This window comes from Salvia hispanica, chromosome 6, assembly GCF_023119035.1.
Source record: "Salvia hispanica cultivar TCC Black 2014 chromosome 6, UniMelb_Shisp_WGS_1.0, whole genome shotgun sequence".
NCBI classification, from domain to species: domain Eukaryota; kingdom Viridiplantae; phylum Streptophyta; class Magnoliopsida; order Lamiales; family Lamiaceae; genus Salvia; species Salvia hispanica.
In genome coordinates, this window is record NC_062970.1 from 17,008,861 (window position 1) to 17,133,723 (window position 124,863).

At 37.4% G+C, this 124,863-nt stretch overlaps 7 protein-coding genes, 3 long non-coding RNA genes and 2 pseudogenes across 12 annotated transcripts; 6 read left to right on the forward strand and 6 right to left on the reverse strand.

Annotated features, from left to right (window-relative positions):
- Nucleotides 1-15,575: 15,575 nt before the first annotated feature.
- LOC125194814 lies at nucleotides 15,576-25,604 on the reverse strand (annotated as a pseudogene).
- A 235-nt stretch (nucleotides 25,605-25,839) lies between these two features.
- Nucleotides 25,840-28,922, reverse strand: LOC125191849 (phosphatidylinositol transfer protein 3-like). Its single transcript, XM_048089270.1, has 6 exons — nucleotides 28,765-28,922; nucleotides 27,742-27,847; nucleotides 27,229-27,405; nucleotides 26,970-27,068; nucleotides 26,635-26,880; nucleotides 25,840-26,354 (listed from the first exon to the last, which is right to left on the reverse strand). The coding sequence occupies exons 2-6, from the start codon at nucleotides 27,805-27,807 to the stop codon at nucleotides 26,064-26,066; spliced, it is 879 nt and encodes a 292-aa protein (XP_047945227.1). The 5' UTR covers nucleotides 27,808-27,847; nucleotides 28,765-28,922; the 3' UTR covers nucleotides 25,840-26,063.
- Nucleotides 28,923-35,102: 6,180 nt separating this feature from the next.
- Nucleotides 35,103-39,332, reverse strand: LOC125193849. 3 transcript variants are annotated; one of them, XR_007171647.1, is made up of 5 exons: nucleotides 39,279-39,332; nucleotides 39,045-39,131; nucleotides 37,266-38,914; nucleotides 36,293-37,179; nucleotides 35,103-35,583 (listed from the first exon to the last, which is right to left on the reverse strand). It is a non-coding gene; the product is annotated as an uncharacterized LOC125193849 (long non-coding RNA). The 3 variants fall into 3 exon arrangements; XR_007171646.1 differs by having other exon boundaries at nucleotides 37,266-37,576; nucleotides 38,258-38,914; nucleotides 39,045-39,315; XR_007171645.1 differs by having other exon boundaries at nucleotides 39,045-39,315.
- A 2,933-nt stretch (nucleotides 39,333-42,265) lies between these two features.
- On the forward strand, nucleotides 42,266-43,207 carry LOC125194815. The gene is made up of 2 exons (XM_048093034.1): nucleotides 42,266-42,586; nucleotides 42,641-43,207. Exons 1-2 carry the CDS (start codon nucleotides 42,266-42,268, stop codon nucleotides 43,205-43,207), a joined length of 888 nt encoding a protein of 295 aa, XP_047948991.1.
- Nucleotides 43,208-61,575: 18,368 nt separating this feature from the next.
- Nucleotides 61,576-65,269, forward strand: LOC125192931 (annotated as a pseudogene).
- A 3,422-nt stretch (nucleotides 65,270-68,691) lies between these two features.
- Nucleotides 68,692-69,233, reverse strand: LOC125193571. The gene is made up of 2 exons (XR_007171597.1): nucleotides 69,194-69,233; nucleotides 68,692-69,072 (listed from the first exon to the last, which is right to left on the reverse strand). It is a non-coding gene; the product is annotated as an uncharacterized LOC125193571 (long non-coding RNA).
- A 520-nt stretch (nucleotides 69,234-69,753) lies between these two features.
- LOC125193570 lies at nucleotides 69,754-70,448 on the forward strand. Its single transcript, XR_007171596.1, has 2 exons — nucleotides 69,754-70,023; nucleotides 70,100-70,448. It is a non-coding gene; the product is annotated as an uncharacterized LOC125193570 (long non-coding RNA).
- Nucleotides 70,449-75,286: 4,838 nt separating this feature from the next.
- Nucleotides 75,287-77,893, reverse strand: LOC125194817 (protein FAR1-RELATED SEQUENCE 5-like). The gene is made up of 3 exons (XM_048093035.1): nucleotides 77,745-77,893; nucleotides 76,514-77,435; nucleotides 75,287-75,376 (listed from the first exon to the last, which is right to left on the reverse strand). Exons 1-3 carry the CDS (start codon nucleotides 77,891-77,893, stop codon nucleotides 75,287-75,289), a joined length of 1,161 nt encoding a protein of 386 aa, XP_047948992.1.
- A 6,253-nt stretch (nucleotides 77,894-84,146) lies between these two features.
- Nucleotides 84,147-84,996, forward strand: LOC125192321 (protein P21-like). The gene has a single exon (XM_048089863.1). It carries the CDS (start codon nucleotides 84,186-84,188, stop codon nucleotides 84,849-84,851), a length of 666 nt encoding a protein of 221 aa, XP_047945820.1. The 5' UTR covers nucleotides 84,147-84,185; the 3' UTR covers nucleotides 84,852-84,996.
- A 3,956-nt stretch (nucleotides 84,997-88,952) lies between these two features.
- LOC125193772 (putative late blight resistance protein homolog R1A-10) lies at nucleotides 88,953-91,817 on the forward strand. The gene is made up of 2 exons (XM_048091647.1): nucleotides 88,953-91,602; nucleotides 91,738-91,817. The coding sequence occupies exon 1, from the start codon at nucleotides 89,030-89,032 to the stop codon at nucleotides 91,595-91,597; it is 2,568 nt and encodes an 855-aa protein (XP_047947604.1). The 5' UTR covers nucleotides 88,953-89,029; the 3' UTR covers nucleotides 91,598-91,602; nucleotides 91,738-91,817.
- Nucleotides 91,818-96,566: 4,749 nt separating this feature from the next.
- On the forward strand, nucleotides 96,567-98,659 carry LOC125196187 (arabinosyltransferase RRA3). Its single transcript, XM_048094596.1, has 2 exons — nucleotides 96,567-96,956; nucleotides 97,297-98,659. Exons 1-2 carry the CDS (start codon nucleotides 96,780-96,782, stop codon nucleotides 98,407-98,409), a joined length of 1,290 nt encoding a protein of 429 aa, XP_047950553.1. The 5' UTR covers nucleotides 96,567-96,779; the 3' UTR covers nucleotides 98,410-98,659.
- Nucleotides 98,660-111,549: 12,890 nt separating this feature from the next.
- On the reverse strand, nucleotides 111,550-112,940 carry LOC125194818 (protein FAR1-RELATED SEQUENCE 5-like). The gene is made up of 2 exons (XM_048093036.1): nucleotides 112,638-112,940; nucleotides 111,550-112,548 (listed from the first exon to the last, which is right to left on the reverse strand). Exons 1-2 carry the CDS (start codon nucleotides 112,938-112,940, stop codon nucleotides 111,550-111,552), a joined length of 1,302 nt encoding a protein of 433 aa, XP_047948993.1.
- Between the last annotated feature and the right edge of the window lie 11,923 nt (nucleotides 112,941-124,863).

Genomic DNA, 124,863 nt, shown 5'->3' on the forward strand with positions numbered 1-124,863 from the left:
AATAACGATTGTTTGGCCACTCCGGGCGATGATACTGCTATACTACTACGGCAACTGGCTGGAACGGTGGATCGATGACTTCTCCGGCAGATTCTTGGACGTCAAGTGACCATAGCTGTGGCGAGGAACGAGAGGTTGGACAATGCTGAAGGAACTGATCTTCTAGAGAGAATTCTAACTAAGTGTGGTGGTTGGATTTTCTCGAACTCTAAGGGACCAACTCTAAAGGCGAACTCCTTTCTCTCTCTCCAAGTGGCTTCTTTTATAGGGAGGCTTGCCCTTGCTTTTAGGGTAGACTTCCTTCAAGTTTTGACTTTTATGCCCTTGTTAATGATCATCCCAGCTATCCTTCTTCTCCATCTCGAGCCTTTTCTCTGGCATGCATCCTGGTCAGTATTGCACCCTTCTAGCGCCCTTTTCACTTGCGTCACCTGAATCGTCTCCTACTGACTTGGATCCTTTAATCCTGCACACTTGAGCAACTGTTTTGCAGATAATACATGCATTTCACGACATACTGACCAGTAACCAAGGCTTAGAATACGACTTATCAAACTGCTCACACTTACCACATGCTTGTCCTCAAGCGTGAAGACAAACAAAAAGAAATAAGTCGAATTCGAGCCTGGTTACTCCCCCTGACCGACTCTACCTAACTAGACTCAAGACTCTGACGCAAAGGAAAAGAAAACAAACAACGACACAAACACATTAAACATATAGTTAACTTAAACACATAGAATAGGCTATATTTTCAACCACCCTTTCCCTCGAGATCAGGTGCAATCCGGCCTTAGGCAGCCTTGAACTTCCGCCGCCCCCCTTTTCTTCCCCAGTCAGTATATCTGCTTGTCAGGATCACCCAATCCTAGGCCAAACACTGGGTTCACTCAGTCACTCATTCCTCACAGGGGATGTTAGGACTGTTTTCTCTCAATGCTAAACCACAGATGTTTCGGACTCAGATCTCACGTGCAGCTCCTGAAGGTCTTTAAGGCTTGTAACGGGGCTATTGGTTTGTAATGTTTGGGGTAGTTGTCCCTAAGGCTCTAGGGTTCAAAAACTAACTACTTATTTGATGAGGGAGAACTGTGTGCATTCGGGCTTCTGGCTAAGGCTTCTTCTTCGGCTGGACAATTTCTGACATTGGCTTCCAACTGGTCAGTAGCTTCCTTGTGGCTTCGCCACCCTTATTCCTTCTTCCTCCTTTCTCTTTTTGTGGTCAAGTATGCGACCATTTTCTTCGGTTTTCTTCCTGTGGCTTTGCCACCCTTATACCTTCTTCTATTTTTTTGGATCTGGAATTTTTCAGATCGATTTTCTCCTTCTTTCTTTGTCTTTCTTTTCTTCAGCTGGTTTCTTTTGTATGTCCTCCTGGGCAGTTGCCTCCTTGCCTTATGCCTTGCACGCACACAGTTCCAGTGGCTGATGGGTTATTTCGGGGTATAGATCAGGCTAGAAAATGGGGTTCTAAGGGTAGTTTTTTTTTTTTTTTTTTTTGAGGGGGGTTTCCTACTGCCTTCAGGGTTTGCTACACGCGGTCACCTTGCCCTAGACATCATGTGGTAGCCTCTCTTCTTTTTTTCAGTGTTTAGTGGAAAGCAGTTCCACTTTGGGGCTTCTAACTCACCTTTTAAGAGGGCTTTCGTGTCTGACCTAAGGGATGGGTTTTTCCTTCATACTTGCATCATCTATACTGACTAGGGGTTACTGGAGGGGGTGGTTTCTGTTTTCCGGCATGCCTTATCTCCCTCAATTCCCCTCACCGTCAGTTCGAGGCAGTTGAGTTTTAAGCCCATTCATAAAAAAAAAACATAACACATAATTCCTAGACCTAAACAAACCCTAAAAAAAAAAAACTAACATGCACTGACTCAAATAACATATATATACATGTCATACTGGCCATTTGCTCCCCCCTCTCACTTCACAAGTGTCTGCCCCAGATACGGGCTGTGAAGTGAAAATTGGGAATGGCTAGTATGACAGACACACATTTACAACAAACACATATTATATCTAAAAACTTCTCACACTTAGACTATGCAATAGGCTAAGTGGGAGAGTTTCAGATATATACCTAGATTTATAAAACAAAGCAGAATATTTTACAAACATGTTATATAAACATATAAACTCCTCACACTTAGACTACGCAGTAGGCTAAGTGTGAGTTAACATGCTTATGACAGAACACAAAAACATAATAAAAACACATGCACCGAAGTAGCAAACCCTTTACTTCTCACACTTAGACTATTAAATAGGCTAAGTGTTATGAATGGGGTTTGCTTACAATTAATACACATAATTCTACCTATTTAACAAAAGTAAGAAAACAGAACTAAAAGAAAACTTAAAAATTAAAAAGAAAACTAACTGGTCAGTTTGGGGGGGGTCGATCAGACGTTCCTCCTGCTCCTCCTTGGCGCAGGGGTCTGTGCAGGTGGGTCCTTTGGTTCTTCTTCAGTGGGTTCCGGTTGGTTGTCATCTTCCTCCTCTTGTTCATCACCTTCTTTTTCCTCAGGTCCGGTGGTTTCTTCTTCCTGTCCTCCATGTCCACTTGTTCCAGCTCCAGTGCTTGCCTTTCCTCTTGCCAATTCCTTTAGGATGCTCTCCATTAGGGTTGTCAGCTTCGCCATCTCTGCCCGTGATTGTCTATTCTCCTCTGCCAGCTCAGTTACTGCCCTCTCCAGATTTTCTTGCCTCAGCCTTTGCGCTTGGTCGATCTGCCCAGCTTGCCCCTCCTGGCCTTGTTGTGCCCTTCCCCCAGGGGCTTCTCCCATTGGGTAGAACTGGGGTACTCCTTCTCTGTAGTATACCAAGTTGGTGCGGACGAAGAAGGGTATATCGAACAGGCCAGGAGCGTCGACCATGTACATCGGAGATAGGTCTTCTGCCTCTGTTATGATGATGTTGTTGCGCACGAAAGCTCCTAGTATGTGGCAGAGGGACAAGTTTCTAGCTGGGTAGGTGGCTATCAGGTGGCATTGGTAGGCTGTCCAAAATCCCAAATGCAGTTTTCTTCCACGATTAGCGCACCATACCAAGTACAATTCGGTCATGGACGTTCTGGCAGCTGAATTACTCTGCCCCAGTAGGTTATAGCCTAAGTAGAGTTGCACCAATCTCAGCATGGAATTGTTGAAGTGGGTGGATCTGGATTTAGTGGAGGCGAACTGGCCAGCATCGGGGTGGGTTAGCTCCTCCCAGGCTTCCTGGGGCTCAAATTCTATGTGTCTCCTCGGTACCCCCCTCTCACGGCTTCTCCAGTCTGGTCCTATAGCCTCCTCCAGGCTACACATACCCAGTCGCACAGTCCACTCTATCAGACTCATGGACAGTTCTCCTCCGAATATTCTGAAGGAAATTGACACCTCGTCTAGGTCCGTAGTGACTTGGAACCTAAACGTGGTGAAGAACTCCTTTGCTAATCTCACAGATATCTCCGGGTCCCTATTCTCTAACAGCCATTCAAAACCCAATGCTTCCATACTGGCCAGGAAGGAATCACGAACAGATAACTCATCCAAAGAGGGTATGTGGAGTACCTTTCCGCATTTGACCTGCTTGCTGCTATCTTCCTTGTCGTCAAATGCGTCTTGAAGCTTTTTGGTGTCGTAGTGCTTCATGTCCTCCATAAGCTCATCAGTGAGCTCTACCCTCCACCGTCGGTACACGATCCTCTCTATCGGAGGGTGGACTAGTTCGTGGTGGTTGTCGGGGAGCTGCTGCTCATGGTATTCTTCCCCTTCTAGAGAGATATCACTCTCCGAGTCAGACTCCTCGCTGGAAGTGTAGTCGCTGTCGCTTAATCTCCCTCTCTCTTCCGGCTCTCTGATCACTATGCTGGCATTGGCAGTGCGCTGTTTCTTCACGGCTTGTTTCTTCTTGACAGGGGCTTTCCCCTTTCTCTTCCTTTCCTGGATGTACTTAGCTTCTTCGATTTCCATTGCCTCTGCTTCTTCGTCGGCTTTTGTTGAAACGTCCTCCTGGGTGGTAGGTTCGGTCACCGCACGGGTACTAGTATCACTTCTCGTCGCCTCCTCCCGACCTACTGACTCTGATGCGAGGTCCAGACCCTCAGCCACCTTGTCAGTATTCTCCTTCTGGTCAGTCGGCGTTGATGATACTGTCCCTGTTGCCATTTGGGTGTCCTCCTGGCTAGCTTTCGAGGGCTCCTCCCCAGGTTTTGTAGGAGTAGTCTTCTCGTCTTCGCTCGAAACCTCCACTGCATCTGCTGCTGTGTTTGCTCCTGCCTTGTTGGACTTCCACTTTCCTAAGCATCTCTGTGACACTCTTTGGGGTTTCTGCCTCTCTGCCTTGGGGTCGTTTTTCAACACTAGCCTCCTCTTTACTGGCTTGGGTTTAGTTACCACTGAGGCTTCCTCTTGATGTGTGTCTGGCTCTTGCCTCTCCTCCTCAAGTTGTTCAGCTTTTTCCGGTTGTTCGTCTGTCCTCTCCTCCACTGATTGGTGGACTACGCCTTCCGACTCTTCTGCTTCCGTGGTTGTTTCCCCCCTCCCTACTGCCTGGGATGCGAGGTCCAGTACCTCAGCCACCCCTTCAGGGTTTACCACGATCCTATCTCCCTTGCCCAAAACCGCTTGGAATTCATCATCCGTCATTAACCCTTGCTTTCTGGCCATTTCGTTCAGGTCTATCTCCTCCCTCTCTGCTTCATCGGTTGTGGCTTCAGTGGCCATTATCTCCTCTGCTTCACCCTTCTCGCTCTCGCTTGCTCTCCCTCCACTCTCCTTTTCCTCTGTTTCTCCCCAGTTGGGATCTTGATAGGCGGAAAGAGGGCTAACGTCGAGCGGTTCTGCTTGTGCAGTTACTGTTGGGGAGGTCTTTTCGGATGTCGGATGTGAGGTTTTTGGGGTGGTGGTGGGTGGGGTTACTGTGGTTGCTGTTGGGGTAGGGTTTGGTATCGCCGGCATTCCTCCGGTCAGGCTAAATCCGGCCAGGGTCGCTGTCCAATCTTTGTTGGGGTCTTGTTGCCTTAGATACGCTGCCAGTGCGTCTAAAGGAACCATTGCCGGGATTTGTGTCGTCGGCGTTGGCTGTGATCGTTGTGGACTTGGCGGCTGCGATTCGGCTGCCGTTCGGACTTCTGACGGGACTTCGCCGGTGGTAGATGCTGGGTTGTTGGTTGCCTTTCTCTTTGCCATGGCTGTACCGGTGGTGGTTCTCTTTTTCCGGTAGTGATTCACGGTGGTTTTCGTAGTGGGTGGTAGTTTTCGGAGTGGGATGGCGGTTGTGGGTGAGAGAATGCAGGTAAGGGTTTGTAAAGTGAAGGGGAGTAGGCGGTTGGGTGTTTTATAGAGGGGTGGGTAGTTGAGGGTTTTGACCGGTGGTAGGCGGTTGCCAGGTTGCGACGCTTCGTGTGGAAGGCGGTTGGGAGTTCTCGCAGCTGATTGGACGTCTCCTGTCACGTCCCTGCTCCACGCGCCCTCCCAGTCTCTGCACTCGCCTGCAAAGCTGCAACACGCACCAAAATTCAAATTTTACTCATCTCCCCCTTCTCAATTAGCTAGAAATAGAAATAAAGCAAATAAATGGCTCTTTAATATAATTCAGAGTTTCACCCAAGTGGTATCCTCGTGGTCAGTACGAACTCCAAATTAATATTTAAGATCCGAAAAATCTTTTTGGGGCTTTTCTTTCTTAACTTAAGTTAAATTACTAATTATTCACAATATTTACATCATTACTAAGGGTATTTAAAGTTTTACCTGGTCAATAAGCACAAATCATATTACGTTGACCAGGTGGAACTCTAAACCCCTTTTCTACTGGTCATTTAGACGCTATTAAAGTGTAGTGGAATTTCTTCCACTACACACATCTCTTCATTTTCCCTATATATTTTTAATCTATGTCCATTAACGACAAAAGGTTCGGAGTTAGGGATACTCCCTGAAATCTCGACCGCTCCATTAGCACGTAGTGCAGTGATAATGTAAGGTCCTGCCCATTTTGACTTGAGTTTCCCAGGCATTAGCTTCAATCTTGACTGGAAGAGTAGTACTTTCTGACCAACTTGGAGATCCTTGGTTCTCAGATTTTTGTCGTGCCACATTTTTGTTTTCTCCTTGTACCACATGGCTGAGTCGAATGACTCCAATCTGAGTTCTTCCAGCTCTTGTAGTTGTAGCTTCCTTTCCTCTTCACAGGTCTTAGCATCCACGTTAACCTGCTGAACTGCCCAGTATGCTCGGTGTTCAATTCCTACTGGCAAGTGACACATCTTCCCAAAGACGATGCGATAGGGGGACATCCCGATAGGAGTTTTGTAGGCTGTGCGATATGCCCACAGAGCATCTTCCAACCTTGTGCTCCAATCTTTTCTGGAGGGGTTGACTGTCTTCTCTAAAATGCTCTTTATTTCCCTGTTTGAGATCTCTGCTTGCCCGTTGGCTTGAGGGTGGTAAGGACTGGATAGGCGGTGATGAACTCCGTACTTCTTCATCAATGCTTCGACCGTTCGGTTGCAGAAGTGAGTCCCTTGATCGGAGATGATTGCCCTTGGTATCCCAAATCGGCTGAATATATGACTCTTGAGGAACTTGGTGACTTCCTTAGATTCACAAGTGCTTGTGGCCTTGGCTTCTATCCACTTTGATACATAGTCAACTGCCACCAGGATGTAGGAGTTCCCATAAGATGAGGGAAAAGGACCCATGAAGTCCATACCCCAGATGTCGAACACCTCACAAACGATTACTGGAACTTGCGGCATTTCATCCCTCGCGGAGATCCCACCGGTCAGTTGGCAACGGTCACAGCCTTTGCAGAACTCGTATGCATCTCTATTCAGGGTTGGCCAGTAGAATCCGCTATCTAGCACCTTTCTGGCAGTCTTCCTTGGCCCGAAATGTCCTCCACATGCCAAGGAGTGGCAGTGCGTTAGTACATCCCGTTGCTCCCAGTCAGGAACACATCTCCTAATGACCTGGTCGGTTCCTGCCTTCCACAAGTATGGGTCGTCCCAGAAATAATACTTTGCTTCGCTCTTGATCTTCATCCTCTGAGCCTTTGTCACGTTTGGCACCATTGGTAGCTCTCCCGTCACTAGGTAGTTTGCCAAGTCCGCATACCAGGGTTCCTGTCCTACTTTCTCCTTGCCCTTGGTTGTTACGTCCTGCCCAGTAAGTCTCATCACTTCTTCCCAATCGATCTTCCTTGCGGAGAAAATCACTTCACACAAATGTTCTTCCGGGAATCGATCTCTCACATCCTCACTGTTCCCTTCTTGTATTATTCTGCTCAAGTGGTCCGCTACTTTGTTTTCAACCCCCTTTTTGTCTTCTACCTCCCAATCGAATTCTTGTAAAAGCAGCACCCATCTGATCAGTCGGGGTTTTGACTCCTTCTTCGCAATGAGATACTTAATCGCCGCATGATCAGTATAGACGATGACTCTGGATCCCAGTAGGTACTGCCTGAACTTTTCGAATGAATAGACAACCGCCAACATCTCCTTTTCGGTGGTGTCATAATTCCGTTGGGCTTGATTCAAGGTCTTAGATGCATAGAATATCACGTACCTTTTCCCATCGATCTTCTGACCCAGTACGGCCCCCACGGCATAGTCACTAGCATCGCACATCACCTCGAAGGGGTGATCCCAGTTAGGAGCCTGAATAATCGGCGCAGAAATCAATTTTTCCTTAAGGAGGTTGAAAGAAGCCTTGCAATGCTCGTCGAAAATGAACTCCACCTCGTTCTGGAGAAGTCTGGTAAGGGGTTGGGCAATCTTGGCGAAATCCTTGATAAATCTTCGATAAAATCCAGCATGGCCAAGAAAACCTCTTATTCCTTTCTGATCAGTAGGGAAGGGTAGTTTGGATATGACATCCACTTTAGCTTGATCCACCTGGATCCCCTTTTCTGACACCACGTGTCCTAAGACAATTCCTTCTGTAACCATAAAGTGGCATTTCTCAAAATTTAAAACCAGACTCTTTGCTTGGCACCTTTCTAGTACCACATCCAAATGTTGCAAGCACGAGTCGAAAGAGTCTCCATAGACAGTGAAATCATCCATAAAGATCTCTATACAATCTTCAATCAAATCCGAGAATATGCTCATCATGCACCGTTGGAAGGTACCGGGGGCGTTGCATAGGCCAAATGGCATACGCCTATACGCATAGGTTCCAAACGGACAGGTGAACGTGGTCTTATCCTGGTCCTCCGGGTTCACGTAGATTTGAAAGTATCCACTGTAGCCATCCAAAAAGCAGAAGTACTTCCTCCCAGCCAGTCGCTCCAGCATTTGATCGATGAATGGCAGGGGGAAATGGTCCTTCCTGGTTGCAGTGTTCAGCTTTCGGTAATCTATACACATTCGCCACCCAGTAACTAGTCTGGTGGGCACTAGCTCATTCCTCTCATTCTTAACCACCTGGATCCCTGATTTCTTGGGGACCATATGGATTAGGCTGACCCATTCACTATCTGGTACCGAGTATATAATGCCCAGTGAGAGTAACTTCAAGATTTCCTTCAGTATCTCTTCCCGCATGTTTGGGTTCACCTTTCTTTGAGAATCTCTATGTGCCTTGGCTCCATCCTCCAGCCTAATGTGGTGCATGCAGACGTCCGGGCTTATACCTACCAGGTCCGTAAGGCTCCATCCAATAGCCTTCTTGTTTTTGCTCAGCACAGTTAGTAGTCTTGCCTCTTGCTCTTCAGTCAGCCCGCTATTGATGATTACAGGGAACGAGTCTTCCTCCCCGAGGTAGGCATACTTAAGGTTCGCTGGCAACTTTTTCAACTCCACTTGCGGGGGTAGTGTGTCTATAGGTAGAGGGTTCTTCTTTGAATCCTCCTCTTGCTCTTGTTCAGCATCTGATTTTTCCTCCGTACTGGCCGGTAGCACGGCCCCTACGGATCCCGCTAGTTCTGACTTCTGACAAAATTCCGTAATTGCTTCTTCGATCTCCTCGTCAGTCAACCCTCGGCTACTTATCAGATCACACCATGCAGCTGCTTCCACATCAGCCTGGGCATACACATCCAAGGCTTGGAGCTTTTCCTGCAATAATTCGGTCTCAAGAAATTCTTGGACTAAGGGGTCAATTACATCAACATAACATAGATTTTCAGAATCTATTGGTTTTTTCATGGCTTCATTGATGTCAAAGACAAATTTCTCACCATTAAAGTCAATGCAGATTGTCCCCTCGGCCATATCCACAATTGTCTTAGCCGTTCTTAAAAATGGTCTTCCTAACAATATCCCGCTAGACTCCCTAGCTTCTGGTTCACTCATTTTTATGACATAAAAATCAGCGGGATAAGTAAAGTTTTGTATCCTGACCAACACATTTTCTAACACACCCTCAGGATTTATACATGACCTATCAGCCAGTTGGATCAACACCCTAGTATTTGACAATTTTACCCCCTTTAACCGATTATAAATGGATAACGGCATAACATTGATAGATGCTCCTAAATCACACATTGCATGCTCGATTTTCACATCTCCAATTGTTATGGGTAAAGTAAACATACCTGGGTCGGCTCTCTTGGGTGGTAGTTTCTCCTGTACAATGGCTGACGCTATTCCTTCCACCATGATTTTTCCATCCTCCTGGGCCTTTCCGGCTATAAACTCCTTTATAAACTTCCCCAGAGGGGGCAGTCTCACGGCTTGGAGGAATGGTATGGTGACATCCAGCTTTCCAAAGATCGACATGAAATCCACAGGGTTTTCCTTCTTCCTCTTCGTCACAAACCGATATGGAAACGGTTTTTCTCCTTTAGCCTCTCCAGTTAGTCCTTGTGGACTTTCCCTTGGTGCCTCCTGGGTTTGAGGTTCCGATGTGGGCATTGTTCCTTCCGGTTGCTCATTTCCAGGTTGTGTTTCTCCCTCCTTTCCTTCCGCAGTAGGCTTTGAAGGAACTGGCAGCGGAAGCGCATGCATAAATCAATTACATAATAATCAGATCTATTTAGCGGATTATTTAGATAAATTCTATTTGCGTAATTATCTCACGTATCATGCTGATAACTCAAATAATCACATGCTTTAAATTAATCGAAACCTAAAACATGCTGTTCTAAGGTTAAGCCATTATACCTTGATGATTCTCCAAAGAATCGTAGATAGCTAGCGCCTTCTCCACGTGAAGATCTTTAGTACAAAACCACGGATCTTCTGACTGGTTCCCGGACTGTGAACTGATATCAGGGTGGGCTGATCTCACCAGCGCACTAGAACTTAAATAGAGAAGACAGAAATCCTTTCCCTCGGAGGAGAGAAAATTTCGACTACTACTAGGAGTAGGGGCCGAAAATTTTGAGAAATTAATTAGTGTATTTTCTGTCTCCTTTATTCTCCTATTTATAATAAGTCACATATTGGGCCCAGACAGGGATCTATGGAAGGCTTTGGATATGGGCTCCTCCAATTAGCTTTTTACTAATTAAATTAAACCCAATTTAATATAAGCTTAAAATTGGAATATTACGAGCAGCCACTACAGAAGTAATACTGCACTCCCCATCCAAATCCGAAATTATAAGTACTTCGGGTTTCCAATAATTTATATTTATTTCCCGCGCTTAAGATAGAAACATCCATTAATTAATTATTGTCTGCTATGGACTTAATTAATTAATATCTTATTTATTCCAAGAGAGGACTCAGCAAGAAAATCTTATTTATTATTCATAGAGTAATTAAACTCCAACTAGCTAGGTTCCGAATAATAAAACCTTATTTCAAGCTTCTCTTGAGGATGTTATCAAACGAGACTCACCTCGCGCACGATTCAACATAATAGCAATCCTAGCACCGCTAGATATTAATCACCACTACCCAATATACCAGGCTTATTGGGTTGCGAAAAACCCGCACCATTTGGTAAGTCAAAGTAGTGCATAATCAATACCGTATGCTCAATGCTAACGTACATTGATTGAGAAATAATTTACGAGACCTCGTCTTTCAGTAGATAGCATAAAGACTGTCTCGCTGTTAGATCCATTCAGTGCTATACCACACCAATGTCATCTTATTTCAGTAAGGCTTAGAAATAATCGGACTGACATTGCAACCTTTCACGATAGGTAGTCTAAGCCTATCTAGGTTGTGAAATTATTCTTTTTCTTTGTTTAGAACTGACCGTGTTACCTTAAAGTAGACGACGCCCACAACCGGTCTACTAAAACAAAGACTTAGACTTTGTTAAATTACTTATACATTTAAATATGCAATTAACATCCATTAAATGTAAAATATAACAACATTATGACAAAAATAATCTGTTTATTCATTTGGAAAATAAAATAAGAGTTTTAACAGTATTCAATCACTCGAAAGGTGATTTCTAGTATACAAACTCTAACAGGCTTCTCGTTTAGAAAGAACGGATCCTCCATCTGAGGCAGAGGCCTCTTGAGTTCTTCCGCTGAGATGGTGTCGCTCAGCACCCTTTCCTTACTAGATTCCCCAATAGGGTTCTTGAGTTGAGATCCATTATAGGCTGTTCCGGACCGCAGTGTAATCTTACTCACATTTGCCTTTTCAGGTACATGGACTGTAGATGGGAGTTTCCCTGAGTTCCCTTTCATTTCGCCCACCGAGTTAGCGAGTTGGGCCAACTGCCTGTTCATCATATCCGTATTTGCCCTATGCTCCTTCTGAGCACTTTGCATTCCTTGCATTGTTTCATTACTAAACTGCAAGTCGCTTTTAATGCTTTGCTGCGAGGCAAGCATCTCTCACATCATGTCCTCCATAGACCTCCTCGACCTGTTTGGGTGATGGAATTGGTTCGAGCCCTGGTGCTGGTTATACTGGGGTGGTGGGTTTGACTGGTAGCCCGAGAAATTTTGTTGGTTTTGGTTCTGTGGGTACTGATTATACTGGGCAGGAGGGTTGTACTGGTCGTGGTTGTTCTGGTACTGATTTTGGTTTTGGTTGTGGCTGTTATGTTGAGGCCCTGGGTTAAATTGGTTCTGGTTTTGGTTCTGGTTGTTTCGCTGATGGGGTGGCACATAGGCAGGGTTCGGGTTCTGGTTTTGAGGGTTTTGGTTTTGAGGATGCTGGTTTCTTCCTACCTAGTTAGACTGGTAGTCAGGGTTTGTTGGGCCACGGTTGGAATTTTGATTCGGGTGGGGGTTGGGTTGATTTGGAGCCTGATTTTGGTTCTGATTCTGATTTCCATCTCCCCATCGGAAATTTTGGTGGTCCCTCCACGGTGCATCCCTTTGTCTTCCCGGAATCCAATTGCCGTTGGAATTGTAGTATCCTGCGACATTTGCTTGCTCCACATCTGGCGAGTTGTCCGGCTGATCATATGGTAGTTCTGGGGCCTCTTTGCCTCCAGTCGGAGAAGGTGGTGGAGTGTTCTGCTTGATTGCAGTCAGCAATTCCTTCTTTAATTCCTCCATCTTCAAATCCATCCGCTCCTCCTGGTCAGTAGCCGAAGCACTTGCTACCCTTTCTCTGTTGTACCCATCCCTTGCGTTGTCGTACGTCTTCTTCGCATTTAACAGCTTGCGTAACACCTTTTTGGCTTCACTGACTCTCAACTGGGTGAAATCGCCTCCAGATGATGAATTCGCCAGATCCTTGGTTTCCTTATTCATCCCCTCATAGAAAGTGTGGTGCACCTTCTATCTCCTTCATGCGATGGTTGGGGCATGACTCCAGAAGACTCATGTACTTCTCCCAGTACTCGCTCAGGGTTTCATCATATTCTTGCCTTATGCACGATATTTTCCTCTTCAATGCACTTGTCTTTGAAGACGGGAAAAACTCGGCTAGGAAAACTGACTTGAAATCGGCCCATGTATTGATAGAGTCGGCTGGCAGGCGCATGAACCAAGTGTTGGCCTCTCCCTTTAGGACAAAAGGTAGGGCCTTCAGTCTGTAGTCGTCCTCGCTTGCTCCTGCTGGCCGCCTCTGCGCCTTACAGATTTTGCAGAACTCATTTAAGAATTCGTATGGTCCCTCGTAACTCTTCCCACAGTACGTCGGTAGGATTGCAATCACGTGGGGTTTCACATCACATGCGGTCTGGCCTGGGGTGACCACTATGGCTTGTGGGGGATCTCCGTCGGCGTGTGCGGTAAGTGTTGCGAGCTCGGGATCGTCCTCACCTTGGTCAGCCATTCTCACTAGTGTTCTTACTGGTTGGGGTGGGAGCTCCGGGAGTTGGTACTCTAGATCTTCTTTCTCCTCGTCGCTGCTCGTGCCTAGGTCGGACAGTGCTGTCGACAGGCCAGAACGAGTGGTAACGAGTATTGTTCCTCGGGGAAGTATCCTTGGTCTCCACTGGCCAGGAGCCGAGCCACTTCTCATAAACTGAAAACAAAAAGAAAAGGAAAATTATAAACAGTATGTACACCAAAAAGATCACACACAATAACAGGTATGAACGCCATCCATCCCCGGCAACGGCGCCATTTTGAAGGTTATCCTTTTGTGGTCTCTGCGTCAGTTTTCGTATGTAATTTGGAGTGTATCCAACTGATCAGGAAGAGATTCCCGACCCAGCTGAGTCGTTGGTACGACAACCGAGACCTGGCTTCAAACAATTTTCCTCAACCCACTTCTATTGATTAGTATAGTGGAGGTAAGGGTCGAATCCCACAAGGATGGACACGTTTGGATAACTGTGGTGACTTTCCTGGGTGTTTTTGGTTAGCTACCACGCTTGGGTTGAGATTTTACCTAGGCAAGAAATAAAGGAGGTACTCTACTGACTAGTGGGTGTGAAAATAACAGGCATGTGGTGGTGTTCATGGAAATAGGGGACAAGGTGTCTCAGAGGCATATGAAAAGTAGACAGTTACTAAAAGAGGAAATTTAGACTACAAGGCATATCTGGTGGCTGGGTGGCTCTCTGACAGGTCTGGGCAGTACAACTGAAAAGTAGGGAACAAAAGCAAAAGTAACTTAAAAGTAAAATGGTCCAAACACAAAATAGACGCACGGAATGCACAATGACTAGACATCATAATTGCCTCAAAAGATGAAAGAATAGATTAAGCATGTATTAACGCAATCAAATCAAGCAAGGCTTATTAGTGCACTTTCATTACTAACTCGTGGAACACCTTGAAATCAAGCACTCACATTGTGAGACAATGAAGGAACATCAAGACAGTTCAAGAGGCGAAGGGTTGGTGAGATAGTGATAGTTCATGCCCCCTCTACTTGTGCTAACTCCCCACTGGCTGTTTGGACAATTTTTTTTTTTTTTTGTGGATTGGGAAATATCGAGGAAGTCCGATGTATCAAAGGGCATGGTATCAGTTGCCCCTTAATCAAAAATCCAATGGTAGTCTTTCGGTCCTATGTGGGAGGATGAAGAGTATGCTAGAGGTTGGAAATAATATATACAAGGGATGGAAGGCTTAAATTCAAAAATGTGGTGTAATTTTCGAATTTTTAAAAGATTGGGGTGTGTTTTCGATATTTTGGATTTATTGGGGGTGTATATTGGATAGAAAGTTGGTGTGGGGTTTATTTTGGTGTTCTTTTGAAATTGGGGGGCTGTTTTGCGAAATGGATGGGACGCTTTTAGAATATCCCCCTTTCGGCCATTCCATAATTCTAGCCACCTCCTTCACTTCTTCCTTCTTCCCCTCCGCACAGCACCCGCCGCCGAAGCTATGAACAAATTTGTGACTTTTGGGAGGCGGCAGTGGATCGTCGTTGTCCGTCGGTGTGCTGGCCCCACGTCTCCTCTGCTTCTTCCTCCTTCCCCACCGCACAACCTCCGCCTTGTGCAGCTCGTCGGTCACCGGTGCACGCTCAGGAGCGGTGACGCCGGTGTCCTTGGGCAGCTTCTTCCCTGCTGTTGGCTTCTTCTCAGCCGAAGCCTTTTCTGCTGCAAGCACCTTCTCAGCCGGAGCCTTCTCTGCCGCGGGCACCTTCTCGGCGGCAGGCTTCTTCTCCGCCTCTGGTGCCATTTTGGTGAGAGAGATTTTGAGTGAAGAGATATGTTGGTAGGGATTGGAGAAAACGGCGAAGTTGGCTGGTCAGAATTTTGGTTTTGACATTTGTTGATTTTGTACAAATCAATTGGATTTGAGATTGTCTCGATCAATAGCTCGAGAGCGTGTATTTGGCTGACCTCCATTTGAGGTTTTTGGTTGGTTTTCTTCTCTGATACCATCTTAAAGATGGTAATCGAGAGACTTATAAAAGGATTGATAAGGCATTGTTGATATAGAGAGCAGAGAGTAGAGAGTAGAGAGTATAGAGAAATATGTACTCCCTCCGTCCGCCATTAGGACTCCCAGTCACTTTTTGCGCACTTGTTTTGTAAAAATGATAATAAATAGTTAAAGTGGATAAATGGTAAAGTAAGAGAGAATAATATTAATAAGACTCTTCTCAACATTATTCTATCTCTTACTTTACCATTTCTTCACTTTAACTATTTATTATTATTTTTATAAAACGAGTGTGTAAAAGTGACCGGGACTCCTAATGGTGGACGGAGGGAGTATGTATTTTTCTTGTGTATTCCAAATGTTCATTACCCTAGTATTTATAGGGTGAATGAGAATATTCTAGTACATCATTAAAAGTAAATTGGTACTCTACATAGCTTAGGAACTCTACACTCTTGGAACCTCCACTTGCTTAGGAACTCATCTTCAATAAATGAGCAACAGCTCTTTTGTCTTTCCAACACCTATGACTGCTCAAACTCAAGACAAAAAATTGGGAAAATGATTTTTACTGAATGATGAAAATGGAAAGATATTAAGTTAAAAGTTTTTAAACGATAAAAACAGAAGAAGCTTGAGGAAGTCTGGCATACCTGAATCTAATCCTTTTGAAGAACTTGGTTCCATTTGGTAGCTGAAGGAGTGTCACGTAAACACCTGGTTCAAACTGCTCGAAGACTTCTCTTTGTGCCCTAGCACTTGCAGTTTCATGAGGCATACCAGGACCGCCTTCTACTCTTGATTGAGTATTTCTAACAGATGAGCCATTATTTTCAATTGAAGCTTCTCCAATACTCTGGGTCTTCAATTCACGTGTTGGTTCTGGTGGCCTCAGAGAACAACCTTCAGATGCTAGAGCCCCACTTATATGCAGAAGATATTCAACTTGAGCTTGAACTACTTTGAAGGAATCACTCTCAGATACCTCGGGAGGTATTTCTTCTCTAATTTCTTTCAACTAGAAAACAGGAACAAGGATGACAGGTTCTATTGGTATGTGTACTAGAATAATAGCATATTTATATTATTATGTGTGCTTATCTTAAATTTTGCAGGTTCCTTGGGAGCATCACATAGAATAAATTTAAGAAACTAGTGTTCTTAGGAAAATTTATATGTACAACTAAAGGAACAGGCCATGCAATAACATTCCCTTCCCTCAATTTTCTTATAAATACTGTTAGGGGAATGTTATGAAATTCAAAGGGATGCAAACCTGTTTGAAAAACATTTCAACAATTTATATTAACCACTCCACAAATATAGATGAAGAAGTGAGAAAATGTGATTACTTTTTGTGAGATGGCCTTGACAGCGTGCACTGCTTGAAAACATTTGGAAGAACCAGCAGCAACCAATGAAGTAGTTTCTTGGGAAGTTTTCTTCAATTCTGAATTTCTATGTCTTGGGTAACAATTTTCTGATTTAAACTCTTAACCTAACTTTGAAAATTAACAATTTGCAATTTGTAGCAACAGATGATTTTAAGGATAAGATTAAGGTTATTGGCAAGAGATATACATACTTGGTTATGCAATTTGGAAACTTGTTAGGTCAAAATTTCATTTGCAACCTGTAAACTATCAATGGCAGCCATTGACATTGCATAATTAGCTTCTGACCGTGGAGAAACATGTCTTGAGTAAGGCTGAGATTGCGGTAAGGCCTGTTGAGGATATGGAACTGATGCGATAACATGCTTTCTAGCACGTTGAATGACATTAAAGGCACTTGGGAAAGAAACACCCCTTATATGCACACGTGATGGAACTTGGGAAGCACTTGTTCCTCGTATTCCAGACTTAAAACTCAAGGTACCTTACTGGGTCCAATCTGCTGGGGAGAAGTACTTGTGAGGTGTTTCTCACTCTCCTATCTTTTGGCTGAGAAGGTCTAGGGTTGCTCGCCGAGTTAAACTCCCTCCATTTACAACATCAGCACCCTTTTTAAGTTTGAGATAGCAAGAATTGCATACTCGTTGTGGTTTACCTAGAGTTGGAGCCAGTGCTGTTCTCAACAACTTTTTGGAAAGGCAAGCGTGACAGTGCACCATGCCACAATTAAAATAGTCATGTCGTTTTGAGTGAAACCAAATGCCTGCTTACAAGCAGTGCAAAATGATAGATCTGGACCAGCGACCCACCTATGGATGCATATACTTGCTGTGTAGTTTGAACCACACACAATGCTCCTCACATGCCTATCTTTGAGAGCTTCAACCATTGTTGGAACATTGCGATCTTCCAAATCCCCATGTCCCAGCCTACCGTTGGCTCCTTTTCCCCACGTAAATACTCCATTTCTTCCAGTAACAACAGCAACATGATATGTACCGCATTATATTTGTTCAACAAACGGTCCCACTAATGTGTCTTGTACCAATCTAGGCCGCTTTCCATCTGATTGTAGATCACCAAGCTGACCATATTCAGTACTTCCCATAGTAAAGACATGGCCTGAAGTAGTAAGGCAACAGTTATGTTATGTCCGCATGCTAGCTGCTGGATGTTGTAATCAATAAAAGCAGAAACACAAGTTGGAACAAGATAAGCATCCTTGTTTCCATGACCCAATCTATTTTTATCACCATTACCCCAGGTGAACAATTTTCTTGAGGAAGTACTGACTCCAGGGTGGCTTGTAGCTTCTATAATAGCAGCAGTGTGCCACGCTCCACATGAAACAGAAATTGATTTCAAACCTCTCAGTGATTGAACCTCTTTTGGATATGCAACACTTTCATGATCACCATGACCCAGAGCTCCGAATGTACCATCCCCAAAAGTGAGCAAACTTCCCAGTGGAAGTCACCACTGCTGAATGCCAGGTTCCACAAGCAACTGATGTAACATAAAGGCTCTCCAGAGATCCAGAAACTCTTTTTGGTATCCAATGGCTACAGTTTTTTCCATGATCCAGAAGACCCACATTATGGGTACTATCACCCCATGTGTATAAGTCACCTGACGTAGATAGTGCAGATGTATGAAACTCACCACAGGCAACAAACTCAATATTTGTAAAAGCTAGAAATTCCACTAGTCGAGGACCACTGAAGTCTTTCTCAATTCCATGACCCAGTCTACCCCCGGATTCCTCTCCCCACGTAAAAACCTCACTCTGCCTTGTAACAAGAGCAATGTTCTGAACACCACATGCAATTTGCTGCACATCAAGAACTACATGTGATTCCACTACTTTTGGAGTCAATACAACATTTTTTATTGGATTCACAGTTCCATCGATTATTTCATCATACAAAATCTCTACCCAACATATATATCACCAAGAGATTCAGTGATCTGTTACAGAACCTTGAGTTGAACAACTAGGAGTACTTGAAATACTAATACGAAAACCATCTGCATTACTTGCTCTCATTTGCATACTTGTAGATTCAAATCTCACATGTGAGCTGGATCTATTCAAATAATTATCTATTGAACTGGAATCTTTAAAGATTTTGTCTTCCTATTCTCTTTAGATCGTCAACTATATTAAACCAATTGCTGACACCATGCACCTGAAAACACATAGATGTAAGTAATACGAGTGACTAACTAAAATGTTTGAGCGAGAAATTCAGTTGATCCAATACAATCTATGTGCCAGACACAGGCTGTGTCAGTCAGCATGAAAGTTTACATGTCAAATTAAAAAAAAGTTGCAGTTTCATCCATCCTACAAATATCATCAAATGGTATTTGGAGACTCATAGAAAGTAGAGTTATAGAAAAAATAGAATCATTATTCCTTTATCAAGCTATTTATAGTTCTCCCAACAAGAATGGATGCAAAAGATCTCAATCAAGAGGATTTGGTTATATCTTTAAACTATAAGTCGGTGGTCTATAAATCAAAATTTAATAGTCTGGGATTACTTGGTGATACCATACAAAAGGATATGTCATCAAATTTTCCTGGAACATTGACTCGAATAGAAACGAAATATGTTGGCAACAAAAGATTGCTTTCAGTAAAATGAGTGTCAGGTTATATCTTTCCTCTGTCTTTAACTCACTGCTGAAGTTTGCACCTGCTTTTCAGAACTTTAGATGGTCTTTATGGTAATTAATTATCAATATGAAATGTATATTGAGAAATGGAGAATCATTTATTGTGTACAATTTTGAAGCATTGCAAATATATGGTAAAACCCAAGCCCCAAAACCTTTTAATCTTAGATTCAGAGGATATTAAGTACTAATAAGCTGATAACATGCCATACGCAACTGCCAGGTTATTCGGATACAGCACTCTAAAGAATGACAAAGTCTATGTTCAGATTTAACGCATAAGTCTAGATTCTAAAACATGAGGGATAAAAAGCTCGAGTGGTTTGGCTGCATAGGAGGAAACAGTGGCGGATCCAGGAGGGGGGTGGGGGCGGTCGCCCCCACCATGCGACTAATTTTTCCTTATCCCAGATGTATATTTTCCATATCCGCCCCCACCGTTGCCTCCGACGTCGCCCCGTTGACCGAAAAAAATAACTATTATCGCCCCAAGTTCAGTTGAAATAAAATTTTAAAACGCAACTCAAGCCCAATTAAAAAGGGTTAAAAGCCCAATCTACATCAAGAGTTGCAGTCAGTTGAATTCAATATTCCTTGAAAAGAGTATTGTCTGATTGACTGGTTTATCGTCTGACTCGAATTCATCATTTAAGACTCGAATTCGAATTCGATTGACTGGTTTATCGTCTGATTGAGTTGGTATTGATCTTACCCATAGCGATTGCATCTGTTGAATGAGTATTTTCAGCAATGAAATTTGTCAAGACTGACTTGCGGAATAGGATGGGAGATGAGTGATTGAAATACAGTTTGGTAGTATACAATGAAAGATCCATCTTTTGCTAGTGTTTCTAATGAAAGAATCTTGAAACGTTTTCAAGATATGGATACCCGTAGAAATCAGTTGTCTCGGATAACAGATGCTAGAGATACTTGAATTGTAATACACTTTTATTTTGCTAAAAAAACATATTAAAGTATTATATTTAATATTTTAATATTTTATTAATTTATTATTTTATTCCGCCTCCTCCGTTTTTTAATCCTGGATCCGCCACTGGGAGGAAAGTCAATTTCCTTCTTTGTCCCTCCACCTTGTTGCGGAACTCATCTACTTCCACACGATTCCAAATAGAGGATAATACTCTAAGAAAAAAGATCGTCATTCAACTGCACCAATATAAAACCTTTATCTTGGCTTCTCTTCTATATCCATAAAGTTTTTCAACAAATGCTTAAATATCATCAGGTAAATAGAGGATAATACTCTAAGAAAAAAGATCGTCATTGAACTGCACCAATATAAAACCTTTATCTTGGCTTCTCTTCTATATCCATAAAGTTTTTCAACAAATGCTTAAATATCATCAGGTGTAAATGGATAATGACGGAAGATTAGATTATTTCAGAAGTTGGATTTTAATGCACATGAAGATGAAGAGAACAAGGAAAATGAGGAGTCCTAATTTGTTTTATTATAGTCTATTTAATTGGTTAATAAATAATGGAAAATGAAACATTATAAAAAAGTGAAGAGTCACGAGTCTAGTTCATGACTTTATATTGTAAAAGATATGGAGAAAGTGGTAGACTACGTTTTGATGAATAATATCATATTGGCTTTCAATTGCCTAATCTCTTGAATTCTTTAGCTTTTGGTTTTCTCCAGAAGTGGTGAGTTCTTAACCTTTATCTCTTTTACATTCTTCCGAGTGGTGTCATCTTTAGCCTCGGTTAGGTGTCGAGGGTGGTGGTTATTATCTTTGTATTTCCCAAAAGGATCATACTTTATCATATTCTCTCAATTTCATCTTTTGGTTGTGCATCAGATTTATATTCCTCCAGATTGTTCTATACCTGGACAAACAACTTGCAAGACAGTAACAACATTAACCTGGAAAATTAATCTCACACGTAAGTACTTGTTCAAAGAAATTGCTTATCGTAGAAGGTATAATCGTGCAAAACTTAGGCTTTCCTTCTTCGCAATACTTGATCAATTGTATTCTTTTCTTTGAAGCAATCAGTGCCTTCAACAGAGCAAGCACTGAAAGTGAAATAAATCCATGAAAGCCAATACCTATGATCTCATAAGGGTGTCTCCGGTGGCGCCCCTCCCACTCGCCCCTCCCACTAGCCCTTCTCATGCCACGTCAGCACTAGCCCTTCCCACTGCACTAGCCCTTCCCACTAGCCCTTCCACTAGCCCTTCCCACAATTAAATTAATTCACAATTAAAATTTAAATTCACGGAATTAAAATTCGACACGAATACGAACGGGAAATACGAAAATTACATTAAAAAAAATTACATAATTAAAAAAAATTACATAATTTTTAAAAAAAAACATAGTTTAAAAATAAAATTACATAATACCCTCGGCTCTCACTCCTCCTCCTCGTCCTCGTCCCTGTCGCCCGTGCCGCTGCCACCTCCGATGTCCCCGTCCCCGATCTCGACGCCATCATCATCAATGGGTGGCATCCTTAAATCACGCCGACATCGGTCGACCATCTCCTTGCACAGCCTTCTCAAGACTGGATCATGCGTGTTATACCACTTCAAAGTGATCTGCATCAGGGTCTTCGTTTGCTGCGCGCGGGCGAGGCTGTCGTCCTCTTCTCCTCCTGGGACCTCCGATTCGACCTCGTAGGACCCGCTGCCGCTACCGCTTCCCCTCGCCATCCGCTGCGCAGCCTGTTGCCCCATCGGGCGACGACGACGGCGAGAGTCTGTTCGTGGTAGCGGGGCCACTTCCTCGGCTTCGGGGAGCTCGTGCGAACCAGCACTGCTGCTGTACTCACCGGAAGAGTTGATCTTCGTCCGCTTCCAGCCCGATTCGACACCAATCGCAAACTTTTGCGATTCCTTGACCACGAGAAAGGCCTCCCACTGGTCAAACTCTTTGATCCCCAACTCTTTGTTGGGGTACTGGGAGAAGGTTTGTCTCCGCACATCATCCTCAAACATGCCGCTGCTTACCATGCGCATGTTGTTTTGGTAGAGGGCGGCAAAACGACTGAGCTTAGGCCTCAACCGGAGCCACTGTTTCCGGCATTGCTCGGGGATGCGAGGCTTCACCCCAGGCGGTTTGATGGCGCAGTAGGCGGCACTGATGCGATGCCACATTCGGTCAACATACTGGTTCGCTCCGACGTAGGGATCCTCTACAACACCGATCCATGCCTTCGCAAGCGCGGCATTTTCCCACACGGTCCAGATCGTCCTCCTCTCCGTCTCATCCTCACCCTCCTCCTCCTTCTGCCCCCGTGTGTGAGGAAGAGCTCGGGACTTTGCCCTTGCCCCTACCCCCGCTCCTGGTCGTGGCCTTGCCTTTTCTCCTGCCCCTTGCAGGCCCCGCCTCCTGGGGAGTCTCACGGATAGGCGATAGCCCCAGATCCTCAAAAGAGAAAGTCTCGATGCCGGCATACTGAGTCTCCGGAACAGAAGAAGGGGAGTCATCGGCCAACAAATCTATATATGGCCGATAGACAGATTCCCTAGGCGTCCTCGGGCTCCTGTGCTGCATCGACCCACTCACCGACATATTTGGCGGCGTACCGCCCATCCCCACCGCCCCGGGCATCATCCCTCCCACTCCCGCCATATTTGGCGGCATACCGCCCATCCCCGCTGCCCCGGCATAGTCCCACCCATCCCCGCCATATTTGGCGGCATACCACCCATCCCCGCAGTCCCACCCATCCCCGACATATTTGTCGGCATACCCGCTGCCCCCGGCATCATCTGACCCATTTGACTCATCCAAGTGTACATATTGTAGAACATTTGGGGAGTCATCGCCGGCATATCGCCCATCCCCGCCATCTGGGGATTCATCCCCGCAAAATTTCCCTCCGATCCGATGGGAATCGAGGGTGTGTTCCCTCCGCTCGTGGTGGGGGAGTTTCTATTGTACTCCATTGTAGTAGAAATGAAATTTGTAGAGAGAGAGAAACTTGTCAACACAAGTGGTGTGAATGAAATGAAGTTGGGAGAGCTCTATTTATAGAGTTTATTTTAAAAAAATAATAATAATAAAAATTAAAAATTAAAATGTCGGACGTCCGACCTTCGCCACAGTGGCGAACGTCCGGTCGGACGTCAATGGGAGGGGCGAGGCTATCGCAGGGGCACACGGGACGGGCGTGGGCGGCCGTCCGGCCCACTATGGCGCCCGTCAGATCGCCCGTACGCGACGGGCGAGTGGGAAGGGCACCGGTGGAGACACCCTAATAATTCAAAATACTGAACTTGCACGTCAATAACCTTAAAGCAAAAAATAAATAAATCATTTTTGTGGCAGCTCTGCTAACTGTAAGGTAAAAATGACCTGCAGTCTAAATGTTTAGCAGTTCTTGTTTCCTAAACCTTTTCTCTTCAACAAACATTCTATGCATGTCATACTCTTACAAGACATTATTCCACTAATTTTTATTCATTTGCAACATACCATGAAGAAAAGGAATGGCAGTCAATAGAGAGGGAGATATTGAATGCGAAGGAACATTTTGATTATGTTATCATAAAATATGTAATTCATTTTCTAAAAAAGAAAACTTCGTATGAAGAGTTTAAAATTACAATAATATAAATTATTGTTTTCTGAACAAAAATATAGAAGAAAATATAATTTATTCCTAAAAAATTATATAAATATATAATTCATTCCTAGAAAAAAAATTAAAGTAAATATGAGTCGTATAGTAACTACTTATGAAGAGTTTTCAAAAAATATAATATAGAAAATATTAAGAAAATATAATTAATTTTTTATTTTATGTTCATTTTTGTTAATAGTAATTTTTTTCATTAGAGTAATTAACTTAATAATGATGTCAGTTCTGCTTTGTTTGTAATTTTACCAATTTGTCAAAAATATGACTGTTTTTTATCAATTCATATTGTTTGAGACCAAACATAATTTGTAGAATCAAAATGTTCTTTTGGGCAACCGTTTAGACACAAAAATGAATTTTCTGTCTAATACTATTATACACTCATAAATGCGTACAAGAGCCCGTTCGTATATACTATTAGATGAATTCTCACCTAACTAATTAGCTATTTTTAATTTAAGATACATATTTCATCTACATTTTATTAACTAAATCTCTAAACTCTTTGGAAAAGAAAAAGGTTATTTATAAGTATTTCAAATATCTATAGTATGTACAATATAAACTGTTGCAAGTACCAAATCAGATGTAGTAATTATTTTTAGTTTAATATTGGAGTACTACTATTATTAAAATAAAAAAAATGAGTAAAAGCCAAATATGGTCCCTAACATATGGTTGTTTTATCAATTTGGTCCTTAACATTATCTTTTTTATTATTTTGTCCCTCACAAATAAACTCGGACCCGAATCGGTCCTCACTTAACAGAATCGTCAAAAAATAGACGATGACCGCAATTTGACTATATTAAATTACTAATGGTAATTAATTATACCTAATTATAATTCTTTTCATATTAGCAAAATTGGAAAAAAGATAGTATTAGTTGCAAAATGAAATGAATAATTTGTAATTTAATAGGAATTAAGAATTATAATTAGGTATAATTAATTATCATTAGTAATTTAATATAGTCAAATTGCAATCACCGTCTATTTTTTGACGGTTCTGTTAAGTGAGGACCGATTCAGGTCCGAGTTTATTTGTGAGGGACCAAATAATCAAAATGATAATATTAAGGACCAAATTGATATAACGGTCATATGTTATGGACTATTTTTGGCCTTTACTCTAAAAACATATGTCTACAATTCTCAATTCTTTTGTTCACTTTTGAAAGTACGTATCTAGTATCGTTAAAAGTTTAGACAAATTATGGGGCAATGAGGATCACCAATCAGAGGGGTGGATTTTTTTTTTTTTTTTTATTCTGCAAAGAATATAGTGCAATCAAAAATTTATCTAAATATATTTTAATAAACAAATAAAGCGAGGCCACTTGATGTCGGCAAGTTCGTGATCTCATGTCATTTTCAGTTTTGCCTTCGATTTTTCTATCTTTCTTTGTCTAACGAAAAAATCATGCAAGGGCCAAGGGGTACATTGAATCAACTAGGCTTCTGGCTTTGTAGGGTGTAACAGGATAGGTTAGAAGCAGCCCTTCACAAGATCGAAATCAACATTTCATATTAATGATGGCTGATCCGGGTGGGGTCGGGAGGGTTGTCAATTAACTCACAGCTGGTTCTTCGTGAGGATCGAAAAACTCCACTAAGTTTAATTTTTGGAGTTATCATTGACACTACGATATAGCAACTCCGTCCCAACGTCGGAATTCACTTTTGTTCTTCAAGCACCATTCATTTACCAGCAACAACTTCCGCTCCACCTTTGTCTTGCAACAGCGCCATTAACTCCATTACTGAATCTATCATTGCACATGAACACTCCTACCTAACTATATAAACCAATTTTCTCGTTGACATCACTAAAATCTTACATTTCGTCTCAATTATCAATATCATGAAAACGAAAAGCATGGTAGGAAAGGATGACCTATATTGAAATTGATGATGACACAGGCCAAAACCTTTGTGTCATGCTGTGGAACTTTACCCAATAATATGCTCTAATGTATATCATAACAAGATAAAATTCAGAAACAAGATCAGTGAAACCTCTCTAATAGACTGTATTCTCAGGGAAATGCCTGAATGGATTAGATTGTATAGTACACAAAATGAAACCCTGAGATAGTATTAAACTTAGCATCCATATTTTGCAAGTACCGAATTGTGCATTTCTTTTAGAGCTTATATACTAGATTTAGCATTATTCTAATAATCATAATTTAGTTTGTCATCGCCATTAGATACGACTTAGCTCGCTGGTGGAGCAAGGGACTCTGGCTCTGGAGCCACCTCTGCTCCCATCAAACCATTAGGCTGGTGCTTCTCCAAACCCCACAGCTTGGCAGATTTCATGTCGTCCTCTTCCATTTGCCTTGAAAACTCCTCGTGGTCGTACTGCAGCGTTGCATTGCCTCCAAACTCAGTCGGGAGATTCTCCACATCAAAATACGATCTCATAATTTCTACACTGTCCTTGTTCTTTGGGTACACAAATCTCACCTTCTGGAACGTTTTTGGATCCAAGAAGTATTTAACAATCTGCAATAACACATCACTTCCTTAAACAATTGACAAACCATAAGTTATGATGCAAAACGCCAAAATGCAAAATAGCACCATAGATAATGTTGATAAAGTCAAGCATTCAGTAAGAATGCATATAGCAGCCAACTCAAAAAGATGCAGCGAATCACAAGCAATCGAGAAATGGAATCATTTGGATAGAATTCATTTTTTTTGTGGTTGGAAAATGCAAACACCATACATACACAATCTATAAACATTAAAAAATGTAGTATCAAAGAGTAATAAAACAAACCTTCCAAAATGCTTCAAAAATGCGAGGGGGGCTGTACAGAAACGCCACGCCTAATCTCTCTGGGTAATGATTTTGTAGTATGTTGATGGTATCTCTTGCAGACTTAACAGGGACGTTGTTGCTTATAGACCAACCTGTGAAGTCAATCAACCACGCCATCTGCTCCTGACCTTCTGGAAGATTTGCTATGGCATTCTCAATGAGATAAACCAGATGTTTCATCTGATTATCCAGTGATGTCGTATTCTGAAATGCAAAACAGCACAACATCAAATGACTCCTATTCAAAGGCAAAAAATGTGATGTTAAATTAGCCTATAGAATCTCTCGGATACCTGTAATCCCGGTCTCAGTATAAGAACAGTCCTACCCTGTCGATCATGAAAGTTTGCTCTGAATACTTTCCCAGTCTCACCTTCAATTGCAACTTCACTCTAGATATGAATAATGATCAATGTATATGCTCAGATTGATGTGTGTTGATAAACAAAATGGTTATAAAAGTAAACTGACTGGGGATGATGATAAGAAACATAGCATGTAATTCTAGTAACAAAAAGTAGTTGCTACACAAGAATTACTTGTCTCTCTTACCCAACGGATTTCTTCCGGTTTAAAACTTGATCTCCATCTCAGTGACTCTTCCAACATCTTCTTTGATTTTTCTACATTCCAGCTCCGAGCTTCCAGATATCTCTTCAAACATGCATCAGAGCAATACTGCTGACTGCGACCCGTCAATGGTCCCAAAGAAGACTTAAGCTCTTGGAACTTCAGATAAATGAAAATTCAATCAGATCATCTTCAAAGATTTCATTAGTGCATATGCAGGAGAGCATTATATTGTTTATACATATATTTTTCTTGCTTAATCACACGTACTTATGAAGATTATGGTGTTTAATGTCGATGTACTGCATATTCACTACTACCATGTTCTCAAATTACAAATAACAAATAAATGAAAAACTGAAAAGACTTAAAGCTAGCAGGAGACTTCAAACTGCAACAATAACCAGAGAAAAATCAGTAGCTACCTTACCTTACTTCAACAGAAACATTATATTCACAAGCATTATTTGAAAAGATCAATTCTATCATTATTACCTTGCGCTCGTGCTGCTGCTCAACACTCTCACTATCATGGGAGGAATTTCTCTTGCGGAAAAACATGATATGTCTAGAGCTACTCTTATGTAGCAAAGGAGCTTATCTGTAACAGGAAAAAAATCATTAAGCTATTTCTGTTATGACTCACAGACTCCAAAGAACTGGAAAGCAGGGGTATACAGAGAGAAACATGCAACAGCAGTTCAAGATCAACAAACAACTAGAAAATTTATGTCATATAAAACCAAGTCAAGGGTGCCCTTCTCTTTATATCCAAAGATGTAACTCTATGCTTAACACATTTGACAAGCAGAAGAATCCATTGATGTTCTAACAAGCACATACAATTGGTTTCTTACTGGTAATTTCAGGATAAGCAACTCCCCTTTACCCAATTTCATGTAGTTCATCTTGATAACATTCACTACTATTTACATAAATCAAAATCAGCTACAAAAAAAAAAGGTGCTTTATTTTCAATAAGTGAAACCTTAATCTTACAGCCATTTATGTATACACATTAAACAGAAACAAGCATAGAATCATATAAACTTCACCAAAACAAATCTCTTCTTATTTGATTTTTTCAAATGGGGCTTTCTTCTTAATGTAATATTAAAATGCCCAAAAAAAACGATGGATTATTTTTATGCAGTTCCACCATTTACACGGCTCAATCTACAATTGAAAGAATTTCAATACGAATTACAAACATTGATTAAAAAACAGCGCTTTCCTGATCAAAACCCCCCAGAGATCAGAAACTCGACTTTTCTCAAAAGCAAATTAACAAAAGGAATCGATTAGTACATCTCTAGTCAAATTCCAGCGCAGCGGCAATCAGCCACAAAACGAGAAACGATTTAGATTCATTCAAGATCCAAAAACTCCCAATAGATCCAAGGAAAAAAAAATAAAAACAAAAATATTAAAATAAAAGCACAGGAGCGAGGGACTAAACACATGACTGGAAACAGAAACACCGAAAAAGCATGGATCAAAAATTGGTTTGTCACTCACCCAGCAATGGAGATTGTAGAGAGAGAAAGGGAGAGAGATTTCCTCTTTATCAACCTCAGGATTTTCTCATGCAAAAGCTCCTCCCACTAGTTGTCCTCTCTCACTCCCTCACACACAAACACACGCACTTTGTGTGAAAAGAGCTCACAAATCACTATAATGCGTGAAAACTTTATTATATATTCACACACGTGTGTGTGCATTAATATTCTTCGACTGTGTGTTATGTGTGAAATAATTAACTCAATCAGATATACTAAATGAGCAATGCCTTAAAAAATCTACTACAACTAATATTTATTTATTTTTTTGAGAGAGAAAGAAAAGAAAATGGGGACTGAACTATTGATTTTATTTTTCAAAAAGGTAAATGCGAATATATTTTCTGATCAAGAAATATAATACTCCCTCGTCCCATAAAAGATATCACACTTGTGGGACGGCACGAGATTTTAGGAGGTTTTGTTTTGTGTGTTAAATGAAGTGATAAAATATACTCCCTCCGTCCCCCATTAGGAGTAGTACTTTGACCGGACAAGGATTTTAAGAAATGTAAAGAAAAGTTGGTTGAAAAAGTTAGTGGAATGTGGGACCCATTTTTTTATATTGGTTTTATAATAAAATGTGAGTAAAATGAATTAGTGGAATATGGGACCTACTTACCATTTATAGTAAAAATGAAGTGCGACTCTTAATTGGGGACGGACCAAAATGATAATTAGTAACTCTTATTCGGGGACGGAGGGAGTAATTTTTATATTCGTGTGAGAGAGAATTTTTTTCAAAAGGGAAAATGTGACATCTTTTATGAGACAAATTAAAAAAAGTATGACATCTTTTGTGGGACAGATAGGAGTACAAATTACTCCAAAAAATAGAATAACTTGAGATTAGATGCTAAATAGTGTAAGTTAGTATGACCTGTCAATGATTTGGTGGTGATTTTAAAAAAATTTTGATAATTCGATCTTGTTTGAATTATCATATTTCATTTTTTTTAGAAAGAGATTGTGTTAGTAATGGAGTTGGCAAATCAAATCAATGTTATTTTTAAATCTGAACAAAGTTAGGTGTTGTACAAGTACTGAGCGTGCAAAATTGCAAGCAAATTATTTTTTAAGTTTTTAAAAAATCCCATAATTGTAAAAAAAAATAGCCATGTCAAAAATTTATGTTCACAAAAAGCCTTTGTCCTTTTTTTAGTACTTTAATTTTCTTTCTAGCACTAAGTGATTGTGATATTTACTGAAAAAGGAAATACATTTGAAGTGGCCTCCTGGTTTGGTTAAATTTTCACTAAAAAACTTTATGAATCTGCTTTACTTACTTTTGTATTCATAAGAAATAAATCTTTATTGTACTATTGTTTATTACTAGTATTAAAGAGTTAAATGAAATTATATGATGGAAAATTTGTATCCCACAGGACTTAATTGTGCAGAAAGCATCTTTCTAGAAGCAGAAAAGTCCAACAATGCAACTCGATTTTCTTCCCCAACTTTTGCGACCACTACTATGATATTTTAATTGCATTCTGTTGGCTTCTTCTTTCCCTTCTATCGTCAATTCAAATTAAAATATTTGTGGAGATTAATAATAATAAATATATTAGATAAACTATGAAAACAAATCTCTGAACCTTGTGTTTGCATATGTTTTTATACTTTATAAAAATAAATATCAATTTCGTAATTAAGTCTCTAAACAAGACATTGCCTCATTACGGAATTTGTTGTCCTCTTTTTTCTAAATTAAGGACATTTTAGTTTTCTAGCTTAATTTTACTCTCGATTATACTTATAATTTGCACATACTCTTACTAATTTACAAACATATTATAAAATGATACCACTACTTTATGGAGTAGTATTTTATTAATGCTTTTACATTTATAGGGGTCATATTTTTCTCTGTCTTAAATGACATTTAGAGTATTGAATTGAATGTGATTTGCTGAAAAGGTTTCTTAGACTATTACAGAGCGAAAAATAGTTTGTTTTTAATAGTAGTAGATTTTATTGATGGATATTTCTTCTCTAACTAATACTAGTACAATGTTGGAAGACTAAAATCAGAATATGTAGATTGTGGTGCGGGGCGGGTGAGTTGTAAAAATAATTGATGGAAGAAAACAAACATAAGATTACCGAATTTCTATCTATTATTGGATGCAAGTGTTTGGAAATAGACTCGGTATTAGGTCAATATTTTTAGGACCCAATTCCACGTTCCACAAAACTAATTAACCATTTATTTTATTACATTATAAATTTAAAATCATTATATGTCGACTATTAGTCTATTACCAAGTAACTTCCTCCAAGTCAACTAGTCTCATTGAAAATTTGAAATGATTCTAAAGTGGGTGGATCCTCAATTACTCATGAATGAATCAGACTTGACCATGTGTTTTGTGACGAAAATTTTGTGGGTCTCATTTTCAACTAGTTATTTTCTTTTTCTTTTTCTTTTAAATAGTCTTTTTAATTTTAGTTGTTATCTTGTGAAATCATTTGCCATGGCTTTGTTGATTTATTTCTATCCAATATATTCTTTTCACTTTCTCTTTGCCTCAATTTTCTTATGCAAATGGAGTACTTAGGTCATTCATACCAGGATCCTTAAATCGTGTATTCCTTCACTATTTAAAGCATTATACTTCCTTCGTGCCATAAAATTAAGGATATTTTCAATTTTGGGATATCCTATAAAATATTCTCTTCTATTTTTGGTAGCTTCCTTCTCTCTAATGAGATGGACTTTATTCTCTACTAACAATGCTATAATTATTTTTTTTTATTTGTCTTTCTCTCTTACTTTACCAATTGTATATTAATTCTTGTGCCGTCTCAAATATCCATATATTATTATGGGTAAGAGGGAGTAGTTTTTTTATCTATCATATTTCCTTGTATTAAGAAACAATGCACACCACTTATCATTATTTTCCTTAACTAGTCATGAATTCCACATTATTTCTTTTTATATACTCTAATTTATTTATCACAATTTTATTAAAACACAAAGTTCATTAAAATTCTAAAATTATATTTTATTCAATGTAAAAAAAATACATAATTGAAATCCTAAATTATATTTTATTGGAAACAAGTGCATAATCTGGTTGTAAGCACTCATTGCAACCGAACTTTATCCAATGTGTTCTACCAGACCTTACTGAAGTACGTCGTGGGTGGTGAAATCGTGAAACGACTCTCGATGTCATAGGCATTCGCGAAATGGTGGCGGCGCACCTTGGTGCATGGGATTGGTTGCAAGGGCGGACCATGACAAGTTGAGGGTTTCTTCGTCAAACCAATTAATCGTGTTTGGTCTTTCGCCTTCAATAATCATGTTGTGCATTATTATACACGCACACATGATGTCGGGAAACACTTTTCAGAAACACATTCACCCCCACCTTTGACGATGGTGAAACGTGCTTGTAGAACTCTGAAAGCTCTTTTGACATCTTTGTGAGAAAAGAATTTGTTTCAGATCGATTAGGAAAGAAAATGACTTCACAAAAGCCGGCCACCTTGGATAAATATCATCAACAAGATAGTAACCCATGTGACAGCGCCGATTGTTGGCCGCGAATTGTCTCACTGGAAGTTCTGCCATTTAAAATGTCGTTGAAGATGTTTAAGTGCTTGAGCAGGTTTATATCATTGTTTGATCCAATGACACAATGCACGCCAGATCCAAAAACGATAGTAGACGACCACTTCTAACTTTATGGAACATTCCATTCATTCCATAGTAGTGAAGACATTTCTTTTCGGCACGAAGATTAAGAAAAAGGTGAGTAATGTATCAAAGTAGTACTCCGTCAGTCCCATTGAAGATGACTCACATTCCTTTTTGGTTTGTCCCAACTAATATGACCCATTACTAAAATTTTAAACACTCTCTTACTTTACTATATTCACTTAACACACAAAATAAAAATGCATAAAATCTCATGTCGCCCAAAGAAGGTGTCATATTCCTTGGGATGGAGGGAGTAATAAAGTAGGGGAGAGAAAATTGTATACATAATAAAGTAAGAGAGAGAGAAAAGTAAGAGTGAGACAATGTGTTACTTTTTACTAAAAAAGAAAATGACTATATTACTATGACGCTCAAAATAGAAAGTGACCCACTACTATAGAACGGAGGGAGTACTTGTTTACATAGGGTGATAGGGAAATGAACAACTCGGGCGGGAATTGAAAAGACAAATATTCATAATAAATTTGTATACCACACAAAGAATTTAGCAATACTTAAAAACATTTCTATACGTAAATAGAATTTTGGTCTAAACAAGAATGCATTTAAATCGAGAAATGCAACCCAAAAGCATGACCCTTAGATTGGGCGATTTGATGGTCAATAATTAACAAGAAATACGGAAGGTCATTATTAAACAATATTAGGTCATTTTATAATATCTTGGTTTTATGTCATTGTTAGATCATTTAATTAAAATGACCTAAAAATAAAATAACAGTGACCTAAAAATGGTTTTTTTAGTATGTTTTATTCTGCAATTTTATATTTAGATCTAGTTTTGCACGGATCAAAACCCTACATGTATAATGATAGGTCTCACTATCCATTAACAATATTTTAACTACAATTCGCTTCATCTCTCTTACTTTACCATATCATTCTCATACTCTCTCTTTACTATTTTTGTCTTAATTCATGTGACATCCTCATTGCCTATATTTTTATGCGATGGAGGGAGTATTAAAATTTATAAAATAATTTTTTTATTTAAAATAAAAATTGATCAAACTAAAAGGAATTAATTTTAAATGAAAATTACTTTATTATTATCTAATTAACCTAATTAACTTAATTAATTATTATATAAACTAAAATATAAAACTTCCTTTTACTTTAATGAAAATAACATTTACGGGACTTTAATAAAAATAAAAATAACAAGTATGGGGCCATACTTCTTTTCGACCTATCCCCAAAAATCAACCAATATTCCATGTTATTTTGGATGAAGTCCCGTAAATGCTAATTTTATTATATATTTTAATTTAGAATAATAATTATTTTTTTATTAGATTAATTAAATTAAAATTAGGTTAATTTTTTTAATTTAAGTAAATTTCTTTTTAATTTAATCCATTATTATTTTAATTAAAAAAATATTTCATAAATTTTAACATTAAATTAATTAATTTAATTAGATCATTAGATTATAATTAAGTACTCCCTCCATCCCATCAAAAGAGAGCACTTTTTTTTATACAAGATTTAGGGAAATGGTATTTTTAGAGATAAAGTGAAGAGAGGAAAATATGAAAGAGGAAAAAAAAAGTAAAGGAGTGAAGAGAATAAAGTAGGTGGAAAAATTAAATAAGAAAGAGAACTTTTTGCTTAAAATGAAAATGGTTCACCTAAAATGGGACATCCCAAAATAAAATGACTCATTTATGGTAGGACGGAGGAAATAATTAATTTGATCAAACATGTTTGACCATAAGTTATAACAGAAAAAGTAAAGTTTGAACCAAAACATACTCCCTCCGTCCCCCATTAAGAGTCACATTTTTCCATTTCGGTCCGTCCCCAATTAAGAGTCACATTTCATTTTTACCATAAATGGTAAGTAGGTCCCGCATTCCACTAACTCACTTCACACACATTTTATTATAAAACCAATATAAAAAGGTGGGTCCCACATTCCACTAAATTTTTAACCAAGTTTTCTTTACATTTCTTAAAACCCGTGCCCGGCCAAACTGTGACTCCTAATCGGGGACGGAGGGAGTATTATTTAGGACCAAAAGATCACAAACTTAATATATAGAATAATTAAAAAAAAAAGTGATGAAGAAAAAAAATAATAAAATTATTAAGAGTTAAGGCCAAAACTGGTCCTGAACATATCTCCATTTTACGATTTTGGTCCTAAACATTATCTTTTGAAGTTTTTGGTCCTATACATTTCAAATCGGATCACAATTGGTCCTCCGTTAATAATTCCGTTAATTTTATAACGGTCAACAGGTTTAACCCAATGTTGACCAACTTAAGCTCTTAACTATGATTTTTAACTCACTAATTATATCCTTAATTATTTAAATAAATTATTATTTAATAAATAAATTAAATAATATTAAAAAAATGAGAAATTCAAAAAACAACACAGAACTATTTTTTCACCGTCCCACACTAATTTCCGTATTCTCCACAAATCAACATAGGATGAGCTGAAAATTTTGCTAAAAAATGCAGAGTTCATCACCATCAAGCTGTACCGTTACACATGAAGAGTTGAAGACCATAGACCAAAAATTAGGATTCAATGCAATTCCGCCCACAAAAAATCAAAGAAGTAGTACTGGAGTATTATACACACTTAATAACATAATCTAACAAACAACAAAACCTCGATTCCAAACGAGTAAATCGATAACGAATACTTAAACACAGTACTAAAAAAATGTATTTTTGTTGCTCTCTTCACTCATCCACCGCCGCAACGTCGGCCTCCGCCTTAATCTCCTCAAGCTTCTGCAGCACTTCCACCGCCTCCAGCCTTGCCGCAGGCGATGGGTCAACACAATGAAGCGCCAACTTGAGCGTATTCAGCAGCTCATCGCCAACACTCGAAGAAGAAGCATCCCTCATCAGCTCCTACTTCACAATCGACGCCACCCACTGCGGCAGATCCAGCCCGTCTTTTGCCTCGCTCGGAGACTTCCCCGTCAGGAGCTCCAGCACGATCACCCCGAGGCCCAGATTTTACCCTTTTCCGCAAGCGGCGGCGGCGGCGCATCCTAATCAGCCGGCGGCGATGCAGATTTACTTGTAAATATGAAAGGGGGAAAAAGTAAATTAGGTCTTGTTCTTGTTTTTTATTGTTGTTTTGTGTTTTGTGTTTGGAATTAGGGGTTTTGTTTTGATTGTTTGATGGTGATGAACTCTACATCTTTGAGCAAATTTTTCAGCTCATCCTATGTTGATTTGTGGAGAACACGGAAATTAGTCTGAGAAAGTGAAAAAATAGTTATGTGATTGATGTTGTTTTTTTGAATTTCTCATTTTTTTTATATTATTTAATTTATATATTAAATGATGAGTAATTTATTAAAATAATTAAGAATATAATTAGTGAGTTAAAAATCATAATTAAGAGCTTAAGTTGGTCAACATTGGGTTAAACTTGTTGACCGTTATAAAATTAACGGAATTGTTAACGAAGGATCAATTGTGATCCGATTTGAAATGTACAGGACCAAAAAATTCAAAAGATACTGTTTAGGACCAAAATCGTAAAATGAATTTATGTTCAGGACCAGTTTTGGCCTTTACTCAATTATTATTAATGGAGGATGGATCAAACCTTATTAGAGAAAAAAGACTTTCTAAAATTAAAATTTGCATATTCTTGTGGAACAAACTAAAAAAGAAAAAAATGCATATTCTTATAGGACGAGAAAATAGTTAGTGAGTAAAAAGAAAAAAAATGCATATTCTTTTAGTATGGAGAGAGTAGTATATCTTTTCAATTTACCTTGAGTGAGACATAACCAATTGGGGGATCCAGGCGGACTTGAACCGCCGACCTCTCAATGCATAGAAGCAATTGAGCGCTCTACCATTCGAGCTTATGGATCCATTATACCACATTTTTTTAAAAATTACCTATTTAAAATTTATTTCTAAATGTATCATTTTTCGATCTCCAATGACTTCCAATATTCTCCAACTAGGTAATGCACAAGGGTGGTAATTTAATTCCTCACCGTAGGTTAATAAATATCAGCCTTAGTTGGGCATAGGCGTAACTATCTTTCATCAAGATTTACCCCAATGATTTGCACCTCAAAATATCAACCTTATCCAACAAAAGGCACTGGCGTAATGATCTTTCGTAAAGATTTACCCCAAAGATTTAAACCTCAAAAGTAGTTAATATGATGGCGAAAATAAATCAACTGACCAAATCGTATACCCTACAAAATACAAACCGAAAATATTCACACTCTAATTTAAATCAAATTAAAATTTATCACATAAACGTCACTAACTTGTCATGATCACCTCCACCATAATTAAAAATTTTAGGCTTTCATAGAGAATAAAAATTTCGAGATCCTTTCCATAATATTTTGTATCGCTGCCATGTTATTCCCAGCTAGTTTCCACAAGTTTTTAAAAAATCCACACCCATTACTAATTTACTACTAATGGGAAATGGCAAAAGTTACAATTTTCACCAAGATATACTATCAAACTTTGAGCTACTATATATCATCATAATAAATAAAGTAAAAACAATAAAAAGCATAATGCACAAGCAATCACACCACATGGGATACAAACACCACAGAAGCAATCATATAGGAAAAGCAACAAAAACTAAAAGAACACCGCCGGCCTCAAGTAGAATCCAACCACCTGAAAATAAGAGTATTCCCGAGATTACCATAAATTTTATCGAACTTGCAACATAAAGAGAACAACTCAAGTTCCTTGCAGCTTACTTGACAATTATATTCGACTACACTTGGAGAGACAGCAGCTTACTTGACAATTATATTCGACTACACTTGGAGAGACAGCCGAAGCATATGCACATTGATAGATAAGCACCAACAATCATGCGAACAATCACCAAAAGCTCCAGAGCAATAGCTGGAGCAGCAGCAGAAACCACAGAAGTACAGCAACACAGCAGCAGCAGCGAATCCGACACACATACCAAGTATCCAATCAACAGATACAGCCACAATAATAATAGCAACTCCTCATGAAAACTGGACTGGCTCAATTAGAAACCACCATACACCAAGGACTGCTCCAAATTCAGTAAGCAACAAACCATACACTGAATAGCTGATCTATTACAACCAAGCTACAGCTTACACTACACTACAGTCCCTTCAACCATTCAGATGCAGATGAATTTAAACCGTAATACATTAATAACCTTATATAATAAGCTAGAGCCCTCAACAGAAAAGCATGTTCGCATGTTCTTTGCAAGTAAAAATAAAGAACAAGTGCAAAAGTACTATACACATTGTACAATGAGATTTTGATAGCTTGTGAACTGGTTAAAAAGTAATGATGTACAGGAGTGGAGAGTTGTTATCGATTAAAATTGTGTGTATATTATATCGATTAACCATGTTATGATTCAATTCATATGAGAGGGGAAGATGCACGTTAGACAAGGAAAGTTGGGAATTAAAAATGGGGATTGAAAAGAAATCGCCAAAGCAGGAATAGGTTATGGCATCAGATTATACCCAACAGAGTGAATCAAAGGGATTTTAAAATCCATCTAGCTCTAATTTTATAGGTTTTTTTCCAGAACTTTATTTGTAGCTATTAAAAGATAGTAAGAAATAACAGACCTAAAAAAAACCCAATTTTAGCAACAACACAAGATAATTTGAGCCAGTAAGCGTGAAAACTAAGTTAAGTATTAGGAATGTGTAAAAGTAGATGCTGAGAAAGTGCAAATTGGTACCTCTGTAGTAGTGGATGCTGATAAGCATATTGCAGCCTCAAATTGATTGATCCCAATATTTTGCTTTTCCAAGTAATGGAGATTGTTTGGTCTTGAATCAATGCGTTATATTTTGCATTACACGGTTCACATCCCAATTCAAGACCAAATTGCTGGATTTTGAAATTAGCAAGCGTGCATAATAAAGATTGAAGACGCAAAATAAATATGAGTAGATGGAGAGAGACGAGGACACCACACAGGGGGGAGAGCCGGGCAAATCCCCGTACCATCTCCCCTCGAAACCAAAAAATAGAAATTTTCATTATCGGGCGACCTGCCATGCGAGCGCACCCATCATGGCAAAGGTCATGCAGACAACCACACCTCACCTCACTTTTCACATAGCTCACTCATTTTTCAATTTTTTACAGTCTGATACCTCAACAATTCGTCGAGTCTACACAGACAGAATAACACATGAAACAACACAGCATAAAACAATTAACTTCCCTTAAATCACTCGGCCGGTCCACCTGAGCCTCGGATTGATAGACAAAACCACGACGAAGCCATGACCGAGAGCGCCCTCCATCAAACAATCGTTTCTTCTCAAGATGTCTCCGTGTTTCCAGATCCAGACACCGATGTTTCCAATCCAATCCCGCAAAACCGGATCTGCAATAAGCCCATAATAAGCAATAAAACACAATAAATCAATAGCAATTCGAGCGTTAAAAATTCAAATCTACAGTAATAAGAAAAGCCACCCAAACAAATCGAATAAGAACACAGATCTACGAGATACCTTTGACGATCCGTCCAACACATCTGCAGATCTAGCCAAATCTCGGCGTTTCACAGCCCCAGACAGCATAAGAACCAGGGGACCAATCTATCAAGCGAAGAAAAATCAACAACATCACGAAACTCGGAAATTTCATAACCAAATCGTAGATCGCCTCGCGATCTGAATGAATCTGACGGAAAAAATAAGAAGACACCAATCCGGCGTGAAGAAAGAGTTCAGGAGCTAGCTGACCGAGGCGGCTAGGAAATGAATGTAAGCAACATGAAATGAAATGACAAAGGAAAAGGTGTATTTATTGTAGGGATTAATGATCCAACGGCTGAAAATGAGTGGGTGGGATATATTCTCCAACGGGGTCGTAATGTTGACTGGCGAATTGTAATAGGTACAGTTGGTGGAATAATCGGACGGCTGTGATGGCTTGTTGAAAAGTAAAAGGTTCTAGATGCCTATAAGGTTGTCTCCGGCGGCGCCCCTCCCATTCGCTCCTCCCACGCGCCCTTCCCATGCAACGTCAGCACTAGCCCCTCCCATTTCACTGCCACATCACTAGCCCTTCCCACTCGCCCCTCCCACTCGCCCTTCCCACAATTAAATTAATTCACAATTAAAATTTAAATTTACGAAAATAAAATGTAAATTCACGGAAATAAAATTCGACACAAATACGAACGGGAAATACGAAAATTACATTAAATTACATAATTTAAAAAAATTACATAATTTAAAAAAAAAACATAGTAAATAAAATTACATAATCCCCTCGGCTTTCACTCCTCCTCCTCGTCCTCGTCCCCGTCGCCCGTGCCGCTGCCACCTCCGACGTCCCCGCCCCCGATCTCGACGCCATCATCATCAATGGGCGGCATCCCTAAATCGCGCCGACATCGGTCGACCATCTCCTTGCACAGCCTTCTCAAGACTAGATCGTGCGTGTTATACCACTTCAAAGTGATCTACATCAGGGTCTTCGTTTGCTGCGCGCGGGCGAGGCTGTCGTCATCTTCTCCGGCGGGGACCTCCGATTCGACCTCGTAGGACCCGCTGCCGCTGCCGCTTCCCCTCGCCATCCGCTGCGCAGCCTGATGCCCCATCGGGCGACGACGACGGCGAGTGTCTGTTCGTGGTAGCGGGGCCACTTCATCGGCTTCGCACCGGAAGAGTTGATCTTCGTCCGCTTCCAGCCTGATTCGACGCCAACCGCAAACTTTTGCGAGTCCTTGATCGCGAGAAATGCCTCCCACTGGTCAAACTCTTTGATCCCCAAGTCTTTGTTGGGGTACTTGGGCTAAGGATTGTCTCCGCACATCATCCTCAGACATGCCGCTGCTTACCATGCGCATGTTGTTTTGGTAGATTGAGGCAAAACGACTGAGCTTAGGCCTCAACCGGAGCCACTGTTTCCGGCATATCTCGGGGATGCGAGGCTTCGCCCCAGACGGTTTGTTGGCGCAGTAGGCGGCACTGATGCGATGCCACATTCGGTCAACATACTGGCTCGCTCCGGTGTAGGGATCCTCTACAACACCGACCCATGCCTTCGCAAGCGCGGCATTTTCCCACACGGTCCAGATCGTCCTCCGCTCAGTCTCATCCACACCCTCCTCCCCTCCCATCCCCGTGTGTGAGGAAGAGCTCGGGACTTTGCCCTTGCCCCTACCCGCGCTCCTGGCCGTGGCCTTGCTTTTTCTCCGGCCCCTTACAGGCCCCGCCTCCTCCTGGGGAGTCTCACGGATCGGCGATAGTCCCAGATCCTCAAAAGAGAAAGTCTCGATGCCGGCGTACTGAGTCTCCGGAACAGAAGAAGGGGAGTCATCGGCCAACAAATCTATATATGGCCGATAGATAGATTCCCCAGGCGTCCTCGGGCTCCTGTGCTGCATCGACCCACTCACCGACATATTTGGCGGCGTACCGCTCATCCCCACTGCCCCGGGCACCATCCCTCCCACCCCCGCCATATTTGGCGGCATACCGCCCATCCCCGCTGCCCCTGGCATAGTCACACCCATCCCCGCCATATTTGGCGGCATACCGCCCATCCCCGCAGTCCCACCCATCCCCGACATATTTGCCGGCATACCCGCTGCCCCCGGCATCATCTGACCCATTTGACTCATCCAAGTGTACATATTGTAGAACATTTGGGGAGTCATCGTCGGCATACCGCCCATCCCCGCCATCTGGGGATTCATCCCCGTTTGGGGATTCATCCCCGCAACATTTCCCTCCGCGCCGATGGGAATCGAAGGTGTGTTCCCTCCGCTCGTGGTGGGGGAGTTTCTGTTGTACTCCATTGTAGTAGAAATGAAATGTGTAGAGAGAGAGAAACTTGTTAACACAAGTGGGGTGAATGAAATGAATTTGGGGGAGCCCTATTTATAGAGTTTATTATTTATTAATTAAAAAAAAAAAAAAAAACAAAACAAAAATGTCGGACGTCCGAGTTGGGACGGGCGACCTTCGCCACAGTGGCGCCCGTCCCACTCGCCCGTCGACGGGAGGGGCGAGCTCATCGCAGCAGGGCACCGGGACGGGCGTGGGCGCCCTTCCCGCACACTATGGCGCCCGTCGGGTCGCCCGTCCCCGACGGGCGAACGGGAAGGGCGCCGTAGGAGACAACCTAAGGTTTGTTTTTGATTGATGGATTTCAAATATCAGTTGCCCACGTTGAGAATATCAGCGTTTGTTATTCGGTCCTCAAGTGTCCACGGTGGGAGGGCCGCGGCCCTTGGCCACCGATATAATTTATTTATTTTTTTCAAAATTTTTTATATATTCATCCTTTTTTCTCCATATTTTTACCCCAAACCAAACTCCACTCTTTCCAATTGATTTCAATTTAGTTTCAAAACATGGATTCCGACGATGAAAATTTTCAACGAGCGATCGATGAGTAGTTCGAAGAACTCGTTGCAGCGGTGCAAGCTGAAGCCGAAGAGGAGGAGGCGGCTTTGGCGGCGGCGGTGGCCATCCCTCGGCCGAGATTCCGTCGCCAGTATATCAACCGTGACCATGCCGGAGCCGACCAGCGGTTGATGGAAGACTACTTCGGCGATAACCCCCGTTATCCGCAGGAGATTTTTCGTCGGCGATTCAGAATGTCGCGACGACTCTTCATCCACATTGCGGATTGTTTGTCTTAGCGATACAGGTGCTTCACCTTGCGGAGTAATGCCACCGGTCGACCCGGATTGTCGACATATCAGAAGCGCATGATGGCAATTAGGCAGCTTGCCTATGCCGGGCCTGCTGACATGTTCGACGAATATCTACAGATGGCCGAAACGACTGCCCTTAAGACGCTGAGACAGTTTTGCAAGGGTATCAAAGAAATCTTCAAAGGGGAGTACCTACGGAAACCAACGGCCGATGAATGCCAGAGACTGTTAAATATGCACGGGACTGTGCATCATTTTCCGGGCATGATGGGCAACATCGATTGCATGCACTGGGAGTGGAGGAACTGCCCGGTGGCTTGGAAGGGGCAATTCACTTCTGGTTTCAAAGGGCAACATCCCACGATGATCCTTAAAGCCGTTGCTGACTACCGCTTGCGAATCTGACATGCGTATTTTGGTGTCGCTGGGTAGAACAACGACATCAACGTTCTACAATCATCGCATCTCTTCAATGATGAGTCCCGGGGTGAGGGTCCGCAAATTAGCTTCGTGGCCAATGGCACGCAGTACAACAGGACATACTATTTGGCCGATGGAATATACCCTCGCTGGCCCGTGTTTGTCAAGACGATCCGACAACCAGTTAGGCCGAAGCAGACCTATTTTGCAAAAAAACAAGAGGGTGTTAGGAAGGATTTTGAGCGGGCTTTTGGAGTCCTCCAATCGCGATGGGCCATTATACGGTGTCCGGCTCGACTATGGCATGAAAATGATGTCACGGACATCATGACTGCGTGTATCATATTGCACAATATGACAATAGAGGATGAAGGCTTTGCTGCAGAGCGCTGGGCACCGGAAGATGGTGCTAGCACAAGTCACGGTATTGCAACCCCTCCTCTGCAGATGGGTGTACCACGCAGTAATGAATACTTGATTCAGCGCTTCACCAATATGCGGAGTGAAATATCACATTCAACACTGCAGGCTGATTTGGTTGAAGAGGTCTGGAACCGTAGAGGAGGGAGCGCAGCGTGATAGGGGTTCTCTTTGTTGTTCGCGTTGTATCGAAAATTTTCGTTGTATAATTTTCCCTTTTATAATAATACAACGAAAATTTTGTTATAATTTTGTTTATTTTAATTATTGCCATGCGTTTTAATTATTATATGCAAATAATATTTATGATAGCTAAAATTAAAATATAACAAAAAAATGTTAAAAATAATTTTAATTGGTGGCCCGGAGGCCACCATTGTGGTGGCCAAGTTTTCATGGGCATGCCCAAGTTTGTTGGGCATGCCCAAGTAATGGTGGCTTGGGCATTCCCAAGAGGACCACCATTGTGGATACCCTTAGGGCATCAACATTGGTGGCCCTAGAATAAAAATTATTTGCCTATAATAATTAAAAACACAAAGAAAATTAATTAAAATAAAAAAATTATAACAAAATTTTTGAACTCCTGATCAATCGCTTGTTGAAACCTTTCATCGTCGGAATCCATATTTTGAAAGTAAATTGAGATGGATTGTAAAGAGTGGAGTTTGGATTGGGGTAAAAAAAATGAAGGAAAAATGAAGAATTTATAAAAAAAAAACTAGAAAAAAAAAATTAAAAACCGGAATCCAAAGGGCCGCGGCTCTCGGCCCCCTGCAGTGGAGGGTCGCGCCTCGTGCCCAAGGCCCTCGGCCAGGCCGAGAGCTCGCCTCTCTCTCGTCCACCCCCTTGGGCCGACTCCCTCTCTCGCCTCAGTAGTGGGGGGCCGCCCCTGGGCCAACTCCGGGCCAAGAGCCGCGGCCCTCCCACTGTGGATGCTCTTAAGGGTGTCCACCGTGGTCCTTAATTTATTATAAACTTGGCCCGGCCCATGAAAACTTGGCCACCACAATGGTGGCCCCCAATTAAAATTATTTTCTTATATTTTTGGTTATATTTTAATTTAGTTAGAATAAAAATTATTGGACTATAATAATTAAAAAAAATCTAAATTAATTTTAAAAAACTTGACAATTATAAGTAAATATATTTATCGAAAATTCAAATTTTAATTATTTTCGTAATTAGGGTGTGAATTGAAATCACAATCCTTAATTTAAAAGTTGACAAATTTAATAGGGATTTAGTGATTGAGATTGATTTGTTTCCTAAATTAATGCTAAATATTTTGAAAATTATCGTTTAATTTTCCGTCACATACTCTCTCTCTCTCTCTCTCTTTCTCTCCATTTCATCTTCTCCAAAATGCTAAAATTAACACAAAAACTGAAAAAAAAGGAAACCATGGCCCGGGCCGCGGCTCTCGGCCCGTGCAGTGGCGAGCTGCGCCAAGAGCATCGGCCAGGCCGAGAGCTCGCCTCTCTCTCGTCCACCCCCGGGCCGCACCCCTTCCTCGCCTCAGTAGTGGGGGGGCGCGCCTGGGCCGACTCCGGGCCAAGGGCCGCGACCCTCCCACTGTGGACTCTAAGGGTGTCACACTCTAACCCTATCCGACGTAACTACTTATAGTAAATAAATTCAAAATTTAAAATAAATAATCCACTCGTCATGTAAATAAAACAAACATATTATATCATTTCAAAAACAAACATTTATCAAGTACATATTTTAAAACATTCTAAACCTAGTGGGACCCTCTCACCACTCTATATACTATACATTTATGTAGATGCAAATGAGGAGGAGAAAGTTGCCAAAATGTGTCAGCCGCCGACCCTTATAACAACTGTAACTCACATCAACCCACACATCATTGATATCTTATTCCTGAAAAATGTTAGTGGTTTATATGAACCATAACTCAGTGTATATAAATATTACCTTTAATTCCACATCCCAGATATCAATATATTCTTTAACCAATATATAAAACAATAATAAGCAAATATTAAAATTAATTTCATATACGTATGCATATGCCACTCTGTTCATTTTATTATTCTGTGACAAATCAAGCCTGGTATCTGCCCGGGATTTCTCTATGACCCGAAGGTCCCTCTGTAATTGGACTCATAGGTCCCTCTGTAATTGGACTCATAGGTCCCTGTGTATTTGACTCGAAGGTCCCTCTGTAATTGGACTCATAGGTCCCTCTATGACCCGAAGGTCTCTCAATGTTTTTTTTTCAGATCCAGGGCAAGACCGTCACAGATCCTCTTTAATCACATGATTCATGTACTTTCAAAACCACATCATGTTCCACCATCAATATCAAATAACATATAACCATTTCAGGCTCACATCATATAACTAAAATATTTACTCCAATTTAACACATGACAATCAACCACATAAAATATGTAAAATTAAAAGTGTGATTTATACACACCTGGTTAAGATAGATAAACTTAATGAGTTCCTGATTCCAACTCTTGATTTAAAGCTCTGCCCCCTCTCTTCTAGTTTTATTTTCCTTCCCTTATAATTTTCTTCCGTGTTTTTATATTTTTGACTCCCCTTATTACTATAGAGTATATATAATAGCATGAAAAAGTCTCGGTTTATTTTGCCTGACTTAGTAATTGAGAAATCTAAATAAATAAAACTTATCTATTTTACACTATCTAATTAGGTGACACTTGTTGTGTGATGAATTTTAAGGTGACAACTATGGCAACTATATGTGAATACGTGTACAAGCTAATTCTCCTCTATCAAAATATAAGTTATCTATAATGTACAACTCTAAATACATATAAAAATAATAAAATCAATGTGTACTAAAAATACTTTCCATGCATCCATAATTTTAATGAAATGTAAATATATGTACTAGACGCACCCATGCACACATATTTACATGACTATTGTGCATATATAAATACTAATTTATATTATAAAATATGTATATATATACACATACATTTTAACAATTCCCATAAATCAAAACTATCTATATATATTCGACTATATTGAGTCATCATAACAATAAATATATTCTTTATGACATACTTAATATCTCTATAATAAAAATGACAATATAATATGTAATGACAATAAAATATGCTAATATGCATGTATCGGGCTAGGGATGTCACAAAGGGTATCCACAATGGTGGCCCTCTTGGGCATGCCTAATCCACCATTTCTTGGGCATGCCCAACAAATTTGGCCCTGCTCATGAAAACTTGGTCACCACAATGGTGGCCCTTTGGGCCACCAATTAAAATTATTTTCTTAACATTTTTATTATATTTTAATTTTAGCTAGAATAAAATTTATTTGCAAGTTAATAATTAAAACAAAAAGTGCAAAACTAAAATAAAAAAAAATTATAACAAAATTGAAAGTAAATTGAAATCCATGTGTTTGAAAGTAAATTGAAATCAATTGGAAAGAGTGAAGTTCGGTTTGGGGTAAAAACATGGAGGAAAAATGATGAAATATAAAAAAATTGAAATTTTTTTTTTGGAGGCCCAAGGGCCGCGGCTCTCGGCCCGTGTAGTGGCGAGCCGCGCCTGGGCCGACTCCGGGCCTAGGGCCGCGGCCCTCCCACTGTGGATACTCTAAGCTTTAGTGAAATTGTGGTATGGGCTGTATGGCCACGTCAAGATTTAGAGCATACATAATGGATGCTCTAGTGGGCGCCTAGTGGTTGCCACATCATCAATTCATGTTTTAGGATGCCACTTCTTTATGCAATGGTTGCACTTTAGTGTGTGAGCCTTATCAATTAAATTCAGTTTGCATTTAATTTTTAATATTATTATTTTTTTATTTTTAATTATCAAAATACCAAAATATATTATATTAAATACTACAAATTTGAAAAAACAACTACATTATTTAATTAAAAAAAACTACATCATACTTAGCTAAAAAAAATAATATTAAACTAAATTACTTTAAAAAACTTAAAAAAAAACTATATTACTAAATTATTAAAAACCTAACTGGTCATCTAAGTTTAACCTTTGGCTCATATTCTTGATCATCCTCTCAGTCCTCCGTCAGAACTCTGGATCGGATTACGTATCAAGGTTGTTTTGTGCGTCAAGTATAAACCTATACTCGCACACCTCGCGAAAACCACCAAACTCCTAGATCACTGAGGCCATGAGATGAGTAAACGGAAGAGACGCAGCTTACAGGGGAGCCGATCCAGACGCGACTGCCTTCGCCTTCCTTTTGGCTTGGGCTTTGGCAACCTTGGTGACAATGGGACGTCTAAAACTAGACGTAGGCGTGCCGCAGATCCACAGGAGATGGGCCGTTACTCGTGTAACCACCAGTGACGGTGTTCTTCGTCTTGTCCTTCAAGATCAATCAAACGTTGTACAACTTGAACTGCCCGTACTCCGACTTGTACTCGTCAATTGACTTCTGGATGACATCCTCCATGCTCTCACCGTTGCCCCTTCCATCCTTATTCTTCGTGTAGATATAGACGAAGTTGTTGACGTGGATCTTGATCTGATACCAACACTTGCGCTGCTGAACCTTGGTCCGCTTGTACGCCCAACTCGTTTTCACCGAGTTGTATCTGGCCTCAATGCGATCCCACATCCTGGGCGAAGTCTGGTTGTCTGAGCTTATCGAATCCTCCGATATATCGACCCAACACTAAGCCACCTTTATGTACTCCTCCAACTCGTAGTCAATACGCCCCGTTGCGTACTCTTCGTTGTGCTCGTTGGATGAGAGTGGGACTGGGACGGATGATGCATTTTCCTTCCGTGTCATCTTCTTCTTCCTCCTCGACGGCTTAGAGGCAAGAGGTTGCCCACAACTGGGCTCCATGTCCTCAACCCGATAAGCATCGGTGTTGAAGAATGGATCGAACTCAGAGTCAGAAAAGAAAGTGGACCCTACAGATCCAGGAGTCTCGACGCGGTAGTCTTCGTGGTCGGGCCAACGAGCGCCGCTGCTGCCAAACATGCATATCGTCGTCTACACAATGGAGGTTTGGGAGTTGACTCAGATTCATTTTTGAAAGTGTGAAAATGAGAAAAGAGAAGAGAAACATAGTAGAGTAGAGTAGAAAGTGTTGGTGTGTGAAAAGTGAATGAGGTTTAGGGTATTTATAGTAGTTTAATAAAGAGTAAAAAAATAAAAAAAAATTGCAAAAATCGTCGCGATCGGGCTTGGGCTCAGCATTGCAATGGGCGCCATCGAGCGCCCGAGTGGGACAACCGATCTTTCGGTAGTCTCTCTCGGGCGCCTGATCCATCGGGTGCCTGCAATAGATGCCCAAGGACGACCGAGCCCGATCTCACGCGATCGGGCACCAGATCGGGCATCCATTGCGGATGCTCTTATGCTTGAAATTTTTTTAGGCTCTATAAAGTTGTTAAATGGGCTGTGTTGGGCTGAATTAAGATTTTCTCTACAAATTCAAAATAATTTTTTTTTTACTTTTTTTCTTTTCTATTTTATTCTCTGTTTACTTAACTTTCAAATATTAGTTTTCTGAATTTTGTGTAAGAATAAATACATTTGCTAACTTAGAACTAAGAAAATATTATAAATAGTTAAAATAAGCTTTTAATCTCTCATTTTTAATTTTTATATTCTGCATCTTTTATGCATTTGAGCCATGACCCTGCAAGAACATCAAGCTTTCTTAAAATCAATAGCAAAATATCACATTAGTCATGACCTAAAGTGTTTTCATATATCAAAATCAAATCTTTCAAAGCTCTATAACGAGTGCCACAAAAATTAAGAAAAAGATAGTAACACCTCAAAAGAAAAAAAAGTAATAAATAAACTTGATGTGCCTTAAAAGAGCAACATAGTGAGTTGGCCAAGCGGTAATGAGGTTAATGCTTGAGGCCAAAGGTCTCAAGTTCGAGTCCTCCATGGCGCGGCCTTTAAATTTACAATTATTTATCTAAAAAAAAGAGTTTATGAACTCCTTGAAGTTGGTATGATAGGACGTCCAAGATATTGAATATCAAATTTACAAGATTCACTAAACAAAAGCTAAGGAAACAACATAAAAATCATTCAATTGACATACATCCCTAATAAGCTACTCCTTCCGTTTCTTCATAGTTCAGGCAGAACTTTTCGGCACGGAGTTTTAGAAATGAATGTTGGGTGTGTTAAATAAATAGATAAAAAAGTAAGAGAGAGGAAAAGATATAGAGAATAAAGTAAAAGAGAGTAAAGTAAGAAAGAGAAAAATGTTACCATATATAGAAATGACTCAACTATGAAGAAACTTCCCGAAATGGAAAAATGACTCAATTATGAAGAAACGGAGGGAGTAATATTGTTGCACCCCATCAACAAAATCTAAATGAATTGTTAAGAGCACATGACATCCTAAACCAGTTAGGGCTCGTTTTATAGCGTGGATGGGATATAATATGATTGTTAAGTTGGGATAAAATTTTCGGGCCAAAAGTATGATAAGGTATGGATACTATTTTCATAGTGTTGTTTTATAGACTCGATAATTTTTCGGATTAATATTTATGTCAAGTGGAAAATGACTGAATTATACTTGAAAATCTACATCAATTTGAATTGAATGGTCCTATTTTTTGATTTATCGACTGAAACTAGTTGCTGATGAGTTAAGTCCAAAATCCAAAGTCCAGAATCATCAACTCAACCTAAACTTCAATGCACCCCAGAATATCAATCATCATCGGCGAGGACTCCATAAAAATCCAAAGAGAAATGAACCCAAAATTCGAAATACATGAACCCAGAATTTCAAATACCATAATTTGAACCCAAAATTTCAAGCTAATACCATCTTCATCATGAATTTCAAACCAGAATTTCGACCCAATAAAATCGACACAGAATCCATCAAAAAGATCGATCTAGGACCAAAATTTTCGAGCAAGAATCATAACAAAATCGACAAAATTTTTGTTTCAAAGGAGGTTCAGATCTATAAATTCATCTTCATAGCTAAACAATTTCCTGAATCCATCTGCGTGAGAGAGTTTGGAGAAATGGAGGGGTATGACGGACATCCATTTGTGAGAGAGAAGACTCAGATTTCATTTTAGGAAATTATAATTGCCGATTTCTCATACTCGACGACCGCCGCCACTACCGCCAAGTCACGAACGACGATGGCCATGGATCTGGCGACGGTGGGGAGAGATGTGAATGCGAGTAGAGAGGGGTGCTTGAGAGAGAGAATGGACAGTGAGGGTGTGGCCACTATCGCCGGCTCGTGGATAGCAGCGGCGGTCATGGCCTAATGAGTGGTCGTCGATGCAGATGATAAGGCTTTCAGTTCGGAAATTGTACGCTCAATTCAGCTGAGACCTGAGAGAGGGAGTGTGGAAAATCCACCTCAAACAGTAAATAAACCCAACATTTTTTGGTGGATAAGTTCACCTAGCCAAATAGTGAAAATGTGCACTGTTCACGCGGGCCTGGACAGGCCGTCGCCTTTTTTTCGGGCCGCAGCTTTATTTTATTCAGTCTATAAAACAATGGAATAGCCTTGATAATAAAACATTTCCATGTTATCCGGTCTATAAAACGCGTCCTTAGTGAAGGGACTTAGATACAACTTGGATTGAAGTCGGCAAGCAAAACCAAAGTGAAGTAAATACATACGAATTAAATAATTATGGTGTACAATAACACAAGAACCAAATTCAAACGCGTAGTAATCACACAATCGCGATGTGTATTTGATTTGGGCGCTAACCATTCTCACCCTTGCTGGAATTGACGGTCATTGACGACATTCAGTGCCACGTGGGTGGAGCGGCATTCTAGCCGAATATCGTTATGTAACCAAGGACGACAGAGAAAGAGTGATTCCAGTGGGGCGGTGTTCCTCGAATAGAGTATCCGACCAGACTTGCATTAATAACCTTAAAATGGATAAGAATTGTTTTGGTCGTCTATGTGTCCTATCACGTAAGCAAGGTGGATTGGTTGATGGTAGTCTTGTAACGGTTGAAGAATAGGTTGCAATTTTCTTGTGTGTTCTTGCCCACCACAAAAAAATTCGGGTGGTTGGATTTGAATTTTGGCGATCCGGCCAAACAGTTTCCCACTATATTCATGTCGTCCTCAAAGCTGTGATAATGTTGCATGAACTGTTTCTTGCTAAACCACTTCCAGTTGACGATCAATGCCAGAATTGGAGATGGAAATGGTTTCCGGTATGGACTGACTATTTGTGCATCTCTAAATTTCATTCTTGTGAAATGTTGTTGCTCATACTACTACTACTAATAATTATTATTATTTCTTGTTCATAGGGTTGCTTAGTCGCATTAGATGGCACATATATCAATGTGTTGGTCGCAAGCGAGGATTAACCACGGTATCGCACAACGAAGGGTCAAGTGGCTACAAATACACTGGTTGTGTGTACTAGGAGGGATCTGTAGGTGATGCGTGGGTTCTTCGTGACGTCGTGACACGGCCAAGGGGTATCAAAGTGCCTAAAGGTTTAGTCGTTCTCCTTTTTACCTTAACTTCCTCCATTAGAAACCAAATCAACAATTTAACTAAGACATTATTTGAAACTAGGTCAATATTACCTATGTGATAATGGCTACGCATACAGTGATGGATTCCTAACCCCATACAAGGGCTGTCGTTATCATCTTAAGAAGTGGGGACCCACAGTTGTGGTGCCGCAAAACTCTCGAGAAATGTTCATTATGCGAAACACGAAGGCGAGGAATGTGATAGAGAGAGAGTGTTTGTTGTCGTCAAATTGAGATGGGGTATCTTACGTAGTGCATCGTATTATCCAATAAGAACACATATTAGGTTAATCCTTTGTTATATCTTGTTGCATAACTTCATTCGTGAAGAAATGAGTGTTGATCCAATTGAACAAGAACTAGATGGAACGAGGCATCGAATATAGAAACTGAGATTGATGAACCAGTATACATTGATACAATTGAGCCCATGCCTGCTTGGACTAATAAGATAAACGAGCTTGCTGAGACAATGTGGATGAATGTAAGTAATCTTTTGGAATACATAGCTTCATTTGAACTTTTCATTCGCTCTATTATTTTTTCTACATACAAAGGGGAACGTGTATCCACCCTAGGATATAAGGGATTCACTCATGGTTGAAGCGTTCGCCAAACACTTTGTGTGATTTAGATTGATGTAGTTCGCAAGCTGATTGTAATATAACTGATTAGCCCGCTAGGCTAGACCGGAACCGTATATTTTTTGCATGGTAAAATCTCACCCGATTAGCCCGCACCCTAATAGGGTTGGCCCGATTGACATCCCTATTAACTACTGACGGATACACATCAAATCTATAAAGGATTTTATCACACAAATGGACAAAAAAAATCTAAGATTTTATCACACCAGTATATTCATCAAATCTAAGGACTTTATCACACAATGCTACCCTCATCAAATCTAAGGACTTTTTAGCCATACACTGCAACCTTCATCATGTTGATGTGATCCCATTGTACTAGGATTGAGTTGATCACTCAATTGGTCACGTAAAGAAGTAAACAAAGTTCTAATATTGGGGCTTTCAATCAATGATAATAGGCAGATTGCTTTAATTGTGAAATAGAATTGCTTTCTACAAATTGGTGTGGCATAGCAAAGCACATTAGAAAAGAAAAATATGGCACTAAATATTCCACCACAAAACACCTATTTCTACAAATTCAATTGGGCTACCAACGTTGACCAATGTCTACTAGATTCAATCATTCGTCTCAACCATGAAAATGATTTACAAGGCACTGTGATCCCCAAGCCGTTCTTCATCATTGCTGCGTTTGATATCGAGTACGACCTTGCATCCAATTGCAATGGGATGCTCTATACGAACGATGGCAGTCCTTTAAGGAGAGATATTTGTCTTTTACAACTTTAGTGAAAGAGGAAGGCACGCAGTGGATCATGGAGGACAACGTGGTGCGCACGAGTGCTTACTACTACGGAGGTGAAGCAGAACACAAATGCTTATCGGTTATGTTTGGTCCAAAGGAGATTAAACAAGAAAAAAATGGATGATGTGATTGTCTTATCTGATAATATGATTCCTGCTACTTCAACTAAGGTGATCACTCCAAAGGGCATTGTGAATGAGACCAAAGGGACAAAGTCTCGTCGAAAGCTATTCGATGAAGCTACTCGAGCTAGGGATTGCGAGTTGACTAACACGAAGATCCTATACCACTACTATATTATGGGCCCTAACGAGGAGTTAGAGCGTAAGATGTTTAGCACGAAACCACTCAAGAATGATGGGCGCCCGTCAATATCTAATGCCTCTCCGGGTGGTAGCTCATGTGCCTCTTCGGCGAGACCCATCGGATGGTCGGGGAAATATACGATGTAATTGTCTGATGTCCTCTTGATGTAACCTCTTTCATTAGGCCATCTATCGTTATAATCCGTGCTATGTGTATGGAGATATACTCCTTGCAATGTCTTTCAGTAGTTTGTTGTGTAGGAACCTTAAGAAATGTTTTGATTTGGGTTTGTGCTCATGAAAATCCTCATGAGGACAAGTAGGTTGCTGTTCATTTTCAGTAGTATTGCATGTAATCGAGAGGACAGTTAAATGCGTGCTTTTGTTATGCTTTATTTATTTTCCTGATTGAATGAATCTGCCAAGAAGTGGGTGAAAAAGCATACCTTATTGGTATATCTCACAAATGCTTCAATTCAATAAATTTATCAACCAACATGTGAAAGTTATCATTTTACATCCCACCTTGAGTTCCATTTCTTCCAGTTAGTTTATTTCTCTTTTGTCCAAGTATTACCTACGTTCAATCAAATAGCACAAGGAAACGCCGGTGCTGGAAACAGGGGTTGCTGCTGCTGCTCCTTTGCCTAATTTCACTCGTCTATTTTTTTCCCCCAAGATAGCTCACATACTCTTGTAAGAACTTATGAATTTGGGATGTTATTTTCTTCTAGTATGTTTGACCATTTATTCATTATATTTTGTTTGCAATGTGCAGCAAATCCCTGAACGCTTTATCGTTGAACTTGATAGACCTTTTCCAAGGATTTGTTCGATCGAAAACAACCATGGAGCTGTATGGTCTGCCTTTTTTTACTTTTTGAAACAACAGATGGCAAGCACTATTTCACACAAGGATGGTTTCGTTTTGCAAGAGATAATGCACTCCGACGAGGTGACTTGCTCATATTCACTTACGAGAGACATGGGTACTTTTCGCATAAACAATATTGGGCTTGGAACTCGTTTTCCTCCCTTCGATATAGCTGGTAAATTCTGCACATAACAACAATATAAATTTGGTTATGAAACTCTAAACTCTTTAATTATATGGATTTATGCATGTTCAATATTCTTTCTTGTTTGTGCAGAAGCTTTGTGTATGGAATATGATCAAATTGATACTAGTGATGATGTTGGTGATGTTTTAGACAGTCAAGACGTGAATGAGGTCGCCAATGCCGGAGCCCTCTAGGTATCGTTGCTTTTATTTTGTGGAACTAATGAACATGTCTTCAGCATGTGTATTATCTTTGATTATGCAAGGAATCTTTATGTCAATGATCTTTAATTATGCAAGTAATGAGACTACGCTTGTGTTATGTATATGTGAATAAGTTTGATAAGAATGCAAAAAAAATAAGAAAAGTAAGCTACAAGTTTAATAATTCATTGCAGTATAATTCATAGAGTTAATGCAGTGAATCATAGATTACAAAATAAACCTAAGTTAGATGACCGCATTGGTCCATATCCATGTCTGGGCAAATAACAAAAAAGAAACCAAATCCACCTATGCTAGTAGAAAATATGAAGTTCATTAAATAGCAAAAAATCACCTAATTACTACTACCTTGGAAAGTAATGCATCATTCGAAGTTAAGCTTCAGATATAGACAAGATCTCAAAAGGTAGCCCAGAGACATATTGGAAGCATCAAACCACACCGTGCTTTTCAAGAGCACGCATCACGTAACTGAGCCGACCGTGCTCAGGCAGACACATAAACAGATCAATGTTCTCCACTTTCTCAAGGATAATCTCAACAACGTCGATCAAATGTAACAAATCATAATCACATTATCTGTGCTCCAAGAAAAAATTAAAATAACAATAAAGGTGAGGAAACAACCTTCACAATCTGTTCTCATTGATCATTATCAATGTCAATTTTGTAGTCTCTCATGTTCATTAAACCCGTCTCCACTGCGTTCTAGAATTTTGGAAAGGGAATAATAGTTCATCTTCCACTGTGTTAGCTTGGAATTGACATGAGGGGTGGCCTTCAAGTCAGAATTCAGGAACTCTCGTTTGATGCCCTCCTCAACTTGCGAAGTATATCTTGAAAACAATTATCAAATTTCCATCCACGTACAACAAGGTCTTTCATAGTGCAAATAAGTATTTCTTCCTCACGCACGGACCAACTACACCTTGTGCGATCAGCCCTGCCTACAGAGCCCCGCCCGACAGCACCACTCTCTGCCGGATAAAGTGTGTACATGTCTGGAGAATTACATATGAAGCAAAATCACATACTAAATATAACACCAATTCAATTATAGTTAACTAACCTTGTGTTCCGGTTCCGGGGCTTAATGCAAAAGAGTTTTGTGAAAAATACCTCTCATTCATGATTTTTGGATTTCTACAAAACAAATGATAAGAGAACCAAAATCAGTATAAGAACTACTGATGCATAGATCTAAAACAACAACCAGGTCAATGTGGTGTGCGCAAAAAAATACAAGATTAATATCCCACACTAGAAGTCGGCCAATAAACAGCTAGTCATGACCAGTTATACTGAACTATGATGTAGGAGATGTATCCCGAAATTGAAACAGTCAAATTTAGAAAATAGAAAATCAATTCGACAATAAAAAAAATTGCAGATTTAACACCCAATAAATAGCTATTACCCTCGGTCAGTAACAAGTACTATACATTATGCAATGTGTTAAAAATTCAGAAACCTATGATTCGCAGAGACGTATCAACAGGGATTTCGCGAAAATTACCCGTCTCTCCGACCTCAACCACGTTCTGCAAGATCTTCCAAGGAGCAAGCTTAAGAGGGCGAGAACGAGAGAAAAAAAAACGGCGGTTAAAATGAAGACAAGAACCCAATCATATATTTTAGGTTAAGATGAGGGAAAATAAGGTAGGAGAAATTTAAATTGGGGGTAAATATGTAAAGTAACAAGTGAATAGTACAACTTCCTGTCATAGATGGCGCTCTATCAAACACACACGAATAAAACCAGGGAAATGCTATTTCTTGGTCAAAGTCTGAAGGAGCATGTTTCTATTCTTAAATATTTTCTTGAGAATAGATACTAGTACATGGTAAAAGTATCAAACACCCCCTGATGGTATGGAAGCGGATCCTCTGCTATGACTAAAACACAACAGAGGCTGTTGTATTTGAAACGGTGTCGTTTTGCCTTCCTTCACACGACGTTGTTTGGTCAATATCCCATTCCGCCAAATCTAGGAATATAAAATACGCTGATATGTATCTGTGACTGAAATGGTGGAGTTTTGGTGAATCCCTCAAATCTGTAATTGAAAAAAAAAACGCGGATACGATTCTTTAATTAAATCTCCTTTCTTTTCCCAAATATTTCTTTCCCTCATTTTTCTCTTCACTTCACGTCCAAATGGAAACAGAACAATCTCTCCATCTTCTTTCTTTTCAGCTGGACACTTTTTAATTTTCTTTCTTCTCTACAGACACTTTTTAAGATTTACTCACACGCTCGCTTGTTGATAACTTTCAGGTATGAACTTTTTTTTTCTTAGGAATGTGATTCTTTTGATTCATCTAAATAATTTTTATTTCTAAAGCTTTGTTGGGATTTATGGAAAACCTTTATGAATATAATGTCAGTTTTGCTTGTTATTGAGCTTGCCAAATATATATGGAATGAACCTTGATACTTTTCCATAAAATTCCAAGAGAAAAAGTGAGATAAGCTAGAAAAGTTAGAATTTTATGCTGAAATTGAAGTACTAAAAGTGACCCTCACATTGTATAATCGTTGATGTTAATCTGCATAAACGTTTCACCTTGCATTTCATATGATATTTGTCTATTTTATTGGCTTCAAAAGATTCGCACTATAATTATGTCGCCAATGAATTTGAGCTCAGATACTGATTTCAAGCCTAGAATTGGTATGAAATTTGATAGCTTAGATGATGGTTGAATGTTTTGGGTTCAATATGGAGGGAAGGTTGGATTCGGAGTTCGGAAACATTATTTCAACAAAAGCAAAAAAATTGGTCAAATAACATCATACAAATATGTTTGTTGTAAGGAAGGTGTGCGTAAAGAAGACAAAAGAGATTCTTTGACGGCCAATCCTCGACTTGAGCCTCGAGCAAATTGTAAAGTAAGATTGGGGGTGACTTATGTGAATAGTATATACAAAGTAAAGGAGTTTAAAGAAGAGCATAATCATCCCCTCCATCTTCCTGAGACAATGCATATGTTATCTTCTCTGCGGCGCATTATGGAAGTTCAAGCACATGAGATTGACAGATGATGTTGGGCTCAATCAGAAATCATCTTTTGATTTGATGACCAGACAAGCCTGGGGAAGAGATGGAATTGGTTACACTATCTTTGACGCTAAGAATTATCTTCGATCTAAGAGACAAAGAAGCATGGTATATGGTGAAGCCGGTTGTCTAATAAGGTACTTTCAAGATCAATAATCTAAAAATCCATCATTTTACCATGCAAACCAAATGGATGTGGAAGAGCAGATAACTAATGTTTTTTGGGCAGATGCAAGAATGCTAATAGATTATGAGTACTTTGGCGATGTTGTGTCATTGGATACCACATATTGTACAAATCGTGATAATAGACCACTTGCCGCATTCTCCGGTTTCAATCATCATAGAAGAGTTGTCATGTTTGGTGCATCACTTTTGTATGATGAAAAAACAACATCATTTAACTGGTTGTTTGATACTTTTTTGGAGGCACACAAACACAAAAGGCCTCTCACTGTCTTCACCGACCAAGATCAAGCTATGGCAAAAGTCTTGCATGAGGTAATGCCGGAGACATTTGACGGGTTATGCACTTGGCATTTAATGCAAAATGGAATCAAGCATCTAGGAAACCTCATGAAGGAATGATCGTGTTTCTTGACAGAGTTTAATAGGTGTATGTATGGCTTTGAGAATGAAATCAAGTTCGAAGAGGCATGAAGCAACTTATTTACACAGTATAATATTCAAGACAAGACATGGTTGAAGCACATATATATTGTGAAGGCAAAATGGGCATGATGCTATATAAAAGCCTTCACGCTTGGTATGCGAAGCACACAACTTAGTGAGAGTGTCAATTCTAGTTTTTTTTTCAATTCTAGTTTAAGAATTGTACGGTGCCTAATTTAAACATTGCTCAATTTTTTAAGAATTTTGAGCGGGTTGTGGAGGATAAACGGTATAGTGAACTAAAGTGTGACTTTGAGGCATGCCAAAAGTTACCCTGATTGAGGTTAGAGAGCTTTCTAAGATCTATACTCCATCAGTGTTTGACCTATTCCAAAATGAGTTTGTCTTATTTGCAACTGTATATTTAAAGCATAAAGATGAAACAAGGTCATTATTTGAATATGTTATTGGGCTAATTGATCATGATAGGGAATGGAGGGTGACCTGTGAAAGTGTTTTACGTGTTAGACATGAAGTTGCTTCCAGAGACTTATATTCTTAAGAGGTGGACTAAAGAAGCTAGAAGTGTTATAGTACGTGACTATATAGGCAATGTAGTTGAAGAAGATTATAAATTACAAATTACTGAGCGGTATTGGGGACTATGTCAAATGCTTATAAGGTTGGCTAATGAAGCGTCTGTATAAAAAGGTGATGGAAATGTGTTCAAGAGATGAGGATCAAGAAAACATTAACAGTGTGAATATCTGTTCAAAGATCTCGTCTACAGTAGCTTCAAAAGGATTCAAGAAGAAACTTGGTGCAAAAGGTTCGAGATGATTGAAGAGTTGGGTAGAAATTCAGCCAAAACGAAGAAAAATATACCATAAAGTACAGGTATGTATACAAATTATACCTTTATGTATTTGGAAAATAAGTTAATTAAATATACATTTTAATATAACTATAGGGTGTTGGAGCACGAGGTACGTTGTGCTTCTTGTCCAGCAATTCCAGCACCTCATGCGTGCCCCGAAAGGACTACAGTTCCAGCACCTCACGCATGCCCTGAAAGGACTACAAATCATTTGAGTTTCACTGAATTGTTACTGGTATAATTATTTATAGTATAAAATTTTTGGTGCAATTAGTTGTGATCTATCTTTTACAAAAAAATTTTTGTATGCACCATTAGATCAAACTTTATATTCTGGTAATGGAACATATTTCAGTGGAACAACATGATCAACTCCGAAATGGTACGAGTTTTAGTTCTATATTCATTGTTTTGTCCCTCTTTGAAATATAAGCATGCACCATATTTGTTGATCAGCTTTAAACACTAGTAATTCAAGATTTAATAATTTGTGTGTATATTTGATTTACATGTTTTGCAGCACTATATAGAACTCTGAAGGCACATCTAGTGTTAATCATCATTATTGAGATTGAGATGATTGAGATTATATCTCACTGCCCTATACAATGTTTTGGATGCTATCTCATGCATGCTTTGAAGGCCTTACACCAGTGTACTAAGCTTTGGAGGCACACCTTGAATATAGTTTTTGATATTAGTAACAACTAATGTCTTTTTGAGCTAGTATTTTTGAATTAGTCTTTGATTCAAAGCAAGCATATTTGGATTGTTTATATTTAATTATTTTTGCTAATGTTGCATTTTAGTCTTTGTTTCAAAGCAAGTATATTTGGATTGTTTATATCTAATTATTTTTGCTAATATTGCGTTGAACTACTGTTTTTTATCTAGCCAAATATATTAGCGGCCTACATGATCTAAAATAGATAAAATTTAATTTGGAATACGTCACCAAATTTTTGACTATCCAACTCAATTCTAAATAAATAATTTCTCTCTTGGTCTTTTCATCAAACAATTGATAGGCGTGTTTTAGCAGAAAGTTTGGAAGAGGTTTCTTTGACTAATTCGATCACCCTTCATTGACACAAAGACCAGGAATGCAAAATTATATTATTTCAAGAAGTGTGTGTACATTATTTATTTGGTTGAAGATCGTTGTTTCGTTTTCATTTGGCCGTGAAGAGAAAAGAGGAGGGAATGAAATATTTGGAAAAAGATAGGAGATTTAATTTAAGAATCGTTTTTTTCGATTACTGAATTGAGGATTCACCAAAACGCCACTGTTTCAGTCACAGATGCATATTAGCGTATTTTTTCCCCAAATTTGGTCGAATGGGACATTGACCAAACAAAGTAGTGTGAAGGAAGACAAAACGACACTGTTTCGAACACAGCCTCTGCTGTGTTTTAATCGAGAGATTTCAGAAAAAAGGGTCTCAATTCGCAGGACTTTCGAAATTTGGGATTAAATTTGCTGACCTTTCGGAATATGGGATCGTGACATGCGAATTTTTTGTAATAAGGGATTTTCGAATTTTTATCTATTTTCTCTTCTTTTTTCTTATTACTTCTCTAACAATATTTATGAATTGACCAATTACCCCCTAATTTTTTTACCACAGTTTTGATATATTTTTACTCCAATTTCATACTCACCCAATTCTAATAAATCTATGCCGCCTCCACCCTCGTCCTCTTTCCCCAGTGCTGCCTCCACCCTTCTCCTACTCTCCTGCGCTACCTCCACGTATTGGAAAGCTCCAATTTTTTAGGAGAAATTCATTTAGTCTAGAGTTGAAAGTATGCCACACTTGGGATTAATATATAGGCGATTTCATGAAACTTGTTTGTTGTTTGCGTTTGTGTCGGTGCCAACAGATATATAAAGGTCATATTATTGTTTTAAGTGCTTGAATGTAATGATAGTTTTTTATTGATGAAGACAAGTTATCAAGGATGATTTTAATGTATAAGACTGGAACCAAGAAAGGAATAATAGGAGAGTGATGAAACATAATACTACATTATATAATTTTCGTGAAGGAACATGAGCCAAAGCAAACTATTTTTGAGGTGACGAAGGAGCATAAACCATAGCAGGGGAGGGGAGGAGGAGGTGGGTGGAGGCGGCGATGGGGAGGAGGATGAGGGTAGAGGCGGCGTAGATTTGCAGAATTGGGTGAATAAAGAATTGGAGTAAAAATATCAAAATAGTGGTAAAAAGTATTAGGGGTAATTAATTAATTCATAAATATTGTTAGAGAAGTAATAAGAAAAAGAAGAGAAAATAGATAAAAATTCGAAAATTCCTTATTCAAAAAAATTCGCATGTCACGATCCGATATTTCGAAAGGTCAGCTATTTAAATCTCCAATTTCAAAAGGATAGCGAATTAAGACCTTTTTCCGAAATCTCTAGTTTTAATCGGAGCAAAGGATCCCGTCCCCTAAATGATAGTATTGCATTCTCTATCTCAATTTCTGACATGTTTTAACTGCTAAAACGATATTCTTGGATCATGATTTTCCGTTTCATCGATTCTCCTTTTATTCTTTTAACTCTTCTCACCTAATTATTCCGACTGTCTTTATTTGACCAGGATGCGAAAACAATCTCGAATTCATTGATTTTAATTACTGAGACAAGTAGTGAACGCAAGGTGATGCACACATTTCTCCATTCCCAAATCTTCCGTGCAATTCGCGCCCAACATTTAACTGCCAAATCCAGCTTCTCTCCGATTCCCAACAATGCTCTTGACGATTCCATCTCGAACAAAGTGCTCGCCCTCATCAACTCTGAACGCCCCATGGAGCCCGCTCTCGCCGAGCTATCTCCGTCGCTCAGTCGCGACGTCGTCGTTTCAGTCCTCCAATCGAACAAGGAACCGATTATCGGCTTCCTATTCTTCGTGTGGGCTTCCGATACGGCGCATTTGCGAAGTAGCTTCTCGAATAAACTGATGGTTGACATGCTTTTGAGCGGCGGGAATGGGAATTCGTTGGATTTGTGTTGGGGCGTTCTTGATGAGTTGAGGAATGAGAAGATGGGCATTTCAGCAGATGCGTTTGCGGTCTTGATTTTGGGTTACTGGAGGCTGAAAAACGCGGAGAAAGCGGTGGATGCATTCGGTAGGATGAAGGATTATGATTGTAAGCCGAATTTATTTACTGTCAATGTGATTCTTCATGTTTTGGTTAAGGAAAATGTGATATTATTGGCACTGGCAGTTTATAACATGATGATTAAGTTGAATATTCATATGAGATGCGATACGTTCAACCTTTTGATTGATGGGCTGTGCAAGAATGGGATGACTGAGGCTGCCCTCAATCTGTTTGAAGAAATGAGTAGCAGAGGGATTCTGCCAAATAAGATCACATATACAGTGGTAATTTCAGGGCTGTGCAAAATAAAGAAGACTAGTGATGCATATAATCTGTTTAATGAGATGGTGAGTAGTGGATGCAAACCTGATTCTGCTACATACAACACTTTGATTGATGGTTTCTGCAAGCAAGGCCTGATCGATGAGGCCTGTGTGCTCTTGAAATCATTTCAAGAGGACAAGTATGATGTTGGGATAAAGGGGTTTAGCTGTCTGATTGATGGGTTGGTGAAAGCCAACAGATTTAGTGAGGCAGAGGTGTTATTTCAGAAAGTTCTCGAGGTAGGTTTAGAACCCGACATTATCTTGTACACTATCATGATGGATTGAGTGATGCTGGGAGGATGAATGATGCAATGAATATGTTAAGGGATATGCTAGGGAGAGGTATAGTTCCCGACACTCAATGTTTTAATGTGTTGATCAAGGGGTTTAGCGACTTAGGTTTGTTAGATGATGCTGAATCTCTCAAGGTAGAGATCTCTCGGAACAATCAGTTCCCTGACATGTGCACTTACACGATTCTTATCCATGCTTTCTGCAGAAATGGTCTGCTGGTAGAGGCTCAACAAATTTTTAACAACATGGAGAAGCTAGGATGTTCGCCTTCTGTTGTGACGTTCAATGCCCTGATTGATGGGCTGTGCAAGGCAGGGAAGCTCGAGGAAGCGCAACTTATGCTGTATAAAATGGAAGTTGGGAGGTGCCCGTCATTGTTTCTTCGCCTCCTTGATACTGCGAGCTTACAAAAGAAGGTTGAAGATATGATGGAGTTTCGCTCGGTTTTGAAAGCTTGCTGCCAGTGGGGTTGTCCCAAATGTGCAGACGTACAACTCTTTGATCTACGGCATGTGCAGCGCCAAGCACATCAATATTGCTCTTAAGCTCTTGGAGGAGCTCCAGCTCAAGGGCTTGTCCCCGGATTCTGTAACTTATGCAACGCTCATATATGCGCTCCAAAAGGTTGACAGAGATGGTGATGCGTATAAGCTCTTTGAACAGATGAATGCAAATGGATGCAAACCTAGCTCGTCCGTGTACAAAACATTCCTGAGTTGGTCTAGCAAGAAGAGGCAGACGTCTGTCACAATTAGTTTCTGGTTGAAGTACTTGAAGAACAGAGCTGGTGTGAAGGACGAAGTGTTACAATCAGTTGAAGAATGTTTTGAGAAGGGTGAATTTGAGCAAGCCGTGAGACACTTACTTGAGATAGACATCAAGTTGCCAGATTTTGATTCAACAATATATGACATTTGGCTGACTGGACTTTGCCTGACTAAACAAGCAGAGGAGGCTCAGAAGGCGTTCTACGTTCTGGAGGAGTTCAATGTGCCTGTTTCTCCCCCTTCGTGTGTGCTGGTGATTCGCACTCTCTGCTTCAAATGAGAACTCAATAAAGCAGTTGATGTATTTCTCTACACCCTGCAGAGAGGCTACAAACTGAGACCACAAGTCTGTAACAGTCTAGTCGGAGCGCTTCTCAAATCTAAGGATAAAGTGATAGTTGCTTTGGAGCTTCTTGACAAAATGAAATCTGCTGGTTATGCTCTCATCTTTATCCAAGAGCAAAATCTCTTTTGCCCCACATTTATAGTTTGCAGAAAGTGGACAATGCATCAGGTACATAGTTTTATTGTACAGTGTGAATGATTCTGATAGATTTGGTGCCGTTTCTTCTATTAGCTTTGCAATTTTTGGGTAATGGAGGCAGACATATAGTTTTAAATGCTGAGAAAACGAGAGGATTGCAAAACCCCACCTGTGATTATGTGATTATGTGATTTGAGTTTCTACTCTATTTCTTGCAGGCCAGAGTATCCTCAACTTGGTACACGGGGCAGTTGGGGTTGCAAAACCCCACCTGTGAAAGGAAATACTGGAGGTCCATTGAACCGACAGAAATCTATCGGTGGAAGGCCTGTTGAGAATTCACTTTCTTCAGCTGCCTCCTCCACTCAGTCCTCTCTGATCAAAAATTCAGGTACACAATTTTGTTATTGACTTGAGTTTATTTATTTCTTAAAGAAGGAAAGGTAATACTGATGAAATCATCTCTCTATACTGTCACAGATGCCATGGACTTCAAGGAATGGTGTGAGAGTGAGTGCACCAGACTTGTAGGATCAAGAGGTATCTATTGTGATTTCTGCTCTCTATGCCTTTTTCTGGTTTTGCTTGAGAAAGATAGATAGACTTGAAATAAATTACAATCACTTCTCCCCTCCCCCTTTCCAGTCGATATATGTTGATTTCGTGTTTTGTATCCCCTCCATTATTTTTAGATACAAGTTTCCTGGAATTTTTTTTGAAACAATCAAGAGGGGAGGCGGAAATACTTCTGATAGAGAATCTCGGTTCATTTCATCCCGACCACGAGTTCATCGACAAGTTTCTTACAAAGACCTTTTGCTTGCGGATGTTCTTGAAGTTGCCTTGAAAAGACGACAAGGCCTATGGCTTGGCAATGAGAGACACGGCTAGGAGCTTTGTTGATAGATCGGGTCAGAGACAGGTGGTGTGGCAGGAACTGATGGGGGCACAAAAGGAGGAGGAAAGAAGAAGGGGAAGAGAGGAAAGAAAGTTAGTCCATCATCTGTTTTAGGATTTACTGTGGTTTGCAACAGAATCATGATGGGAGAGATAGAGTCAGTTGAGGATTAAAAGCCCATAGCTAGGAAATTGCAAATATATTTGTGTAGAAACAGACTGTAAATGCTTTATTTATTTATTTATTTATTTATTAAATGCTTTATTTATTTATTTATTTATTTATTTTTTCTTTAGTGAGGAGTTTTAATCCCTCAGCACTTATCTGCTCAAGCAATTTTGTTAAACTACTAATGTACGGATTGTAAGAGTTGAAACGAATTTGCAGTAGTTTTAAATTTAAATTACCCAAGCTTCTTTTTCTAGCATTCGTAAGCTTGTATCAAAAGTTCATATCAAATACTCCATGTAACTAAGAGCATCCACAATGGGGCGCCCTATAGTCCGTCTTATCTTCTGCCACATTAGCATTTTATCCTCCTACCCTTCCACCTGTAGTGGGATGCCCTATAGTCCACCCTATACTTTTCACTTCTATTTTGTATTTATTTTTATGTTTGCAATGTCAAGCAAAATAAATAAAAACGCACCACAATTTAAAGGCAAATCCTAGATTTAATTAATTAAAAAAAAGTTAACAAAAGTGGAAATAAAAAAAACAAGTGCACTACAGATAAAAGGGGAGGTCTAAAGCATTCCCAACTGCTGTCGATCATCTTCTTGAGGTATTGGGCCTCATTCGGGTCGTCGGTCTGCCTGAGGGCGTTGTGCGTGTCCAACAACGTCCTCTGGTTGGCGGCCCTCTCCAATTCCCCGTAGGCATGTGCCGCAGCCGAAGTCGGGGCCGGGTCGAGGCAGCAGTCGGGGCCAGGTTCTGTGAGGTCGTCGCCTTTGCCTTGCCCTTGTTCTTGGCAGCCTTGTTGCCAATGGGACGTCGGGAGGACATCGGTGTGCCCGAACTCTCATCCTCTTACATCGGCTGGTTGAGGTCCATCGGAGGTGCGCCGCTATCACTGCTCGTATAATCACCGGTAGCGGTGTTCTTCGTCCTCTTCCTCGCAGACGATATGGGCATAATCCCTCCTTGGAACTTCTGCTTCTCCTTCACAATGAGCCAGGAGGAGTAGTGCTTGAACTTGCCGTAGAGTGAAATGTACGACTCAAGCGCTTTATCACGCACATCAGTCAAGCTCTCGCCGCTGCCCTGCCCCCTCAAGCACTTCGTATACTCCGCCGAGAACAAATTGAGCTGCTTCTTGATTTGATCCCAATGCTTGCGCAGCTGCTCCCTGTGCCGCTTGTACGAGGCCGCCGGCTTGGCTTCGTTGTAGCGATCAGCGATGCGTTCCCAGTACGCAATTTTCTTTTGGTTGTTGGCGAACACCGGATCCTCTAAAATATCCACCCAACACTTCGTCAAAAGAATGCTTTCTTGGAGGTTGTAGTTCGTCCTCCCTGGGGCGAATTCTTCGTTCACATCCGGAGGCGGAATCTTGTAGGCTCTGTGCCTGTTCCTCTTCTTCCTCTCCTTTGGGCGGAGGCCGAGGCGACGGCGGCAGCGGCGCGTTCGCGGGCGGGTGGGCGACGGCTCCATGTCGGAGAGCCCGTATGAATCCTTGTTGAAATTCGGATCGTACTGGGTGTTGGAGTCGAAGGGGCGATAATCGTCGGGGTCTGTACCCGGCCACCGTGCACCACCGCCGAACATCATCGTTCCGTCGGGACTATTCGGATTTGGGAACTCACTCGGATTCATAATTGAAAATAGAGGAAGAGAAAGAGTGAAAATAGAGTAAAATAGTGGAGAGTGAAAATGGAAGTGTTGAATTGTAGTATATATATAGATTTTGGAAGAAATAAAAAAAAATAGAAAACGCGTTCTATCCTCGGCGGTATCGTCCGCGTGACCCGCAATACAGACGATACCGCGGACGATGCATGTCGAGAGGCGCATCGTCCGCAAAGCTACAGTGACGAACGATAGCATGCCCGATGCATCGGGCAGACAACTAGATGCTCTAAGTAAAAAAAGACTTTATAGTATAAATTAGAGGGAGAAACTATTTCATTCTCAAATTATGTAGTAGTACCACATGCATGCAGTGGACTGCTTTAATTAAGAGTATAAATAACCAATATTATGAGTAAGAGTAATTGCACTAAAATTTACTCCATCTGTCCTATAATAGATGACACATTTGAGTAATTATACGAGATTTTAGGAAACTTTGTTTTGTGTATTAAGTGGAGAGAAAATAATATATTTACATTAATATGAGATAGAACTTCTTTTAAAAAAAATGCGATATCTTTTATAGGACAAACTAGAAATGAAAGTGTGATATCTATTAAGGGATGGATGAAGTGCGAATTTTCACACAAATATACATTCCAACCTCATGTATACAAATTTCGATCTTAAGCATTTAGCGTTAGTTAAAGTTAAACGCTCTGTCTGTCCAGAGCCTTTGTCCTAATGGCAAGGAGCTTAGACATCAATGTATGAGGTGCCGAGTTCGAGCCCACTTGACATCAATTGTAATTTCCTCCTTCGTATAGAAGTTAATTTAAAAAAAAAGTTAAAACGCTCTGCCTAAACCTATGACATTTCATTACCCACTTCCTTCCCATAATTTGTGACACTGAAAAGGGAAGAAGATAAACACATTAAATGAGAGAGAAGAAAGAAAGGACTAAAACGAAGTATTCAATTGGTTGATCAGTATTTAAGGCATCGTAGATGGTTTGTTTCTTGAGGGGCTTGAGGCTCAAACCAATTGGTTGATCAGTATTTAAGGCATCGTAGATGGTTCGTTTCTTGAGGGGCTTGAGGCTCAAACCTTTATTGCATGTTGGAATAAAAGAAAAAAAAAGTTTAATTTATCATTTAATTGCTACCTACAACTAATTAAAGACTCTAATATTTTAGAAAACTTATGGTCTACAATTTGTCACATATAATTTTTATTTTTATTAATTAAATCGAAAAAGAAAAAAAAAACTACCAAATTAGGGTTTTGGATGAAACTGTCAATATAGTGTTTCGAAAATATCAACATAATGCTTTGAGAATGTTAGCAAATTGCTTATATTGACATTCTACATTTATTATATTGACATATTTTATATATCATGTTGACATTTGTTGTTGTACGAAAAAGTTGAAAATTTTTGATTTTTTTTTCAAATTTTGACATCGGAACATATGTCACGACCGCACTTTACTAAGGATAGCAAACGCGGTTTATCGTGACGAGGGGAGGATTAAAGAAGCGGGGATGAAAGGGGAATCTCGACAAAACTGGAATGAACGAAATTAAATTAGAATAACTAGCAAAATATATCAGAGTGCGTAATACAAAAGAGCATAAGCTTGTTATTTACATTGCAGCGGAAGAGTCAAGAGAGAATGACACCATGTATGGAGACACGATGCATCCAAGCATTTATCAAACTGAAACACATTCGCCATCTCTGCTCAACATCGCTCCTCGTCATCACCGCTTAACCTGCATATTTAGAAATATATGCAGGGCTGAGTACAAAGGTACTCAGTACTCAGTGAACACATTGCCGAAAGATACACATATACATTTGACAATATTGTCAAGCCATCATCATCACAGTGACACTCAGGGGTTTTATTGAAAAGACCTGAGCTTACTAAAAATATTCACATTGGGCTGCAGCCCCTTTTTTTAGTACTTAGCCATATCTGATCATCTTGTGCCGCTGAGATGGTATTCTCATACGGTCACCTTCCCTGCCCAATAGGTCAGAGGTATCCTTGTGCCGCTGAGATGGTGTTCTCATACGGTCACCTTCTCTGCCCAACAGGTCAGAGGTATCCTTGTGCCTGGAAGGTGGCCACCTTCCACGGTCACCTTCTCTGCCGTCCGTTCACGGTCAGAGGTATCCCGTGTACACTAGTCCGAGCGGGGACACCACCCTCACTGGGACCCGAATTCGACTTATATATCATCATTCATAATTCACTTGGCCTTAGCCAACAGATAGGCATCATACAAAACATTTATGGCAAGACAACATTATTAAAAGTCATGAACATGTGTTCGAGTTTTCACAAAATATAATTTGTATTTTTAGTATAAGAAAGCTCACCTCGTTCGTTTAATTTCCTTAACTTGAAATTCTTGCTCCGACATTAACTTGCAAAGATAATCTTTTGGAACATCAAAAAATATAATACAATATACTAATTAGACTTTAAGAAATTCTTAAACTTTAATAGGAATGCATGCCTCCTAGTTAATGCCTTTTATTTTTCGCTTATCTTTAAAATTTTCCAAAAAGCATATATTATTATTTAGTACTCCTTCTTTCACTATTCTCGGATTTCGACTAAAGTGATACTTCATACATTGCTATAGATTTTACGCAAAACTTATAATAATTCTGATCGCAACTAATTATCTTAGCTACTTAACCAATTTATTCTTAGGCTCAAAAGATAAGTAAATTTCAGAATCGGGCCTCCATTCATTTATTTACTCCAGCGTCAATTTATTAAAATCGGACTTAGATTCAGCTTTCTTTTCTTAGGCCCAGACATTTAAATTCGTTAGCTAGCCCAAAAGAAAATAACCCCTTTCAGCCCAACAAGAAGAAATTGACCCAAATATAATTAACCAACCATCTTCCTCACTTATTAATCCCTAATTCTAAATCGAGCAGCTCCTCCTTCCTCTCTGACCCACCGTCTCTCTCTCGGATCGCGCCGCCGCCGCCACGGCCATGCACCGCCTCAACCGCCGCCCATCTTTCTCCAGATCCACCCCCGTCCTCACTCTCTCTTCTCTCTTTCTAGAATCTGTCGCCGTCACTGTGCATGCACCGGCGGCGGCTTTCCGGCCTTCCCCACGCCTTGCACTGCCTGAGTAGTTTCCCGACGCCACCACGGCCCGCTGCGTCCTCGCCCCGACTCCCAAAAGGTAGATGTTGTATTCTTTGTTTTCTTCTCTTTTATTTCATTTTCTACACATTAAAACCTTAAATCTGAAAGTTTAGGTACTAAACTTCTAGACTTGTGAAGACGTTAAGCTTAAAGGGGGTTATGAGTGTGCGAGGTTACCCTCGTTGTCGTCGGAGTCACTGCCGGATTTCGGGCAGAATCATGCCCACGAGATGAGACCTCCATTTTTATCAATGACATCTAACTAGTATCCCTTATCTCTTTACTTTAGTGAGTTGGAACATACTTTAGCAATATTTTTGAATGCTTGCATTATTTGGTGTATTTTTTTATTTATTTATTTTGGTGGAATCTTGATACTTCAAGCTAAAATCAAGGTATTAAAATATGCATGTATTTCAAAAAACCAAAATTTAGAATGCATACCGTAATTGGTGATCGAGATTCGTTGGAGTTAGAAGCTTGATTGTACTTGCAATATTTCTCTTTTAGTTGATGGCTGAAAATACTTGAAAGCTTATGTTTTGGTGGAATATAGAGGAATGTTGTGCTTTTTGAAAACAAAGTTATCTATATATATATATATATATTATATATATACAGAGTCTTGTTAGGATGAGATTTTTAAGCATAATTGAGAAATGAGATGCAATTTTAGCCACTAATTCACAAGATTAACTTAATGTCAACAACTATCACATTATGGCAACAGAGGGGTATAATTGTCTTTCTATTAAATTGTATTTGAAATTATTTTCTAAAATCCTCTCCAAAACTCTAGCTGCAAAATCTTCAACATTCAAATCTTCAAATCTCTTCAACATTCAGATCTTCAAACATTCAAATATTCAAATATTCAACATTCAAATCTTCAAATCTTTAACATTCAATAAAATAACACTTTATTAAAATGTCAACAACTAACAAATAACACTTATAATTCACATATCAATACCGAGAATATTGAATGTCAACAACTCGTATTAAAATGTTAACAACTAACAAATAACACTTACAATTCACATATCAATACCGAGAATATCGAATGTCATCAACTCGTATTCAAATGTCAACAACTAAAAAATAACACTACAATTCACATATCAATATTGAGAATATCGAATGTCAACAACTCGTATTAAAATGTCAACAACTAACAAATAACACTTACAATTCACATATCAATACCGAGAATATCGAATGTCAACAACTCGTATTAAAATGTCAACAACTAACAAATAACACTTACTATTCACATATCAATATCGAGAATATCTAATGTCAACAACTCGTATTAAAATGTCAACAACTAACAAATAATACTTATAATTCACATATCAATATCGAGAATATCGAATGTCAACAACTCGTATTAAAATGTCAACAACTAACAAATAACACTTATAATTCACTTATCATACCGAGAATATCGAATGTCATCAACTCGTATTAAAATGTCAACGACTAACAAATAACACTTAAAATTCACATATCAATAGCCATGTAGTTGACATGGATTGTACACATAATTGACATTATATGTGTATAGTTGACATAAATTGTATATTTAGTTGACATTATATGTGTGTAGTTGACATGAATTGTAAATGTAGTTGACATAGGTTATATATGTAGTTGACATTATATATGAGTAGTTGACATTAAAAGAGGGAGATAGCTAAATCTTGAATCTAATTCTTAGCAACTAATTCCCAACTGAGGAATCTTACCAAACACCTAGAGTGCATTATTATTCCCAAACACCTAGAGTGCATTATAATTTCCCAATCCAGCTCACATCCAACAACACAATTGATAATCCAATTCCTCCGACTACCATCACCAAATCACGGATCAAAAGCAACCGATCATAAAGAGAATTCAAAATTACTGAAATGGTCGAATTTTGGGGAAAATAACACAAACCAGAGTATGAGTTCCAAAACTAATTAATGTGATAATCCAACAAAACCAGAATATGATTTCCAAATTAAGGATCGGATCATATATGCGCAATTAATTACCAAATTTTCATCAAAGAAAAAAACATTTTCCATTATCCAATCAAATCTAAATGCATTTAGCTACATCTTCATTAAAATTACAGCAACACAATCGATCAAAATCCAAATGCAGCAGCAGAAAAGCATCAAATTAGCAATTGTTGAGAGAGAAACTGAAAATACACCTACGCTAAATTGTGAATACAAAGTTAGGAAATCGATCTGGAGAGATCTGATCGAGTCGAACAGCTCCCCGCCCTCGCAGAGCTCCATGACGAGGTGCACGGCCTCGGCGAGTCACTTGGCGATTTCGCCGCCGCGAGTAAGGGTGGGTCGATACGATATATCGTATCGAAAACGTTGTATCGTGTATCGTATCGAAAATATCGATATGAAAGAATTTCATATCGTTATCGTATCGAAAGTTTCGATATATCGAAATTTCGATATAAAAAAATTTCATATCGTTATTGTATCGATATTTCGATATATCGTACCGAAATTCGATATATCGTTAAATATCGATATATATCGAAAATTTCGATATATATCGATATATATCGAAAAGAAAATATCGATATATATCGAAAATATCGATATATCGAAAACTTTCGATATATATCGTATTTTCGATATAAAACGATATATCGCGATATAAGGAAATTCATATCGTTATCGTATCGAAAACTTACGATACGATATCGTATCGTATCGAAAATTACGATATATCGAAAATTCGATAATTTTTCGATATTTTTCAATACGATACGAGCGATATATCATTTTTTCGGTATTTTTCCCCAGCCCTAGTCGCGAGACTCCTTGAGGACAGTGCAGAGCTCGATTAGGATCTTCTCCTATGCCGCCGGATTGAGCGTGAGCAGCCAGAAGAACCAGCTGAGCGGCGAATCCGGAGGGGTTAGAGGAAGGAATCGTCTAATTGGCGTCGGATTTCGGCGAATCGCGGCCGGATCTAGGCTATCTGCTCGAGGCGTCGGACGACGAGCTAAGGATTTCACCTCCGGCGGCGACTCCGGTGAGGAAGGAGCCGGTGACGGTCAAGTCGGACTCGTCTGAGTTAGGAGGCGAGTTTTGGGAGGATGAGTGGCTGAAGAATGAGTGGTTGAAGGCACAAGCTGAAGAACCCTAACTAAAACACGAAATGACCATTATACCCTTTCATATTAAATTAATCTAAAATTATTTATTGTGTGGCAAAATCTGGACCACTCATTTAATAAAAATGAGTGGCTGATATTGCATCTCATTTCTCAATTAACTTAAATAATCTCAATTGATCACAATCCAGGGTCTTGTTAGGATGAGATTTTTGGGCATAATTGAGAAATGAGATGCAATCTCAGCCACTAATTCACAAGATTAACTTAATGTCAACAACTATCACATTATGTCAATACGGGGGTATAATTGTCTTTTCATTAAATTGTATTTGAAATCATTTTCTAAAATCCGCTCCAAAACTCTAGCTGCAAAATCTTCAAATCTTCAAATCTTCAACATTCAAATTTTCAAATCTCTTCAACATTCAAATCTTCAAATCTTCAAACATTCAAATCTTTAAATCTTAAAATATTCAACATTCAAATCTTCAAATTTTCAAACCTTCATCATTCAAATCTTCAATTTGATGCTTTGCTTTTCTTTTTACTTGGCATAATCTCCTCCGTCCATTGCATTTAACAAATCTTGTGATGATATTTGCATTTAATGCAAAGTCTGACATGTTGGTGTAAGAAGGAATTTGAGAAAGATTATACTCCCTCCGTCCCATTAAATTTGTAATATTTGCTTTTCGGCACATAATTTATGTAGTGTTGTTTTGTGAGTTAATGAAGAGAGAGTAAAGTAAGAGAGAGGAAAAAGTAGAGAGAGTATTGTTTCTATTTTTAGAAACGTTTCATTTTTAATGGGACAGACCAAAAAGGAAAACGTTTCATTTTTAATGGGACAGACCAAAAAGGAAAACGTTTCATTTTTAATGGGACAGAGGGAGTATGAATTAAATGCTTACTACCCACTTGCAAGCTCCTCATATTTTATTTGATACGATGTGTGAATATTCCTAAATGAAGTCCTCTCATATTACTCTATATTTTGGTCTTGGTATTAACTATAATTTCTACTAACTTTCTATTTTATGCAGGAACATCATCTGAGGGATATTGGTGACGTGTTGGACTTTGTTGGGATGCGAGCATTGTTGTCAAACGGGCTGTTCGAGACTTGCACATCTCTCTCTAATTGTAATAGATTAGGAACTTGATAAATTTGTATAATACTACTTTAGCGGACTTCGAAAATGTGCTGGACATTATAAACATTTATTTGGTGTTACTCTTTTAGTTGTACTTGAAATGTTCGTTTGAGAACGAAGCAACAATTATTTATAATCCCAAGATCGATTATTCTAATCATAAAGTGCAGGTTTCGAATACTACAACGATCACTTATTATTTATTTTTAAGCTAATAATAATAATAGTAATAATAATAAGGTACGAAAGTTCGGGTTGTTACAACATATGCTAGTGAGATTTTGTTAGAATCCTTGTGAAATTTTCTTTAATTTGATATATGTTGTGTGGAAAAATAATTTAAATCGAGAAAGTTACATGCGTTTTAAAGTTATGGGATTTCAAAAGTTAGTTACAACTAATTTGTTGTAAATTGACCTTAATACTCTTATTGACTTTTTATTGATCGTGTTGACATTCCGGAGCTAATGATCTAGGCCCTTAATTTGAATATCTAATGACCATTATTTAGTTGTAGTTAGCAATTGAGTATTGAGTTAGCAATATAACACTCTCCTAGAATTCTCTAGATAAATATATCATGTAATAAAATATTTCGACTTTTATGTAAAAAAAATTATTTTATAGAATATAAAAGAATAGAGTAGAAAATTTTAGAATACATGAATAATGCCGGTCTATATATATATAGAGAGAGAGTTATATCATTCACAAATTCAGTCTCGAAGACCGAGCTAGAGAGCAAATTAGGGCCCTTAGATTTAGTTTTTAATGGATGAGATTAGACCATGCTATATTAATTTCGCTCCTTCATTAGGTAGACAATTTACTTCAATGCAGGGATAATTAGGTCAAAATCCATAAAGGAAATACCAAATTTCAAATGGAGGACATCTGATAATGTTAAAGATTTTGGAGTATTTCTAATGCACCATATGGAAACATATAAGGGTAAGCAAAAGGTTACTGGAATTGTGGGCTGAAAAATCAAGTTCGGGTGTGCTTCAGAGCTTGAGGGCCAAATATTGTTCATCGTTGATGTTAGCAGATAACAACCTTGAAAGCTTCAACAACAAAATCGTTACAACAGCATACTACGAGGAGGAAAGCAAACACAATGTAATAGATGTTGAGAAAATGATTGCAACATATTTAAAGAAGAAATGATGATTTTAGGAGATCGAGTTTTAGAATAGATATATATCTGTTTTGAGCAATTGAAAATAAAGTACCACACTTTTTAATGTTGTTCATTATTAGCCTTAAATACTGCATTGAGTAACAGATTTGATTCATTTCAGAGATCTATTGACTATTGATGGATGATTGACAAATGAAAAATATATCAAAGTAAGATTAACACTTAATGAAACAAACAACATTTTACTTTATGTCAATTAATAAACTAAACTATAGAACTATAAAATATTTTCAGCCTCAACATAAGAAAAACATCATAATAAAGAACAAAATAAGCCATTATAAAAACACTTCAGTCTATTCTCTTTAAGCTTGCAAAAAGTTTAAACAAATTCAAATTTAAAGTGTAAATGAAATAAGAAACTACATGATTGAAGTACAAAACTGAAGGAATGAAGAACATAACATATCGTAATGAAATAATAAATGATGGAACAAAACGACTGGAACAGAACATAATAACCAGCCTCAACATTGGTTTTTCCTTTTTTTTTTTTTTCTTCTTCTTCTTCTTCTCCCCCTGTATCTTGTCACAATTCCTTGAATCATGCCGACCAACCTCGCCACATTTGCCACATTTCCGACCAGGCTTGGACATCTCTCTTATTTCTTTCTCAAGGTGTGAAAGACGTCGACCAGAACCTTTGGTGCTGAAGACATCAGGTGGATAAACTTCTATTTCATTAGGGACTTCTGAGCCAAAAAAATTCTCAATCATCTATCTCTTTTCACTTATGAACAATACATTTTCCTCACCAAGTACTTCTTTTCTCCCTTCAGCCATAATATGTTTAAATGCACGAATTTTATCACCATCTCCATAAGAAGTCGCGCGATATCATAAAAATCTCCATGCATATCCCTGTTTCCTGCTTCGTCTCATCCACAACAATAATTGTTTCAATATCATCATCAAAACCACAATGCACAGCCTTTAAAATTCTAAACTTCAACCAACATCCTCCATGTAACTCATCATGGATTAATTTCATTTTTTTGTTTTTCAAGACCCAAAAAATGTGACTGCATACGAGCCCAAGCCTCTCAAACATCTTACAACCACATGCATATGAATCAAAAGAAGTGGAGTATGACATAGTCCAGTTCTTCGAGAACTTGTCGTTGACCACATAAATCTCGTTCTCACCAAAGATTGACACTGTCACCATGGTGACATTATCGACTGCTTCCTCAATCTTACTCTGAGTTAGTTTGAAACCACTGTAACTATAGATTGTTGACGCATGCTTCACAAGAGCTGAATTTGTTTTCAAAGTTGGAATCATATTAAAATCCAAGTATTCAAGCCTGTTGTTGTTGCTCTTTTGGACATCCAATGCATTGTTGTAATTCATAAGAAATTCAACAAGATTAGAGTGAGACTTGGAGTACCTCTTGAAGAATATGTTCTGAGATGCAGATATAGATGATAAATTTTCAGGGATGGAGGAGTATGTTTCAGCATAATGACAAAAATACTTCATCATATAGAAAATATGCTTCCAAAGAAGGATACGTACCCAAAATTTTCGTGAGGCAAATATCGAGGAAAACCATTCATTGTCCTTAAGCCCATATTTTTCCATTACTTTATTCCAGGCTTCATCAAATTCTTCAGGCTCTATCAACTCAGACCACACACAATTCTTTAACTCCTTTTTCAAGTCTTCATTGCCAAGTTGATTCTTTCGTAACTTTTCCACAACCTTAAACATGATGTGCCACATGCACCATCGATGTCTTGTATCAACAAGGACTCTTTCCACAACAACCTTCATCCCCAAATCCTGATCAGTAATGCTCAATTTTGGTGCAAAACCCATGTATTTGACAAAACGTTCAAACAACCATGAGAAAGAATCGGCATTTTCCTTAGATAATAAGCCTGCACCAAATGATACAGGTCTCACATGGTTGTCTTTTCCTGTGAACGGTGCAAATATCATGCAGTACCTGCATTACATCCATTCATCAAAAAGGCAATGAAGGTCAGTAATTCAGTTATAATTAGTTCATTCTCTAAGCTATTTACTTCATTAAATTAGAGTTTTACTAGATTCCACTAAGACTTTTAAATACTTTTGCACTCACATCATTCCAGTGGACTATTAATTCATTATTTACAGTTACTAGTACATTCTGTTGAGTTATTGCATTACTCCAGTAAATATTTCATGCATATGCAAGTCGATTACATCAATAATCATTTCACTATAAACAACATGTTGTTCGTGCCTATTAGTCGAAATAGTTTTGTCAAACGATACTATATCACCGTAGAGATGGAAATTCTTCTTAGCAATGGGATCACACCAGAAAAGACGAATGAGCCTATCCTTAGAGTTCACCTCAAAATCATAGGTGAATGCTGGATAATTCTCCATCTTCCGGCTCATCTGATTAAGTATCATTTGTGCATCTGCCCCACTAGTAACTAGTCACGCCTATAGTTTCGAACTTCTACGACCGTGCAACCAACACATTCCAGTCTACCAAGCACCTCATTCAGCAACTTAAAAGTCAAATGTAGGGCATATGCTTGCACTTGCACAATCTAATATAAATTTTTGATGCAATAGGTCAATGTTGTGATTCGGCCTCATGAATCGCTTATGGCGTAACTCCACTATATCATGATTATGTTTTTCATCAAATATTTTGACGACATAACCAATTACTTTACAAAACTTAAAAGCAATTTTAGCCTTGCAAAATCACTTCCTAGAAGAATGTCTACGTTTTGACTCATGCCCATGCATTTTCATTTTCTTCTTACCTTCTCTACTGCACACAACATATAACCATGTGACATGATCCCCCTCCTTTTTTGATCCATGTTTATGAGTGTCAAACCCAAAATGTTGTGCATACTTATTATAGAACTCAGTAGCATCATTAAGTTTAAGAAAAATTTGTCCAATATAGGGCTTCTGTTAGAGTTTGTATACTAGAAATCACGTTTCGAGTGATTGAATACTGTAAAACTCTTATTTTATTTTCCAAGTAATAAAACAAATTATTTTTGTCATAATGTTGTTATGTTTTACATTTAATGGATGTTAATTGCATGTTTAAAATGTATAAGTTAACTTAACAAAGTCTAAGTCTTTGTTTTAGTAGACCGGTTGTGGGCGGCGTCCACTTTAAGGTAATACGGTCAGTCCTAAACAAAGAAAAAGAAGAATTTCACAACCTAGATGGAATTAGACTATCCATCGTGAAAGGTTGCAATGCCAGTCCGCATATTTCTAAGTCTTACTGAAATAAGATGACATTGGTGTGGTATAGCACTGAACGGATCTAACAACAAGACTTGTCCTTGGGCTATCTACTGAAAGGCGAGGTCTTGATAAATATTTGTTTCTTAATCAATGTAGGTTAGCATTGAGCATACGGTATTGGTTATGCATTACTTTGACTTATCAAATGGTGCGGGTTTTTCGTAACCCAATAATCCTGATATATTGGGTAGTGGTGATTAATATCTAGCGGTGCTAGGATTGCTATTATGTTGAATCGTGCGCGAGGTGAGTCTCGTTTGATAATGTCCTCAAGAGGAGCGCGAAACAAGGTTTTATTATTCGGAACCTAGCTAGTTGGAGTTTGATCACTCTATGAATAATAAATAAGCGTTTCATGCTAAGTCCACTCTTGGAATTAATAAGAAATTAATTAATTAAGTCCATAACAGACATTAATTAATTAATGGACATTTTTATCTTAAGCACGAGAAATGAAAGTTAAAACGGAAACCCGGATTACTTATAATTTCGTATTTGGATGAGGAGAGTTCAATATTACTTCTGTAGTGGCTGCTCGTAATATTCCAATTAAAGCTTATATTAAATTGTGGGTTCAATTTAATTAGTAAAAGGTAAATTGGATGAGCTCATATCCAAAACCTTCCATAGATCCATGTCTGGGCCCAAAAGGAACTTAATATAAATAGGAGAATAAATGAGACAGAAATCATAATTTTTACACACAAAATTTTCGTCCCCCCCCCCTCTATAGAGTAGGGTTCGAATTTTTCATCTCCTCTTAGGAGTAGAATTTCTGTCTTCTTTATTTAAGTCCTAGTATTCCGGTGAGATCAGTTCACACGATATCGGAGTACAGTTCGGGAACCAGAGAGAAGATCTGTGGTCTAATATTCAAAGCGTCACGTGGAGAAGCTGCTAGCCATCTTCCATTCTTTGGAGAATTAATTAGGTATTATTCTGCTCCGTAGAAAAGCATGTTTTAGGTTTCAATATTCTTAAAGCATGATTAATTCAAGTTATGAGCATGATACATGTGAGAATTACGCGAATAGATTTTGTCTAAATAATCTGCTCGATCAATAATTGTTAAATTATGATAATCAAAATGCGACTACGCTTCCGCTGTCAGTTCCTTCAGCTTCAGCTGAGATGAACAATTAGGTAAGTATATATGACACTGATATAAAGTGAAAAATCAAAACAAACAAAACATATTCATTCAACAAGGGTATAAGTTCATTCAATTGTATTATTACTTCATTAAAACCACAATTTAGTTCATTATGAGTACAACTGATCGCATAGCATATCATATTACCCAGTATTACGATAATAATACTTCATTTAATGTGTTTGTTACCGCATTAATTCGACCTTTTACTTCATTATGAACAGTGGCGGACACAGAAATATTTTTTGGGAGGGGTTGTACAGTAAATTTTTTTAGTTAACATACATTTCTTTCGTCTTTTAAAAATAGAGATTTCTGCAGCAACCCGAATTTTAAAGTAAAATTGATATATAATGAAACATGAATTGATAAACGAAATAGTGTTAGTCGTAGTGGATGGAACCCCATCATTAATAATAATAATATGTGATAGTAAATTTTAAAATGACTAAAGAATCAAAAGATAAACCTTTGATGAACTTACTGTATTTAATTGTATTTAATATTTTTAAATTATAATGAAACAATTAAATATTTTTAAAACACTAATAAAAGTAGAACGCGTACACGTGATATAGGTATAGCCTATAGGCAGGGGACTGACATTTGCAAATTCTACTATTATTATTATTTTAATTAGCCTTATTTATCTCATCTTCTTCTTCAAATAGCAACGACATCCATTTTTTTGAAACCTCCTACTGCAATTTCAAGTGTCAGCCCCATCTTCTTATTCAATCTTTTACATTTTAGACTTAGATACTGTAGTTTGGTGAGGGCCTAAGACATTTTTTCATACATTTTGAATTTTTTGGAAGTACAAAATATAAAATAAAATTATTTGGGGAGGGCTTAAGCCCTTCCTCCCTTGGCTGTGTCTGCCACTGATTATGAATCTGTTTACACTATAGCATGAAAAAATTGAAAATTACAAATTGATCACAAATCTTCAACTGCATTATTTTCTCCTTCTAGCTCTGAATCTGAATTTGAATCTGTATCAAAAAGAGTGCCTCATTGATTTTGTAGATCATCCATAATTGATCCAATACTACCTTCTTCATTATTGGTCGATGAAGATTCATCTTCAACCGCAGAATTTGTCGGTGTCGTTCCTACTCTATTGAGATGCTGATGAATTTCACGTGTGAAATTCTCCATGGACGAAACTAAGGATGTCAATTTAAGTACATACGTAAAAAATCAAAATTAATAAATTTAATCACAATAATATTATAATACTCCCTCCGTCCCAAGGAAGATGACCACTTTCTTGGGCGGCATGGGATTTTATGCAAATATATTTTATGTGTTGAGATGAGAGAGTAAAGTAAGAGAGAGGGAATAAAGTAGAGATAAAGGTGTTTCCATTTTAAATAATGTGTCATCTTAGTTGGGACAAACTAAAAAGAAAAGTGGGTCATCTTCAATGGGACGCAGGGAGTACTATAAAATTAGAAAAATATTTTATAGACAACTACTAGAAAGAATTTAAAAATATCAACTTACAAAAGTACTCCCTCCGTCTGCGAACAGGAGTCTCATTTTTCCATTATAGTCCGTCCGCAAATAGGAGTCCTGGTTCACTTTTACCAAAAATGGTAATAGGGTCCCACCTTCCACTAACTCATTACACTCACATTTCATTTAAAACTAATACATACAAGTGAGACCTCTATTCCACTAACTTTTTTTCCACCCACTTTTCTTAACATTTCTTAAAACCAGTGCCGTCCATAAATGAGACTCCTAATGGCGGACGGAGGGAGTACTAATTTTATCGTACAAATGATTACATCTATAGATGTGCATAACAACAATTTAAGAATACCACAATAAATTTGATTTACTAAAAAATAACAATAAAATGATAAATTTTGAGTACCTTATAAATTATAAGTACTTACTATAATTATTTTTTTTCACATACTAATTTTTTTTAATAAAGGAAATACCGTAATAAAGTATGAGAGAGAAAGAGAGAATTAAGTGATGCACTTTTTATTAGCAATAAATAAACCTGCAAGTATACAGAGTATATATAGTATAACTAAAGGTTAGTACCGAATATCGAACACGGGGAATAAAGTCACATACTGACTACCTTCTACTAAGCTTCGTTCACTATTTGGAAAATCGAAAGTTTTGGAGATTTTTGAAAACAAGAACAACTTGAAAACAATAAAGCAACTAATCGCAAGTAATTAAAGAGGTAAAAGTATGAGAGATAAGAGAATTCCAAAGATGTGCGTTCACAATTATGGTTATACAATTTCCAACTACAACACCCTAGCACAGTTTATACATCGATAGAACGAGTCACATAAGTTTTGCCCATGCGGCACAAGCGTAGATTACTAACACTAGGGTTGTCAATCCTAGATCCGTAACTCCTAAAAGCTTTAAGACCTTTATAAAGTCCTCACTCTCAATTAACATTGTCATTTTAAGGGAAGCTAATTGTAGTGTCTACTAAGTGGATCTAACTCGTCAACCTCATCTAATGATTATGTAGCAAGTTATATAAAATCATCACCGAATGTGTCACTCAAACGTGAAGTATTATGGAACAACTTAAGGAAGAAACGAAGTAAAAACAAAATGGATTTTATATAACAAAACATAATGGTATAACCAAAGTCGGTACTAACACATCCCTAGAATCCTATGAATTTAGTTACACATAATTGAATAAGCTAAAAACATAGAAAGAAGGGAAAACAAAATGAACATAAGAACTAAAGTAATAAAACCCAAAGGTTGAATCCTTGTAGCCTTGATCTTCTCTTAATTCCTTCTTCAACCTCTTGCATAATGAAGAACTCTCTCAATTTTATGTTCTAGAATTATTTCGCGAAAAGAAGATCTAAATGAAGAGGTTTGAGGGGGTATTTATGGAGGAAAAATCGAGCAACATCAAATAAGGTAAAAGGTGGCTAAGTTTGGTAAATCTTACGGACAACCGCTGCGGATGCTCTAACAAGGAACGGAAGGAGTGTCATTTTCCCAAAATAAGTGCAAAAAAGAAATTACTCAAGTAATGTATGATAGATAGAATATCCTTCTTTGGGATGTTCAATCTATATTGACTCATTTTCATTGTTAAACAACATATTTGTTTTTTCCTACTTTATTATTTCTTCACCTTTCTATTTCACTCTTTTTTAGTACTTTATTTTATCTCTACTTAATTTACTGCCAAAATCTATTTTTCTTAAATTCTATATCTAAAAGAAATGCATCTTTTTAATGGAATTGAGGGAATAATAGATTGCAATATTCATAAGATTGGGTGATGTATGATATCATAATACTTGAGAATGAAAGAATATGCAGTAGAAGAAAACGTTTTGGGGAAAAAGAAATATACCAAACATGAGATATTTTAGGTTGTTATGTTACCGACCTGATTTATAAATTGTAGAACACTGATTAATGGACGTCACAATCATAAAAAGATGCTTACAACTAAAACGACAGTCGTATATACAGATGACAAATATACGAGCCACAAATAATGCAATCATGTCTTGTTATTAAAATGGTTTCAAACATTTAATATACAAACGTTTCAGTGGGAACACAATTTCTCAACAAATATAACCAGGAACGTAAAAAATGGATATTCCACGCTTTCTGTAGAAAAAAAAAAAAGAGTAGAATTGTTGTAAAACTACATTGATTATGTAAAAAAGTAATTATATTCTGTGGACCCGGCTGCTTTACAACTAGGGCGGCTAATTGCATAAAATTCAATACGTCAACCTTTGTTAGTTTGCGAATTCAACCAACCAGTCAACTTTTTGGACTTCATTATGTCAATATCTAGATATTATATCCCAATATATTACACGAAGATAAAATATAACTACTGTATTTTAATTCAATTTTACTTAATACTTCAATAAATAAAAATTCTCGATGCCTAACTTAAGTGTTAAACTCAATAAAATTATATAGAATATCGGTATATATCTCGATCTAATAATGTCGTCAAAGGCATCACTGGCCTTTTTCAGATTTATATTACTACTGGCATTTAGCATGAAATGAACTAAAATTGGTTAGGTAGATAATTAAAGTAGGAAACATTATAGATAATGGAAGCGTCCCCAATTCTTGACTAAATTAACATCTTTTTGAAACAACCAACATATCATTTGTTTATTTTTTTTTTAATTGCACATGGAAAAAGAATCAAACAACAACACTTGTATAAGTATAACAACCCACAGCTAGCCCAATTGAAGTGACCATACCAAAATCAAGATGAGTTTCAAAATCAGTCTCTCTCTTGTTTTTCTCTTCTTCCTCCAAAGCCATGCAATCATCTTCACCATCCAGAACAAGTGCCCCTACACCATCTGGCCCGCGTCCATCCCGGGCGGGGGCCGGCGCCTCGACTCGGGGCAGACATGGACCCTGGGCCTCCCCCAAGGCCCCCACCTCGCCAAAATCTGGGCCCGCACCAACTGCACCTTCGACGCCAGCGGCCGCGGCACCTGCCTGACCGGCGACTGCAACGGGCAGCTCGACTGCAAGACCCACGGCGCACCGCCGCACACCCAAGCCGAGTACGGCCTTAACACCTTCAACCACAAGGACTACTACGACATCTCCGTGTTGGAGGGCTTCAACGTGCCCATGGAGTTCCGGCCCACCAACAACGGATGCACCCGGCCCATTCGCTGCGCAGCTGCCGACATCGTGGCCCAGTGCCCGGCCGCCCTCAAGGTGCCCGGGGGATGCCACAACCCTTGCACCGTCTTCAAAACGACGCAGTATTGCTGCCACTCCGGGGCGTGCAGGCCGACTGATCTGTCGAGGTTTTTCAAGATCCGGTGCCGCGACGCTTTCACGTACCCGGAGGATGACCCCACCAGCACCTTCGAGTGCCCGCCCTCCACAAGCTATAGCGTCGTCTTTTGCCCTTGATTGATTGATTTCCATATTTTTGTTTCTACGTATCTTGATGTAATATAATAAGATTTGGCATATCGCTTGATGTGAACTACTCTGATTGTAAGGGATCGTTTGGTATAAACAAAAATAATCAAGATTGTGTGCTACATTTAAAATATTTACTTGCGTGCGTAGTTCTTCTTTCTTGGTTTGATTAGATCTTTAGGTGAATCAACTACTTTTAGGTATGTACATACACATCAATCCATTGCGTGATTGATTGTCAAATTACTTTTAAATGTTTATCTCTAAAATAATTTAAATGAAACAAATCTATAATCTATTGTTTCTACGATAATCCCTTCTAAGGAAGATGATCCATGTAAAGTAAGAGAGAACAAATAAAGTAGAGATAAAATTTATTTCCATTTTTAGTAATCGGTCATTTTGATTGAGATAAACCAAAAGTGAAAGTGGATCATCTTCGGTGCTAACGGAGGGAGTAGTATTTTTGTTTGCAACCAAGTGTCTCATCCTCATCCAGTTTAGCTACACCAACTTCTGATGAATATTATTCAGTGATATTCATAGCAAAGAGACGTGAATTAATAGTTAACTCCACGTAAGGTTTTTTATAGGTATTATTGCAGTAATATTTAAGAAGTCGTTGAATTAGCTCTAAAGTAGTCTCCTGAAAATAAAACTTGGCCGTCGCACGTTTGATTTATTTTAAAATAAAAGAAATGATAAGGTTCGGTTGCTGATCTGGATATCCAAAGTTCAATTGATCGATAGTCCATTTTAAGTTTAATAGTAAGCCCATCATCTAAGATTGTTTGGGATATACGGAGTACAACTCAAGGTCGGCCCATGTAGGGGTGATTTCATAACAGTAGTGATTATATACACCGTCCGTTGTTCGGTTTTCTAGATAAAATAATACCAAGATACAATTTAGGATTGAGTTGTGAGATTATTTTAGTCATAAGGGATTAGCTATGACTAATTATCTCATGATTATCATTCTATGATTGAATTGTGGAATTAAATCTCATTAATTAAACACACTACAAATTTAATCCGGAATACAATCTTGCAAACTGACACCGGCCCTGCGAGTACTATTGTTGAAACTAGTAGATTCTTAGCTAACTATTGATTTTGAATAATCCATTTTCATTAATGTTTGGAATTCTGTCTCTAACTTTCATATATGGGCGTGTTTGATTTCTCTGAAATGCCTACATAAAGGTCTTTCATCTACTTTTAATGGTGTATAAACATATGTTTAATTAGTTAGCGAGAAAAGCTGAATGAACGATTCATGTTTTGGCAAAGAACGATCTCTGCGGCCCCAAAAAAACCCCTTTTATCTCCTCATGCATCACACAAATTTTGTGCGACTTTTCCTGCGACAGTGACACAATTTTGGCAAAATATTACTACCTCCGTCCTACTAAAATAGGCTCCCTTTCTTTTTTAGTTTGTCCCAAAAAAATATGTAATTTCTAATTTTGGAAACTCTTCTCTCTAATGAGCGTGACTTATTTTCCACTAACAATACTTTAATTACTTTTTTTCTCTACCTACTTATACTTTGCTAATTTTGCATTAAAACCCGTGCCGAACCCAAAGTACATATTCTTTGAGGACGGAGAGAGTATTTTTTACCCTACAAGACCACTCTCTACCGTTATGTTGTCTGATTTTTTATTCTTCTCTGACGATCTTTGTCCAGTGACGGATCAAAGAATTTAAACAAGCCGAAGCTGAAATTTAAAAGTATAGTACAATACTATTAAAATGCCCACCCCGTCCGCAAAATTTGTCACATTTTACCTCACGGATTTTAAGAATAGAGAGTGAGTTAAAAAAATTATAGAAAATGTGAAATTGGTAGACACACGCTGCTCTTAGGAAGCAATGCTAGAGCATCTTGGTTCCAGAGTAGCGGCATGACATTTCATCTCCTAAAGAAATAAAATAGATCCTATAATGAATAATAATGAATTCAATTTCCGATTTTGATTTTATAATTAAAGAACTTTTTTATGGTAAATAACTCTAACTTTTATATACTGACATTAGGAGTCTCATTTGAGTTCGGTGTAAGTTTTAAGAAATACTATAAAGGAAAGTGTGTGGAAAATGATAGTGGAATGTGAGACCAATTTTATATAATAGTTTTATAATAAAATATGAATGGAATGTGGGGTCTACCTACCATTTATAGTAAAACTGAACCTAGACTCTAATCGTGGACAATAATGATAAACCAGGACTCCTAATGGCGAACTGAGAAAATATTTGTTTTATAATGAAATGTAACTGTGAATGAGTTAGTGGAATGTGGAGGTCCACTGCCAAAAATAGTAAAAATGAAATATGACAAACTTTGTGGGACGGACGAAAAAAGAAATATGTGACAAACTTAAACTATCTAGGACGGATGGAGTATTTAATTTTACGTGTAATGTTTGTACAATTTTTACGACACATTAGATGATGACTGTTTTCACCGAATTGCCATATCTCGAAGTCATCAAAAAAATAGTTTCATTTCAATTTTTTGAAAATTTCTCACTCGACAGCTAAACTAGCTAAATAATCACTTTAAGGGTTAGTTTGGTTTGCCATATAGTGTTACTCATGAAAAGGGATGGACCCATTAAAAAATTTGCTTTATTGAATCCATTTTGGCTATCGGAGGTGTAGAAGCAGAAATGTAAAATGTGCATTTCAGCATTTTTTGAGTGGGCCTTCATCAATTAGCCGGGTCAGACAGTTTTGATATATTGCAAACCAAACGCCAGTTATTCACATTTAAAATCAGCTAAATGCCATTATATGGCAAACCAAACGGACTCTAAATGATCATCTTAAAATTTGAAGTAAAATATATTTCAAAATAGTGTTTTTATTTCAAAATAAAAAAGAGCAACTAATCATAGAGGTAGATTCTACGTTTCAATTTGTTGTTAGACTAAAATTATAAGTGTAGTTTTACAGTAATAATGCAACTAAGGGAAATAGAATAGTAGTACTCCCTTCGTCCCATTTTTAGGAGTCTCAATCACTTTTTTGCACTCGTTTTATAAAAATGATAGTAATAAATAGTTAAAGTGGAGAAATGGTAAAGTAAGACAGAAAATAATGTTGAGAAGAGTCTTTTTAATATTATTTTCTCTTACTTTACATTTCTCCACTTTAACTATTTATTATCATTTTTATAAAATGAATACGTAAAAGAAATTGGGACTCCTATAGTGGGACGGGGGAGTAGTATATAAAAGAAATTTCTACTCCCTCCGTTTCTTCATAGTTGAGGCGGAACTTTTCGGCACGGAGTTTTAGAAATGAATGTTGGGTGCGTTAAATAAATAGATAAAAAGTAAGAGAGAGGAAAAGGTAGAGAGAATAAAATATAAAGTGAATAAAGTAGAGAGAATAAAGTAAGAGGGGGTAAAGTAAGAGAGAGAAAAAAGTTACCATATAAGGAAACGACTCAACTATGAAGAAACTTCTCGAAATGGTAAAATGACTCAACTATGAAGAAACGGAGGGAGTATAATAGTTGCACAGGAAAACTAATTTAAGTTATAAAATATATTTTAAATTATAAAATATAATAACATTGTAGAGGAGGTATAATATGCTACATACCTTATGTGGCTCCTTATGTGAGCATCACTCTCGTTCGACGCACGTTTAGCATTGTTTATTTTGAATTATATATATTGAATTTTATTCTAATACATATAAAATTTTATTCAAATTTTTAATTTCATGAAACTCATAAAAATTAAAGCTTGTTTTGTTATGATTAATTTATTTGAAATTATAGAGAAAATGAGTAAGTCGAGCTTGATTTTTATGTTTTGTGAAATTAAAAATTTCAATGACACTTTTTAATGCATTAGAATTAAACTAACGTATAATATTAAACATACGTCAAACAAGAATGATACCCATATAAGTAGTCCACGTAATGTATGTAGCATATCATTTCTCCATTGTCGAGTATAGATAACAGTTGAATATATGGATAAATAATATCGCAGTATTTCAACTTGGTAATAAAACGAAAATAGTATCATTCCAATTCTCACATACTGAACCACATCAAGTTCTTAGTAAAGCTCCTGCCTCCCTTCTTTCTCAAACTTAAGCCTCATAAAAAGAAAAAAGAAGGATAATTATAGTTTAAAGAGATGGCGGCGACGGCTTATGCATCTCTAGTGTCGTTGTTGAATACTATGGATCAGATCCAGACTCATCCTACCCTTTCCATTTGTTTCGACAACAACCAGTTTCAATCTCTTCGGGATATTGTTGATTTCCTTGTCGATTTTGTGGAGAATTATTCAGAAGCTGAAGAAGATCTGATGAAGCCAATCGGGGATGCAGCTCATGAGGCTGAAGACGTGACCGAAGTCGAAGCTGCTGATCAAATTTGTGGTAGAGAAAGTTCTACGATGTTTCTCCGTGTTGACAAAATTATACAGGAGATGATCTCCATCAAGGAAAAGGTTATCAAGTTTAAAGAGGAAACCCCATCCATAACTTCGATGCGTCCACCACCACCACCATCGTCGCCATCATCATCAGCTTCTTATGCAACTAAGAAGACTACCATGCTGGGATTTGATGGCTACGTGGCGCAGCTTCTGGAAGAGCTCACCAGAAATGTTCCTCACCGGCTTATACTCCCAATTGTCGGAATGGGAGGCATTGGTAAGACCACTCTTGCCAAAAATGTTTATGAAAGTTCACTTACGGTGTTTCATTTTGATGTTCGTGTTTGGGTTATTGTGTCTCAAGTATATAAAGCAACACATATGCTTTCACAAGCACTTTCTTGCCTCGGCGGATCCAGGAATAAAATTGATGATGAATTAGGTGTAGAGTTATATAAATCTTTATTTGGTCATAGATATCTGATCGTATTGGATGATATATGGAGTGTGGAGGCGTGGGAAAAGATACAAAAATTCTTCCCAGAAAATGGTAATGGAAGCCGAATTGTTGTAACAACTAGACAACAAGAAGTGGCTAATTACTTTGGTTCCACTTCACTTGATGTGGGTTTTCTTGATTATGAAAATAGATGGAACCTTTTCTGTGAAGTAACATTTGCACAACAAGATTGCCCTCCTCAATTAGAAAGAATTGCGAAAAATATTGTCAAAAAATGCAGAGGGCTTCCACTTGCAATCCGTGTGATTGGGGGTCTTCTTGGAAAAGCACCTAGGATACAAGAGTATTGGAAGAAAATCGCGAAAGACAAGAGCTTGGTTATGGAATATTCAGGTGATGGCAACAAACCAATCAACATATTATATCTGAGTTACAAGTATTTGCCTGTTTGGTTGAGATCCTGTTTTCTTTACATGGGATTATTCCCAGACGACCATCTAATAGATGTGTCCCGTCTTATAAAGTTATGGATTGCAGAGGGATTTATAAAACCAACTAAAAGCCGAAGTTTGGAACAAGTTGCAGAGAGTTACATAAAGGAGCTTGTTGATAGGAATCTGGTTTTAGTTGGTGAGTTGACGGAATACAAGAAAGTTTTAAGGTATTATCTTCATGATCTTGTAAGGGAGTTGTGCATAAAGACAGCAGAGAAAGAAAACTTTTATTGTGTCCAAAGAGAGATAGGCGGGAGGCGTCAATTCATATTCGATGAGAGATCAGCAAGTTTTTACCCTCAACCTCAAGTATCCCTCACTTTCAAAAAGCCATCAGTGATCACTCCTCTAATATTGAGTGGGCAAAGAGAGGCGCCGTTTAAGTCTAGATTGTTGAGAGTGCTTGTTGGTGATCATGATAGTAGCCTAAACAACTCCTTTCGACAAGTCAATTTGCGCTACTTATCCCATCATTCTCTTCTGTCTACACCGGCAATTCCTGGGTCGATATCACTATGTTGGAGTCTGCAAACATTGATTGTGCTAGGATTAGATAGAGTTTTTGTACCATGTGAGATTTGGAAGATGCCGCAACTTAGGCATATCAATATTCCTGTCATGAATGTTCCTCATCCTCCTCCCGGTGATGTCTTTGCTTTACACAACTTACAGACACTCAAGACGGTAGAGAATCTCATTTTCAGCGAGGAGGTGTGTGCCAGGATACCAAACATTCGAGAATTAGATATTGAATATAGGATGTTGGAAGAGAACGTTGAGGGGAGTTTGTGTTTCCATTTTCATAATGTTGGCCGCTTAAGCAAGCTCGAATCACTAAGCATCCGTTGTTGGGGAAAGCGATATTCAGATGATCCGTTAGAGAACCTTAAACTGCCCAATTCCCTCACAAAGCTCATTTTAGGCAACTGCTCCATTGGGTGGGGTTGTATGACAATGATTGCTTCCTTGCCTCATCTTCAACTTCTTGATTTGCGAGGGAAAGCAGTGGTGGGAACAGAATGGGAGTTTGTTAACGAGGAATTTCGTAACTTGAAACATCTGATCATTTATGATTGTCCAAATCTGAGAAATTGTATTGCGGACAGGACTACTTTTCCAGTGTTGGAGACGCTTCATCTTGAGAATTTGTATGTTCTGAGTGATATTCCTTTTGATATCGGAGAGATACCAACGCTTGAAAAATTATCTGTTATTAAATGTTCAAAATCAGCGAGGATGGCGGCAATAAAGATACTAGAGGAACAAGAGAGTTTTGGAAATCAAGCCCTTCATGTTCATATTCGTTCATGGAGAGATGAAGCTCATGTCCGAGGATTGTATGAATCCCCAAATCTCCACTTTATCTGATCCGGGTATAATATGGACTAAATTTTGTCATTTTATTTTTCAAGTTGTTTTCATGTACTATTATTTTTAAATGTGTAGTTTTTAAATTCTCTATGAGTGTAAACATTCAAGGATGGAGCATAATTTTGGGGCATGTGTAGATGCCAGATGGTGAGATTCAAGCACATGTCATACTCCTTCCATCCCCTAATATTTCTTTTTGAGACTCTGAAGCATTGGTATCCCATCAAACATGTTACTAATAATGATTTCCAAGGTGCGTTCTGATGTTTTACATGTAAATCTTATGTGCTTGTTTGGTAGCCTAGATAAGACCAAGATATATGAGTTTTATGGATTATTTGGTTGTTTGGTAGATAAAATAAGGTCAATGTTAGTGAGTATGATAAGACCGAGATATGGCCATTGATACCCCTATTATTTGGCATGTTTAGATGGTGAGATTCAAGCACATGTCATACTTGATCCATCCCACCACAAGGGACTCATTATTTTTTTCTTTTGGGACGTCTCATCTGAAGCATTGGTATCCCGTCAAACATGTTAGTGAGTTCTGTTGCTTTACATGTTAATCTTATATCATAGGGGTATTGTTAGATTTAATAGTTATTTCGACTTGGTGAAACATTTTCTCGTTTGCCAAAGGATGTCTGATTTGCCAGAGGGAATTATGTGCCTAAAAAATTGTAGTAGGGATGGAGGGAGTAGTAATAAAGTACTTTATATGATTCTAAAATCATCTAACAAATATATATATGACGTACAATTAAAAATATAAAATCTTATAAATAGTTTAGTAGTACTACTTCAAAATGCAACTACTTTCAGTTTAAATATGAATTTTTTTTAAAAACGTTAAATAAATAATTTTATATGTACGCAAGTCTAGTATAGCTATCCGGATTTATTTATAAAAATGTAAGTCAGCTGTTAACCTAATCCAACTCACTTCAGTCGTAGGCCTGGGCCAAGCCAGACCCCCAAGAGCTTCCCGTCCGAGGTGGGCTTAGGTTGAGCTGAGTCGAGCCAACTTATTTAACAACTCAAATTCAAAAAAAAAATGTTGAAACACTAGTTTCATTTGATTCAATATTTTGAGTTGATCAAGTTAAGTTTAGTGGGGGAGTTTCGGCTTGGTTGTTGGCCCGAATATCTAACATAATGGTTAAAATCCAAGTTTTGTTTCTTAGAAGGGCACGAAATTGAGCTAACATGGCTACATACTTTCTAGACAGAGGTAAGGAGAGCTTAAGAGCAGATTTGGAAATGAGATGTGATGATAGGGATATGCTATAGATTTTAGGCTCGAAGATGCCAACTTAATTTGGCTCTAGTGGTCATTTGGTGAGTGGAGACTGAAACATGTAGAGAATCAGATGGAGCAGATTGAGAAGTGGATGCATCAGTATTCATCACTATTAGGAGAAGGAATAGGATCAAGGACTATGCGGGTACCCACGGTTCCTCACCCGATTTTGTGGGTATCCTCACCCAAAAAACTGGATTTTATATACACCCGACCCGTTAGACAAAACGGGTATCCCACACACGCTAAGTACTTGACCTTGTTATGGAGCAACTGCTAATACTTGTGGTTAAGAATTCATAATCCGTCAGCCATGTTGGACTCTAGTTTCACTTTACACTCGAGCACTTCAAGTTATATTAAATAACACAACTTATATTGCAATATCAAAAACTAGTAGCATGATTTGTAGGCTTGTTTGATAGTTCACTTAACAATATTTGGAAGAGTAATCTGAAGTCAAACTTTTATTTAGATTAAACTTATTTAGATTTAAATTAGGAGGAGTAGTTATTGACTTTAAAACGATCCTAATTTACATTAGAATGCTTTAAAATTCAAATTTGCTACGTAGTCTTAATAAAACTTTTATTGAACACGATTATCCTTATTAAGAGTTTTGTCGAATACTATTATCATCTATTCGTTTGCAAGCAATCATTTATAATTGCATAATAGGAAACAAGCAATGACAGAAGAAAAAAATATTAAACAAACCAAAGTTAAAGGGTTTCTCTCATTTATTTATGTATTTCTTTTGTTCAAGAACTGAAATGTATGATTATACTTCTCAGCTACATATTTATATAAATATATTTATAAAATATCTAAGTTTGTGGTTTTCCTACCTCGATAGTAAATGGATGGTGGTTTAAGTTTGTATATTAGATAAATTTAGTCTGTGGATATTGAGCGTGATATTGTTAATGAAAGTATGTTCTACGAGTATAATTGGGTAATTACATTATAATCGAGTTTACCCAATAATCAATTTTTTCTTGTTTTCAATATCCAACACCGACCCTGACCCCGACCCTGATTTTAGTGGATAACAACTACCAATATCTGACGAGTATCGGGTGGGGTTTCCTGTTTTCAATATATGACACCGACACCGATACCGCTTTTAGCGGGTAACGGCTATCCAATACCCGACGAGTATCGGGTAGGGTATGGAATTACCGGATAATCCGCTATCCATTTTGATAGGCCTAGATAGAAGTAGATGCAGAGAATGTATCAAACTTATATTTATTAGGCAAAAATTCTTAAATCAATATAGATAATTGTCTTAAATAATGTAATTTTGTTTAGTTAATTGACAACCATTCATAAAGGCAGAGGATACGATTATCCTTCGTGAGTACGCGAACTTCTGAGACCAAGTGGGCTAAGATCGCATAGCATGCCACCACTCTGAAAATGAGATAAAAAAAATTGTTGGAGCCTTGTCCTTGTGATATGTAAGAGGACTAATATAGGTTGGAGTAAACTTAATTATTTAAGTTCTCAACTTATTAATTTGTACAAATGATCACAACACACTCATATATATTGGTGTTGTTATCTATTCTAGATTTTTCTACTTTAATATTTTTTATATAAAAATTTAGATATTTTTTATGAAATCTAAATATTTAGACTATAAATATTTAGATAATTTTATAATTTTATTCTAAATCATTCTAGTATAGTAATATTATTATATTTCTATCACATAATATCTTACTTCAAAAATCAAATTTATCTTTTCTTATTTCTACATTTACCGACATATCATTGATTGGATCATCTTTGCTTACACCATCGAACATGCCCGTGAAATTTTATTATAAGGAGTCTGTTGTTTAATGAATACGTATGCTATAATATTGTTATTGCTAGGGTTTTAGTTTGAAAATGTGACCATTTTAAATAGGATACTAAAACATATTCTACTGTCCAAACTTTACTGAGAACAAATAAAGAGAGTGATGTTCTATTTTAAAAATATATTATTTAGAAAGAAATATAAAAAAAAAGTCATTTAGAGTAGAACGAATGAATAAACTTCACTGAGAAGAAATAAAGAGAGCAATGTTCTATTTTAAAAATATATTATTTAGAATGAAATATAAAAAAAAATGACTTAGAGTAGAACGGATTAATAGAATCACTTGTTATCTTTACAAATCATTTGTCATCTTGTGTGTTTTTAATATTTGTGAGCACATGTGATAAGTCAAACTTCAGTAGTTGATGAAGAAGACCTAAATCAATTAGCACTAAATTCAAAAAAAAAAAATTATATTGCACTTCAAAAAAAAAATTTATATTGCACTTCAAAAAGTAATTTTACTCTGACCATTCACACAAAATTTAAAATTTATATCATTTTTTTAGTATTTATATATAATAAAATTTTGCAATATATATAATAAGGCGAGTACCCTACTCGCCGTTGTGCTCTTGCCGACGGCACGGCCCTGCTCGATAGCAAGAGCACTGCCATGCCGAAGAGCAAGCACGCCTACGCGGCGCCTCCTGATTGGGCTCATTTTTATTCAATTAATTTTTTTTTAAATTCATAAAAAATCAAAAATAATCCGGAAAAAAGAAAAAAAATATTTTCAGATTCAGAAAAAATATAGTCTTTTTTTTACCATTTTTTTCAAAATTTTTTTTTTTTTTTTTTAAAAAATTATCCAAAAAACATCTATAAATACCTACATTCATCATCCATTTTTTACATCAAATTATCTCTCATTCTTACTTCAATTTTTTTATCATGAATTTAATTATGTAATCCCTCCATCTGCCATCAGGAGTCTCATTTCTTAGCAGCACGAGTTTTAAGAAATGATAAGAAAAGTGGGTGGAAAAAAGTTAGTGGAATAGGTGTCATACTTTTATATAGTATTAGTTTTAAATTAAATGTGTGTAGAATGAGTTAGTGGAAGGTGGGACCCTATTACTCCCATTTATAGTAAAAGTGAACCGGGACTCCTATTTGCGATGGAGAGAGTAATTTTTAATTTTTAGGATTTTAATTATGTACTTTTTTATTTTTTTTAGTAATTTATAATAATATTTTGGGTATTTTTAATGCATTTTGATATTGTTGAAATGTTTTTAATAATTGAAGTATTTAAATTGAATAATAGAATGGTGGGATCCTTCAGCATGCTCATGCGGAAGAGTATGGATGTGGGTGTTGTGCTCTTGCGAAAGAACATTGAGTATAAAATGAATAAAAATGGGTCCAGGTCCATATCTATGCTCTTGCCGAAGAGCATGGATGTGGATGCTCTTTAAGTGTTCTAAAAAAAATACAATGTTAAATTTTTATTATTATTATTATGAATTTAATTACATAATTTTAAATTTTTAGGATTTTAATTATGTAATTTTGAATTTTTTAGTAATTTATAATAATATTTTGAATAATTTTATTATATTTTAATATTATTGAAATGTTATTAATAATTGAAATATTTAAATTGAATAATAAAATGAAATAAAAATAGGTCCAATCACGTCCCTGTAAGAGCATGAATGCAGATACTTTTATGTTCTACCCAAAAAAATTACGATGCCAACCAATAAGATTATGCCAGCACAGAATCCCACCATTGAACGGATGCAATGCGTTACAGACAACTACTATCTCTACAAATCTCTAAAACCACTGTGCAAAGCTAAAAGAAAAAAAGAAAAAAAAATGCAACGAGTAAAGTTAATGCTTACGCCAAATCCCAAATCTAGATCTTCAGTAATTACGACAGTGTGAAGAAAAATCATGTTGGGGTGACATCATTAATTCTGTATTTTGCTTAAAGGTTCAGTCGAATTCCGTGAAGCTGCTTTGAAATCTCTTGGAAATCGAGAGAGTTCGAAATGGCGTTGTTGCGGCGAGACAAGAATTTGCAGTCATCAATGCGTGGATCACGGATTATGGCAGCGATTGGAATTGGAATAGCCGTCGGATGCGTGTTCGCGTTTTTGTTTCCCCATGGATTCTTCTCCACAAATCAGCCCATTCAAGTCCGCCGTGTTTCCGATTCTAATTCGGAGGTGCACAACCTTTTTTTTCGCTTTTATTTTATTTCAATTCGTTTTTAAACAAGTTTTTCTGTTCGTGACTTCTAGAAATGCATGTTTGGATGCGGTCATGAGCTCGATTTTGGTTTTGTTGACTACTTATTCATCATGTTTTTACGACTGGGAGAAGTTTAATAGATCAAATTGAGGTTTCGTTATTTAATTTCTTTGTATGCTAGCATCTCTGTTGTAGAATTGGACCAAATTTATAAACAAGCCAAATATTAGAAGGTTGTAGTGAATGATAGATTGATCTTCCTATGTCTTATACGAATTTATCAAAATTCTGTTTATGGTGTGGATTGGTGCATAGGTTGATGCGGCATCTTGTGAACCGTCTGAAAAAATAGATCTTCTCAAGTCTGATATTAGGAGGTTATCCGATAAGAATGCCGAGTTGAAGAGGCAAGTGAGGGAGCTGAATGAAAAGATTCGGTTGGCTGAGCAGGGGAATCAACAAGCGCACGAACAAGTTGTGGGCCTTAGTAAACCACATAAGGCTGGACCCTTTGGTACTGTTAAGAGTCTAAGGGCAAATCCGACTGTTGTTCCTGATGAAACTGTCAACTCTAGACTTGCAAAGATCTTAGCTGATATTGCTGTTAGGAAAGAGATTATAGTTGCTCTTGCCAATTCAAATGTCAAAGCAATGCTTGAACTTTGGTTTACAAACATTAAGAAAGCCGGGATTCCTAATTACCTAGTGGTAGCGTTAGATGATGAGATTCTAGAATTCTGCAAGGCAAATGACGTCCCTGTGTATCAGAGGGATCGAGATGAATCTGTGGATGCTATTGGAAAGGGTGGTGGTAATCATGCTGTATCAGGTCTGAAATTTCGAATACTGAGGGAATTTCTGCAGCTGGGCTATAGTGTTCTTCTTTCAGATGTAGATATAATATTTATGCAGAATCCGTTTGATCATTTGCATAGAGATTCTGATGTGGAGTCTATGTCAGATGGTCACAATAATGTGACTGCTTATGGGTTCGATGATGTTTTTGATGAGCCTGCTATGGGTTGGGCTCGATATGCTCACACAATGAGGATATGGGTCTATAATTCTGGTTTCTTCTATATAAGGCCCACTGTTCCTTCTATTGAGCTGCTAGATCGCGTGGCTGGAAGGCTTGCTCGGGAAAATGCTTGGGATCAAGCTGTTTTCAATGAAGAGCTCTTCTTCCCTTCTCATCCTGGTTATATTGGGCTTCATGCTTCCAAGAGAACTATGGATTTCTATCTTTTTATGAACAGCAAGGTCCTTTTCAAAACCGTGAGGAAAGATGCAGCTCTGAAAAAAATCAAGCCTGTTATCGTTCACGTTAATTACCATCCTGATAAATATCCAAGAATGCAAGCTGTTATAGATTTCTACTTGAATGGCAAACAAGATGCTCTGGACCCATTTCCTGATGGATCTCAGTGAAGAGTTGAAGTCATGATAAGCCGCCCCCTGGTGCTTATTTATTTTAGTGTGCACAGATCGTCTCGGCAGAGTATGTCTCTTGGAGCAGTGTGTTTTGCGAAATGTCATTTGGAACATCTCATTTTCCTTCCAAACTCTGTTTTCTTATGGTACATTAGTTTAACCTTCTCCATTTTCGTCTCTTAGTTTCATGTAATGTAGTTTTTTGAATATATGAATTTCTATATATCAGTAGTAGTTTTCTTGTTTAGTGTTCACTCTCTTGATGTTTCGCATTATTCTTTACTTAGAGTTAGATTATTATAAGAACAGCAAACGCATACCTCTAAAGTGGTAGATTTTGTGGGAGCTACTATTAAGCTTTGAACATTTCACGAAGCTGTGAAAAACGTGTGATAGAGTCCCCTCCTCGTTATTAAGATTATGCTATTATTTCTAAAATTGAACATTCATTCTTCTGGATGAACTGAGGCCGAAGGCTCATTTGCCTCATTTGAAGCATTCTCATGGTGTGGAGCTTCGTCTTCATTGACCTCATCTGTATTATCCCCATACGTAAGTCCACTGGACTGTGAAGGTTCACCAGAGGCAGACGAGTCCTTTGGAGTCGAAGGAGAAGCAGCAATGTTGTCCTGGGGTCGAAAGAAGATGTAAATATGGGAGCTATCTTCAACCCTGCAATCTTTGAGGGAAGCTTCGTCTTTATCCAACGAGTGACGCTCCTCAGCATCGAGCAGCAGAATGAGGCGATCCCCACGTAGGTTTTCTTGTTTCCCAATTGCTTTCTTGAGGTCACCCGTCACCTACAGTGGCATTCTCTCCCACCTCAACATAGAAGAGATTTCCGGTAAGTATCTCTGCCACCAGCTTCGTTTTCAATGGACCAGATTTCCACTTTTCCTGTACCTGCCCCATTTTGTTGGACTCCATTGATTTAAAGTGGTTGTTGGTGCAAATGGGTTGTCTCTGCATTTGCATATTGTGGGGTGTTGTTTGTTTTGTATGCCTTTGTGCGTGTTCTCTGAGGGGTGAGGGAGATAGAGAGGTTCACAGAGACTGCATTGTCGAGAAGTAGTTTGATAGCATGCTTGGATCATTAGGGTTGTTGAATTTGTGTGCTTTGAGTGAATGATCCAGAAAAATGTTTTTAACAAGCCAGTGGATCCACAAAACAAATCCCTTTAGCATTCTATAAATATCATGCTCCTATTTATTACTATTACACCTATTTTTTAGGTAATGTGATGCAACTCATGCGGTGTTTACAATAAAATATTGAAACAAGGGATGCTCAATATTGTGCTATTTGGATATTGCAGACACATAAGGGGCTTCTTGGGCTTCTTTGTATGATGGAATGAAATAGTAGAATGGAATGTGATTCCTACTTCCATTCTATTCATTTGCTTGGTGTGATGGAATGAATAAGTGAATGGATGAAAATGCACAGGAAATTGGCATTTCATTCCAACCTCCATTCCATTCCAACCTCCATTCCATTCCACCCTCATTCCATTCCATCATACCAAGTGTATCGGACTGAACTTCAGTATTGATTTTATTGATTATATCATAAATTTTGGAATTTATCAAGTACTCATATTTTAACTTTTTGCAATCGTATCTCTATATTTTCAACTTATCAATTTTAACACTTTTTCCGCTCTTTTTGGGATATCTCAACTAAGTTTAGTTATTTCCTTTTTTTAATAAAAAATCAAAGCACCTAATCAAAGCATCGAACTTTAAAACCCGAACTAAACCAAAATACCAAAATTTTGTGCAATTTTAAAAAGCCTAAAACCTTAAAACCGAAAAATAACATAAAATATCTTAAACATAAATAATATCCATCAACCAACAAAAAATAAATATTTAGGTCAAAACATAAAAAATAGACTTTCATGATATCTAATTAATATACAACAAATAATAACAAATTAACAATGTAAATCTATACCCAAGTCTTCAATCCTTTCCATTCCATGGGATGAGCTTTGGCCATATCTTTTGGCCATAGTTTTTATCATAAGTTTTGAATCAAATTTGTAAAATTTGAAACACAAAATAATCTCGTAAGTCATTAACATGAAGCAGGGAATATATGAATGTATAACAAATGGTACTGGACAATAGAGATGTTGAGAAAATTAGAATAACAAAAAAATTTGAATCTGAGGCAGCAAATATGGATGATTAGGTGCATCTAATTTTTAAATATCATAACACTTAATTTAAGCCTATGTATTCAACTTCAATACTTGAAATAATCATTTTTAAATATCAAAGTTTATATGTCTTATCCTCTTTTATCAGCAGATGTTTGTGGATTCTTCATTTATTTATGGTTCCTAAAAGAACAGATCCAAATATTTATCATCTGAAGAACACATTAATGCCTAAACACAAGAACGAAGTATTTAATTTTGAACAGAGATAGTGAAGAAAATAGATAAGTTTGAGTTTTTGTTAGAGTTTGTATACTAGAAATCATCTTTCAGGTGATTGAATACTGTTAAAACTCTTATTTTATTTTCCAAAGGAATAAATAGATTATTTTTGTAATAATGTTGTTATGTTTTACATTTAATGGATGTTTATTACATGTTTAAATGTATAAGTAACTTAACAAAGTCTAAGTCTTTGTTTTAATAGACCGGTTGTGGGCGCCGTTCACTTAAAGGTAACACAGTCAGTTCAGAACAAAAAAAAAAAGAATTTCACAACCTAGATAGGCTTAGACTACCTATCGTGAAAGGTTGCAATGTCAGTCCGATTATTTCTAAGCCTTACTGAAATAAGATGACGTTGGTGTGGTATAGCACTGAATTGGATCTAACAACGAGACATGTGTTTATGTTATCAACTGAAAGACGAGGTCTTGTAAATTATTGTTTCTTAATCCATGTACGTTAGCATTGAGCATACGGTATTGATTATGCACTGCTTGACTTACCAAATGGTGCGGGTTTTTCGCAACCCAATAAGCCTGGTATATTTGGTAGTGGTGATTAATATCTAGCGGTGCTAGGATTGCTATTATGTTGAATCGTGCGCGAGGTGAGTCTTGTTTGATAACATCCTCAAGAGGAGCTTGAAATAAGGTTTTATTATTCGGAACCTAGCTAGTTGGAGTTTGATTACTCTATAAATAATAAATAAGAATTTCTTGTTGGGTCCACTCTTGGAATTAATAAGATATTAATTAATTAAGTCTATAGCAGACAATATTTAATTAATGGATGTTTCTATCTTAAGCGCGGGAAATAAATATCAAGCAATGGAAACCCGGAGCACTTATAATTTCGGATTTGGATGGGGAGTGCAATATTACTTCTGTAGTGGCTGCTCGTAATATTCCAATTAAAAGCTTATATAAAATTGGGGTTCAATTTAATTAGTAAAAAGCTAATTGGAGGAGTCCATATCCAAAACCTTCCATAGATCCATGTCTGGCCCAATATGTGACTTAATATAAATAGGAGAATAAAGGAGACAGAAAATAAATCATATAATCTCACCATTGTAAGGATACACCAAGTTCAACATATATATATATATAGAGTCCTATTAACCACAATTCCACTCTTAAAGACCGAACTAGAGACCGAATCTTGACCACATGATCTTGAATTTGATGGATTAGATTAGATAATCAAAGGTTAATTTTCGCACTTCATTATACACTCAATTTACTTCAATGCGGGGGTATTTTTGTAATTTCATAATTAGGGTAAAAATTCAAAAATTTACTCTTCCTCTCTCACGCGTTTTTCGCCGGCAAAACTTCTCTCAAAAGCTTCTCTCAAAAACTTCTCTCAAAACTTAGTTCATCTTCATATCTTCATCTTCCATCGATCGTCGCCGGAAGAATACCACTGAAATCGACTATAAGTTCAACATTTAATCGCTAGATTAAGTAGCAAAATGGTCGATACTCGCAAAACTTCTACGGAAATTTCTGGACGCCAGTTGAGTTCTGGCCATATTTCCGATGAAGGTAATACACTTTGAAGCTTTGAAAACTTCTTACACTTAATTTAATTCATCTAATTCCTAACCTAGATTCTTATTTTTGTCAAAATAGTATTGAAATATAGACGCAAGCAGCCGGCAAAATCAGAGGCAATCAAAAAGTCAAATCGGAAGCCGGATGAAGTTGCTGGAAAAAAAATTACAGATCTAGAAGGTAAAACCTAGAATTAAATCGGTAAAATGAAAAATAAATTATGACAATGAGGTAACACATGATCTGTTGGATGCTTGTTGATAGAGGATCTGTTCATTAGTATTCGAACATGAAGTTTCATCAGAGAATGTAGGATTAAACTTAACTGTTGTAGGTAAATCTTCCTTGAATGAGTTTAGGATTTTAGAATAAAAATTAACTGTTGCATTGTTTAATGTTTTTGAAATAAGAATGGGTTATAACTGAGATTGAGCTTGTTGTTATTTGATTTTGTTGCTTATCATTGTTCTTGATCATGAACCAGTTGGGGGTTTGGAGTGAATTGCTTGAATCTTTTGATCTATGTCAAGGTTTGCTCTGTATTTGACTTTGCCTAAAATGCTTTTGATCCTGAATCTTTGATGTTATCGTGTAAATGAAGTAATAAAACCTTATACTGAAGTAAATTCCTGAGGAAGAAGGTGTAAAAAATATTTGTTATGAACTAGTAATTTGATAAAATGAAGTTAAAGCCCTAATATAAAAACTATCTTGTTTAGAATGTGTGGCTGAGTATGTTGAGATGCATCTAGTTTTTCCAACATCCAACTGTAGCATGTACCATCTCTTGCTAAAATGATCTATTACTAAAATGAAGTAATAAAACATTATAATGAAGTAAATGACACTAAAAATGAAGTAACAAAACATTATAATGAAGTAACATCTTTAACCGATATGTTGTTTGTACATTAAAATAAACTACATATTCTTTTTTATGAAGTATTAAATTAATATAATGAAGTTAGTTGTGTTTTTAATGAAGTAATATAAATTGAAAATCACATTAAATGAAGTAACATAGTATTCTCAGTGAACTATATGTTGTAAATTTATTCTATATTCTTATGTATAGGTGAAAATTCGTCTCAAAAGAAGAAGAATGCAAGAATTTCTTTAAACATCCTCTCAATGTTCATATGCAAGTACTTCATTCATACACCTAATTACTTAATTCATGTTAATGCACACATTAATGAACATAGAGACTGTGCTATATACAGCTGACAATAAATTGAAGCCTCCAGAGCAGAGTATTATAACCACAGAGAAACTAAAAGGTTTAATTCATAAACTCACATTATATTTTAATTTAATACAACATGTCATTTAATAAATTGGAAAGATAAAGTAATAAATTGATATAATGAAGTAATCTATCTACTAAATGAAGTTATCATCTAAAAGGCTTAGAAATAATTCTGTGCCAGAAAGTAAAAAGTGAAATCTAAGTTATATAATGAAGTTAATTGTGTATTTAATGAATAACATAGTATTCTTTGTGAACTATCTGTAATTGGGAAGACATGTTAACATTGATTATGTATTCATTATATAGGAGGTAAAACTTGCTTGTAATGAAGTGATAGACATTAAATATGAATTATCTATTTACTGTGTTGAATGGGTTTAGGGTATTAGGATTAAACTCAGCTACTTTGTTGTTTGCACATTTAAATGAACTATATGTTCTATTAGTTGAAGTAGTAAATTGGTAAGGTGAAGTAATAAATTGATATAATGAAGTAATCTATCTACTAAATGAAGTTATCATGTAAAAGGCTTAGAAATAATTCTGTGCCAGAAAGTAAAAAGTGAAATCTAAGCTATATAATGAAGTTAATTGTGTATTTAATGAAGTAACATAGTGTTCATTGAGAACTATCTGTAATTGTTGATGATATGTATATTTATTCTATAATCTTGTGTATAGGTGAAAGATCCTTACAAAAGAAGAAGAATGCGAGTATTTCTTTGGAAATCCTCTCAAATTACTTAGGCAATTACTTCATTCATACACTTTATTACTTCATTCATGTTCCATGTTACTTCATTCATACACTTTATTACTTCATTCATGTTCCATGTTACTTCATTCATACACTTTATTACTTCATTCATACAAACTGTGCTATATGCAGAGGATAAGAAATTGAAGGCTCTAGAAAAGAGTATTACACCAACAGAAAAACTACAAGGTTTAATTCATAAACTCACATTATATTTTGTTTTAATACAACATGTCATTTTATCCATTGACTAAAATAGTCCTCTTTTTTTTTTCCAGAAATGTTGAATATGAAAAATGTAGTTGTTGGTGATAATACTTCAAAACAGCTTGCTAATGAAGAATTTGAAGTCCATGATGAATTGCGTACAAAGAAAAAACATGACAAGCATACAGCAGAAGGAGATAAAAACAGAGGTATATCAAATTAATGTTGGATTTTTGTTTCATATTTAATATCTCATTTGATGTTCTATTTAAATTAACTGATAAATCTATAATAGAATTGTGTAATACCATATTGAAGTACTATAGTGCTCTTTTTTTTTCCAGAAATGTTTTCTATGAAGAAATTATCTGGTGGTAATAGCTCTTCAAAGCAGCCTACTACTCAAAATCTAGATAAAACAAAACAAGCATCAGATTTGCAGCATATGTAAACAAGTTTTAATTATTCAATAAAAAATAATAATATAGGTGACTAACATAGATAAACTGACATGTTTTAATGAAGTTATGGATGAATTGAGAACAAAGAAAAGACATGACAAGCAGCCTGTAGAAGAACCTCAAAACAGAGGTACTATACAAGTGTTTTCAAATATGATGTTATAAACTATGATCTACTACCCTTGTGTGTGTTTCACTTCCTTGTATCTGGAATTTCTTTACTCGACATTGATTATATTGTAGTGCAGAAAGAGCATTTAAAAATGTGCATTATTGGCATCTCTTTTGACATCATTATTGGATAGTAATGAACTATATTCACTAAATATGAACTAAATTAAGTATGTTATGAAGAATTTTTGACATGTTATTGAAATAGCTTAATGATACAACAAATTTTAGTGTTAAACCTTAAGCGGTAGTAATGAACTATATTTAATAAATAATGAACCAAATGACAGTCAGTAATGAAGTAAATATCACATTTTATTGAAATATAATGTTAACTTACTTCATTAAGTCATGCGATTGCTTCATTACATTAGTTTATTACTTCATTTAGTCATGCTATTACTTCATTCAGTCATGCAATTTAGTGTCAAATATGATGTTAACTTTTATACATTTTATATCATTATCATTATTAATTATAAACATATGTTAGGTATGAAGAGGATAAGGGGAACTGAGCAAGAACATACTTCACCTACTGGGGAAGATGTAAACAGAAAGATGGTAAAGAATGCTAAGAAAGCGTCAAAGAATGTTGATAAAGTTGCTGCAAATAAGGGCACAGGAGTTTCTGACAGAGTTCTGTGTCTTAAAAGAGGTCCGACAAAGTTTGTTGAAGCAATAAAATCTCTGAATGAGGAACAACAAAAGGCAGTAGAAGATATGGGTTTTGGGAGTCTTCTTCATTTCAATTTGACCTTTATTCCAGCAAAGCTTGCATATGAGATACTAGATAATTTTGATATAGATACATGCGGAGTAAAGTTCAAACGAGGAATACTACATATCGGCGATGATGATGTCCATGCCACGCTTGGTTTACCAAATGGTCATTTGAAATTTGAAAGGAATGGACATCAAAAGTTGGACAAATTCATCAACGAGATTGCTGAATCTTGTAACCGAGCTAGAAAAAATATGGATCCTGATATGTTTATGGAAAAAATGTTAAGTGATGTTGAAGGTGGGGAAATGTTCAGGAAGATTTTCTTGATTTTATTCGACACAATCTTGATTAACCCCTCTGGAGACGGATACTTGACAACACAGATTGAAGAGGTAATCGATGACATTGATAATGTCAAAGATTATAATTGGTGCGGTTATGTGATTGATTCTCTCCTTCATGCCCACAAGGTTTGGGCTAAAGACAAGAGCAAACCATTCACTGGGCCAGTTTCATTTCTGGTGGTAAGTAACTAAAATATATATCCTTGAATTAATCTGTTTTAAATATGAAGTATTATTTAGAAGTGATGAACTAATGCTAAGTTTCATTTTGTAGCCATGTTATGTTGATAGGATTGTTCTTCAATCACGGCTCGTCACAAGAACATTCCCAACAATCAAGGGCTGGACAAGCAAACTGCTAAACAAAAGACAGAAAATGGAGCTTGAGCCTGGGCCATTTGGAAGAGGCATTAAGGAGGGTATTTTCAATCCCCAAAGAAGCAATCTGTTTGAATTGGGTGGAAAGCATGACATTGCCAGCTCATCTTGCATAAAAGGAAGTGATATCTCTGCTGCTGCAAAACGTAGAAAGCACTTTTTCAAAGTTATGGGAATTGCAGCTGATGCACTAAGTGAACTTATGAAGAATATAGAAGAAGAGGCAGAAGAGGTCAAGAAAGATGGCTGCTCTAAAGTTGCAGCTAAATGCTCATTGAAAATGATGGGCGTGCAAGAGATGGGACAAGAAGAAGATGGCATTGAAATCCAAAACATGTCTCAAGCAATGCAAGATGACGACGTTGATGATCCAGAATTTATCGCTGCAGTTGAGAAAGTAATGAAGGTGGCAGAGCTAAGAAAAAGATGGGAAACTGAAGGTCCTTCGTTTGATTTAGGATTTGAGGTTGGAGGAAGGAACGTAAGTGGATGAATGGCTTCTTGGTTGAAAACTTGGATGTTGTAGTATGAGAACTTTGTTTTGTTGTGTTGTAATTCATATAAACAATGGGATGTAACTAACTGACTTATTTTGTTTTGTATTTGGGGATGAACTAAACTTATTTTGTTGTAAAATATGAAATGGTTTTTGTAACTAACATGTTCTATTTAGGCAATGGAGAACAGTTGTTCATTGGGTTTTGTTTGTATTGTTGTTTATAATTGACAGGTTGATAATACACCGTCAAGGGACATATATCCCGGGAACTATATCTTCGAGGCTGTACAATTCATGCCCGTAGATGATGTGAATAAGGTAAAATTTTACCTTGCTTTTTATTAAGTCTGTTTGAAGTAATATTTCAGTATAATGAAGTAATTATCGTACTGAATGAACTATTTTTTACCTTGCCCTTTATTAACTCTGTTTGAAGTAATATTTCGGTATGATGAAGTAACTGTCATACTGAATGAACTATTTTTTATATAATACTACTGGCAGGGTCTTAATGTACAAATGACAGATGTTACATCGCCATCAAACTTCAGTGTTGACGCATGCCTTATGGATAACTTAAAAGCTAATATAATGGAGAAGGTAAAATCTGAATTTTCAAAAGTATACATCTCAAACAATGAAATAGTTTGTCTTTGGAATAAATAATTTTCTAAATCAATACCAGGATTTGAATACATTATGTGTTGTTCAACATGGATCAAATGTGAGATTGCATATAGATGATGAGCCAAAGGATGATGGTACCAAGGTATAAATCTAAATTACATGATTAAAAATCTTTATCACCCTACTACACACAACATACAACCATGTGACATGATCCCTTTACTTGTTTGATCCATGTTTACAAATGTCAAACCTAACAAGCACTGAATACTTTTTACTTCATTATATTAATAATTTGGTTCATTACGTAGAAGATCCAGTTCATTATGAATTAACTATCTTATTTAATGAAGTATTTTGTTATGTTATTCTACTTCCAGAATCTTAGTATACAAATGGCAGATATTACACAGCCATCAAAGTTCAGTGTTACCTTGCCTTTTATTATCTCTATTTGAAGTAATATTTCAGTATTATGAAGTAATTGTCGTACTGAATGAACTATTTTTTACCTTACCTTTTATTAACTCTGTTTGAAGTAATATTTCAATATAATGAAGTAACTGTCGTACTGAATGAACTATTTTTTACCTTGCATTTTATTAACTCTGTTTGAAGTAATATTTCAGTATGATGAAGTAACTGTCATACTGTATGAACTGTTTTTTATATAAATCTAAATTACATGATTAAAAATCTTTATCACCCTACTATACACAACAAATGTCAAATCTAACAAGCACTGAATACTTTTTACTTCATTATATTTATAATTTGGTTCATTATGTAGAAGATCCAGTTCATTATGAATTAACTATCTTATTTAATGAAGTATTTTGTTATGTAATTCTACTTCCAGGATCTTAGTATACAAATGGTAGATGTTACACAGCCATCAAAGTTCAGTGTTGATGCTGGACTTATGGAAAACTTAAGAGTTAATCTAACGGAGAAGGTAAAATAACAATTTGAGAAGTATACATCTTAAATAATGAAGTATCTTGTCCCTGAAATGGATCATTTTCTGAACCACTACCAGAATTTGAATACACCGTGTGTTGATCAGCATAGATCCAATGTGAGATTTCATAAAGATGATGGAACCAAGGTACAAATCTAATTTATGAATGTCATACTCAAACAGCAGTGCATACTTTGTACTTCATTTTATTTACAATTTAGTTCATTATGTAGAATATTAATGTGGATGCGGAAATTCAGTCAGTGTTGAATGCTTATAAGGATATAGACATGGATGATGATTTCATGGAAAGTTGTTTGGTTGGTAAGCCAGTGTCAACTGAGCTCATTGTTTACAACGCCAACAAGGTAAGCTTGTGCAAAGTCATAGATAATTTGAAGTTTGTTCTTAATATGATGAAGCTATAATAATTGATTTATTTATTGCAAACAATAGATCAAAACTTTGAAGGAACGGATGGATGTACGTACTAGAAATGAGAAAACTGTGTCTCATGCATTGAGATCTCCATTCAATGAACGACCAGTTAAGATTACAAACAAGCTCAGTAAAGATGAAAAAGAATCATATTACTGGATTCTTACAACACATAAAACGGAAAAGTATGATTTCTAAATTGTTTTCTAATAGTGTATCGCATTATTTTTACTAGTATGTGAAATTCTAACATATATTAAAAAATATGCAGACTTGAACTTGTTTATGACGATGACGTTGTAAAAGTTACAAAGATGGAAATGTGTTCCTTGATACCTAGGAAATTAATTGTGGTTGGCGTTATAGATGCATGGGCTTCCTACCTCAACAATATGGAAGAATTCCGATCACTGAACTCATCAAGGCGACTATTTTTCACCACTTATCCATGTGTAAGTACATATTATTTAAATTAAATAATATTAATTGTTGTGAAAATCCTAACTATGTTAATATACAGTTGTATACGATTGTTACAAAGCCTCAAAACATGGATGTCAGCAAAATCATTGCAAACTTCTACAGCAACTTGGACAGAGAGGTGAAGGAAATACCGAATTTCAAATGGGAACATGTGGACACGGTACAAGCATCATTCTGAAGTATCTTAATTTTTTATGAAGTAGTAATTTGAAAAAATGAAGTTAAAGCTATACTGTATAAACCTATGAAGTAGTTAATTGCCAAAATGAAGTAATAAAACTTAATAGTGAAGTAATAGACTCTAAATATGAACTATCTATTTACTGTTTTGTATGGGTTTAGGGTTTTAGGAATAAACTCAGCTGCTGTGTTGTTTCATATTCTTCAGATATTTAACAATACTTCATTCTCCCAGTTTTTTACTTCATTCGTGTGATCTTTTACTTCATTACATAGGTCTTTTTCCCCATATGTGCGAATGAGCATTATTATGGTATTTGCTTTTGCTTCAAAAGAAATGGAATTGTTGTACTAGATAACTCTGAAAATGGCGACGACAATGATCTCACAACCAATTATAGTGACATTCCAGAGACGCTGGTTTGTATTCTTCACATATGATTTAATTTTATTACACTTACATATGATACACAACTAAAAATAACATATATTTTATTATCCATGCAGAGATCATATTTTTGTCACTTCCTCACCAACATTGGTCTTCACAAACAGTGCAAGACAATATCCAATGCTGAAATACAGAGATTCAAAATGCCATGGAGAACTTCTGAAAATGTTGAAGACTGTGGAGTATTTCTAATGCGCCACATGGAAACATACAAGGGTGAGCGCGAAGGTTGTTGGAACTGTGGTTTAAAAAAATCAAGTTCAGGTGTTCTCCAGAGCTTGAGGGCCAAGTATTGCTCAGCATTGATGTTAGCAAATAACAGCCATACAAGCTTCAACAACAAACAAGTTACCGCAGCATACTATAAAGAGGAAAGCAATAGCCATGTAATAGATGTTGAGAAAATGATTGCAGCATATTTAAAGAAAAAATGAAGATTTTAGCAGATTAAGTTTTGATATATACATTGATCTGTTTTGAGCAATTCAAAATAAAGTACTTCGCTTATTAATTTTGTTCTATATTAGATTTAAATGTCGCATTGGATAATAGATATAGTTCATTGGGTAGTTAATTTGTAGAATGAAGTAATAAATTATAATAATGAAGTGGAAATCTATAATAATGAAGTATCAGACTTTTATTATGAAGTATCTATTTACTGCGTTGTATGGGTTTATGGTTTAAATTTAACTGCTGTGTTATTTGCTCATACAAATGAAGATTTTTGCAGATTAAGTTTTGAAATATACATAAATCTGTTTTGAGCAATTCAAACTAAAGTACTTCGCTTATTAATTTTGTTCTATATTAGATTTAAATGTCGCATTGGATAATAGATTTAATTCATTGGGTAGTTAATTTGTAGAATGAAGTAAAAAATTATAATAATGAAGTGGAAATCTATAATAATGAAGTATCAGACTTTTATTATGAAGTATCTATTTAACTGTTGTGTTATTTGCACATATAAATGAACTAAATATTCTATTTAATGATATAATAAACTCATATCAATTAATAAGCTAATGATCTGTTTTCATAAAAAGTTTAAACTAATTCAAATTCAAATTATAAATGAAATAAGAAACTACGGGTCTGAAGTACTGAACTTAAAAAATGAAGAACAAAACATATTCCACTGAAGTAATAAACAACAAAACAGAACTACTGTTAGAGAACAGAACAACAAGCATCAACATTGTTGTTTCCTCTTTTTCTTCTTCTTCAACTCCTGTATCTTGTCACAATTCCTTGAATCATGCTGACCAATCTCGCCACATTTTCCACATTTCCTTCCAGGCTTCGACAACTCTCTTATTTCTTTCTCAAGTCGTGAAAGACGTCGACCAGAACCCTTGGTGCTGACAACATCAGGTGGATGAACTTCTATTTCACTAGGGACTTCTGAGCCATAAAAATTCTCAATCATCTGTCTCTTTTCACTTATAGACAATACATTTCCCTCACCAAGTACTTCTTTTTTCCCTTCAGCCATAATATGTCTAAATGCACGAATTTTATCACCATCTCCCTCTATAAGCCGTGCGATATCATAAAAATCTGCATGCATATCCCTGTATTCCTGCTTCGTCTCATCCACAGCAATAAATGACTCAATATTATCATCAAAACCAAAATGCACAGGCTTGACAAATTTAGACTTCAACCAGCGTCCTCCATGTAACTCATCAGGGACTAACTTCAATTTTTTGTTTCTCAAGATCCAAAATATGTGACTGCAAACGAGCCCAAGCCTCTCAAACATCTTACAACCACATGCATATGAATCACAAGAAATTGAGTATGAAACTGTCCAGTTCTTTGAGAACTTATCATTCAACACATAAATCTCATTCTCACCAACGGTTGACACTGTCACCATGGTGACATTATCGACTGCTTCCTCAATCTCACTCTGAATTAGTTTGAAACCACTGTCACTGTAAATTGTTGATGCATGCTTCTCAAGAGCCGAATTTGTTTTCAAAGTTGGAATTGTGTTAAAATCCAAGTATTCAAGCCTATTATTGTTGCTCCTTTGACCATCCAATGCATTGTTGTAATACATAAGAAATTCAACAAGATTAGATCGAGACTTGGAGTACCTCTTGAAGAATATGTTCTGAGATTCAGATATAGATGTGGTCTTTATCAGTGAACTCATTGGAAAATCCCTAAAATATGCAGGAACCTGTAGTTCATCAAGTAATAAAAATACTTCATTTATTGGCTAATATACTTCAGCAGACAGAAAATATGTTTCCAAAGGAGGATACGTACCCAATATTTTCGTGAGTCAAACATAGAGGTAAACCACTCATTGTCCTTAAGCCCATATTTTTCCATTACATTATTCCAGGATTCTTCAAATTCTTCAGGCTCTATCAACTCAGACCAAACACAACTATTTAACTCCTTTTTCAAATCTTCATTGCCAAGTTGACTCTTTGGTAACTTTTCCACAACTTTAAACATGATGTGCCACATGCACCATCGATGTCTTGTATCAACAAGGACTCTTTCCACAGCAACCTTCATTCCCAAATCCTGATCAGTAATGATCAATTTTGGTGCAGAACCCATGCATTTGACAAAACGTTCAAACAACCATGAGAAAGAATCGGCATTTTCCTTAGATAATAAGCCTGCACCAAATGTTACAGGTCTTCCATGGTTGTCTTTTCCTGTGAACGGTGCAAATATCATGCAGTACCTGCATTAAATCAATTCATCAAAAAGATTCAGTAAATGTTATGCAGTACATGAATTATAAGTTAGTTCATTCTGTTTGGTAAATACTTCATCTTGTCGGAGTTTTACTACATTCAACTAAGAATTCTAAATAATTATGCACTCACTTCATTCCAGTAGACTATTAATTCATTATTGACAGTTACTAGTACCTAAAGTCAATGTTTCATGCATATGCAAGTTGATCACATCAATAATCATTTTACTATAAACAGCATTATAAGTTAGTTCATTCTGTTTGGTAAATACTTCATCTTGTCGGAGTTTTACTACATTCAACTAAGAATTCTAAATAATTATGCACTCACTTCATTCCAGTAGACTATTAATTCATTATTGACAGTTACTAGTACCTAAAGTAAATGTTTCATGCATATGCAAGTTGATCACATCAATAATCATTTTACTATAAACAACATACTTCATACCTGTTAGTTGAATAGGTTGTGTCAAACGATACTATATCACCGTAGAGATGGAAATTCTTCTTAGCAATGGGATCACACCAGAAAAGACGAGTGAGCCTATCTTTGGAGTTCACCTCAAAATCATAAGTGAATGCCGGACAATTCTCCTTCTTTCGGCTCATTTCATTAAGTATCATCTGTGCATCTGCCCCACGAGTAAATGCTCTCAAGTCGCGCCTATAGTTTCGAACTTCTACAACCGTACACCCAACATAATCCAGCCCACCAAGAACCTCATTCAGCAACTTAAAAGTCAACGTAGGACCTATGTTTGCACTTGCACAATCTAATATAAATTTCTGATGCATTAGATCAATGTTGCGATTCAGCCTCATGAATCGCCTATGGCGTCCCTCAACCATATCATGATTATGTTTTTCTTCAAATTGTTTGACAACATAACCAATTCCCTTACAAAACTTAATCCCAATTTTAGACTTGCAAAAACACTTCCTAGAAGAACGTCTTCGTTTTGACTCATGCCCTTGCATTTTATTTTTCTTCTCACCTTCTCTACTGCACACAACATATAACCATGTGACAAGATCCCCCTCCTTCTTTGATCCATGTTTACGAGTGTCAAACCCAACATGCCGTGCATACTTATTATAGAACTCAGTAGCATCATCAAGTTTAGGAAAAATCTGTCCTACATAGGGCTTTAGTTGGGATGGACAGTCAGGTAGGTATGACACTGATATAAAACATGCAAACTACTGTCAGTGGAAAATTAAAACAAACAATTTATGCCTACAAATTTAGTTCATTATAACAACAGTTTAGTTCATTTAGTTGTTTTATTACTTCATTATAACAACAATTTAGTCGAATTAATGGCATACTTTAATGTGCAAACAACACATCAGTTAAAGATGTTACTTCATTATAATATTTTATTAATTCATTTTAACAGTGATTTACTTCATTATTAATATCAGGAATTTAATATTCAATAAGAATAGAAGTTCAGTTTTAATGGTTATTACTTCAGGATAACTTAATTTTACTTCATTAAGAGTACAAATCGCATATACACTACAATAATATCATAATTTAATATTCAATAAGAATAGAAGTTCAGTTTTAATGGTTATTACTTCAGGATAACTTAACTTTACTTCATTAAGAGTACAAATCGCATATACACTACAATAATATCAGAATTTAATACTCCCTCTGTCCCATTAAAAATGCAACGTTTTCCTTTTTTGGTTGTCCCATTAAAAATGAAACGTTTCCTTAAATGGAAACAACTCTATCTCTACTTTTTCATCTCTCTTACTTTACTCTCTCTTCATTAACTCATAAAATAATACTACATAAAATCCCGTGCCGATTCTCAAATGTTGCATTTTAAGTGGGACGGGGGGAGTATTCAATAAGAACAGAAGTTCAGTTTTACTTGTTATTACTTCAGGATAACAAAACTTTACTTTATTATGAGTACAAATCACATATACACTACAATAATATAAGCATTTAATATTCAACAAGAACAGAAGTTCAGTTTTTAGCTCATATTTCCGACCATTTACTTCATTATTAATATGTCTACACTACAGACATGAAAAACATCGAAAATAATACATTGCTCGATTGGAAAAAGTCACGAACCTTCAACTGTGGTATTATCTAATTCTGGCTCTAAATCTGAATCTGAATCCGTATCAAAAAGAGATCCTCCTGGATTAGTAAGATCATCCATAATCGATCCAGTTGAAGTAGATCCTAATCCGTCTTCAACCTCGGAATTTGTTGATGTAGATCCTAATCCGTCGATATTCTCCATGAGAGTCAGAATATTGCCAAATTGAAGCAAAACGCGATGGTGAATCAAAGGCAGATCGTAATTTAAAGTAGAACGCGATCGTTCGTGGAAGGCAGATTGAAGAAGATTGTAGAAGAACTTGATTGAAGAATTGAACGCGATCGACGAATTGAAGAACTTGATTGAAGATCGTGGACCGCAGATCGTGAATTGAACGAGAATTGAAAGAGAATTGAAAGAGAATTGAAGGAGAACGACGAATTGCGATTGAACGAGAATTGAAGGAGAACGACGAATTGAAGATCGTCGACGGCCAGATTGTGAAGGAGAACGTGATCAGCAAGTTTTGCATGTTTTGATCGTTATTTTTAATTTCCTAAAATACCCCTCAGCAAGTTTTAATTGAATAAAATTAAAAATAAATTGTAAATTAATCCTAGCCACAAGATTAAGAAAATGGAAGGCCCTAATTTAGTCTCTAGTTCGGCCCTTAAGAATGGTTCGACATTGATCACAACTCTATATATATATATATATAGGGGTACATTACCCTCCTTATCATCCCCTGGTATAAAACATAGGACTAATATAATCCCTTGGATCTATTAATCTAATGGCTTTGATTAAATGTCAATCGGTACATTATGATACTAGTTTCGTACATCAAAGGGAAAAATTGGATAAACAATTATATAATCCAGTTTTAAAACTGTAGCTCCATGATTTCAGCGTAAATTATGATTCTGATTCTTAATATCAATTGACATCATTCTCTCTCCGCCATTTCATCTCTCACGTCTCCCTCAATTCTACTCTCCACCAAAACCCTAGCCGCCCTAAATTCACGAAGAAAAATAGTTTTCTCCTCCATTTGTTGGCGTCAAGACGAAGTGAAATACACAGTAGGTCGCAGTCTCTGATATCTCGTCGGTTTATGATTTTTTTTTGTAACGACGAGCGAACAATCGTCCAGAATTTTCTGCAGAGAACGAAAGTAGGTAATTTTCACTCTAATCACTCTCTCAATTTCTCGATTTTCAGTCTGCTGCTTGTTCCGTGAATCTTGATTTCGCTACTCATGATTGGGCTGCTGGTAATTAGTGTTTTTCTGCAATTTTCGTTTTGATTTCGTAGATTTTTGCCATTTTTTGTTCTTTTGTTCAACATTGATTCGAAAATTGTTCATTATCACTTCATTCTGATGTTGTACATTATTTTCGGGTTGTATACATTATTCCCACAAATTGGTACATTATTTCACTTTGATGTTACATCATTTAGTTACATCTGTACATCATGTTCCATTACATTATTTAGCCATAAATGTACATGAATTGATATTGTTGTATGTGTTTCTGACTAGGTTCAACGAGTGCAAGAATCGATTACGAGGACGTCATAGCCAACGACATGCCCATTGCATTAGTGCAACGACTGACATTAAAGATTTTCAAAGATGTGCTACATTATTATTGTGTTGTAGCATGTCATGTACAAAAATTGTATTTTAATGTATATGTCACCTACTGAGTAATGTAGATTAAAATTTGTTTGATGATGGGCAGAAGTTATATCCATTCCCCAAGGGTGTAGTACCAACCTGTAGCACAACGTTCACTAAGGGCAAGGAGTTAGAGTCGTTCTCATAGGGTTCAATTATTTATTGTTTGGTGTAGTAGTAATCGTATATTAATGTGTAGGGTTCATACATTACAAGACGACATTAAACTACTTCTTACGTACATTATTATAACGTTTTCTTACATTATTATTCCGTTTACGTACATCAAAAACAAACAATAAAAACATAAATTATATACAAGCGTTGGTAATATGTCCTAGCCCGATGGGTTACTAAATCCTTGTGGAAATGATTTATTTCCCTACTCTTGGTGAATGTTTCCTTAGTGAGTCGGTACTACAACCTAGCCTAATGGATTGCTAAACCCCAATGGTATGGATTGAACATGCTGCAAGACATTAAACTACTTCTTACGTACATTATTATAACGTTTTCGTACATTATGACATCGTTTACGTACATAAAAACAAACAATAAAAACAGAAATTATAGACAAGCGTTGGTTATATGCCCTAGCCCGATGGATTAATAAACCCTAGGGGAAATGATTTATTTCTCTACCCTTGGTGAAAGTTTCGTTAGTGAATCGGTAATACAACCTAGCCCAATGGATTGCTAAACCCCAATGGTATGGATTCAACGTGCTGCAAGACATTAAACTAGTTCTTACGTGCATTATTATACCGCTTTCATACATTATTGAACCGGTTACGTACATCAGAAACAACAATAAAAACAGAAATTATAAACAAGCGTTGGTAATATGCCCTAGCCCAATGAATTACTAAACCCAACGTGAAAGGATTTGTCTCCCTACCCTTGGTGAAGGTTTTTTTTAGTGAGCCGGTACTACAACCTAGCCCAATGGATTGCTAAACCTAAATGGTATTGATTCAGCGTGCTGCAAAACATTGAACTACTTCTTACGTACATTATTATATCATTTTCGTACATTATTATACAGTTACGTACATTATTATATGATATTTGACACAATCAAGCTAATGACGAAAATATGCTTAATTTAAACAATATTTGTGGATAAAGATGCTGCAAAATCAATAAGATAGTCAACTAAAATATTTAAAATTGAGAAAGGAAAACAAATCAATGCAAAATAACTACTAAATCACGATAGGCGTGAATTATGGAATGAGAATAACTACTCAAAATGTTAACTTACTTTACTACCCTTTTCGATTTTTTTAATGTTTAAATTAATTCCATGTGGCACAAATATAGACCATTAGATGTCAAGAATCAATATATTGTTGGTTCTATCACTGAGGAAAGTGATATTGCGATTGTCCTCTTATAACTAAGTTCTAGCCTTCTTCTTAGGCACTTGATAATTTCAAGCATAGCTTGAAGTCTCATACTTCAACATATATTCGATCATTACTTAAATGCTATTCAAGCTTCATAGGGCTTCTACGTTCGCAACAAAGTTCACAAATTTCACATTTCACTCTCATAGTGATTTTATACGATACCTTGTATTTCATTGGTCATAGATTATCACCACATGAAACTTCATTCATTCACAGAACAATCAAGCATGTTTATCCCCATAAGTCATATGACGTTCCATAGCATAACATCCATCGTATATTAATATATGTAAAGATTAACACTTAGTCAATGCATCATCCACACAATCGCATTTCCAACTTCATGCGGTTCATGTCCATCTATTTCACAATCACATAATTGCAACTATACATGCGTCACACTTCACCTTCACATTTTCAAAATCATATAATTTCAACCAAATATGCATTAAAATTTTCGCCTTCCAAATAATCAACATGTACGTCCTTCAAGTTAAATTTGCAGTTTGAACATGTAATAACAAATCTCAACATCAAGCAACACGTATTCACAATCATACTTCAATATGTGATACATCATGCCTCATTATTAAACAAAAGCAATTACACATTTGCATAGTGTCTCCCGTTTCATAACTTCACCACATTTTCCAAAAGCCATAGTATTTACTTCATATTTCCCCTAGGAGTTGCTTCGTAGCAGTCAAGTAATCACAATCATATAGGATTTCATTCATCCAAGCGCATAAAGTCTAACACATATTTGTCGATTTTCTTTATCGAGTAAAATACAAGTTCACTTGCACAACATCATTCATCATTCTTGGCATAGTCGCATTTAGCAATTTCATATCCATGCATATTCGTCATTTCATACTCCAAGAAAATCTCCAAATGTCACAACAATTTCCATTCATTTCAATTTCCAACATTTCATCATTCAAATCAATATTCAAAGATACGGGTTACCTCATTCTTCGTGGTTGAGCGGAGACGAGTCATGGTGTTGAGCTTTCGATGATTATCACTTAATCAATTTACACAATTTCAGATTTTAATACAACAAGACTCTTGGGTCCAACGCGGAAAGAACTGAGGCTCTGATACCAACGGTAACAGCCCGACATTTTAGGGTATAATAAATACGGTGACTGCTACTAAGGCGAACTTACAAGCAATAAAGACTTAGGCTAGGGTTTCATTCAATGAGATTTGACCAAGGTATTTAACGAACTATTAAAACAATAAGTCAACGGTTTAATCAAGAAAAATCTAAAGATGAATAGATATCATAACTATGCTCAAAGGTCAAGGGTTTAATGTAAATCCAACAAAACGCATTATGTCTCGATATTCTAAGCAATAATGAAATAGTTCAAAAGCGATGATACTAAGTTTTATGTTTAGCGGAAGCAACCAAGAGAAAAGTGAAGAACATGTATGAAGACACAACTCCACTTGATGTTTCAAACGATCATATCATTATTCAATTTATTAGCTCAACACCGCCACCCGCTCGTCACCGCTCAACCTGCACATAGGGAAAACACATGCAGGGCTGAATATTTTAAACATACTCAGTGGACTCATGCCAAAACGTTTTAATAGTTATGCCACCCTTACCATAGTGAACTCGAGGTTTAGCATTTATTTAAGAATAGCATCGAGTATCACAAAAATATTTCATCGACTGGCCAGTCAAACAATACCTCCCATTTTCTCATCAATCAACAATATCATGGTGCGACGAAGTGTGGCCACACTTTCGCCCACGAGACCGGCCGACTAGCAAGGACGGCTCCCGATCTCCCGTGTACACTAGCCTGATAGGGTTTGCGGCCCTACTCAGACCCGAATTCGTTTATATAGCCCTATAGCCTAATGGAGCGCACTCGCAAACTAGGCATCAGGCACACACAATATCCAAAATAATCATAGGCATGGTATAACAGTTTAATCCACCCTTATTACTCCACTTTCATAAACTTGCAACATAAGAGAGAGTTTAAGAATAAAGCCCACCTCGATTCCTAGATCACAAGTATGTTCTTCTTCTTGCTATCACTCCGTGAGCGCGAGTTATCACCTTTAATTTATGTATTACAAGTAAGTCTCAATCATCGATCAAAATCATGCATGTTCCCACGTTTCCCTTTTTTTCCAACAATTAGTTTTAATATCACCATTCAAAATCAAAGTACGATTATCATATCGCTTCTATTCGCACAACACTCCAGATTTATCATCAAATCGTGTCACGCATGAGTGTTTCAAAACACACCCACACACGCACACGATCACACGCACCAACACACACACACACGGTTTCACACACGCACACACACACATGTGCACCCATTCATCAATTAATTTCCCCTTCACTCATTCTAAATGCATGTGGACCCAAGAACACCGATTAATCGGTAGATGAAGAAAAGATCAAAATAGAAATACCTTTTTCGATAGAATGAACGGTAGAAACAAAGTAGTAGCCTTGATTCTTCAACAAATTCTTGAATTTCGACTTCAATTCTTCACACAAGATGAAGAAATAATGGAGAAAGTAGAAGAAAATTTTGAGAGAATGGGGAGAGGGAGTGATCGAAATTTTGGGAGTGGGGGGGGCGATTTCTTTGTGATGCTAGGGTTTTGATTCTCCTCCTATATTTATAGAGTGCAAGATATAATCCAATAATTAAATAAATAAAGATTTGGAGGAGATTTGGTGGTTGTAGTTGGCGTTAAAATGGGTGAGATATTAGGGGAATTCGAATTTTCATGCTATTTAATTAGCATATGATTTAATTCGAATATTTCACGGAGTAGGATAAAATATCACGGAGCAGAATAAAATAATAAATCCTCCCTAAAAATATGGAAGTAGGCGTGAATTTCAATTCCTTACAAGGAATTTAATTAAAATCCTAATTTAAATAGGATATGGCAAGATCTTCTTAGATTTGGCAAGATATGCTAGGATATTTGAATTTATTTATGGAAGAGAATGAGTAAGAGATCAAATAATAAAATAAAAATCCCTTCTCCCATAAAATAAGGGGATTTTCGAAAATCCCCCTAGAAACAACATAAGGGCCGAAAATTTCATCAAATATATAAGGGATGATCGGACTTTGGATTTAAATTGGATAATTATCCCAAGAAATAATTAAATCTAAGAAAAAAATAGAATTTCTTTCCAATAAGTAGGAGGGGTCGAAAATTCCACTTAATCAAATAATGCTCCTATTAAATTCTCACTCCTCCATTAGGAAAATAATTCACCACAATTATTTCACCCCGCATAAAAATATTCACATATTCGCATCACCAAATCCACCATTCTAATTTCACCGTCACGTCACATTTTCAACGACTTTGACCATTCCACGGCCACGTCATATTTTCCACAATATTGACTATTCCATAGCCACGTCATATATTCAACAAGTTTGACTATTCAACTCAAACTCAACTCCATATCGCAATTAGGTCACAAAGAATATTGCAATAAATCACTCATCATTTAATCCACATATATCATAGCATTGAAAGCATTTAATGCAAAAAATTTCACGTCTCAAAAATTAGGGTTCGAAAAAGTGGGATGTTACAGATTTAGCATTTAGGGTTAGAGATTTAGAGTGGAAACTGAAATAATATTTTAATATATTTATATGAAAAAACCTCGTGGTTATGGGATGAGGATAATCTGAGAGATATGGGTTTGGGAACAAAATTTGATAGCAAATTGTAGTTGGAAATTGTTGTAACATTGTGGCGTGTGGACCAGGTCAAATATATATCGATGTGGAAAGCATAGCAAAAGGATGGCATGCAGTCTATAAGAATCCATATTGATAGGATGATATTGGTCGGAGCTACGACCAACTGAGCCCATGTAATTGGCAGGTTAAAGCATCACTAAAGACGCGCGACGATAGATGGTCAATCAACTCATAGGTTGATTGTCATTGTTGTATGGGAGATCACAATTCAAGAGAACATGTTAATCTTACATCTTCCAATTCGAAATCAAATAGAAAACGATGTTGAATTCAAGTCTCTACATATATGAAGGATAAATTTTACGTGAAATGCAGCTACAAGAAAGCATGGAATGCTCGCAGAAAAACTATTGAGCTTATATATGGTGGACGCGAGGGGTCATTTAGACAACTCTCCAGCTACCTAGACATATCCACTTCAGTGTGTGGTGTAGTAGGTAAGATCGTACATTCACTCTTGCCGCATTTGACAAGGCAGTCAAAAACAAGCCTCCTAATATCTTGTAGTACTTTGGGGGCATTTTCCTGGTCAACATCTTCTTTCGTCATGTGATACACACGAGCCACTGTCTCTAACTGTGACAAAGAACGTGAATAGTTAATGACATAAATAAATGCAATGATAAAACAATTATATAAAACGATACTTATAGATGATGCACCAATATTCATCCTCATTATATAACAATTAAATAGAATCCCTAATTAAGAAAACACTTTCATATTATTAGACAAAAGAAATAATCCTTTATGTCCTAATTAAGCTATCTTCTGAATCTAAAGTGCTTATGCTCTCCTGCAATCAACAGCAAATCATTGAAAAAAAATGCATGTCCTAATTCGGAAGGAATTTGTTGACATAAGATCAGTAAATAGTTATTTCAAAGTAAAAACAAAGATAATTTGACTCAAGTCTCTATGACTCTACCATGTCACAAATGCTTAACATCCATTAATGCATATGTAATTGAAATACTACAGCATGGACATATAACATGATTCAAGAAGTCATAATCAACACGGCCTCAGCCATATCACTCCCAAAATCTGTTTACAAATATGATACAGAGAAAGGACTTAAAAACGGTGATGTTGCTTAGAATTAACTGCATAAGAGAAAATTCAAAATTGGAATGAGAAATTAAATTTCTCTGTCCTCATTCTGTTGAAAATGCAAGCCAGGCAGCAACCCCCTCCCATCCCCAAAACACATACATAAGAACAATATCAATAAAGGCATAAAGCTGAAGTCAGTGGAAATTTCTGAAGATTTTGAAATTTAAAAAGGGACAGTGAATTCAGAATTAAAGATGAACCAAGGAGAAATATGAGAAACAATTTCGGTAAAAATTTCAGAAATCTTTACAATATATAAAAAAGGAGTTTTGGGAGGTTTTGAATAATTATTTATGATAAGGGATGTAAATGTAATTAATATAAAATTCAGAAATTAATTCTAATAAATATATAATCCTAGATTAGTTTCCCATATTTTCGTATATCCGCGAGTGAGGGGGTGGTTAGCAAAGATAATTTGATTCTAAATCTTTTGTGCAATCCATTTTTCACTTCGGATTAACTAAATCTTGGCTCCTCAAAACCCCACTGATCTTCCTCACAACTCAAATTGAGATTTCCTAAATTTTGTTTTGATTGAATAAAATGATCGCTATATTCAAATTCAGCAACATGAAGCCATGTTGTAGAATCCTGTTGCCCTCCAAACACACACGTTTTCTCTCCAAATCCTCTAATTTCTTGCCCAATCCCAATTATTGCTCCGTTTTCCAATTGCATACCTCTGCGCCCACTTCTTTCGGCTTGAAAGCCACTCTAGGTCGGACGAACTCGACATGGGGCCAATCGAGAATCTTCTCCAGCTCCTGCCATTTCAATTTCAGCAACCAATTCCTGGTTGCCAGAGCTGCGCTGGATTTGAGGAATTTCTCAGCGTCGGTGGAGAGCCGCACCAACGACAAGAATTTCGATAGAATTTACGCATCAATGTGAAGCCGCTGCAAGAGGATAAAATCGGTGCGGAAGAGAGGGTTGAGGGTGGGGTAAATGTGCGGAAGAGTGAATGCTCGAGGGAGGTGGGGAAGGAGGAGTCTGAGATGGAGAAGGAGGCGTGGAAGCTACTGAGGAACGCCGTCGTCACGTATTGCGGGAGCCCTGTGGGCACTGTGGCGGCGAATGATCCCAATGATAAAAGGCCGCTTAACTACGATCAGGTGTTTATAAGGGATTTTGTCCCTCCGCCTTCACCTCTCTGCTCAAGGGTGAGTGAGAGATTGTCAGGAACTTCTTGCTTCACACCCTGCAGCTCCAGTAGTCTGCTTTCTCTGTTCATTTGCCACCTATATTTATATTTGATTTTTGTGTTTGAATTTTGGATTTGTTTTTTATCGACGCCTCTTTTGGTTTTTCACCCAATAGACATATTCACCTCTCTCTCACTAGATAAATAAATACTTTTATTCTTTGTTTATCATTTTGATTGATGTTAATTTGTAGTCACAATAGCTTTATCTTCTTTATTTGGATGGCTAGGGAAGCCTGAACAAAATTATGTGTTGTGAATTGTTCGATTTTGTGTACTTTCATGGATCTCATACATCTTATACATCTTATGCTTTGCTCTACGTATGATCGTTTTAACACATATTGATTACTGACTTTGTGCATTGCAAATTGATTTTTTTCTTTATTTTATAAAGTTTTAGGTGAGGCAGACGACTGTACCTACGAGTTATGTTGAAGAGTGACGAATTGTGAATAATTGAAGATTTAGTTTATAATGATATTGATTTTAATTTTATAAG

Excerpts from the sequence above, each read along its gene's own strand:
- LOC125191849 (XM_048089270.1), bottom strand. The coding sequence starts at position 27,807 with ATGTTTTTCCGCAAGAGAAATTCCTCCCATGATAGTGAGAGTGTTGAG. Across the intron at positions 27,406-27,741 it reads AGCAGCAGCACGAGCGCAAG|TTCCAAGAGCTTAAGTCTTC; the intron begins GTAATAATGATA and ends ATTTATCTGAAG. Across the intron at positions 26,881-26,969 it reads TACTGAGACCGGGATTACAG|AATACGACATCACTGGATAA; the intron begins GTATCCGAGAGA and ends TTTGCATTTCAG.
- LOC125194815 (XM_048093034.1), top strand. The coding sequence starts at position 42,266 with ATGGCAATTAGGCAGCTTGCCTATGCCGGGCCTGCTGACATGTTCGAC. Across the intron at positions 42,587-42,640 it reads CCACGATGATCCTTAAAGCC|AACAACGACATCAACGTTCT; the intron begins GTTGCTGACTAC and ends GTCGCTGGGTAG.
- LOC125194817 (XM_048093035.1), bottom strand. The coding sequence starts at position 77,893 with ATGATACTTAATCAGATGAGCCGGAAGATGGAGAATTATCCAGCATTC. Across the intron at positions 77,436-77,744 it reads CTCTACGGTGATATAGTATC|GTACTGCATGATATTTGCAC; the intron begins GTTTGACAAAAC and ends GATGTAATGCAG. Across the intron at positions 75,377-76,513 it reads TGTTTGAGAGGCTTGGGCTC|TATGCTGTTGTAACGATTTT; the intron begins GTATGCAGTCAC and ends TCCTCCTCGTAG.
- LOC125192321 (XM_048089863.1), top strand. The coding sequence starts at position 84,186 with ATGAGTTTCAAAATCAGTCTCTCTCTTGTTTTTCTCTTCTTCCTCCAA.
- LOC125193772 (XM_048091647.1), top strand. The coding sequence starts at position 89,030 with ATGGCGGCGACGGCTTATGCATCTCTAGTGTCGTTGTTGAATACTATG.
- LOC125196187 (XM_048094596.1), top strand. The coding sequence starts at position 96,780 with ATGGCGTTGTTGCGGCGAGACAAGAATTTGCAGTCATCAATGCGTGGA. Across the intron at positions 96,957-97,296 it reads TTTCCGATTCTAATTCGGAG|GTTGATGCGGCATCTTGTGA; the intron begins GTGCACAACCTT and ends ATTGGTGCATAG.
- LOC125194818 (XM_048093036.1), bottom strand. The coding sequence starts at position 112,940 with ATGGGTTCTGCACCAAAATTGATCATTACTGATCAGGATTTGGGAATG. Across the intron at positions 112,549-112,637 it reads TTGACTCACGAAAATATTGG|GTTCCTGCATATTTTAGGGA; the intron begins GTACGTATCCTC and ends GATGAACTACAG.